A 136,806-nucleotide genomic window follows, 5' to 3' on the forward strand; every position below is an offset into this window, starting at 1 on the left:
AGAAAACACTTCAAGAATTCAGCCCTGATTAATTAGTTCCATGTGGATAATGATTTTAGTTCAGTTTGGTTTTTTGCTGTAGATTTTAAAATATGATACCAGACTGGATAATTGCATCACTTTCTTTTAATATCGTGTCATGACTATTTCAACACCCACAAACCAAACATGACCACCTCAGAGGCACTTCGTCAACTCTTATTTACTCTTTGCTGACAGCATCAAAGGGACTTTTACTAAGTTTATGTGCATTCACACACACACACTATAGCTGACACTCTGAACTCCATCCAGCAGCTTGAGTCTCGCTGGTAGCCAGAGTTGTCTTATTCCCATAGAGCTCCCTGGGAAGTTGACGTCGTCCTAATTCTGTTGTGCTTGTGGTTTCTGCAAGGTATACTGCAGCATTCCTCCACCGTGTGTTCATCTAAACACAGCTAGTTAAAAAGGACATGCGGCGGCTCGGGCTACACAGTTGTGGCAGGGCTCCTCTGGGTGGTTCCTATCTGACAAGAAGGCTCAGAGAGTTTTAGGTTTCCTATGCATGTCAAGGTACGTTAGCTGTTTCCAGCATAGGGCCGCTCTGAGGCCCTGGTGGGCTATCACTCACAATGTGTCCTCCCTTTTTCTTTCTCTGGAAGCCTCTCCCCTCCCTCCACGCCCTCCTCCCACACACCACCTTGCCGGCACTGACTCACAGGCCGTCTCCTGGCTGTCTTCCCTGGTTTACATGTCAGATTTTGCCCCTTTTCTCTCTTCTCAATGTCTCTCAGACTTTACAACCCCCCCTGTGTCTTGCTGTCTTAGATCACGGCATGTCAAAGTACAGTCCTCACTTGTCATCTTTCATTTTCATTTGCATTAAAACAGACATTTGCTGTTCTCTAATTGTCTGCAGCCCATGATAAGCCGCAGGGAGAGCTGGATTTCACTGCAGAAGGTGTGGAGACCATCTTTGTTTTTTTCCTTGAAACATCATCCTCGCTAAGACTGCGGGATATTTGAGGCAGTGCAGAAATAAGCAGCAGGTTTTCTTGTTTGAGGTGGTGAGAAGGAGACAGGCCAGTCCTTGTATCACACATAAATAATCACAGCACTTCCAGGTTTACCTAGCCTGTTAGCATCCTCTACACAAGCTGACTTACAACACTGTTGCTTAATTGTGAATGCAGGCAGTTTGTGAGTCAAAACTAAAATAACTTTATGCAGAAGAAAAATAAACTGACAGGGATTTTCCTGAGAGGAAACCTTTAGTTTACTATATGACATGTTTCTTAATAGTGCTAAAGTGTTCAGTGTTCTTTAAATAAACAATGTGGAGTTTTGCATAGTGGGGCATGAAAGAATGCAGGAGTCTTGCTGCCCCTCTCACACATGTCAGCAATTTGGCTGCCTTGTGTATTTTGGATGTTGAAAAAAAAAAGGAACATTTCAAAGTAAACGAAAGAAGGAAAGTCTTATCCGCCTGGCAGCTGCGCTCCGGACCAAATTGCTTTCAGCTGATGCGCTGCAGCTCAAACTTGCTTGGGTAATGTCAAGTGATGCATTGCAATACTGAGAAAACAACACAGACAAAAAATAAATAAGAAGGAAAAGAAACGCTGGAAAGTTCCAGTGCTTATTCAGGCAAAGCCCACAAACACCCGACCAGCAGAGACGAGAACATTTTCTGATTTTCAGTTTTTCGTTTTCAATTTAGTCAAACATTAGAAATGTTGCACTCCAGTGAAATTATGCTCCATATCTTGAGCATTCAAGGAAAATAAAGTACAGGAAAACCAGACAAGATACAACCAGTTTATAGACAGTTCTGTATTTCTGTATATTATATTATTATATTTTAATTTTATGCTTAAACGTATAAATTAGGGATGCTAATTAAATAATCATGCAATAAAGACACTATTTTATAAAAGATCATAATCAAGCAAGTGTGATCACATTCATTCTTAAAACATAAACAAAACTCAGTAAGCTGTGGTGTGACATAAAATAAAAAAGTACAAATAAAAATAAAAATAGATACAGAAAAATAGATAAAATAATAAAAAAAAAAGAAATAATAAAAAAAATAGATGAGACAACAACTCCTCACCTCCCCCTCAAACACGATACTGCAACAGTGATGATGATAATATAACACAGCTATCTTACACTGAGTAATTGCATGCTGGCACCTTCAGCTACCTAACAAACAGACTGATTTCCAGCATAATCAAACATATGGCAAAACAGATCGAGGCGCAAATCAAGAATTATGGAAGATTTATTCTTTCAGCATGCAGGCATGCAAACAAAAATACACAGATACATTAAATCTGCGTATACATAAATGCACTGAAAATACACAATGTATCAAGATGATGAGTTTATACACATACACACACAGTTCCACCGAGATAAATGAAGTTTCATGTTTTTAGGTTTTTCATCATCTGTGGGTGGAAAAATGAAAAGAAAATAAATAAATGTCATATTTTTATGAACGTGTCATTAAGATAAGATCAATCATTTTACTTATAGAAGTGGTGATTTAATGGCTAGGAGGAATCATACAGTAAAGACTAGGTGGATGTCGTCTAAGCCAGAATAAAACCATGTGCAGTAGCAGATCACTGTTTATAAATGTATAAATATATTGTGAGAACATTGTGCAATTCATGCAACAAACTGGATTTTTGTAGTTTGTGAGATTTCGTATTCTGTGAGTGTTGTTTTTATGTTGTTTACATTCATAAACCAGCATTCATTGTCACATTTTACAGCCAGCATCCCAGGCTCTACCTCCAGACTAAGCATTTGTTTAATTACGTCTCTCGGAGGAAAACACAACTTTCTGGGGATCCCACCAATTTTAGACATGAAGCAATAATAGATGAAATGTCTGCTGAGTTCTGGTTCATCTCAGTGTTTTAGCTCTGACAAAATATTTCCCCATCCAGAGTCGCCACCTGCACTCCCTTGACTTTTTGTGCAGAAACAACACACTTCTTTTGGAAACCTTGGTCCCAGCCAACCAAACCACTATGTGCACACTGTGGTGTGATGAGAATACAACAGGTTCACTTGCTCTCTCTCTCTCTCTCTCTCTCTCTCTCTCTCTTTCTCGGCCTCCGGCTCTGTTTACATTCTGCTGGCAGGGGGATCTGGAAGTGTTTGGCTCGGCTCTGCACTCACTGGGAACTATCAGACAATTCACATTTTAAACTATTTTGATATCAGCTCTGTGGAGAGTTGCTGTTTCCCTGAGAACATGACTTGCCTCTGGGCTCTGGGGCCTGCTGCACCACCAGAAGAATAAACAGAGGGAGGGGGAGGCAGAGGGCGGGGAAAAACACAGAGGGTAGGGAGAGAGAGAGAGAGAGAGAATGACCAGTGTGGCACCACTGTGAAAATGCTACCACAGGAAAAAAAAGCACTATGATAAAAAACGAATACATTCACACGACTGCAGACTCTTCCTAACTGAGACGATGTAACATGCAAACCTAGACTAAACCAGAGTTGAGGAAGAGACACCAAAGTCCTTATATTGATCACTGTACTGTAAACATTAAAGTACTGAAGTCACATTAAAGTAGTAAGCGATGGTTAGGGTTTTCTGGTGGCTCCTATGTTGAGGTTAAAGGTGCTGGAATTAGAGGGAAAGACCTTCAGCCTGTGTTAATGAGGGTGAGTAGTTATGTTTCACCCTGGCCATGCATTGCCTTAAGCAGTGTGTGTCTCTTTAGCAGAGGTAGACAAAATAGCCCTGACAATACACAACATGGAATTGATTCAAATCATGTTAAGCTTTTATAGGTTGTAATTCATCATATGTTTTGAAGAAATTTAGCAAATATACTCCAGAATTTCTGTAGGTTTTAGGTCCTATGATACCTGTGATAGAAGCGTGATTTTGAATGTACATTAAACTGCAATTAGACATTGGCACTAATGATAAAACAACACATAGATCTATTTAAGTTGGATAACTCACTCAGTACCATAACTTTTAATTCATAATTATGACATAATGTGACATTTCATCATATTAAGTGTATCATGATGTGACGTAGTGTGATGTGATGTGACATCTTTTGATGATCTTTTGAGCATCTTATTTTTTCAGTGTAATTTAGTTTCTTCTTCCTTTAGCACTGCATTATGAATGTGACTAACAAGCATAGCATGTAGTCAGAAGAAACAAACACACACACGCTGCTAATTGCAAGTCACTTGTATAAACCCTTGATTGCATTGAAATTTTAATGATCAATTCCACGTGACAGCCTTAACACAGCCACTGTAGTAACATCAGGTGATCTGGCTTTTTCTTTTGTCTTGTCCTTGTTAATGCATTTGAGCCCTTCAGAATGAGTCCACATGTTGCTAATGCGAGCACTTAAAAAGAACCTTCCAGCCAATCAGCAGGCGCACCTTCTCCGCTTCAGGTTTGAATGACCTATTAGCCAAATGTGTTTATTCAGTGTTTAGTCACTATTACCCTCAGTATGATCCCTGCACTAAAGGGCTAATGGCTGAAATTTTTCCCCCCAGCCCGACTTCAGCCTAAAATAATTGATCGCATGTGAGAGCAACTGGCACGCGTTCCCTCTTGTTTTCCTAAAGAGGTGATATCATGCGGTCAGGCTGCTTGTTCGTCACCAAGATAGCATGATTGCTTCCGGTGCTGAGGAAAGAAAAAGGAGAGATGGATGAGAGGGCAGCTTTGGTTCTCAGTGAGGAACAGCAGCACTAAATCACACATCAAATCACTCGGTGTTATCGCTCAAAGGCCAGCCAGCACAAAAACTGCCCCCTGGAGCAAGGCAAGAGTCAGAACATGATTTGTTTAACAAGCTGTGTTTCTAAGGTCTGTCATTACATCGACAGGAAATTATCCTTTTATCAAAAAACTGAACAACTAAGCAGCTTAGTTTATATCTCCTGGGGATTTATTGGGATTTTTTTTAACTGAATACATAACATTAGATGAAGAGTTAGAGGAGGAAATCTTTCTTTAAAAAATATATCTACAGTAGTTTCAGTTGTTGTACATATTGATTGTTTGATCATAGAGCTTAACTAATCTGCAGTTTTGACAAGTTTTGTGGTCAGAGCAACTCTGTGTGTTTGTATTAAGCCCGTCAGATATTCAGTTCATGCATTTCTCTCTTTTTGTTGTGTACATCCAATGTAACATGACCCTATAAGCTTAGTGTGTGTCCAGTAAGAAAAGAGACATATGTGCGTGTCCTTGTCTGTATGGAGGTGTGTGTGTGTGTGTGTCCTATATGTTACATTTACCTAAACTGCTGCTCTCTCTTTTTCCTGCTTCATTTTGACAAATTTGCGTTTCCAGGAAGTCTCTGAGGTCAGCGCAGCATCTGTTGCTACTTAGGTCCATGATACAGTCATAAGTACACGCACACACACACACACTGCTCTGTATAACCTACTAAAGAACTGAGTCCCAATCAGACATGAAGGTGTGCTTAAAGTTCTTAAAGTGACTTTAAAGAGAATTCAGTGTCTGAACCACCACATTTAATGTAAGACAGTGTGTGCTCAGGTTATAAAATCATTTTGGAATAATAGCTTTTATAGTGTTGGACGTTCACATACAATCCCTAAATGAATCGTCCCAAAGAAAAGCTTCCTGACTTCATGCTGTACCATCTTCTACTGACCTTGTGTACAGCATGTGGTGTTTATGTATTTCAGATGACTGACATGCAGACAGTAGTGCATTTCCCAGAGTTCACCAAAGCAAACAGTGCAGATTGGCCGCATCGGTCTGGCCAAAGCCGTCCACTGCATCAGCTCTTCACCTTCAAGTGTTTAACTCTGTCAGTTTTCATTCCCTTTCATTTATGTCTCTTTGCCCAAAACCACATTCATGACCAAACAAGGCCTGATCCCATCAAAGTGATACTTCAGCATACCTCACTGAAAACCCTCAGACATTTCAGCAATACCACAGCTATGGAAGCATAGAAGAAGAAGCCCATTTTCACTCTCATGGTCTCTGGAATGAGATGGAGAAGACATTGAGTGGTGAGATGAGAGAAGCCAGACAGCGCTGTAAGAAAGAGGGGTTCTGTTGTTGGTTTGGGCCAAAGCCACAGGAACCGGGCTTCACAGCCAAGTAACAGCAGAACCAACATAACCTCAGTAGGTTAAATGGAACCCAGAACAGACCTCTGTCTCTGTGTGTACTGGGGTCTGGACTGCAGTTAAACCCCATGTTTGTTTTTTATATTTAAGATTAAAATGTTATAAACTGATGGATTTAAAATGATAACACAATCGCAAAACTAAATTCAGTGCACAATTTATTTTCTATGTGGATTAAAAACCTGCCCATCTGGGAACATATGGACATATTTCCTGACATACAGCATTATGCTAAGTTTAGACTAACTGAACATCATCAGGTAGGTTGAGGATCGTGGAGGTCTATGCAATGCAGCAGACTTCAGCAAAGGGCACCAAGATTTGAGTCACCCTGACAACAGTAGCTGTTTTATTTTTAATTGCTGTTAATTTTTGTTTTTCTCATGTGGTTCACTTTTGTTTTTAATGCAGCTGAATTTGACAACAAGTTACGTTTATACATCAAAAACAGGCTAAGGGGATGAGTAAAGATCATCATAAAACATACAAATCTCTAATATTAAACACATTTTTACATATAAAAACTCTTCATCATGCAGTTGTAGCCATTTCTGGCTACCATCAAGATGAATCCAGTCCCCATGAATACGCTGCCATGACTTCTTGCTGGTGAGGATGGGCTGACAAGTAACAAGTAAGCCATTGCTTTTTCTTTTTTTACTTCTTCTGGCAACCTGCAAGTTAGAAGTGTTTATTATCACATGCACAGTCAGGAAACATGTTTCTCTGAGCATTCTTCCTTTGCTTACCATTATGAATTCACTGAGGAGTGAGGTGTATAAACCCCTTTAGCTGCTTTTACACTGAGCTGTGAGTGCTGCTGTGCTGCACTCAGACATTAGATGTTGGGATGTTAAGGTGCTGCCCTGCAGGGTGACGGACTCGCCGTGGCCTGCCGTGTTAACAGGACAGACGTGTTAGAGGAGTGAGGACCACCCATCTGCAACTTCCCTCTGCTAAAACCCAACCAGATGTCTAAAGAGGGCCAGTGAGGATGGTGTGTGTGTGTGTGTGTAATCATTCTCACCTGTGTGCTGATACAACCTCCTGTGTGGAGGCGAATGGATGCTGGGACACTGCGTTGGGTTTGAATGAGTGGTTTCTGCCTTTGTCTCTGTGGTTCTTACACCACCTCTTCTGACTCAAGTACTCCACTTCCCTGTTTGTCATGTCCAACATTTTCTTCTTCTATTTGCAGTGTTTTAGGTTCTTTCCCCCATTATGCCTTACATTTGGAATTACTTTTCATATTCCACTTCCCTTTACCAAAAAATTCTCCTTAACTGACAGCCCTCCTCGCCCCCCTCCTCACCTCCTCCTCCTCCTCCCCTTCATCTCTACCTTACAGCTGTTGTTTTGGATTAGTAAAATAGCTCCTGTCAGAACCAGTGATCCCTCTCCATTGCCACCCACAGAGCCGCACTGCACACTCCCCTCACTCCTTTTCTGTCTCTCTCCCGTGCACGTGCACATATTGACATCTTTGACAGGTGCGCGTCAAGGTGTCTCTGTGGGCTGGGCTGGGAGGTTGCCGTGGTTTCAGAGGGTTCCTCAGGCTTTCTTTCTTTTCAGGATCAGAGAGGCGCGACGGTGCTGGCATACCGCTCACACCTCTCAACAATAAAAAAAAAAGGTTTGTTATTTTAAGCTGGACAAGAAGCCTTCCAAGTGTGGAATTCACCTTATTTTTTAACTTCTCTTCCTCTTCGTGTGTCTGGTGGAGCCAACTTTTGTTATTTTCTTTACCTTTTTTTGTGGAATTTTGACAGGTGTAGGTCTGGTCATCCATGCCAGGCAAGACAGACTGACACTGAAAGGGGTTTTGACATGATGATGGCAAGAGTAATAGTGTTATTTCAGTCATTTGGAGAAATGGAGTTACTGTGTGTGTGCAGAGTTCAGTTGCAATAGCGTGGCATAGATATGCATCGAAGCAGACATGGGAGAGGTGCTACATAATAATTTGACAGAGACATGTCAAATCAATTATGTTGTTTCAGTGAATATAAAAATAAGTTCCTTTTAGTTTTGAGTTTCAGTGATGCAGTGTAGCGGAGGGGTGCTAAGATAACAAACGAGTACCGTAGCTGTTACAAATGAGTGCGCCAGATCTCTGTTCTCATAACCTCACAACATTTATCTTTGAGATTTTGTGTCTTAAAAAACACATAAATAAGACATAAAACAAGACAAAACATGAAAGGTTAATAATAGCTTTATATTCTATGGTCTTCTGCTGGATTATTGACGCATTTGACCTTAAACAAAGCTGTGGTGTTTAATTGTCCGCTCATATTGTCTACTTACTACTTGAGCCCCAAAACATTGGTGGCTGTCCCCAGTGCATGGATCACAGCTAATTGGCCTGTTGTTAATCTAAATTTAGATGCACATTGATTGTACAAATATACTTGAGTCAGAAGTTTTATTGGGATCGCCAGGTATTTTACTACTTCATGAAAATCTTACCTGTAGTGCAGTATTTAACCCCTTACGCCTCCAGTGCAGATCTGGTGGTTACTGGTGGTGATAAATTGCTCTTTGTGGGAGAATCGCAACCTTGTTTTCCCTTGACATGCATTAAAACCTTCTACTGAACAAAAATCTAATTAGAGCACTGTCTCCTTTGTTTCGGGCTGCTCGTTTCAAGCATGCTAGCTCTTTATGACTGTATAAATAATGTATCAATCACTCACACACACGCTGAGATTGATGTGGTGGCTTTAATCAGCTAAATGGCTCACTTCCAGTTAGCAGACACTATTATAATGTCATCAGAGCCTTCCAGTGCTTCACGTGTGTGTGTGTGTGAGGCTGATTGTTGTAATATATAGACTGACATTTAAGTTTTTTCTTTTCATGACCTCTAAGTAAACAAACAAGACCACAACACTCTGCTCTTCAGAGTTTGCCCCACAAGACCTAAATCTGCTTTCTCTGCAATGAAATATCGATTTCTTATTAAGCCAAAGCAAACAGGAGCTTAGCCCTTGGTTTATGTTTACACATATAACCCCCGTCAGATCACTTTAGACTCAAACTGCTTTATATGTAGCTAAACATCTGCAGCGACACATCTTTCCTCCTCCACGCTTTCCTCTTCCTCTTCCTTCTTAACCTCATCTTTCCATCCTGGTGTTTTTTTCTCCATCAGCTTCTTCTCCTCCAGCTGAGGACAAGATCCCTCCTCCTCCTTTAACTCACAGGCTTCCTCTGCAGGACAATGGCAGGGCAAAGGACATGTGAGGTGTGTGTGTGTGTAATGTTAGTTAATGTGCATACAGTACAGTAAGTTATTATGTATTTTCACATCCACTCATGCTGGTTTTGTTAGAGATGTAGAGCGCTCACCTGTGGGTGCTGTTTCTTAAGCAATTTCCCAATATCTCAATGAAGTATTTCTGATTCTGATTCTAGGTGTGTGTGTGTGTGTGTGTGTGTGTGTGTGTTTTCATTCAGATGTATTATTGTGTGTATATTTGTGTGTAAACCTGCAGATTTATGATGCAGGAAACAGCAACTATGTCACTGTAAAACAATAGAAGATTCACAGTTCTCTCTCTCTCTCTCTCTCTCTCTTACACACACACACACACACACACACACACACACACACACACTCACTCACACACACATTCTTTTGACACTTACTTGTCCGAAGACGTCTTTGCGTCTACCACACGGAGAACTCCCTTCCTGCTGCAACACTGGAAGTAACACATACACACACACAGTGAGTAACACATCCCCCTGGGTTTAGAAGCCATCAGGATAAACTTGTGCATCCACGTCCAAAAAGAAAAAAAAAACAAAAACAAATGAAGCACAGGGGGAGACAGCAGAGACAGGATGCAGGATATAAAAGTGAGAAGTGTGTCCACGCAGCAGCTGTCAGGTTTATTTATGAAGTTACGAGAAAAGTGTGAGAAAAGAAAGAGAAACGTGTCAGGTGTGTGTGTGTGTAGCCTAACATTTCATATGCAGCCATATTGCAATCACTGCATTATTGTTGCGCAGAAAATGATAGATTCTTGTTGTATCTTATGTTAGCCTATAGCCTGCAAACTGGGTGTAATCGTGATGAGACAATGGTGATGAGACAAGTGCCAGCGTTCAGTTATATAGAGGTATAATAAGCTTTCTTCTAAGCTTTTCTTCTATCTAACCCCCCCACCCCCCACGGAAGCACTGAAGACCCACTTCAGACAAGCAAAGATGTCCACTGTCCTCTTAGCCTGTGAATGCAGACAGTCACCCAGAGATAAAGGTGATCTAAAATACAAGAGATTATGGTTGTTTCATTGAGCTTTTCCTCCAGCTCTCTTTCACAATGCAATAACAGTCAATCACCTGCATAAAACAGCCTAAATATAGGGTTTAGGACTTGTTACACCACTACCCGCAGCCTTGGCTTATAATTGAAACTTTTCCATTCTATTTTTTTCAAATGCTTTGGCTGCTGAGGGGAGATTGGCAGCTCTGAGTGGCCAGCAGATGAAGCGGCTGGCGCGGTAATGAATAGAACGCTGATTGCAGGATCCCCGAGATGCAAATTACCGTGCCTGCCACCCCTGACGACCGGCAATTACCGGGCCGCCGCGGCGGACGCCTCGTGCATATTCATCACACCCGCTGGGCATATTGATCAACAACTTACTTCAAGCAAGAAGCAGTGAAATATATCATGTCGCTCCACCAGTGCTAAAGAAATACTCTTTTCCTTTCCTGTTGTCAAAATTGACACAGTAATATCTGGTCGGACAAGCCCTTTAACTGTGGAAGGAGTATTTATTTTAATCAGGCACCGGTATAGGCTAATTGCTAATATGTCACATTTAAAAAGAAGTGACAAAACATGTCATTCTTTGGAAATTAGGCTTAATTCAAATATTAATTTCTGCTTGCACTTTATCCAATTAACTGCACTTAAAGTTCACTGCCCCAACAATGTCATGCAGGTTTAATGTTTGTCTTTATCCTGAGAATACTTGCAATTTGAAGGACTGGTTTAGGCTTTTCTTATTTCATTTACAGGAGGATTATAAATGCATATACTTTGGGGATTTCTTTTAACATTAATCATTTGTTAGACTCATGATTTGTGATTTCAATGTTTCGGTGTCTAGCTATCAACTTTGGACTGGAGCAGACCGGGCTTTTTTTCTTTCTTTTAAAAAAAATGGAATCAGTCCTTAGGAAACTCACACACACACACACACACACACACACACACTGAGAGCAGACTTCAGAACATGGCATATGAATATGAAAGAGCTTCTTTCAACAACAACGGAAAAACAAGACTGCTGCCAGCAGTTAATGGGACCAAATGAAGGAAAGCTGAGCAACATCGGATTTTGAGCTCTCCCCTTCAAAACAAACATCCAATGATCACATTAGTGATGGATCACAGAGATATATCATTATTGTCTTGCGTGTGGTGTTCGGTTTGCAGTCTCAGTCACATTCACTTTTGGAAACAAAAAAAAAAAAGATTTGAAATGATAAAAACTATCTTCTTGAATTTAGCTGTCACGTGGAAACACAGGGAGCTGCACTATGGGCAATGATCTTACTTTTGCAACATGTGTTGGATAATTTGATTTGAACAACTTGAACAACATTTTCTAAAAAAATAACTGTTTCAAACCCCTTTAAAATATTGTTAGCACTAGAAAAATAAAAGGGAAGAGATTGATCATAAAGTTTGGAACAGAAATACACATTATAAACCACATTCTCACCATCATTTCATGAGAAGAGGTACAAAATATTTTATTCCAACTTTACTTGCAACAGTGTGTAATTTTAAGGTCTCTGTGTAAAGTTTTAGGACATAATATCCTAATAATCAAATCTGATAATCACAGGCCTGCATTTGTTTGTAGGCCTATTGAATGCAACAGGTGAAAGAAACTGGACACAGGAACTATAGAAACAGGTACATTGGGGACAGCAGTCTTAACATCACTTGCTTTTCAAACCAGCCTCAAGTGGTCATTTGAGGAACTGCGGGTATTGGCTTCATTAACCCTCACTAGGAGGTTGCTGTTTGAGCTGGTATGACTGTGTTGGCAGGTGAGCCTGAAATAGGAGCCTTCACTGTTAGAACCTCCACACTGAGACTTTGTGGGAAAACGTGCAGCTATACTGCCAGGGTGCCACTCATGACTTGGTTCAGCTGTCAGCAAGATCATGGTTGTACCACTAAGCAGCTCACAAAGTGCTGCCCTGCCTCCTTCTGTTGCTATTTCCTCAGGTCATGCAGGATAAGACTGTGTTCTTAGCCAAGTTCCCTTGTTAAATAACACACACACAGATACACGCACACACACAGACACAGACACACAAACAGATCTCCTTCCCTTTCAACTTTTCATACAGTCACCAGCTATGCATATAGATCTGTATCTTAAATATTACCAACCCTTCTGATAATCATCTACACACACACACATGCTGAGTGGTCTGACGTGTTTCCGTCACACAAAAGCAACCTGCACTTAAGCAGGAGGGGGAGGAAAACAAGAACAGATAGAAAAGAAAGAGCGAGTGCAGGTGCTGACCTCCCGAGTTGCTCACATATGTTGTTATCTGTGTGTAATTTTTCTCCGCTACAGATTCTTATCTTCTTATCAGAGAGTGGCTGGTGCCCAAATTACATCAATCAGGGTCTAGAGTGGAGCGCCGTGCTTTAAGTTCCTTAAATCGGTGGAGTCCACTTCCATTGGTTACCTCAGATTTAAACTTTTGATGAGGAACTGTGAGAAAACAAGTTAGAGGAAAGAGCTGAAAAACAGCCTGTAGGCTTGTGAATTACAACTATTAGAGGGGAAAAAGGTGAGCACTGGTGTTCCAGTAAAGTCAGGTGGCTCTCCAGTGTCCATCACACATCACACACACACACATATATATATTAATTCGTTGACAAGTTACATGAGAAAGTAGAACAAACAAGACTATTTCTGAAATGTTTTTTTACACTATTCAAGAGAAAGCAGCATTGATGTCTGTACTCCAGACTGCCTGTTTTTTTACATGTCTGAGAAACGATGCAAATCCTTTAACCTTGTTTGATTACTTGAAATATCTACACAAAAGCTGAAAACAGTGTTATTGTTTTCGTATCATTACAAGTCTTAAAGATGCAGTGATGCTATATTTCTGCGTGTGTCACCTCATTTAAACCAGTGCCAAAATCAGGTGTTCAGCTTGAGTCTGTCTTTCTTATTAGCTCTAGAAATGCAACTCTGTTCGTATTCTTCATATGTGTCTTTGTGTGTTTGTGTCTGTTGAACCTCAACAGGACGTCACTTAGGTAGTAAAATGACTATTTAAGGCTTCGAGGACAGCGTGTTTCCTTAATTTTGCCTGATTTAAAAAAAAAATAATAATAATGTAATTTCAGTCCATGCAGTTTATTCTTCTAATCAGTGAAAGTGATGACCTGACCATCATCTCAGCCCTTCATGAGTTTTACTGCTGTGGTCACATGATCACTGGTGACAGGGGGTCATAAGGGGTCAAGTGGGGTCATGGGTAGTATCCATGACATCCTGCTAGTCTAATCACCTGTTTATTTATTTAACAACCAAGCTCTGATCCGCACCGACTGAAGAAATGTAAGCGGAAAGAAGGAAAGTGAAAGTAAGCTGAAGGGTTGATTAAAGTTCAGCTTATCTGTGATTGAGTGTTGAGGATCTTAATTATTTGTAAAAAAAACATCTTATTGATGTTGAGATGTTGAGAAAAAAAGTTGAGAAGTTGAGTTTAAACTGTAGTGGAAATGCACACATGAAATATAGCATGGATTGTAAATAGATCTGAGAAAATGATGCACAAGCCCTCAATGATGTTATTCGATTTATCGGTGCATCTGATTTGGAGAACAAAACTTGGTTTAGAATATAAATAAATTATAAGGTAATGCTATATATGAATTTTGTTTTGAATCCTCCATCCCACATTTATTCAAACTGACATTCCCTTTTCTCCAAAAAGTAAATGGAAACGATAGGTTACATTTGTGTGGTACATTATATGTGTAAAGCTTGTTGCTGCCCTCTTTTGGTAAGAACTGGTGCCTGTTTAGTACAAAGTGGTCCTGTATTTACCAGCATCCAACACACGGTGGAGACAGGTCACTGCTGTAACATTCAAGATGCTTAATGATGGATGAGAACGTGCTGCAAAGCAAAGCAGCATTTTTATTATGTACAGATGGAATATTTGACTTTGACAAGCTGAGACACATGAGAAAAGAAAAACAAACTAAAGGAAAAAAATGTGGAATCTCTGTGGATCTAATGCAAATAAAGCCATTTGCAATGCTGAGCTAAGCTGTATTTGAATATGATAATGTGTAGAAATGTTTCATCCATCTGTTGTTTAAGCTCCTCTGTGTCTCTGAGACTTTGCATGGACAAAGTTCAAAGCAGATATACCGCATAACTGGAGTGCAAATGTCTGTCAGAACCGTCCACTACAGAAATATAAGGATGTTAGAAGAAGCGTGTAAATGTAGAGTTTCAACTTTGATAACACTGATACATATATGTTATTCTAATGTATATTTTCTTCTGTGTGTAATATGTTACAAGTAAAATTGTTTAGATTTGTTCAAAGAGAGAGAGCAGTCTCTCAGGCAGCAGGGACTTGTTGAATATTTAATCTCTGACAGGCAGGTGAAGGGTCGAGTTACAGCCAGATGAGTGACTGCAGGACAGGAGGGCTCCAGAGAGCTGCAGGTATACGCCCAGATGCAAACAGCAAGGAGATGGTAAAGATAATGAGATATTTAATAGCACAGACACATGAGAGGCTTTATTGTGGTCAGTGATGCTACAATGTGGAAGCTGACTATAGGAAGTATTCCTGGAAAGATACACTAATCAATATGCTCATTATAACTCCTGATCCATGTCAGTTTGTTTGTTTGTTTTACCTGTAATGTGCATTGTTTTGGTATCACTGCACCGTGCACTACAATAGTGGCAGGCTGGTGAAAACAGCAGATGATTTAGTCAGTAATCGTATTACACTCTTAGTGCATATGGAGTGGAAAGGTGTGTGTCTACCTTTCGCAAGATCTTCAGGTGTAGTAAACACTCCCCCTGAGGAATCAGCTCCTCCCACTTTCTGCACACCTGCATATAAGCATACCTGTAGCATCAGCAGCACAGAGCCTCCTGCATTCCTCTGGATCCCACTTCGACTGTATCTGAGAAGAATTCTGGTAAGAAGAATATTTTTTAATCATTTAATTTATATATTAAAATGAAAAACAAAAATGTTCTGCTTAGTTTTAAATTTTTTAATCGTTTGGCTTGTGGATGAATTATTGATTAACAGAGGAAACATATTCTTGAGCAAATGAATTTAATTTTTAATTCACTTTCTTTCAAAGCTGTCAGCAAAACTATTTGTCAGCTGAGGGTGAAATGATCTCAAAAATATGACACAAGAGAGTCTATTTCCTGTCCAACAAAGTGGCCCCTTGTGTCACTGGAATTCACTCTGAATATTTTCTAGATCATTTTCCCAAGCTCTATCTTTTATCTGAACAAGGACTGTCTGTCTCCTGCTCGGCCCTTTGTAGTGTTGTGGGAACGGTGTTGTGAGGATCAAGTGACTTAGAGACAGAGAGGTTCCCTTGACCGCTAATCTGCCACTGAAACCCTAAACACACACTCACACACACACACACCTAGAGAGAGACAAAGCTACACTGTCCCTGGACTATGTTCGATATCCAAACGACAACTTGTCTTGCTTGAAGTGCAGATAGAAATAAATAACAACATCTATATTGTCTAAATTAGTCTCTTCCTAAATCCGTAATGCATCTTATTTGATCATAAAACCAATATGAGCGTGTCCTCAGCCTCTGTGAGAGGCTCTTCTTGGACTCACAGTTGAGCTGTGATCATTTCCATTCTGATTTTATCCTGACTTGAAGTTGTATTTGCACAGACCTGAGAATGACACACTAAAGAGGCTCTGACTATAAAGTAAGAAAGGCTTCCTCCATTTTTTTTCCAGTGGGTGATTATTGGTCTTGAACATAAGACCCTACTTGTGTTTCCATTAAAGTCTGACCAAAAGCTAAAATGAAGCACATTTGCTTAAGAGCCACGAGAGAGCATCCAGATCTTATGTAAATGGTGGCAGCAGGTCAAACAGTCTGGCTTCTGAAGTATTTTCATCAGGATGCCAGTCTGTAATTTAAGCATTCATCCACTCTGTCCTCAGAGAGAGGAACCTGTAAGAGGTGTAAAAATATGTAACATCTGTGATTGTGCTCTTCTTCTGTCACAGCCGACCATCATGGCCTCCAGTATCTCTGTGAGAAGTTACTCTATGAGCCGCCAACCCTCCTTCTCCAGTCGCTCTCTGATGGATACCAGCCGGGCTCGCTCTCGGGCGTCCGTCTCTTTTGCTGCTGGCAGCCCGCTGACCCGTTCAGCTTCTATTGGTCAGGATCTCAATGGCCCCATCAGCCTTCAGCTCAACGGACTGCATGGCAACAGCACTAATGAGAAGGAGGCCATGCAGAATCTTAACAACCGCCTGGCAAGCTACCTGGACAAGGTCTGTTTGTAGCTGTGAGGTCACCCATACAAGCTGAAACGTTGCTTTAATCGTTGCTTTGTCTCCTGCAGGTGCGTTCACTGGAGCGCTCCAATGCCGACCTGGAGATGAGAATTAAGCAGCTGATGCTCGACCGCATTCCCAAAGGTCACGACCTGGATTCCATGATGGCTCAAGCTCACGCTGTGGAGCAGGAGGTGGGCATGAAGGGTCCTGTAGCCTCACAGATCAATAAAGCTCATGATGACTTTTACATAGACAAAACATTGATCCAAATGCCAGCATGCAGCCTGCATCAGACACTTTAAGTCAACTTGGAGTTAATGATTATTTTACTTTGTAGAAACAGAAACAATTACTGCTTGATGAAACTGCAATCTGTTACAGTGACAGATGTGGACTGAAATGTTCATGTGACGTGTGTAAACATTAATGTTTGTCAGGTGAGGAAGAAGACCTTGGAAAATGCTCGTCTCATGCTGGAGATTGATAACGCTAAACTGGCTGCTGATGACTTTAGAATCAAGTGAGTGATTAATCATTACACAGTGAACTAGACAAACTGTAGGCTTCATCTTTGAAAGTTGGACTTCTGGTCATTTCCTCTCTCAGTCCAAGTATTTGAGACTTTTTTGTTTCTGTCCTGAGATTAATCATATAAAACCTAATTTGTAAGCAGAATTACATCAGTACTGTTTTTCTTCCCATCATTACATCAATATGTAACTGAGATATCATGCCTGCATTATCTTTTTTTATGAATTGCACCAGGTGGGAGACTGAGCTGGTGATGTGTCAGTCTGTGGAGCGAGACTGTGTTGCTTTGAAAAAGGCCAGGACTGACCACGAGCAGATCATCGCCTCTCTGAGGGGAGATCTGGACAGCCTGAAAGAAGAGCTTTACTTCCTCAAGAAAAACCACGAGGAGGTATTTGTGTCTCTGTTTTTACAGCAGCGCTTACTTTTACTTGCCATTTGTGTCGTCTCCTTTTTCCTTTTTGGCCCAATCTCTAACTCGCCTACCTGCCCTCACAAACAGCAGCTTGTTTGATATATCGGCCTGACCCAATTTCTTACTCTAAGTAGGTTTATTAGGAGCCAAAGTAGACAGAGAAGGATGTGAGGGGGAGGTCCTTTGGTTACTGTAGACAAAAGGAGCAGGTAGATCTAGTTGCTCAAACTTGCTCTTTGTGTCCAATCAGCTGATCTGACATCCTGTGAGGGAAAGATAAACTTACACACACGCACTTAAAGCTAGGACTGACCTCCCTCCCTGGGGGTTGCTTAATTTAAATTCTGGTGATATTGGTAAATAACATAAACTGTCATTTATGTGTCCCAGCACTGAGCTGCCTCTTTCGAGGTCTAAACAGGATCCAGATCCTCTCATGCTTTGCCTTCCTAATCTAGAATTCAAACACACAATAAAACAAGACTACACCGAGAAGAGAGAGTGAAAGAGTTACATCAAGCATGGATGAGCAGGCGTGTGTGATGTGTGAGCTGAAAAGGTCAGGGGTAAGGTAATACCTGTTCCATCAATTATTGATGAAGGGCATGTAAATAATGAAAATGCGTTCTCTCTTCCACCATGCGGTGTAGGATTCAAAACCAGTCACAGTTCCATGTGTTTTCACTGATATGCCTCATGATGATTTTATTTGAAAATGCACTTGAACACAGTGTGAAAAGCAGCACAAATAAATCTACCTCCTGCAGGAACTGGAGCAGATGAAGTCTCGTATTGCCAGAGATGAGGTCAATGTGGAGGTGGACTCTGCCACTGGGCCAGAGCTGGGCACCGTTCTGTCTGACCTACGTTCCCAGTATGAGGGGATTGTCAAGAAGAACAAGGAGCAGGCGGAGCAGTGGTACCGCAAAAAGGTTACAAAATGTTCTGTCAGTGTAAATTGAAGGGGGTGTTTGACACAGACAGAAAATAACTGTGCCTTTTTCCTGTCCAGCTGGAGACGGTGCAGAATGAGGTGAAGGAGAGCAACGAGGCTCTGAGAGGAGCCCAGGGTGAGCTGACCGAGAGGCAGCGCTTCCTGCAGACCCTGGAGGTGGAGCTGGAGAGCCTGCACAAACAGGTGCTGAAGTCTGACCCGCTTGTGTTGTTGAATTATTAGGAACCTGTCAAATAACAACTCACAGATTCTCCAGATTCTGACGTTTCCATGCCACTGTATCACATCATCTGGAAGAACGTTTCTGTTTTTCTTCCTTGTAATCCCTTGTTGACTGTAAACATGCAGTCATTCAGGCACGTAAGGGATTCAGTTACTAAATCGTATGTGGGTGAGTTTCAGTGGTGAGATAGGTAATCGTGTCTGAGCAGCCAATGTTTGCTTTGGATGCCAGGGCCTTGTCAGTTCACAGGTGTTTGTTGATAATGGTTTTGGAAGTAATTTCGGAATCAGGAGACATTCTTGAGGTTTGAGTTCCACAGGCAAACACACTCTAAGGGAAAACAAGAGGCCGCACATTTATTACCTGCCAAACTAAAGCATCATGTTGCACTGCACAGTGGTCACAAAGCAGTCAGCACAGTGCAGCCGCTGTGATGAGGGCAACCACAAACTCCCAGCCCCCTTTCTTCAACTGGACAATGAACATGTGTCAGATTTCCACTTCTTTTAGCAGATATCATGACTATTAGCACTATGTTCGACGTTAGGTCGGCGTCGTTATTATTTTCCTGCTCCCTCTTCAGATAGCAGCTTTGGAAGGAAACCTGGGTGAGACAGGTCAGAAGTATTCTGCTGAGATGGAGCGGCTCCAGGCCACCTTGAGCCAGCTGGAGGACGACCTCTCGCAGCTCAGGCTGGACATGCAGCGCACCAAGACCGACTACGAGCAGCTCCTCCGCATCAAGCAGAACCTGGAGATGGAGATTGCAACCTACAGGCGCCTGCTGGAGGGAGAGGAAGCGTGAGTGTTTAATGATATGATACATGGGGATAACTTTTCTTTATGTATTGTAAGAACATGTTAATGTTGTTTGTCTTTCTGCCCTTCAGAGTCAAAGAAGTTCCTCCTCCACCAAAAAGTGAGTATCCAGTTTTTCACTTTTTCAGTATTCTATTGGCTTTAAAAACTTTATTCATTCTTATAAGGTATCAAGAAGGACGCTACAGTGACTAAAACCAAAAGAATTAAGGGGATAAGTATAGTTAACTATTTAACACATAATGTTATTATTATTATTATGAGTGAGACAGACAGGAGGGAGAAGCCCAGGAGTAATTATTGTTTTATGTACTTCACTTCTGTACAATGCAAACACCATTAACTCGTCTCCTATAGCAACTCATGTGGGTGTGAAAACATTTATCCCAGTGTTGTAACTGTGTCTTGATGGACTGACTCATGCTGCTGGATTAACAACCTAAAGGGTGTTCCTTTTTTTTTTTTGTTCATTTATCTTTGTGTCGCAAGATACAAAGAAATCAAGTGTCCTTGTAAGATGTATACTTATGTCTCATTCATTCTTTTTTATGTACAGAAGAGCCGGATGTCCGCACCAGGAAGATCGTGAAGGTGGTGACTCAGACAATGGTCAACGGCAAGGTGGTGGATGAATCCAGCGAGGTCGAGCAAATCGAGGAGACAAAGAAATAAAAAAGGAGACAGGATTTTACAAAACATAAAGAAGAGAAAAGAAAAGAGAGAGATGAATGTGTAAGTTTAAAAGGAAAACATACAGAGTCAGGCATAATGGGGGCATTACTTGATCATGAATGTTGTGTATTTTCAGACAAACAACAGCTTTAAGAAAAAAAATACAAGCAAAACTACAAATAAGATGTGTACTGCTGTAGCTATAAATGTGTTTATGATTTTTAGATAGATATGTGTGTTAGAGGAACTGTCTATAGCTAATGTATATCTCCTAGCTCTACGTTGTTTTACTAACTAAAGGTTGTGATGTTAGACATATTTATTTCTTAGTGTGGTAAAGTTTACTTTAGTATCACATGACTTTACTTCTTTTACAGGAATACTGTTTTGCTGTTTTTGTTTGTACTCTGATTAAAACGTTCTGTTAACCCATGGCATGTCTGCTCTGTATTAAATAAATGGCAGCATCACTGTGCTAACACTTTAATGTTCAGATTGTCTCTCTCTATGAAGGGACTTAGTTCACAAAGCAGTATACACTAACAATCTCAATACAGTCTCATAACACAAAGAACAACTATGAACACTGGAACATACTGTGTGATCAGCTGTGGCAGGAGTTGTACACTTTATGTGACTCTCAGTTTCTGTTTCCTGTTTTATTTTGGTAAATGCTCCTCCTGTGTGTCTCCAGTTGTTTTACTTCCTGTCTGTTATCTGATGTAAGAAGTTTATTGTGCTTTAGTTTGTTTCCTGGTTCTCGTTCTTCTTAGTTTAACTTCCTGTTTTATTTTGGTAATGCTCTCCCTGTCTGTTTTACTTCCTGGTGTTTTCCTGCCATTGTGATTGCTTGCCCCACCCTAATGGCTCCCACCTGTGTCTCATCACCCTCTCACAGTGTATTTAATCCTTGTCAGTGTGTGACTATGTACCTTCCTTATGTTCTTTACTGGGGAATCTTGTTAACATTACACCACCTTTACTCCATCCATCCATCCATCCATCCATCCATCCATCCTCTTAACCTGCTTGGCCCTGACCACAGGGGTCGAGAGGCAGGGTACACCCTCTTAATGTGATAATGTTGTAGAAAAACTAGGGCAGCACACAAATTAGCAACTTTTTCTAAAACACATCACACATCACAACATCACAAATTAGCAACATGACACAAATCTTTTTTTTTAGAAATTGTCTTCTCTGCTCTGATAAGATTATAAGCACATCCTTCTTTTTGAACACACACTTTGTCTGTCATGACACAACAATCACTCTGTGACCTCTGCTAACCCTGTAATTTAAGGTCATGACCTTTTGAAGTGGGGTCACTGGGCTCCAGAAATCCAACTCAAAAGACAAAACCAAAGCTCTTTTTATATACCAGAGAACAGGAGTCCACTGTACTGAAAGCAAGTTCATATTAATGACAATGGCTTGGATTTAGTGTCAGAAAATGTCAGCATAGTTCCTGTCTTCATTGGCTTTGGTCTTTAACAAGGCAACCTTAAGTACCAAATTGAACATGTTATTTTAGGAAAAGCGTGCAGTTCTCTGCATTTAGGTGGAGAATATATCCATATAGCAATATGAACCACAACATCTTGTATCAACAAGATGAATTTTGTGTTCCACCATCACCAATAGAGCCTCAGGTTGTCCCATCATGCATACATCATTGCTCTTTGCTCTCCATAATGAGCAGCCGTTTACAGAACAAACAAACGTGTCAAGACCCCCGGCAGATTCTGGTAAACGGAGACAAAGTGTCTGATGAGTCGGCCAGGGAGACAAAACAAAGTTTTTCAACAAGTGGATGAACAGATAAAACTGACAGAACATTAGAAAATGTCTGACACTGGTGCCTCATGATCATAACAACAGTAATTTACCAATTTAAACACCATTTAGACAGCAGCATTTATCATTTTAAAGCCTTTCATTGACAGAATTTAAAGATTCAGATAATGTAATTGCCCTTTGTACCTATGGGAGTTATGCCATGCCATCTATTGCTAAAACCTATTTGAAATAATCCACCACTCAGTGACATGTTAATCTGTTGTTTTTCATTTATTCCTAGAAAAAGTATTGAATGTTATTAACTGGAAAAGGTTGCAGAGAAATATTAGGTAACCCAAGTAAATATTTACCCAGAATAAGAAAAGGCTTGAATTGTCTGTTGTTACCAACCACACAGGAAGACATACATTAGGGCTGAGCTGGCATTTAATGTCTGTTTCTTTATAGGGGATTATTCACAATCTAGGAGACTTGTATGATGTAATCTGCTTAATCTGTTTAATTTCCTTCAAAAAAAAAAAAAAAACGAAAAAAAACAGGGCAGGAAAGCTACAATGATGAGTAAGAGGCACATACAGATCTTTGGATTAAGTTGTCTGGTAATGTCTCAAAAACAAGCACACCTCCAGAGGAATGCACTCTGTGTTCAGACAGCATCTAAAACAAACACCTCATCTCGACACAGACCTGAAGTAAATTCATTAAGACGCCGCAGGCCGTCCCTCTGTCACACTGCTGAACTTTCCTCCTCCCCCTATTTGTATCTCTGAAGGTTGTATTTCTGGTTTAGATTTGAAGACTGGATGTGTAAAAAGCTTAAGGTGCAGTTATAAATGTGGTTTGACTGCCCTCTAGTGCTTCTATCTGTCCTCTGCCATTCAGAATGTGACCACTGTGCATAAGTAACAATATAAGGGGAAGCTATTGGACAGGTAGATTACATAACAGCTATATGTATTACATAATAAATAGGTTTACCATAAGACTTTAGAACTCATTGCTACTTCATATGTTCATTTCTTTTTGTTACAGTAGAAGTAAATGGTTCCATTCAGTTCAACGTATGTGATGCTGTGAGTGGCTTTAGGCAGATCCTTTATGTTATCTGGGAAATATACTTGTGCTAAAACATTTTATTGACAAAGTACATTAAAATATAAATGTTTGTATGTTTGATTGTCCTTTTCTTATATTTGGAGAGTTGGTCTATGAGACTTAAGCTGATGATTATTTAATCTTTGTTTTGTATCTTCCAGGATCATAACATATTGCATGTCACTTCCCCTTGTGTGGGAGTTTATTTGTCATGTGCATGAGAAAAGTTGCAACAGAAGTTTTAGGGTTTAGCTGTTTTTTTCTGGAGAATTACAGAATGGTCTGATTCCTGGTGAGGTCAATCAACTGATCCTATCAGCGTTAAGCTAGTTTGCAAACAGCTCACACTGTCCAGCCAAACAGTGTCATTACTCACAGACAATATCCACAATCACCTGCTTCACGTCTGTCACACGTCTTAGCTGCTGACACAAGAACAGAAATAGCATGAGCACGAGCCATTTAAAAAAACAAAAAACAAAAAAAAACATGTGACACACTCTGTATCAGGATTCAGACCCGCCTGTGTCATATATTCCAGGTTAAAGTATCATGATGAGTGTCTAAACATTGTGTTATCCTATATTGAACAATATGTCCAAGTTGTTGCATAATATTTGCAGGACCAGCTGTAGAAACGGTGTGAAAGTGGAATTTCTTGGAATACAAATGTGATTATTTCAGCACTGTGGTCAGCTGCCACACCAGTGAGCAGTAAGCAGTCCAAACAAGACGTGCACTTGCAAAGCTCCCTTGTTTGACCCCTGACCCTGCTGAACCAAGTGTCCCTCACCCTGTAGAGTTGATAATAGGACTAAGATTTCTAAACAACAGCCCTCCAGTAAAGCCCATTACTGCTCAGTGTGAATTGTGCATTTTCTTGGGCTCAGAGCGAATTAGCTGCTTACATGGCCAATGTGCAGCCTGGACTGCTGACAAGTATTTTTTGTGTTTGTGTTTAATTTGAACAGCACATATGCACAAAAACGGATATTAATTTAGAAAAATATCTTTTATTTTCATTGTCACATTTTCTTTACCCAAAACTGCTGTAACAGTAACAATTTTCCTTAGAAGAAGCGGGTTAAATAACAGATTTGTATTTGTCTTCCCCTGTCATTCTGTTTGCAGTTATCGCTCTCAAACGTACACCATCTCATTCTCACGTACACATGCACTCTCTCATTCTCCCTCTTCTTGTTGCTGGCACAGTCTCCTCTCTCTGTTTAGCAGGCTCCAGACTGCAGGACGGGCTGGAACTCCCCGGCCATGCAGATGTCGTCCTGTTTCTGACGGACAACGCGCTGAATGGCAGGAGGCAGGCCACGGGGGTTCCTGGAGAAGACAAGGGCGTAGCCATCATCGCAGCTGCCATCTTCTTTCAGGGTACGGCAGGCATAGGTGATGGCATAGTTGTCGTAGTCAGTGTCGATCACCCAGTAGTTGTCGCCTTGTTTGGAAAGATAAGGGAGAGTATGAGGAAATAAGCAGGGGACAGAGGAAGAATGTGATGATATGTTGCAGAACTGACCTCCGCTGGACAGGTAGCTGGCCAGGCCCTGGTAGTTCATGAACATCTTGGCGGGGGTGGCGGGGTCAGGGACAGAGTACTGGGCAGCCATGTCAGCACACACAACCCAGAAGCTGCAAAATAAGAACACAACTTAACATGTGAATATTCTTACACAGCACTGAAATCACTTTCATTTGTCTGTAAAAGTGCATTCCTGTGTAAAGCCCATCCACTGCAACCTTCCTAATCCTTCATAATCCAGAGAAAATGCAGCTAATGCTGTTCAGAATGCACTTCTGCAAAAGTCTCCCTGTCCCATCCTAAATCTTTCGGTGGGGCAGAACCTGAGCACCCGTCTTAACTTCTGACTCAGGGAGCTGAATATTTGAGCTGCTCTCACCTTTCCAGGTCTCAGAGAATCAAGAAAGTCTTTGATTCTAATCCTACTCTTGTTCTGCTGCAGTTAACTCCAGCTCTGTATTTTTTTCTGCAGATAACAAGGGAATTAATCTGGCTTTCAAACTCACCCGAACAGAGTGACGCGTCCCTTGGAGGAGGCAGTCATGGAGCCATCATCATCAATGGTGTACTCAGCTGAGATGTTATCCTGCAGGAAGAGGCCTTCAGGGTCTTTTTTTGAGAGTGCGTACCACTTTCCTGCATACTGCAATGGCAAAGAGGACAGAATTAAGAAAGTGTTTGTTTTTGTTCAACTTATTCTGTATTTGTGTTGCTGTGATTTTCACTCACCCTCTTGGGGTCAAAGTCCTCTTTGACAGTGAAGCTGTCAACAACACAGGAGGCTGACAGACAGCGCTCCACGCAGGACACAAAGACCAGCAGCAGGGCCAGTTTAGAGGACTCCATCCTGTAAGCAGAACATCAATAATGTTTTCACAAGCTTGTTTAAACTCTGAACATCTCACTAATGCCTGCTTTCTAATGTAACAGAGATGAGGAAACAGCAGTGCTGTGACGGGCAGTACGCTGACAGAATATAAAATACACAATTTTTCACCCCTATTACTCATAGAATATACAGGAACCCCCAAAAGTAACTAGAAAGGGAATCTACTTCTAACAAAAATAATAAAAGCATCTCACCTGTTTTGGATTAATGCAGCAGCAGCAACAGCAGCTATTGAAGATTCTAAGCTCTGTTCACGGTTATCCACCAGCTTGGGTCTGGTGTTGGAGGCTGCCTTTATATATGTGCACCACAGACAAGCTTATGTCTGATTTTCATTGCTTGGAACTAAATAAGGTGCTTAAATCTAGGAGTAATCCTGTTGGGTTGAAATCCTTACCGTAATCTGCCTTCTATGTTCAAACCTGCCCAAGACTTACTATAAAAACAATTAGACCTTTATGTAACTGGAAGTGCAGTAAAGCAGGCACATGCAAAACAAATCAGCAGGTTCTGAATGAGAGCAGAATGCAAACCAGGATTGTTATATTTAAATAAAACAAAGTAAATACTCAAAAAGGGAGTAAAGAAAAAATTTTTTAAATAAAAATTAAACAAAACGTAGAGGAATTGTTTGAGCAGTCAAGGTGTAATCCTCTAATACAGAACTCTGAGAGCACATCCAAATGAAACAATTAGATCAATACAATACACTTAGATAAATAACTAACTCTAAGTAACTCAGATATAACAGACATAACGCACATAGACGTGCACACATTACCTGGATTAACTCTGTTCACCTGAGATTACTGCTGGCATAATATACCACCTAGAAGTTGTCTTATTCCTTTTAGACCTCAAGTTGTGCAATGTTAAAGGTCTTTAATCTTTATTTAAAAATAAGCCAGTCAGTGCAGCCAGTGATTGACAACCTATTTTTAACAGTGACTGTACTGCTCATTACTATAATCCTGCTTGTATGGACTGAAATAGTGTGTTGATAAAAATAGACACACTGTGCACCTTTTTAAATCAATAGAATTACAATATTTTTAATAGTTTATATGAGAAGTGATTTTATTATGTAAGGCACTGTTAGGGTCCACCATAAATGGAGCTGGGGACCTTTCTTTGCTTTGTCTTTCTCAGCTCTATTAAAAAGGCATAAAAATCCCCAGCAAAATCATAAAATACCAGCACAATATATGGATGTCTGTCAGTCACGTGTCATTCTGAAAGGCACAATCAGTGAGCTGCTGATCAAGGATGCTAACAGTGAGGGATTTCAGAATTCACCAATAGACTGTAAAATATATGGGTCTACTGCCATCCTCTGGTGCATGCCAGCACTACAACTGGTGAGAAGAAGTGAGTGAGTTGTTTATGTAAGGTGTGAAGTGGTAAAGTTAATATTGTCATTGAGAATTTAAAGGGTATGTACACATTTTTAAGCCCATCATGCAATTAGATCTACATCATCATATAGAAAAAAGGAAAAAACTGATTTTAACACTATAAGGGTTCCTCCTCCCCCCCTCTTAGCTCATGCAGCATTTCTGAACAGCAGGGAAGTAACAAAAAATGCTTGCACCATCCATTGTGGGTCACAGAACAATAGTGAAGAGGCCTGCTTTCTGTTCTGTTCCCACTGAATACACACTACAGACTCTCTTACTTATTCTCTCTCTCTCTCTCTCTCACACACACACACACACACACACACACACACACACACACACACACACACACACACACTGCCATAACCTATTACATAGTAGTGGAAGCAGATTATCTATGTTGACCTTTTGTTTAAGGTATTTATGAACCTTATTATAGACACCCGGGCTCTCCCTGCTCTGAATGAAAAGATTAATATCTTCCAAAGAAGTGCACAACACGTCCCTTCTCCTACGTAGTATGTGTGCCCTGCATTAATGATTGCATGCAGAGAAAGACACTGCATTGGGGTGCTGAGATAATCAGCTAGTGTCCTAACTAAATTGGGCTTATGCCAGAGGAGGCCTTGTTTAATAAGGACTTAAAGAGCTTGTACAGGTAGACCTGAGAGATGGAGACAGAAGGATGGATAGAGGCAACATGCTGAAGACAATGCAAAACAAAAACATTCAACATTTATTCTACATATTGTGAAATTTCTTTACATTCTATTGATATTTTCTAATGAAACGGGACCTGAATCCTTCATTAAATCTGCAAGGAAACTACATGTCCATCCCTCTAGTGCAGTTAAGAGGAAATGCACAATTATCAGACAGTATTTTTATGATTATTATTGCTGAATGAGTTAAGGCCTCCTGTGACCCTGCACTGCAGGTCAAAGCAGGTTTGGATGATGGATGGATGGCGTTAAGGCCTCCTTTTTGCTGCTTCAATGTTTGTGGCTTAATAGTAGTAGTAGCCATTAGACCTATCATAATAAAATCAATAAGGATTGATTTTAAATACATGACTAAATTACAAAAGTATCCACAAAAGAAGGTTCATGAAAATGTATGTACTGAGGCACTGTGTAGGCTGGCCCAATTGGCGCGCATATCTGTTACTACATGGTCAGCTGATGAGTTTAGTATGGGTAGATCCCTGCTAACCTTCAGCACTATCTGCTGATGACAGAAGGATTGTTTGGATTCAGCCCTCTGCTCTCTCCTCAGGGCTCTCCCTCAGTCCGCTCATCCCACTAACAAAGGGGGGGATTATTTTTTTTTATACCTGCGTTTGAATGTGTCCACTTCTGTATTCCCTTCTGTCTAACACCTGGGTAAGATTTCTTTCTTTATGGTACTGAACCGGTCACCTTGGAAGCACTGTTTTGTTTATTATGTGCTTTTTTTGTCTTTAGTTAGAAGTTGCTCCTTTAGAGCAGCAGCGGGAGCTCCCACACTGAGCTGAAGAGGGGGAAGACAGGGACACTTGGGAGCAGAGGAGCAACAAGGAGCCATGGGTGTGCAAAAGGAAGACGTGGAAACGTTCCTTAAAGGGAACCCTGACTTTGCGCAGAAGTACTTTGCCAAGAAGATGAGCGCTGCCTCAATATCGAAGCTATCGGGACTACCAGAGAAACAGATTGACTTCAGTCAGTTTCTGGAGCTTAGTCAGGTAAATTATATTTTTAATGGGGGGGGGCATGGATGATATTGAACACCTTTTAATAGCTGGGCAGTCCATTTAACATTTGATGTAATGTTTTATATTCAAGGTTGAAGAAAGCCGAATAATGTATGACCTGATCAAAGATATGCAAGAGAGCATCAACATGGAAAAGGTGGTCTTCAAGATAATGAAGAGAATCGCTGCGCTTATCCACGCCGACCGCTGCAGCCTGTTCATGTACCGGCAGCGGAATGGCATCGCAGAGCTCGCCACCAGGCTCTTCAACGTCCACACAAATGCAGAGCTAGAAGACTGTGTGGTGCCTCCAGACTCTGAGATTGTCTATCCCCTGGACATGGGAATTGTTGGCCATGTGGCTCAAACCAAGAAGACTGTCAATGTGAAAGATGTTGCAGAGGTGAGTTGGGGGAGGCAGAGGGTTAATACAATGCACCGATTATCAACAGTCCCAAGCTCAGAATAATGAAGATATACAGATATACAGCAGTTTGTCCAAGTGTCATTCATGCTTATACCACCAGGGGGCAATAAAGTCTCTATATTTAAACCCTTTAAACAGTGGCATGACATGAAACTGGTGAATGTAAGAATAGGACTGATGCTCCCCAGAAGGGTGTAAGCTTAGCATCTGTCAGAGCCTGTTGATTATATACCAGTAATTAAACAGTTATTCACACATTTCTATACTTGACCAAGTGAAGGTGTAAATCCCCTTGTCAGACATAATCCATTTATTTTAAGATCCCATCAGTGTCTGCTTGAGCTGTGGATTAGACGCCTCTGGCATTTAGTCAGCAGGAATGTAAACAGATCAAAACTAGTTTCATACAGTGTGTCCACAGTATGCCCTCTGTGTGTGTATATGTGTGATACCTAATTATATTTATTTTAAACATTAAAAAAGAACACTAACCTAAAACAATCACGATGTATGTATGTATTCTGTTACATCAAGTACATTACTCATTAAAAACACTCATTTGTATTAGGCACCTTTGTCAATAACTGTTAATATTTACGTTGGGAGTATTTTTAAGCTTATTTTCTGTCTTCCAGAATCAACACTTCAGTTCATTTGTTGATGAACTCACAGAATATAAGACCAAGAGCATTTTGGCTACACCCATCCTCAACGGCAAAGACATGGTGGCAGTGATCATGGCTATAAACAAGACAACAGGACCACACTTCACTGCTCAGGATGAAGATGTGAGTGCATACAACAGATAGCTGAGGCACACATACAGCCAAGCAGAGCAGCGTGGCTTTGAAACTACTGTACAAAAATCTGTTTGTACTTCTGGATCTCTTCTTTTGAATGTTTAATGAAGCAATACATGACGTTTAAGAGCGTCACTGCAGCTGGGAGGGAATCCCTTTGAGCAGCTTTAAGAGGTGGACCAGACTAAGTTCAATACACGTCATCATGTATGATGAAGTCATCCCAGTTAGGGATAAACTATTCCTCAAACAGGAAATAAGCCTGAGCAGGTCAATGATGCAACTATTAAACAGACAAAACTAACAGGCCTTTATAACGGCATACTATATGAAAGGAAATGCTTTAAGATATAATTTATGCAAAATGTGTATTATATAAGGAGGCAGTAAATGTGTATGCCTAAAAAGATACTTGGATAGATAAATACTTTTATGTTTGATGTGCTATGAAGGTTCCAGTCCCACAGCAATACATATTAGAGTGGAGTACTCTCTTACTTGTACTCATATTTTACTATTACAAATGATATGTTATGATATCAGATGTTTTGTTCTAATGTATTATCTCATGCCATTTTCAGCTTTTTTTGAAGTATCTGAAAATTGCCAGTTTGAACTTGAAGATCTTCCACCTGAGCTACCTCCACAACTGTGAGACACGCAAAGGAATGGTGTGTGACCTTAAACCGCTGCATGTTTTCCTTCTGGTGTGTCACTGCTCTTGAATGTTTCACCGTGCTGTTTGTGTTTGCTACAGATGCTGCTTTGGTCTGCAAACAAGGTATTTGAAGAGCTGACAGACATTGAACGACAGTTCCACAAAGCCTTGTACACAGTCCGAGCCTACCTCAACTGTGACCGCTACTCTGTTGGTTTACTGGACATGACAAAGGAGAAGGTGTTGTGTTTTTCTGTATTTTAACTAAGCCAAAATTTTGTGCGCTGTGATGTTACAGACATATAATCTTGCGTGTCGTTATTTTTTTTTCTTCAGGAGTTCTTTGACATCTGGCCAGTGTTGATGGGCGAGCAGGCACCCTACTCTGGCCCTGTGACTCCTGATGGCAGGGTACTTTGTAACAACAATCAGCATTGTTATCTGTGATGTAGTAGGAATTTACCTACTTGAAATAATTTTTCCCTTTTCCTCGTCTTTTCTTATAGGAGGTAATTTTCTACAAAGTGATTGACTACATATTGCATGGAAAAGAGGACATCAAAGTAATACCGTAAGTAAAAAACAATTAATTATTTATTTTATTCGAGGTGTTGTGATGGATTAATAGATTAAAAAATAAAATATATTTTTGGCCCTTTAATTCAGAAATCTAACCACACTCTGTTGTCACATTTTCTAACTTTTTGTATATCCATCTGTCACACAGCAATCCGACTCCAGATCACTGGGCCTTAAGCAGCGGCCTACCCACTTATGTTGCTGAATCTGGTTTTGTAAGTTCCTACAAGCATTCAGTTAAGACCAGTTTAATGTATCTGGACATCTTCCTAACTTTGTCCTTTATCTCTTCCTTAGATTTGTAACATTATGAATGCAAGTGCAGATGAGATGTTCAAGTTTCAGGTAAGAGACATCAGAGGCCCCTCACTGGAGAGGAAACCTCTCAGAGAAATACATACAGACTGACGTATGTTTGCTTGTTGCTGTAACGTTGCAGACGGAGGAACTGGACAGCAGTGGCTGGACAATAAAAAACGTTCTGTCGCTGCCGATTGTGAACAAAAAGGAAGAGATAGTCGGTGTGGCCACGTTTTACAACAGAAAAGATGGAAAACCTTTTGATGAGCAAGATGAACAGCTCATGGAGGTAAATATAAATCTCTAGCACGTGAGAACACATTGTCACACAATAACTGCTTCTCTGTGCATATTCTGTATGTGCTCCTCTCTCTCAGGCGTTGACTCAGTTCCTGGGATGGTCAGCGCTCAACACGGACACTTATGACAAGATGAACAAACTGGAGAACCGGAAAGACATCGCTCAGGACATGGTGCTCTACCATGTCAAATGTCGGGATGATGAGATTCAGAATGTCCTGGTTAGTGCAAAAAAAGTTTCAACATAATACAATAAAGTTCAAGCACTGCTCCAGCCAGAACTCTAGTTACTTAAGATAATGTACAAAATGTATTTCTACCAGAAACTGTCCAGCATCCAGCTGACAAAATGTGTTCTTTATTCTTTAAATAACTATAACACACAAAATCCTGCTGCTTCTTGCTCAGCTCCAGCTTGTTTTTTTTTTACTCTTCCAGAACACCAGAGAAGTCTATGACTGTGAACCCAGAGACTGTGAAGAGGAAGAACTGCTAGCTATTCTGGTAATTTGACACATTGGATTTGTCCACTTTGGTGCCATGAGGATCTGACTTGTTTTCTACTTATTGCTCTGTTAGAAAAAAGACCTACCTTCAATGATTAAGAAGTTTGAAATCTACGAGTTCCGCTTTTCGGATTTCAACTGCACAGAAATGGATCTGGTGAAGTGCGGGATCCAGATGTACTATGAAGTTGGAGTGGTCAAGAAGTTCCAGGTTCCTCAAGAGGTAATGCACACACACAAACACACATAACACAAAAACACACAGATCCAAATAATATAATGTGAAATGGGATTAATCCATTTTCTGCTCAGGTGCTGGTTCGCTTCATGTACTCGGTCAGTAAAGGTTACAGAAGAATCACCTACCACAACTGGCGTCATGGCTTCAATGTGGGACAGACCATGTTTACATTACTAACGGTATTTTACTGTGCATTTTGTTATAACTCCTTTTTTTTATTCTAAAGTTGTCATCTTGTTTGCACACTGGATTTGGGGAACGATATATTGATCCTGTGTATGTCCTATACGTATGACAGAACTGACAGTAAAGTTGACTAAAAAGCACAAGGCAGTGATAATATTTAGTTTTTTTGTTGTTGTTGCAATATCTAAAGCTTGTGTGTGTCTGTGTGTGCTCAGACAGGGATGCTGAAGAGATACTACAGTGACTTGGAGGTAATGGCCATGATAACTGCAGGATTCCTCCATGACATTGATCACAGAGGGACCAACAACTTGTACCAAGTCAAGTAAGAGCTTTTTTTATATATAAGAAACAAATCCAAACTAAACTCGGACAAAGGGACGGCAGGCTATTAGTGGTTTGGTTAGTGGTTTGGCAGGAAGAGCATGAAAATATTTACTTGTGTTAAAGCTGTATGCTGCTCATACTTACTTTTGTAGATGATCTTAATCCCATACTGATATCTGAGGACTTTTATTCACTTTAACAGATCTGGCAACCCTCTGGCCAAATTACATGGCTCCTCCATCTTGGAACGGCACCATTTAGAGTTTGGAAAGTTCCTCCTGGCCGATGAGGTGAGAAAAACAACTGGTGAATAACCTACCTTGTACATTACTGAAGTCTCTTTCCACCATTTTGACTCCTCCATTCATCTCATCTGTAGACACTCAACATCTACCAGAACCTCAACAGGCGACAAATGGACCATGTGATTCATCTCATGGACATCGCTATCATCGCTACTGACCTTGCTCTCTATTTCAAGTCAGAAGAATCTTCCCTTACTATATATTGCCTTGCTTTGACATTTCTCTTACAACTGTAAAAAAACTGACTTTTACCTCACCAGGAAGAGAACCATGTTCCAGAAGATTGTGGACCTTTCACATACATATGAGGAGGAAAAGAAGTGGGTGGATTTCATGTCTCTAGAAACGACCAGAAAAGAGATCGTCATGTGAGCACAACAAACAGTCACAACATTCTCTGGTGTTTGTCCATTTTACTCATTCTTTTTTCTCTCTCCCATTTCAGGGCTATGATGATGACAGCGTGCGACTTGTCTGCTATCACTAAGCCATGGGAGGTACAGAGCAAGGTGAGAAGCACAAACATATGTGTGTGAACAATAGATTGATATGGAAAAAATAATAGACAACCAATCACAGTGCAAAAAGAAGTGATACATTTGTATCTGAATACTTTTATTCTTGTGTTGTGTCCTTTAGGTTGCCTTGTCTGTGGCAGCAGAGTTTTGGGAGCAGGGTGACTTGGAGAGGACAGTGCTGGAACAACAGCCCATTGTGAGTGCACAAATAAATAGAATGCAGTAGATTCATAAGTGATTTCTCAATGACACAAGCGTCTGTCTGTGCCACCAGCCCATGATGGACAGGAACAAAGCAGCAGATCTTCCAAAGCTACAGTGCGGTTTTATTGACTTCGTCTGCACGTTTGTCTACAAGGTAGGCAAACATAAGCACTGGTTCTTTGGGTTTGTTTCATTTACATTTTCACAGTTTTGTTTGAATTGTTTTTCATTTTTTTTTTACTTTTTTATATATCTCCTCAGGAGTTTTCTCGCTTCCACCCACAAATCCAGCCTATGCTGGATGGAATCTTAAACAACCGGAAGGAGTGGAATGCTAAAAAAGAAGAGTATGAGGCTAAACTCAAAGAAATAGAGGAGGCAAAGGCTGCTAAAGAGGCAGCAGCTCCCGGTAAGTTGGAGTGTGGAGTTGGTGTCAACATACAATCCCACACTCAAGCTAAGATGTTCAGATTACACACACTACAAAACAAATGTGTAAAATGTGTTAGCCTTGACTGCAAAATGTTTCCAATTAACTTACATACTGGCACTTTTGTTTTATGTGTATTTGTTCACTAGCTCCTACAAACAACAACAGCGGTGGCTCCAAGACCTGCTCTGTGTGCTAAAAGACCAAAGAAATGTGTGAAAAGGACGGCCTTCAGAACCATCTGACAGTCATTAGCCAATCAATCAGTCTCCAGGCGAAATGGATACATGCGCAGTCCTGTTATACGTCTTAAAACTGGTTCCAACAACGTGAAGAAACACCTGATCAAGGAGAGATTTTCACCAAGAGAAGCAATGTTTTTTTGTAAGGGACATTAAACAGGTGAGCAGAAGGAAAAAAAAGGTGTGGTGGCACATCCCCTCGTCTCTGTAGGACATCACAGAAACAAAAGTGTATATACCATATGTGTGTTCTTGTTGTGAGTACAAATGACCACAATCTTTTCTATATATTTTAATCAGGGAGCTTCAGATGACACTACTTGTACATAATTCTATGTAGCAACTGTACAGTATGTATTATATAAGAGTGGTTCTTTTTATGCCCCAGTCTCTGTAGTCTGTACAAAAATATTGGTCTTTTTCATAACGTGCATTAATCCTTATTGTAACATCTGATTTAAGTTTCCAGTGAACATAGAGAGTACATTAGAGTGAAAAAAATCTTCCTTTATTCATATTTCAAAAGGTAATTTCTGGTTCACTCCTTCCAGTCACTTACTATTTACAAATGAGAGTTTGTTTACTTTGACAGCAGAGAACGTAGATGCTACACTAACTATGAGTTTCATGTATATTAATGCAGTGCAATGTAAGTTTACTATAAACACACAGGTAGATGCTTACTCATGATGCCTTTATACTGTATGTATGTGTGTGAGAGAATAGATTTCAGGTTTTACAACTGTCTTTTTAAAAAGGATCAGGTTACCCAGGTGGTTCCAGATAAAACAGGTTCATTTGAGTGATACTGTGTTTTTTAGATATTACATAAATATCTATATCCATTATGATGAGAGATGGATATTATCCCCAGAAAGCTTTGAGCTATATATTGTTAATATGAACTCAAAAACCAACCCCTCCATTGGCCCTAACTTGAATAGGAGCTGAGTTCAGCCAGAACACATCACCCAGAGATCAACAGAAGCATTTATTATAGCTAACCACTATGTGTTTTATGTGAAAGAAAACTCGTGAAGAAAATATTATTCATATTATCAGCTTGATGTAGGTCCAAGACCTAAACACACCACTGCTGTGCTGTGAGCCATTGGGAGTGCAATTACAGGCCTTGAAGACAACACGAGCACAGAGCTGTTGGAGACGGCATAAAAAAAGCTTTGTGTAATGACTTGTACATACTGCCTCCCTCCCTGTAAATATATATATTAATATTTTCCTAGGTGAAATAGAGACGCTTATCTTTAACTAGTGTTATCTGCAGGCATTGACAAATGAGTCATCAAAAAATATGTTACTGAATTATAAGTTTATCAAGCTTGCCTCAATTTAAAGGTATAACACTTATGAAAATAAGGTGCATCAAAGATGATTGTGTATCATTAGGTAATAAATGTCTCGTTTTGCTGTGGATGTACCCATAGCATTAAAAATAGAGTTAATGTTCAGTACTTTAAAGCTTGCCTCATCATGTGCTCCATGTGTACAATGATGACCCAAATAAAGCAAATGTATTTTTATGAGGTAACTGACTGAATGAATTGCCTCGAATACTGAAGATGAACTAGTGTTGTTGTGAAACATGATACAGTTTGGTACTCACTCATTATAGACTTCTGACTATCTTAGGATATTATAGGAACAATGTAATATACCACAGCCCCTAACTGCAGTCACTTAACATTTATGTGCTGCAGAGTACAATGTAGATGTTAACAATAAGGGTTACACAACTCTAAAGAGTATTGAGGGGATGCTTCTGTCCACACTGCAGTTTCTACTACAGGCCCCTGACCTCAATCCTGGGATTGCTGCTAAACTAGGCCAGGATTACAACCATGCTCTTCCCCGAAGCTCATCTCCAGCTGAAGGACAGGTACATGGCCATGCACGCACACATGCACGCACAATTTTGTCACTAAGTGTTAAGCTACTGTGGCTCCTAGCAACACTCCGACTGAATATTTTTTGGGTGGTTCAACAGTGTTGATATCATTTTCTACACCAATATTAGAAGTTTAACCATTAAGACGAAATCCAAATGACACAAAAAACTTTGGTTGTTACCTGAAAAATATTCTTTATTTTATTTATTTGGGTTGGAATATAACAACACAGGTCCAGAGATGGTTCATTTTAGGATGGTGTCAGAATTTGCTGCAGAGAAATGGGAAGGAAGTTTTATGTAAATAAAACAAATTATAACAGACTTATGTCAAAACAAAAGATTGAGTGTGTTACCTTCAGACAGCTGTTTGTAGATGCGCTCCTGCTCTTCTCTGGCTTTCTTCTCTGCTTCCTCAACCTTCCTCTCCTCCTCTGCAATGGGCTTTAGGTACTCTTCACAAGGTTAACAAAAGCAGCAGCTCATTAGTTTGATGCTATGCATGAAGTTTACATATGTCCTCTCTATAAATGTATGTTTTGAAAAGCAAAATCAATCAAGTCCAATAAGAATACTTATGGAGGTACTTGTTGACTTACAACAAAAAATGTTTTTAAAAATAATTAAAAACATCATCTTTTATAGCCAGGATTGTGAACTGTGATGACAGTCATATTCAACATTTGTGTCGTTTTAAGTCTGGATAATGGCAGAAACTCTGACGCATGCGCACACTTACCAAACCTCTGTTTGCCATAGAACACACCAAGCAGCAAGGCGGACCATCTGGCCGTCTGAAATCAAAGTAATTCAAGTGTGTCAGCCGTATACCCACTGTAAAGCTGCAAACTGTATAAAATGGAACTTTACCGATGAACTGCTGCCAAAGGTAGATTTTTTTTAAATCATGAAAACGTCCGCTACATTATTTCTTCTGTCCTTTCACATTTACTCGCAGGTAGCAAAAACCACTGTCTGCCAGATGTTTTCTGTTCCTCTGTGTTTAACGGTGCCTACGATATATCCGCAGCTTTCACAATAATCCTGAATAATTGTACGCAAACAAACTTATGGCGAAGGGCGAAGTCCAAGTTTTCTCTGACCTTTTCGGTAAAGAAGAATAACATTAAAGACGACGTTGCTAAATATTTCAGCAGACTTGTTATATGAGCTAGTTGGCAGACTGTTACATTACAGCATCATAGAGATGCGGAGAGATTTACAGCCGTTTTTGTGGAGCCAGGATCACCTGTACAGCCTGTCAATGTCACCGCTAGCAAACACAAGCGAGCATGTTACACGAACTATGAGAAAGCAGCTGTAAATCCGCACCTCCTGAGGGGGAGGTCGGTATTTTAATACATTTGAAAACCATTTAGATTCAGAAAAAAACAGAACAAAGTTGTTGTACGAGTATTATTGTTGTTACCTTAATGAGCGGCGACACTGCGACTGGAGGAACCATGATGAAGTGAGGCTAATGTGACTTCCGGTCTGAGCGGAAGCGGTTTTTTTATTTTATCATAGAAGAAGAACAGTGGTCAACTCCGACTGCTAGCTTAATGTTTTTGCAATATAAATTTACTTTCAATACTTTCAATTTTCTTTCATTCTTTCCTTCTACTGCATATAATTGGAACGCGTAACAGACACTAACAATGTTTTATAGTGTACTCCCCGGCTACACCAGGTAATGGTCTTATGGACTTTAAACAAAGTTATGAAGTAAATATGAAGTTTGCTAGACGATTACACAAACGAATAATACTATAAAAGGCATATACTTGGAAAAAATGTCTTGTTATATATTATAATGAACATACACTCGTTCAATTTACATTTTATTAGCAATAAAAAGAATGAAAAGTACAAAATAAATTTAAATTTAGATATACACCTCAATATCTACTCTCAAACAAGAAACCTTATTCATAGCCATATTCAAATATTTAACATATGAATTCTGGCATCTTGAAGAACTTCTGTGCAATTAGGGGCTTCAGGTTTATTTAGCATTGTAAGGATTACTTCATGTAATATGAATCTATTTTATGTTCCCACCATTAGATGTGTTGTCCCATCTTTTCCACCTTAACCTGAGATAGTGTGACAGGGAAACAAATCTGTAAAAAAAAAAACTCTACCCTGTGTAAGTATACTGTCTGTTGGGTCTTATTTTTTGCAGTGATACAGCAGCACATAAAAATCACAGCAGTCTTTGCAGTTATTGTAGTTCTCGATTGGTACCACTAGATGCTACCGAGTCACCACTTGCAACAAAAAGCTCCCACACAGCCTTTTCAAGATTACAAGCAAGATACAACAGGTCTAAATGCTCTTGATCAAAGATTCTCTTAGGAAAAGGGACAAATTTAGATGTGTGAAGAAGTGCATGTTTGTATTTTATAGTTAAATGTACAGTATGTCAGAAGCACTTCAATATAATAACAGTAATCCAAATTTACATTAAAAGCAGTAACATTATTATATTGATATTATGTATTACTTTAAGCATACAATAGGTAATTTCAAAGACTTGCTCAACTATGGAAGTGCTTTAAAATGCTGTCAAAAAGAGGAAATTAAACAAGCAACAAACATTTTTAAATACTGTTGTTTCAACAATAGGTGATGTAAGCAAAATAGCATTTGTCTTTTGGAGAAACAAATGTATCCTGTTGTTCAAAGTACTTAAAGGTAGCCTTCCTCCAGATCTTCAAATCGCCAAACACATGTCCCCAAGTTTTCAATAATTCTGATATTAATTAATAAATAATGGCGGTGACAATTACATGGCAGTGCAATCTGATTTAGAGGCTAACTTAAAGAAACTCCATTTGTAAATGAATAATAATATCATAATAAATAAAACATGAGAATAAGATATAAGGGAGTGCTGGATGCTTCTCAGTCGTTGTCGTAGATGCAGTCTGAAAAAAAATAAATAAAAAATACTGTTCAGTCACCTGGTTTTGGTTGAATGTGAGCAAAGTTGTTTATGAGAAATAGCAATGACTGAAACTCAGCATACCATCTCCAATATCATCATAAATGTCTCCATCACTGTAAACAAAAACAAAATGATCAGTACAAATGTGATGTTGTTTAGATTTAGATTCTCTCTGGTTTGCTGTACTTACTCCATCACAATGTGGCTGGTGGAAACATAACCAACTGTAAAATACAGAGTTTAATGTTGGGATAGTATATTTGTAAGTTTAATCTTAAAAAGTGCATGTGCTAGTAAATCTTGAATATATGTATTATTCAACACTCACACTTGCCGTCCTCATTCCGACAGATCAGTTTGTTATCCACAGCTTTAACAATGATGTCAAGTGTCTCTCCTGCTCTTATAGCCAGCTCTTTCCCACTCCACTTCTTATTAGTAAGTGTGTGGACGACAGTTGCCTGGTACAGCACCTGTATCTCCCCGTCATACTGAAAGAGATTAAAAAGTAGTAGCTATTAAAGGTAGTAAGGGTGGGAACAGGGGGATAACATGGTAAGGGTGGTTAAAACATAATAAAGTGACCAACTTTGAACTTTTTCCTGAAGTCCTTTTCCTCCTTTTCAAATTTCTTCTGCTTCTTTGGGTCCATTTCTTCAGCTCGACCTTTGCCTTTTATAGGTGGAAGGCTTCAAAGAGAAACAAACATATGTCAGAGCAGAAAGCAGTAAGTGCTGGATTATAACATTTGAAATAATGGGTCTGATGGGTTTTATTTTCATTTTGATTAATGTAGTGGTACCTGCTGATGGGAGGAGGAGGAGGAGGAGGAGGTGCATTTTGAGAGTCAACGTCATCGTATATCTCCTCATCAATTGCTCCTGGATGATCTGCATTACCACAGGGAAAGAGTCTGTGAGTAGGCATTTTACAACAAAAATGTGTTGGTGCAAGTTAATTGGAAATTCTGATCATATTTTCAGTTATGCAATCTAGTTTCACAGTGTGTAATACCTGAATTCCCATCTGCAGTAAACTGACTGGGCGGAGGCACTCTGACATGACAAAAGAAAAAGAAATGTATTATATATAATTTGCATAATTTTATCATCAGTTAAAAGTAGGCCAGTACGATTTACAGAAGCCCAAAATAATACAAACTAATTGTGTAATTAGTACTCTTGTTGAAGAACATGCTTTTGTTAGCAGTTAAGCCGGTATTTAAGATAAAGTTGTACAGAAATCACACCCATGCCGATTACATGTGAAGATTAGTAACATCACACATTATCTGTTATCAAACACACATGAACATCATTGTTAGATGTCAGTTTCCCAAACTGCAATAATCAAACTGCAGCTGATCTGATCTTAGAGGAACTGTTCAGGCATTAACAGCAGGGGACAGAAGATTTGTGATCAGGCTTACTACGGAGTGTATTTTACACTTTAGAGTTGGTTCGACGTCTGTTCTGGTCAAACATCCACAGGAAGCCACGAGGCTTTACGGAAGAAGACCTGTGGCCAAGGGGACTAGAAATCCAACCAACAATGAAAACATCTCTTTTCTGTTTTACCTTTTGATTTTTTTGTGGTGAATTGCTCTGCATTTAGCATGGCTTGTTTATATATGTCAACCATATTAGACTAGTTATTTTCTTTGTAAATAAATAATTCAGTTCCCACCTGACTTCCAGGTTTGGATCAACCACATCATCATATATTTCTCCACCCTCTCCTGGTAGTGGTGGTAGGACAACTACAGGACAAAAAAAAATAAAAAAAATGTGAAAGAATTTACTCCTAAATCTTTTACAAACAGAATTATATTATTATAAAATTGTACCTCCTGTTCCTTTGACACCACTGTAAAGAGAGAGATGAAAATAGAAAATAAATATATAGACATGAAAGGCTGGCCATCTTTGTTAACTTCCATTTCTTACAATAAATTGGAGAAGTGTAAATCAGGTTCCAAAAGTGAAACTATTTTTCCACTGACAATATTACTTTGATGACTAAATAGTTTAACACTAGAGCAGTGGAAGTTTGTTGGTTACAGTGCAGTTAAATTGAGCCAGTTGAATTGAATCCACAATTTGAATTAACAGCCACTCAAGTTTTCTTCAACACTTTAAATCAAATATGGATACACTACCACATCAACAGTAAAGTGAGGCCTATGGTCACTGTAGTGTTCACTCACTCAAGTGATAGTAGTAGAAGTAATTATCCCACTATTTCACAGTGCAGACTATAACTGTCTGTTCATATCACTGTTGTGAGGTTAGTTTCTAAGTACCTGTTATCAGAGGAAACAACATCAATGTCATCGTAGACTTCAGGTTCATAGGCCGGCTGAGGCTGACGATTCTTCAGTGTGTTAAAGTCAATCTCCACAGAAGTAGTCTTCACATAGCCAACTGCAAGAGCAAAATTAAATTTAGCTGGATTTACTGTCCTTACATTGTCCAATTTTCATAACTGATGCTATGTAGCTGAAATAATTAAGGGAAAAGGAGAACAGTAGAAAATAGAGATGATGCAGAGATATTCATTCTTTTGCCGTGTTTAAAGGTGTGACCGAAAGGATGAAGTCACTTCAGAGATGAGTGAAGAAATTGAAGAACATGGTGAGAACATACTTGATCCATCCAGCGTCCGTCCCAGCCATTTTCCTTCTGGGTTTCCTTGAACACGAATGATGTCCAGGCTGTCGCCATGCTTCAGAGCAAGGTCAGTCTTGCTACCTTTACAATCTGTACGAGCCTTTCCTTGGTGAATGGCCTCCAGTGGTCCAACCAACTAACACACACACAAACATGCAAAGAAACTGTATTGATCTTCTCAGAGAAAAAAATCATAAGGCTTTCAGAGGTGAGGTGTCCTAGCAGGCTTAGCTGCATCTCCTTCACTCACTTTGAATTTCTTTCTGGCATCTTGTTCCTTCTTCTCACGTTCCTTCTGTTCCTTCTTCTCAGCCTCCAGTCGTTTCTTTTCCTCCTTATCATCTTTATCTTTCTTTTTTTGTTCAGCTGCTTCCCTTTTACAACCAAGAGCATGAGAAATTGAAAATAGAATTTGTGCTGTAATCATCAAAAGTCTGCAAGACTGTGAATGAGCGAACAGTTGTAGTGTTGCAAAACAACCACCAGAGCCTACTGTTAGTAAAATCAAGTGTACAGTGAACAGTATTTCAATGACATTGTTAAACATTCTTACAATTTAAAAACATTTAGGTCAGTCAAATGTACATTGGGGATTTTCATAGATTTTTTTTCTTACCATCGTTCATCAAGATCCTCATACATCTCCCCGTCATCATCATCATTCTCCTCCTAAGACAAACAAGACAAAGAGGAAAATATAAACAACAGCAGCATAAAAGAATTCAATTTATCCCTTTAATACATCATATTTGTAGGGTCTATAAATTATTTCTTTGACTTAATGCGCTAACTGTATAATTTTACATTATTTACACACTTTTTTACACACTCAAAAGCATCCATTATATTTACATTATCCTTTATTTTAAACTTTAACTTGTCATTTTGTGCTTTAATTCAACATTATTAACATACTAGGGTTTCATTTTATATCTACCTTCCAGCACCAGTGACATGAGCTTGTGCTTATCTGACTAAATCTGCACATGTATAGTATCTGCATGCAAATGTCTATTTATGGAAATGAAAGTAATGCAGCATGTCTCACCTTTGCCCTCTGACTTGGGTGTCCTGCCGAAGAAAAACAGTTAAGCAACATTACAAGGAAATTTGATCTTATGTGTTGATATACTTACTCAGAACTTACTGAGAGTATAAAAGGTTTGTTGGTAATTTACTGTCTGAACAAAGGCTGATATAGTACATTATTTCTTTTATTTACCTATATATTTATATTTACCTGTATAAACAGTACAACATACAAATGCATAGTCTTCCTGCAGTACTTAAAATGTAAGTTGTGTGGTAACTAAACCTGTGGATGGTGGCAGAGGTGGAGGAGAGTTGGAGGAGAGTCCATCCACATCATCATAAAACTCTTCTTGTTCTTCTTGCTTCCTGGAAAACAAAGTTAAGATACAGCTGATTTTAACTGAAGCTGGTTTATATGGAACACTAGGATGGATTATCATTATGCTGTGCAAATATCTGTGAATGAGTGTGTGACTTACATAGCTCCAGGATGACGTGGTGGCAGGCTGGGCAGTGCAGGTGGAGGGGGTTGAGTGTGGGTGCTATGGTTGCTGGGGTGAGAGGTTAAAGGAGTTGGGATAGGTTTCTTGAAACCAGGACCTGTACAGAAACATAGTGTCATTAGTGTCCCTGTCAGTGCCTTCCAATGAATGCACTGTAAAGTATTGAACTTTAATTTACATTTATAACAGAATATCAGGATTGTATTTTCTGTTTTATGTCTTCCATTATTTCCCTTTGTTTTATAATTAACGCAGCTGACATTCATTTACTTCCACCTTAAAAAGGAAATACATTCAGTTTAGGTGTATGTATAGGAACAGAGCTTCTTGTTCAAAGTGACCAGTGAACTTACTTCCCCATGTGGTGAAATAAACTCAGCTGTCACAGCACAGAGCAAGGGGGGAGGAGAAAGCAGAAACTGGACAGGGAACTTGCCCAGTGCAAATAGAGGAACAAGCGGTTTTCTGTGCCTTTTTTCTCTGTTATCTGAAGTTCGCTGCAGCATTTTTGTAACTTGCATTGATATTTTACTAATATTTTGAATCACGACATAAACACGTTGAAAATGACACAGTAATATATGGGATGCAATGCATTAAGCATTAACAAAAGTTTGTTGTGCCTGTTTTGCAATAAACCAAATTACACTTAACAGCTGCAGGCTAAACATTGCTGACATCCTATAAACCACACACAGTGTGTGAAGCAAGTCCGTTTTTCACACTTCTGACACGAAATGCGTTAAGAAAGTTTGTCCAGAGCGGAGCTGTGAGTGAGATAGAGGAAATGCACTTGAGACACCAAAATAAGAGGAACACCTTTTTTCAGACAGTCACAAGACAACGTTTTTACAGCCCCGTTTTTAATTTGCTTGACAGGAAGGGTCAGGCTCAGCTTAGCGAAAGCTTGAGGTTGTTTAAAAAACTATGTGGACTTTTGGCAGTGTTTGATTTGCTGTCTTGTACACTGATGGAGAGATAGATTTCGAATTAGTGTCACACAGAATGGAAAACAAATGATTCAAGCATGGCCAAATAGTTGAGGTATTTCTATCTGTGCATCGGGCCACATGCATTTTTTGTTGGCTGCCAGAAGTTTCCCTGCTGTAACTCTTCTCCTCTTAAAAAGAGAAAAACAAGTTTTGCATCTAGGACAATAAAGGTGTGATCACACATTAAAACCGTTAGTTTGGTGGTATCTGTGACCACACTTACTATAAAAATAGTACACTATATATACCCAAGTTCAACTTACCATCATCAGAGGCCTCAGCACCTCTTTTAAAGCTCTCCAGGTTGACTTTGGGAGGTCGGTTCGGTTTAGCAGGGGCAGGACCAAGAGCTAAACTGTTGGGCAGAGAGTTGCGCTTTGGACCTGATGTAGCATCACCGTTAACGATGCCAGTTTGAGGAGAGGCCTTTGGCGGCTTTTTCAAGCTAGGTTTTTTGGTGGCTGGAGGTTTGGGAGGAGGAACAGAGTTAGTAGAAGTGAGGGTTGGTTTACTGGCCACACCATTCTCTGCCACCTCTGTCTTGTCCTTCTCCTTGTTGAACATTGTTTGAGCAGTCCTTAGGTTAGAGGGAGGTTTAAAAGCAGTGCTGGCCAGAGGTGAAGGTTTGTTCGCTGTGTCTGTGTTCCCTCCTGCTGTTTCTTCATTTTGCTGCCATAATTTCACAATGCTGCTGCTTGGTTTTTGTTGCAAGTTAGGTATTTTGGGTGGTGTGGGGATGGTGTTTATTGCTGTCCCCCCACCACTGTCTTCTTTCACCCAGCTGGGCTTGGAGCTGACTACTGGGGTCGGTTTAGGAAAGGCAGGTTTAGATTCAGACAGATTAGAGCTGAGGGGTGGTTTATTGAAAAGAGGCTTCTGAATGGGGCCTTTAACTTCTGAAGCTTGTGAAATAGGTGGCTTCACTGGCAGTTTGTTATGTAAAAAAGTTTTGCTGTCGTCCTGGGAGTTAGAAAATCTGCTAGCCAGGGCCTTAGCTTTGTTTGGTTCGTGTGCATCTGTGTCACTTTTAGTAGATGCTGTGTTTTTCAGGAAAGATGGTTTTGGAGGAACATTTATTGCACTGCCTGAGAGACTTTCCAAGACAGGTTTCTTCTGTATGGCTGGGCCAGAGGAGAGAGTTGGTTGCAGGGGCTGTTTGGGCCGTCCAGCTGGTGTAGATGAAGTCTCATCTGTGCTTGCCCCACTCGCTTGAAAGCGGGCCATGATGGCCTTAACATCAGACTTGTTTTCCTATAAAAGGATGAGAGAAGATCCGATAAAAATTAATCAATAAAATTCAAAGTTTTAAAATCACAATTTTTTTTCACACTAGGAAAAATAAAGTTAGCCTACCCATGCTAGAATGTAAACAGAACAAATGGGAATAACTGTGGACAACATACACTCATCAAGGTCTGACATAATTAGGAATTGAGTTCCAGAAATTTAAAAAACATGATTTTCTTTCTCAATTTGACCAATCTGTGTGAAGATTATGCTTTCTATTTGGTTACTCGTTTGAACATTTAACTTGTTGCTCTTTTACCCTTAGGTCATTCGCAAACCACTCATATACACAAGTTTTTATAAAACACTTTGTGAGCCACACACTCGTGGCTCAGACGTATGTGAATACATGCCCATCAATTACAGGCTTTGTGTGACAATGTTATCATTGGAAAATGACAATGAGCCCATTATTAAATGCCTAATAATCTCTGGAATTAAAAACCAAGGACAAAAAGTCCTGCCAGATTGATATATATATATATATAAACTTCATTTGTGGCTCAAAGGTGAGAATGGGCATTCAAAGCAATATAAGCAGACTGCAGGGGTAAATAAATCAGAGCAATTATTTGCCCATTTGACTTGCAATCCACATTGTAGATACATAAAAAATGACATCTCTCAAGTCACAGACTCCCTGGCTTGGTTTTGAAAAGTATGAAATAAATGAATCATATATGTTTAATCGTTCTGATGTTGGAGAAATTCTAACAGCAACTGGTTTGTAGCTAAATGCATTTTCTTCTGTTTGTGTAGTGTTTACAATGAAAACCCGGTCTCTGTTTAAAAGTGTTTGAAAAAAGGCATATATCTGCCTGTTTGTTCTGTGCTGTATACAATAGTGCATTGTTGCCAACAAATGCTTTCCAAAGGATAAAAATAGCAGGTCTGGGGTTACCTGGTGGTTGTGTGGTTATGGTTCACACTATGTGAACTACCTGTCTATAATGCTTTCTCTCTCTCTCTCTCTCTCTCTCTCTCCATTGTCTTAAAGCAAATACTTCCAAAATAAGTCTTAGTAGCAGGTTTAGTCCTGTATCAGTTTTAAAAACTGTCATAATAGAGTGGACAAGTAGCAGCCACACCTATTTTAATGAGACTTGTTTGACTGGAGTCAGAGACACCATACCAGGAAGTGGAGATAAGAGCATGAGGACACACAGCTACTCATATTCCTACAGCAGAACAGTAAAAGTGAGAGAAAGTACACATGCCCTATGTAACTCTAAAACCAGTTAACACTTCTATTAAAATGTCTGTATATTAATTATTTTTAGTTTTTAATTTGTTACAAGAAACACGATTGCTTAAAAAAGACATTAAAACCCATTACAGTTGACTTGCAAATTTTAAGATTAACTCTCCGGTTTTATGAATACATTTACAAAACCTTGCAGTTCTCAACTGACCAGACTTAATTGTATTTTCAACTAATTTGATGGAATCCAAGGTGAAACACTAAATTGTACTTTTACTATTTGTACTTTATACACTATCACAAATATCTATTACATTTTTAAACATATGCCCAAAAATAGGTCTTGGGCGGAGTGTCTCTTGGTATTGCCAGTAACATCTATCTGTGTAAGCATGTTATGTGGTTGAATATGTAATACAAAGGGGGGAAAAAGAGGATTCTCTCAGAATACTTCTGTTTCTAAACCACAGTTAACTATAAATTACCCAATCTGTACTTTACGATACAGTTACTGCTTCTCTAAATACTGACTGCAGCTGCAATTATGTGAAAACCTGCAAGTTATGTCACATACTGGAAAGACCTCTCAGGATTACGGTAATAGAGAACAAGTAAATGGGATGACCGTACTGTCACCAGTCAAAAAGGCCAAGTGTAATGAAAACTCCTGAAAAACACTTTGAAAAACACACAATCTATCATTTTTGTTTAGTGTCAGTATTATGTGAAGTATATTTTGCTCTGAATACTCAATGTTTCTCCTGTTTCACAGTTGCTGCAAACATAAATAAAAATGCAGCTGTATACGCAGTTTTTAAGCACATCCATATGACATTTGATGACCCGCTGAGAAATTACAGAAAAAAACAAAGAGGAACCATGATTTGATAAAAAAGCTTGCAAGCTTAAATTGCCTTGTGTAATGTAGTTCAGGCTCATACAAGTAAACTGTCAATGTTAGCATGACCTTTCTAATCATGCATGTAGTAATGTCAAAGTAACTCATACAAGATGAAGTGATTACTTAAAGGTGTTGCTACAAATAAAACTGACAAGGCATCAAAGTAAAACTTTAAGGTTTTACTCACCATTTTGTGAACAACAATCCCAGTTGCCTTTGCTGAGTCTTAATAGTTAAGGTATAAAGTGGTGGAGTGTTTGTTCAGTTTCTCTGTGTGAGTTTCTGTGGCTGTGAAAGAAGGACAGGTACTGAGAATAACAAACAGTGTGGCAAACGCTTCAGTGTGAGTCTGCGTGTTCGTCTGTGGGGGATGTACGCCCATTCTGCTAGTGACATTGACATCGGTGTACAACTGGCTACTTCCTCTATTAGTAGTATGTGTTTTTTGTGTGAATGTGAGTGTCACAGCCTGTTATCTGTGTGTTTTCATCTCATTGATTTGCCTATCCTTGGCAAACTCCCTGCAGTTTCCCTCTGTTCTTAACACCTGGTGTTCACTCACTCATTGCCACATTACACACACACATACACAATGTGAATTTTTCCTTAGCAACCACACTACACATTGTAACCCTATCAACCCTATGACATAAAGGGTATAGACTAGAATCAGCAATCACAGTAAACATTATAGTAAACATTGTGGCCCTAATGCTTCAAGGGAAAAGCTTACAGGCAACCTAGCAGGTATCTAAGGGGGTATACAAAGAAAATATGGTAAACATATTCTCTTAGTTTAGCATGCCTGCAAGCTTATGTCAAATATTGTGCAGACATTTTCTGGCATCTTTTAGGCAGGCTTGGCACCACATCAGCTGTGGGTATTTGTGGCAGGAGGAAGTGCGTACTCATAGAGTCAGTTCCGATTACCCAGGCTGAGGTGAAAAAAAACCCAGAGAATCGGTGTCAAATTGGTTCTCTGTGTGAAAGCTGATTGTGACTCATTGAACCTGAGGAGAGTTAAAAAGCCCTCTAGTGGATGGCAATAGTATCATGAAGTTTTCATTATAAAATATTGTAGATCGCTTCCAATAACATCTACTGTACAATGCAGATGCTTAAATTTAAATGCTGTCTTAATTTCACCATTACAATTTTTCAAAATCAAACTTCTCCCTTGCATACTTTATCTAGTGCAAAAACTGGACGGAAATGCTGCCAGGATGCACAATCTGGTTAGATTTAATGAAGTCTTCCTAATTTACTGTTGCAATCAGCAAATAATAACCACTTTTCTCAGTTCTTCTCCCAAAAGGGAGAGTTGAAAGGGTACACATATGCTTTCTTGAATCAAACAATTTCTTTATTTTTTTGCTCAACTTTGGAAATGTACTTTACAAACTGTATTTATTAAAACATATCTTTCTATTGTTGTATCTGACATATATGATTATCTCTGCACTGACTCCTGTGAGTCTTAAAGATAACAGTTTGAGGTCATTGTTTATGCTCATATAAGGTCCATCTGTTTATGTATTTTCTGTCTCCTCTGCATAAGTTTGTACATTATTCGTCTGAACGGTGGTAAGAGTATGTCTCCTCTGCTCTGTCTTCATCGTATCTATGATAGTGTCCTGTATCGCTGCCTCCTCTTCCTCTATCGTCAGGGCAGGAGATCCCTAGTCTCTTCTGAAGAGTCTCCTCCTGGATACGAAGCTCCATTGAGTCCACCAGGTCGTAGATGTGGTCCAAAGACCACATGGGTGATGTGAACCATGCCTTGACATCACTGTCCTTCTCTACAACCAGCATGCTGAAGTAGTCCTTACCGATCTTTAGCTGCTCTCTCAGATTGTTAACCATGTCACAAGATAAAGGCTCAACCTCACTCTGACTACGACCTGGAGAAAGGATGACAAAAGTTATGACTTTAAAGGTGATGTTTAGATAGATAGATTTATTCCTGACATAACTGTGACTTGCCGTTTAAGGGGAACAGTTCAACAGTTCCTGATGCTTTTGCTCCAGTTCCAGTCAGCTTTAACATGGCAAAGTGGCGAATACCTGAGGAGGGATCATAGCTAATAATAAATAATAAAACAAATGTCTAAACAAACCCTTAATTTTTCAAATAACAAAGTTTATACAGTACACAGTTGTATGTATCGGCTCTAAATGCAAACAAGTGTTGTTTGCATTATGGTGAGCATTTGGCTATTAACACCCACAACTATATAGCAGCACTCTCATAGTCGGAAGGAAAACAGGAATCTATTGTAACATTCCCAATTTGCATTAGGAATCACAACACAAGAAGAGTGTAGTGTTATTTACCAAGCTGACACTCCTGTCCATTGAGAGCAGAGAGCTGCTGTTGGAAAGAGTAATCATCCTCAGAGGAAGCAGAGATGATCAGCAGTCTCCTCTTAGACATGAACCTTTATGTAAATAAAAGATTAACTTTCATTTGTTGGCAACAGTGATAACATGTACTGTAATTCTGACTAAAGATACTAATCTTTTATCATAAATCATTAGGGCATGTTGAGTCTACCTGAGCAGAGAATTTTCCACCACAGGCTGTTGCTTGTCTGTTACACAAGCCGATGGATTCCTCCTTTCTTTCTCTTTTTCCAAGTGCCTTGAGGGAAAGTTGTCCATGTACTCAAACAAAGCTGGACTTGATGGAGGTGCCTCAAAGACTCTCTGGGGAGTGTTGAGAGAATATTATTCAAAAAAGGGAAAGACATCTTTCCAAGTGCTTTGTATTATTCTCTTTGTCTCTTTGTTGAAAGAAGTGCAGCTTTGTAATACATGTTTAAAAGAACCTGCTTCATTCCTTCACTAGCTTGCAAGATGTTCCTAAAATGTTTCTCTTTTCTTGCTTCAGATGTCAACATGAATAAGAGCAATGGTGAAAATGAGCACAGCGGCCTATCCTACCTAAATAAAAAGACAACAACAAAAAAAACAACGGAAGCAGGTGAGACTTTTGCTTACCTTTGGCTTCATGTCATAATCTGTTACGGTCATTGAAAACAGGTCAGAGGACGACAGGCCGAGTTCTGATCTCATCAGGGAGATCAGGTCTGGATCTGAGAACTGCTCTGATATGTCACTGAAAGGAGGCTCTGGCTCTGACTCTGAAAGATTTTTAGTGATGTTTAGATATGTTAGCAGCATCTTGGCAATAATTAAGTGGCAACACCTACACATTCATATTTCTTTCTAGAACAGGGGTGGACATTTTTTTTGTGACGGCCACACAAACTTTCATTAAAAAGCAAAGGAGGAACAAATCCCCAAAGTTTTGAATGTAGGGCAAGAATGCTTTACCATTTTTTTAGCATAGTCACGCTCTTCAGTTTTAATGTGCAGTGGGGATGAGCGGGTGTCATTGGAAATTCTGTGCTTAACAGCTGATTTTTGCTGCATTGTATTTTTCTTTTTTGGGTAGATATAGCCAGACCAGGTCTGGCCCAATGTTGCCTAGGTCTATATATATATGTCTCTTTATGTATTTCCCTTTAGTTATGCCCTAATAAAAAAGCCCCTCTATCACATCAGAATATTCTAACAACAGCTTCATCTTTTATTTTCAACAGCAAACCAAGACGCAAATATGCAAACACAGGACACACACAGAATGGTATGTACAAAACTTGCCTACCAAGCTGGTGGTGCTGCAGTGTGAGTATGGCATTGTTTCCTTCACCAACCATTGTTGCCACAGTGACTTTCCGGATTGCAAGCTCACAGTGCTGTTTCTCATTTTCCTCGTTCTGCTGGATGTAAAGTGTTGCATCTCTGCTAGGTGTTGAGATCAGCTTTTACAAAGACAACAGAAAAAACAGTACATTACAGAAGGCACTGCCCAATGTTTTTCATTCTTTTATATTGTACACTAATATTAGGGAAACAGACTGTAAAAAAGTTCTCACCATTAACCTTCTTGACCCTTTTAACTTGTCCAATAAGTCCTTTAAGGCTGCTTTATCCTTCTCACTCGCCTCTCTGTTAGACTTTTTCCCTCTTCCTTTCCCTTTCTTTCCTTTCTTCCCTTTTCCCTTTTTCTTAGAGCTTTGTTTTTCCTGTGTGTCACCCTTTGCATTTGGCTCTGTTTTATCCTCACTGTTCTGTCCACCATGTCTGTTCTTTCCTTTTTCCACAGCAGACTCAGGCCTGCAGTACAAAAACATTCTTTGTTGTTTTTCCAGCACTGAAGAAAAATCACTTATATGGTGTCAGAAGACAAGCATGACATGCCAGATGTGAGCACAAATCAAAACATTCAGGCGCATAATTTTGCAATGCAATAGAAAAGACTGTACCTTTCTTTCTTCTCTTCATTGTTGCTCTGTGAAACAGATGGAGGACTGAGCACATTTTCTTTTTCCTGCACTTTAGAAGTTGCCTGACCATCACTGCCTGACTTCTTTCCTCTTGTAGGCACCTTACGAATAACAAACCTCGACCGCCCACTCAGTATATCCTGAACTTTATTCTTCAGGGCAGCTTTTTTGTCCAGAGGTGCTTTTTTTATTTGTATTGGCGGCACCAAAGTTACATTTCCCTGCCTCTGGGAGCTCAGCACTATCTTCTTTTTTCTCTTAACCACAACCTTCTTTTTTGCAGTTTTACACCTGAAACATAGCAAAGAAAAAGCCTTGAATTCACACACACCTGTAACACATCACTGATGGATTACAAGTAAAACATGCCCTCCTATAAAAAGCAACAGTGTGTTTTACTAGACTGAAAAAGAAACCTTTAGTTTGAATAAATTGTGGTGTAACTGAACCTCAAGTTTAATCCTTTTCTGGTCATCTTCTCCAGTTTTCTCATTGGAAACTGATCAATCAGCTCCAAAATCGCCGCCACACGGACCGGATAAGGGAATCTCTCACTGACTCGCAGATTCTTCTTCATCACCAACATGGTGAATGCTTGGTCCTGAAATGACTGCTGTTAATAATCTGTCAGGTTAAAATGAATCAAACTGTTTATGGCAAGCACAACGCTTACTTGGCTGGTAAGTTCCAGGTGGTGCAGCAGTTTGGTAACTGTATCAGGATCCAGACTCTCGACTGTGGCATCGCCCTGAAAGGTTGTTTTCTGGATCCGACCTTCCATCATGGCATTTTGAATGATTGTTATGATGAAGGTGTCTCTTTCTGCTAGGTGGCAGTTCAGCCCTTTCTGAGAGAGAAATTTAGAGAAAGACATATTTCTAAAAGCTCAAAGATTGGCCAAATAGATAAAAGAAAAAAAACACTGCAGTTCAATACCTGGTCCATGTCTTCTAGCTGTTTCTCCATCATACGAAGGTAGTGATCGTTGTGTGATGGAGCTGTTATCACCCACAGCCGCTTTTTACCTGAAGGGTAAAATGAAAGAGTGTATAAGTATAGCAACATACAAACAGATACATTGGATTACATATTTTTTTCTTGCCTGCAAACTCAGCCAGAAAATCCAGCTCTGGAGCCAGGCTAGATGATGATACTCCACCACCCCTGTTGGCTCCATCTGTGCCATCTTCTTCTAGCCCTAATCCATGCTCAATCCCGGGAGGAAGGTCAGAATAGTCCCCCCAGTCCCTTACATTAGGGTCCAGTTGATCCTTCGACTTGCTTCCAGCAATATTTGGCCAAGCAGCAATCAAACTTGTGTAGCTTAGGCTCCAGAAAGCAGCAAAGAACAGATAGTGTGAGGTACTGCAACGAGGCATCCTTGCTGACATAGCTGGGTGAGGGGTGATCAGCTGAAACTGCTCAGCAGCTCATAAATCCTCATCTGGAATAAAGACACACATGTGTAGTGTTGTTTTCACCACTGCATTTACTGAGACAGCAGTGTTCCATCAGAAACAGGCTAGAAATATTTGCTAGTTTTTTTTTTTTTTTTTTTTTTTTTTTAAAGAAGCTTTTAAAAGAAGGTTTTAAAAGCTCACAAATTGTCCAGCTGAGAAGTTTCCATTCTCTAAATCCAAATTCAAAAATCCTCTAAAGACTGCAGCGTTCTGTATCCTGAAAAAAAAACAGGTGGATCAAACCTGAAGGGTAAAAGAACAGCGAAGACTGAAGTGATGTTAACTCTTCTCACCAGCAGAGAGAGACTGGGGAGATGTTGCTCTTCGTGCACACAGACACACACAGACCTGGTTCACATTACAACCAGGCTTGTTAACAGGAAACTCCTGGAATTTTCTGCAACTTCAAAGCCTTTTCTTGCAGAAATTTCTCTCCCTCTCTCCCTTCCTCCCCCCTCACACACACCATGCACACATGTACACACACAATGTTGCCCTACAGCGCCTTTGATCCAGACCTTGCTTCAAGTGAATTCTGTAGAAGCATAACATGATCTTTGACCTTAATAGAGTTTGGTCCATGAAATATTGAATTTCCCAAATGATTCAAGAGTTTTTATTTAAAAATATTCACGACATACTAAAAAGCAGCAGAAAAGCAGTTAAAAGAAATGAGTGTTGTGAGAACGAGAGTGGAAAAATAGGAGGTTAAACTCAGCCTAAAGCCATTTGTTGAGTGGAGTTTACGCTTTAAAATAAAGGGGGGGAAATGGCAGCAACCATAAATAACACAGATGCCACTATGTTGGAAAGTTCACACCAGTTCAAAGTTGAGAATCTAAGGCAAATGTTATGTACCCACAGGCAGGTTAGCTTTTAAGAATTTCTGTCCAGAACAAGTGCTCACAAGTGCCCAAAATGCTCTGCAAACTAAAATATAGAAACACTAAACCTGAAGCTATAATTAATTCCACAACTCAAAAACACATAAAAAGCCTTCAAAAAAGAATAATAGTTAACAGTGAGATTTTATTATTAGCTATACTATGATATACTAATAATAATTTAATTCATGATTCATTCATTTTCTTCTCTCTCTGTGTTTTTCTTATGGCTAATAAATAATATGCTTTTTATGTTATACAATAGAATGATGTGTGTATAGAACTAGTTGTATTTCATTACATAAACAGGTAGAGTGACCCACTTTTTCCTCGCACCTGCTTCTTGACCTCAAGGTTACTTATTTGTTGGCTAAATGTACTGTTTCGATGTCACTGAAGAAATGAAATGAGAATATAGAAGGAAAAAGTACGCAAGCACAGCCAATGCAATTGCAGAGCTGTCTGTAGGGTGAAACGGTACAATGAAAACCAGGCGTATGCATTCCATTCTTTGAGCCTGATAAAGAGAACCAGATGATGAACCAGTATCTGTGAGAAATAGGCTATATAGTTTCCAGTGCATACACTGTCCTGTAAGTGAATTATGTGTTGGCACAGAGTGAGTAGAATGTAGAAAAGTAGTAAAGCATTCAAGCTGCTGTTTCTTTGTTAATGACAGCACAGGTTCTTCCCTGGGTTTAAGGGAAAAACAGAAACCAGGAGCATTCCATGTCTCACTATTGGCATAAAACAGATGATGTTGAAGCATGAAATGTATTGTACATCAGCACTCACACTATTGGTATGAAGACCTGTGCCGCTGCTAGAGCTGTGAAAAAAACTTCAGTTTGTGTGTCAGAAATGTTCTATACTGTATTTATCTCTGGAGCGGTTTGTCACAGCAAAACAATGTGTTTAATGTCAAAGCAGGGGAGGTACACTGTGGACTCTAACCTGTAAGTGTGAATGTAAGTGTGAATGTGTCTCTACATGTGCCACAAACTAACCTCTCTTTAGTTAACAACCCCACATTTTCTGTAACTTGAAACTATGCATATGTGGTAGAATGTAACTAAGTATTTGTATTTCTTTACTGTAATCTCAAAGAAAAGAGTGGCTGGCAGGGATTAAGTAGTAGTGGCATCTGTAGAGGCATAAGTATGACCAGGAGCTATAGTATCTATATGTACCAAGCTTCAGTACTTCCTCCACCACTGTATATGTATAATGATACATTAAAAAATAGATGAAAAATTGATTTGTTTCACAGCTGGTGACTGAGAAACAGTATAAGAGCTCCCCTCAGTGGAAATATAGAGAATTGTATTTTAGGGATCAGTAATGTGATGTCGTTTAATTACAAGATATAAATATTCTCATTGATGCATTGTTGTATCATTCAATGTACTTTTAAATATGTGCATATGGGATTGGCCTATTTAGAAAACTACTTCCGTATTATCTCCAAAAAGACATAACATAAACTCAGTTTTTGTTGTTGTTGTTGTTGAGTTAATAAAATGTAATTTAATAGCAAAGATAAACACTTGCATCGACTAATCGTGGATGATTTCTGCTCCGTCAGTGACAGCACACCAAATGTCGTCGGATATCCTCTGATGCATCTCTTATGATCCAATTATACTTCATACCGGCCGCTGCTGCGTCAGACATCTTCCGGGTCGGCTGAAAGTTCGCCTGTGCTGCACAGAGCCCGGACTGTCTGCAAAGGTCAGTCGTGTTATCCGCCCTTTACCTTCCCACTCTCACTTTCCGCCATGCATTTGTTTCTGTTTGCATTTCTCTGAGTGAGCAGGAAGCTTTTTTGACCCACACAACACCCACATCTCTGAAACGGATGTGTGTTTGTTGCCAGCTAGAACGCCAGCTAGCTTATGTTAGCTTCTATTTCCCCTCCATCTCCCCCTGCTGTATTTTGCAGCTAGTGGAGACAAAAAGAAAGAAGTGGTGGCCGCCTGGATAATGATCATTGTGCCTGTGACTCACTCAGAAACCGATGCGAGATCGGGCTTGCCAAAAAATCAACCAGTGTTTACGTGTTTGAATGACACGAATGTGAGACGGTGTCGAAGTCATTGTTTTGAATGGAAATTTAATTTTCTGTGTTATAAAGGCTGACAGTGCCGTTTGCCTGAGCTTTATGAGAGTCCTGACCGTCTGGAATCTGGCACAGTCAGCACAAAGCAGCAAACGTTAGCATTGTGGTGCGGTGTTATGTAGGTTGTGTTTTTGCTAACCGTTAGCAAAACTGAGTCATTCATATTTTTGGTCACGTGGCAGTTTATGTTCTTTAATATCAAAGTTTAGCAACCAGTAAAGCCCGATTATGTTATGTTGACTTTTCATTTATATAATTATTATTAGTATTGGTATAGTTGTTATTATATATAAAGTTGTATTTATTAAAAACATTTACTTATTACTTACTATTTCTAAGTGTATTTATTTATGCACAGTGTAACTTAACCATTTATTCTATCACATTTGTATTTTTAATAAAACATTTATTTTCTGATTATTTGATTTCCAGCATAGTTTATTTGCCATATAATTCTGAAATATTTCAGTCACACATAGGCTACATGGTCACATGACCTTTTCCCTCAAATGTTTTTAAGCGCACTCACAATGACAGTGGGCAGCCAGTTAAAGTTCGAACCCTACGACAGTCACCTGCTCCAGTTCATTCCAGCTTCTTTATCTTCTTTTAAAGTAAACATGCTATGCCACATGCTGTTTTCTGCCTCACCATCATTCAGTGGGCTGAAATTTTAAAAAGTAACTTTGGTTGTCAGGCAGTGCAGATGTGTTGGCACAGGTTTATGTTGTGGCTCTAATAGCAAAATGTGTGTAAGATTATTACACAAATGCTTGTAGGAAGGTGAATGTCACGTGTTCCATAAATGAAGGTCATACGTGTTTCTGTGCAACAGTTTTACTTGCTATGCATGACACACAAAAGTACTGATGTTCTCACTTGCTCTGTTACCCTCTAAAACCCACCCTCCCTCTACTTCTGTCGGTACATGTCTGTCATGTCTCCTCCCAAGGAGGGCTGCTGTCTGTCCTGTTGAGCTCCTCCTGCAGTGTGAGTGTCAGGTGTGTCTACACCATGGCGAGCCTCCTACGTGTCGTGGCGGCTAGCTGCTCAGCCCCTGTGTTCAGTGGGGTTTCCTGTGTGAAGCTGCAGAGTAGCCACACTATCAAATCATCATGCCTGCGTTTTTTCAGGACCCATCAAGCTCTCGGGCAATGTGCTAGTCCAGGTAAGAGACTATTTACACAGATATTTGCATTCATTTTTACTGCTAATCACAAGCATTTATCCAGGAAAATGCATAAATATTACAAAGAAATGGCTTGGTTTTTCTTGCTGGTTGACATTGTACATGCACATCTGTTGAGGTTGAGATGGAGGTTTAACTACTGATAGCCACATGGAAGCAGCACCACCTGTATATGTGTGCGTTCAGGTTAATGGCATTGGCATAGCAGGTGTCAAGTGCTCATTGCATGACACTGGTGAGTTAAGAGGCAGCTCTGGTACAACAACAATAACAAATCTGTCATCTAAAGTTTAAAATGCATTCATTTTGTTGTCCATTACTCTGCCATAGGATGTTAAGCCATTTTTGTGGCAAAAACTGGTGTTTTTTCTTGAACTTTTAATGGTTAATGTCACTGTTAGTACCTGCATTTGCTTCCAGCTCCAAGGTCAAACTGAGGATATTGCAGTCCTCAGGCATTATTCTCTCTTTCTGTGCCCTACAAATCTGTGGCCAGCGTGTGTATACCGTGAAGCCAGTACCAACTGTTTGCAGGACTTTTATGTCTGTGTGTGTTTGGTTCTCTCTTATTCCAATGTGTCTCTTTCTCTGGTTCGTGGTGACAGAGGTTGACATTCCTCCAGTGCAGCCTGCTCCAGTAACAGCTGGCAGCATCTATTCTGGACATACAAGTATCAGCTTACACTCTCGTAGAGGAGGGGCACACTACACACCCACTATGTGTAGATGTGATTATGCGTTGACCTCCAGAGAACCTATAGACTCACTGACTGAGGCCATGTATTTATGTGAGAAAAGAGTTGGGAGCTATAAAGCAGACAAGACCACACGGGTTAATGTACATGCTTTTGTTGGCATTTGTAAAGCACAAGTAACTTTGCTCTGTGGAGCATATTTGTGTACTATGACATGAATACCGGATGGCAGATTCTGTCAGTGTGGATCTGTTTTTTCACTGGATAAAGGGGTTAAAACAGCACTGTCTTAGTTAGTGCATTTGTGAGGGTGTGTGTATATTTTTGCAGGTGGTGGTAACAGCATTTGCTCTGGACTTCACCTCTAGGATAATTTGTTTAAACGTGGTTGTGCAAAAGCTAATTGTCATGAGCACCTATCTCAAATGTCACAGTGCACATGCATTAACTGAAGAGGAAAAAAGTTGACTAAAATCTTACAGAGTAGCTTTACACATGGCCCTTTGGGCTGTTTTATTATGGAATCTGAGTTGTAAACAGTTCTTTAAGAGTCTAAAGGTTTAGTCTCTCAAAACAAGATGCCGGGCTTGTATAGGTTAAGAGAATCTGCTGAATAGAGTGTAAAGTGGGTGTGTGTTCAGTAATATGATACTGATATAATTGTTCTGTGACTCTAATCTCTGAGACTGTACTTAATTGCTACCCAGACTCTTCATTTGTCAGCAGAAACAAATGGAACATGACAACAGGCTATTAAATGTTGATTGAAAGGCCTTCAAAATCTAAACACAATTTGGCATTTTGATGCCTATTGTTATGAAGGTTTTAGCAAAACATAGTTTGTGAGAGTATGGGTCACTGCAGCATGAGGTGCAGAAGAGAGGAAGGGCAGCAGGCCTGTGTGCTTATGTATAGAAGAGGAGAGGAAAAGGCTGCAGTGGAATTTTCCATAGGAGCCCACACAGCATGTGACCTGTCACTAACACGTGAATGGGAGTACTGAAAAAAGAAAAAAGACTTAACTTATTTCAGTTTATTCTCTCTGTGTGCTGTTAATTTGGTCCCTTTAGTCTTACCATTTGCTTTCTTTCCTCTTACGTCTGTCTTTTACTATCCCACTTGTCATGTTGTTCAGATGGCATGTACTATTCTGCTTACTGTCCTTCAATGATCTGGTTTATGATTAAATGTCTGCAAACCACTGACATTGGAATCAGCCTTGGGTGTTGTTGTCATGCAAACTGCAAGTGTGGTAGCACATAACATGTGCTAGAGGACATGGAGATGTTGTCTAGTGCAGTATTTATGGTAAACACTTTTAAGCTGTTTAAGAAGTTGTCTAATCTTACAGTAGTGGCAGTGCTTCATTTGCTGAATGAAATACCATTTGTATTGTTTGTGCAGCCTTCTGGAGCATTGCATTTTTTTAAACCAACAGACATGCATGTTTACCATAATAATTACATTGGATTTTGTAACCTTATTTTTCTAATCTGATCATACATTGTTTCTCTGTGCATCTCCAGGTATTCCATACAAACAACTCACAGTTGGTGTCCCCAAAGAAATTTTCCAGAGTGAACGCCGTGTGGCGCTGTCTCCCGCTGGAGTTCAGGCACTCATCAAACAGGGCTTCAATGTTGTTGTGGAGTCTGGTGCAGGGGAGTCTTCCAAGTTCCCTGATGAACAGTACACTCAGGCTGGAGCAACAATTAAAGACCTTAAAGATGTCTTGGCATCTGATGTTGTTGTTAAGGTAAGCTTAAAGTTCAAAAAGTGAAGATGATGTAGGTAGGGGGGAATAAATAAAAATGAAAAGCCAGTTAAAAATGTCTGAAACATATTATTATGTCAGAGACCTGTTAAGATGAGATCCCGATGGGGTAGTTCCAGACTCTTGTGCAGCGAATTTCTCTTGCTTCCAGGTGCGTGCTCCCACTTTCAACCCTGTTTTGGGTGTCCATGAGGTGGAGTTGATGAAGGATGCAGCTACTTTAATCAGCTTCATCTACCCAGCTCAGAACCCTGAGCTAATGAACATGCTGTCCCAGAAGAAAGCCACTGTCCTGGCCATGGACCAGGTGCCCAGAGTAACCATCGCCCAGGGTTATGATGCATTAAGCTCCATGGCAAACATTGCAGGGTATGTACACACTGGCCTCAAGGTGGTTTATGAGTGGTAAAGTTGATGCACCGTTAATCCTGTTATTCCCTGTCTATCCAGATACAAGGCAGTTGTGCTTGCAGCCAACAGCTTTGGACGCTTTTTCACTGGACAGATCACTGCAGCAGGAAAAGTGCCACCAGCAAAGGTGTGTTGTCTGAGTGTGTGTTCGATGTTTATAGTTAGGAAGTCTTTTATGTAGAGTTAAACTGAAATCATCTGTGATGGTATTTGTGCCAGTTTTAACATATTATTTTAGATGGCAGTATTGAACTTCCATTCATGTGTTTTGTGATATAGGTGCTGATCATCGGAGGAGGTGTGGCTGGTTTGGCAGCAGCTGGTACTGCCAGAGCCATGGGAGCCATTGTCAGAGGATTCGATACCAGGTGTGCGTCTGATGAACTGTGTTTAAATTACTTTCATTTGATCAACTAATGAAATCCGTAACTAACCTTTGCAGTTTTCATTACTGCATCTGCGCTCATGTTCAATCTGTGATATTCTCCTCGAAGAAATCACCTGTGACATTTTATCTCCCCATTTTTCTTTTCCAGAGCTGCAGCGTTGGAGCAGTTCAAATCTCTGGGTGCAGAACCACTGGAGGTGGACATTAAGGAGTCAGGAGAAGGCCAGGGAGGCTACGCCAAGGAAATGTCAAAGGAGTTTGTGGAGGCAGAGATGAAGCTGTTTGCCAAGCAGTGTCAGGAAGTGGACATTGTCATCAGCACTGCTCTTATTCCTGGTATGCTCAGGAGACACATGCACAGTGAAAATACAGTCTGTATATTTTAAAAGTGAAGGGCGCTTTTTGTCCTCACAATGAAGGCTATGTAAACAGCTTTCTGTCTGGAAAACTACAGAATCTGAATGTATTCTGCACGCATCCATAATGAGCCTAGCTATAATTAGTGTGAGTCATTTGTTGGGTCGTAATGTGGCAGTTATGTTGATCATGTTGAACGATGACAAGCAGGTGATTTAGATTAAGTTTTTTGCAGGTAGAACTATAATTTGTGTTTCTTCACATATCAGGTCGGCGGGCACCGATTCTAATTACCAAGCCAATGGTAGAGAGCATGAAAGACGGGTCAGTCGTGGTGGACTTGGCTGCTGAGGCTGGTGGAAACATTGAGACTACAGTACCTGGAGATCTGACTGTACACAAGGTCTGTGCATATACGGTTTTAACTTACAACATTCACAGCTGTGTAAAAAGTGTGATTACTTGCTAAATCAGGTATCGATGTCTGCCATCTAAGTTATCATTTTTCCTTTCATAATTTCTTTTGTTTTGTTTTTTTATTTTTTTATTTTAGGGAGTGACCCATATCGGCTACACAGACCTGCCCAGCCGTTTACCAACACAGTCCAGCACTCTGTACTCCAACAACCTCACCAAGTTGATTCGGGCCATTAGCCCTGACAAGGAGAAATTTTACTACGATGTCAAAGACATGTTTGACTACGGGACCATGGATCACGTCATCAGAGGATCTATTGTCATGCAGGTATGAGGTCTCCTGCCATCCAACATCCATAAGTTAAGAGTAAAAGTGTGACTTAGCCCTATTGGTTTATACAGAATACAGCAGAGAAAGAACCCTCACTCAAAATGTTGTAGGTGCCTGTTTTAGTCACTAGATGTCACCCTAAGTACACAATCTCTCTTTTTTTCATTGGAGCACCTTTACTGTCAGCAGAGCACTCTGCTGTTAGGACAGAGAAAACATGTTTTTCAAAATTGGCTTTGCATAGTAATATAGCCCCTCACATGGGCATAGAGGTGAAGTTGTTTTTATTGTTTTATGGAGGCAGATACAGTAAGATGAACTTTGAGCACTTGTTATATCAGTCATTTTGAAGGGTCCAATCTTCCTTAATAGCCCACTCTATATATCCATGATTATAAACTGGTATAGCCAGTAGAAACCACTTCTCAGTACTCGGTTGTACTTGTCAGTAATATTGGCATCATTAAATTATTGCTATTGTGATAAAGCTGTCTTTATCTCGGCACTTCAGTAATATTACTGCAGCAAACATCACAACAGCTGTAATAATGGATCATAATTATATTTCAGGAAGATAATTTCTGCTGCAGTCACTAATCAAAATCACTCCAAAACCTTGTTTGGAGTGAGCAGGTTTCATTAATATTTTGATCTAATCACAGTAATCTTCTAAATGATGCTGATCATCGGTTTGCTTATTTAATCCTAACAGTTGGTTTCATATTGCATAGATTTAGAAATTAAGAAAGAGGTCTGTGTAAACCATCAGATAATTTTAGGATTTCAAACATACTTAATATATATAACATTATATACAACTAGGCTAATTTGTACTGCTTTTTGTGTTTTTATCTTGTCCGTCAGTTGTAGATCACAAGCCAGCTCAATAATATAATGATCTTTTTGCTGTCTACCTTTCACAGTCCTCTATTCTCAATTTCTTGTCACCTGCAGGATGGAAAGAACCTGTTCCCCGCTCCTCAGCCTAACAACGTGCCCACTGCAGCTCCTCCTAAGACCAAATCTGTTCAGGAACTGGAGGCAGAAAAGGCTGCACAAGTCTCCCCCTTCAGGTCTACACTCACCACAGCTGGCGTGTACACTGGAGGTCAGTTGTTGGGGATTAATCTAAATGTCCCATTAAACAATGATTTTCTGGAAAGCTCTAAATCACAAATAAGTAAATTACACGCTTCATCGTGTTGAAGCTATCACCATTGGAACAAGGTCCCGCAAAAGGTGGCAGATGGGTTAATAACCAGTTTTTTTAGGTCACTGCTGGAATGTGCACAAGGTGAGAAGTGACAGAGCCACATTACGAGTACTCGCACACACATACACACAGGCACCCTGTTAGTGTCAGGAAGTGTGCATTGTAAAAACAGTGTCACGCTGAGTGTTTGTTTGATGTAGCGCTGTAGTAAGGGGTTCCCATGGTGCTACATAGTGCTCTGTGTAAATGCACCACATGTAGTTAATGTTGTTCACACATTGTTTAGGTGCTTGAGTAGTTTCCTACCTAAAACCACACAGCTACTGATGTTAGCGGCTCCTGTGTGTCAGCAACCAGAGCTTGCTCGGTGCTTATTAGTGTCGCACGTAACATTTTAATAATGTAACGTTGGTATCAAGGAAGACAAATTACTTTACATTTGCTATATCCTAGTATTCACAACATACAGGTTTACAGACAGTTTAGAGTTTAAAAACAGGTAACTTTACCTGTTTGCTGAAGGAAAAGCAAGATAGGTCAACATAGGTGGCCGGGGGCCTACCACATCTAAAGGCACATCTTAAACATCCTAAGTGAACGTGGTCAATGATGTTCTTGTGCTAACATTGCTCATAGGACTTTGTTGTTTTTAAATCATATAATAATTGTTGTATTAGCTCTAAATGTATTTTCTAACCCTTCTCACCCTCTGCTCCAGGTTTTGCCACACTGCTGGGTCTGGGCCTGTCAGCTCCCAATGCTGCCTTCACTCAGATGGTAACCACCTTTGGTCTGGCCGGTATCGTAGGATACCACACAGTGTGGGGAGTCACTCCAGCTCTGCACTCTCCTCTTATGTCTGTCACCAATGCCATTTCAGGTTAGTTATTTATTATGCAGCAAGTTAGCTATTCTGTTTTTTTTGTCATTTATTCTCCTGTGTTGACGGGTAAGAAGAGTCCACAGTTATGGGACGACATCAATTTGATAAATTCAGCTTAACACGTCGTTGTGAAACTGTCATTTATTACAATTAACTCGCTGTTGCTGTTAGTCCGTCCAAATTTACTAAAGATATTGTCCTTATTGCTGGCTGCTGCTTAACACAGAGAGGTTAAGAGGTGAAAGAAATAAATGTATGTGTGTGTTCTTATAGCTTTGATCACTCCAAAGCCCCACACTGGGGTAGGAAGTAACACACCATCGGTGATCTTTGAGGGTCAGGGAAATCCTCTACTCATTTACTCACACAGCCAGACATCAGAGCTCGGCTGTGGAGCCCAGCAGTGTAACGACTAAGAGACAGTTTTCACTTTCTTAAAAACTTTATTAGTGACACCTACATCCTCTTCACATCTTGACACCTCACCGCCATCTACTTTTGGGTCTGTGCCCTTTTTATGTTCTGCCTTTGTATGGATTGTTATTATTTATATAAGGCAAGGTCATTGTTGTTATTCTAAAAAGCACTGGTACAATTTGAGTTCATTTAAAGGTCCTTTCTTTGTATGCCTGTCTCCTTCCCTCCCTGTCCAGGTATTTTTTCCCTTCATATTTTGTGTGGCCTCATTATTTTTTTTTCTTCATTTCTGTCACTGACTGCGGTTATGGAAACAGTGAGACCAGCAGAATTCTGTTGTTGTGCCAGGCATCGTAAAGACACAATCACTCACAGACATTAGGGAATCTTTTTGGAATTTAGGGTTTGAGTGAGGGATAGTTATATTCTTCATGTAGAGGTTATAGGGTTACAACCCAGTAGTGACTTTACCGGTTGGTCATCTTAAAATCTTCAGATACTAGTTACATATCCAGTGGCTCATTGAAACGCAACTTCATATCTGGTGTCTGGTGGAAAAGCTTTAATCTACTTGAGAGCACTGATTCACTGTTCCCCTGTGCCTGTAGCATGGCACCGAATGTTTGTCACAGAGATGCAGCTACAGGTCATTAGCCCACCCACTATAAACATCTGTGAATGTGTCACAGTTGGTATTTGCGTGATGCCTATTGGCTTTCTTTCTGGCTAATCTCTTAGCTGTGGTGGACAGACATGCCTTTCATCTCCACCTAAATGGTGTAACAGTACCTGTTTTCGCTCTCTTCTTCTTCTTCTTTTTTAAAAAAAGGGACCATGCTGGGCTTTCAGGTTAATGGGTGGCAACATGCACTCCACTCACAGGTCTCCCTTGTAGCACAGGTAATTCAATCCGTCAGACAAATCTAGTCAGAAAAATCTAGGGAATTCCTACACAGAATTATTATTTGTACATTTTTATATGAGGAATGAGGGACCAAACTAGAGAAAATGGTGAAAACATGGTTTCTTCCTGCAGATTGTGTTATAGAACTGTTGACTTTAAGCACAAACATGCTTGCACACATGCACTCTTTACCTGTTAGTCAACCTAAAATTGCACACAACCACACACACGTTGTGTGAATGTAAGCTCCCACGGTGCTGGGTCTTGCATCTTAGTGCCTGTAAATCATTACAGGACTGATGTTATCAAAGTTTCCTGAGACTCTCTTGGTAAAAACACACACAACCTCCTTACCCCTTTTCTCTTTTTATCGCTGTATCTTCCCATTTCTTTTTCCAATCTGAGAGGGAAACAGTGTTTGAGTGATTAACTTATTTAATGACTACATTAACATTTTTAAGCTCTTTTCTTGGTTTTGTAACAGCTTCACTAAAATTTCTAAGACAAATTATATAATTGTTGTCTAACAAATGCAAAAACTACTGCCCGTGTTTTGCAGGTTTGACTGCTGTGGGTGGTCTGTCGCTGATGGGAGGCAGCTACACCCCATCGACTGTTGCTGAGACACTGGCTGTGCTGGCTGCCTTCATCTCATCGGTCAACATTGCTGGTGAGTCACTTGAAAACGCCTAACAGTGACCCCTGCCAGTGTTGCAATCTTTAGCCAGTAACATATCGTATTAGTTTGCAGTGTTTTATATTGATTATACAATAATATCATCTCGAACCAAGTTTTGCAGCTGCTGTCTTCTACACACCTGTTCAGACCAGAGTTGGACCACACACATCCTTATTACCCTAAATAATTTCCATTTTAATGAAAAGGTGTTCCTGGAGTCATTGTAAAACATCACTGGCTAATAGGCTGGGAAAACAGAGTGTTCCTCCAGGGCTGAGCCATGAATTAGGTTTTATTTCTCTTATTAGCTCACAGCTAGGCAGGAGGAGAGGCTGTGATGCAACATTAGTTGACTGGCATTAAGGTTGAGATCAACCCATTTGTTGAAATGCAGTGAAACATTTTCTGATGTGTGTGTGTGTGAGAGAAATGCAGAACAGCACAAAGTTTCATGTTGAAGTCACCGCTGTGAATCCTGTCGCAACTCATGGTCCCCTCAGACCCTGTGGCATTACTCTTCAAACCATTTTTTACTGTTTTAGATTTTACCCTTAGCGAAAGCATGCCAAAATACCACAGCCATCATACACATACCTACCCTTTGTTTAAAGTCATTTTTGATGTTCTTTTTGTTTTTTGTTTCCATGCTCAGATTTCTAAGAAGTTTACCACATTACCCATAAACTCAAGGGAACAAAAAAAAACATTCCATGGAAAGGGACAAAATACAATGGTGAAATTTAGCCCCAATAAAACAGGCCGTGGCATTTTTGCCATATTTTACTCAGACAATGGAATGAATAGAAAACACCTAGTTTTTTAATGTACAAAATAAGAATTAAATATGCTTCTTTGTTAAATTGGTATTTCCAACTATTCACTTATTACCTCGTAGGGCACCTGGATTCGTTCTCTGAATCACATCCTTTTGAGGAAATATTTTCATTGAGAAATGTTTATTTCTATGGAAACGCATTGTCATTTCCTTTACCTTGAGTTAGATGGCAAATGTTAGCATGGTGTGAAATATTATAAACAGTATACCTGCTTAGCAACAGTATAAGCTTAAAGCATCCCCCTGTTGTCCTGGCTGTTAACTGTTCGTCTCGTCACTGACAACCTTTTTTTTTTTTTTTTTTTTAACCTTGCATTAGTGCCAGTAGACTAACTCTGTGAAAGAGAAGAGCTGAAAGAAAGGAGTAGATGCTGGCACAAGCATTCCTCCCTATTTCTATGTTGGCTCAGCCCCGTCTGCAATGGTAGTAGGGTGATCACCATTACATGTTTTAACTAGAAGATTCTATGTCAGAAATTACCTGTACTGGAAAGAAACAGATGCTGCCCTCTGATTCACCCATATATGTATGAGTGTGGGTGTGTGTGCGCGCACATGGCTACAAACATGCCAAGGGGGAAAAATGGAGACATACACACCGTAATGTGATATTCTCCTATAAAGAAGTGAGACACTGTCTGGTCCTAGTTTGACACTTTTGAGGTTTTCTGCTTGAAATATTTACACTGACATAATGTGGACTCATTAAATTCCTAACACTGGTTATAAGGTTTGGCAGCAGTTTTTAGTTATTGGTTTTAAAACACCTGTGGTCTAAAAATATATTTTTCAGGTGCCTTGAGTCCCTGCCTCTAACTCATTTTTTGCCATCCGGGACATTTTAAATTATGATTTTCCTTTCCTTTCCCTTTCCTTTTTTCTATGAAGCACATATGCCACTATAATACAAACTCGTTGCATTTTTTCCGTTTCACCAGGTGGTTTCCTGGTGACTCAAAAGATGTTGGACATGTTCAAAAGGCCCACTGATCCCCCAGAGTACAACTACCTTTATCTGCTTCCGAGCGGTGTCTTTGTTGGAGGCTATGCTGCTGCTCTGCACTCTGGCTACAACATTGAACAGGTGTGAGAGGATGTTTAATCCATGCCCACATGTCCAGTTTATTTGTGGTTTCCTACCCCACAGAGTTGGTGCTCCAGACCTCCAAATGTATTCTTTGTTTGCCCAGATGCTGTGCAGGACCGTCCAAGGAAAATCCATTGGTCTTTTTTTCATCTTGTGATCACTCATTCTTGTTCATAGCTGATTTTTTTTCCATTCTCTCTTTCCTTCTCTCGATAGATGATGTACTTGGGATCAGGTTTGTGCTGTGTCGGTGCACTTGCTGGCCTTTCCAACCAGACCACAGCCCGTCTGGGTAACACTTTGGGTATGATGGGAGTCGCAGGTGGACTTGCTGCCACGCTGGGTGCCCTTAAACCAAGTCCTGAGCTCTTGGCACAGATGAGTGTGGCCATGGCTGTTGGTGGCACTGCCGGTAAGTGTGTCTGTTTACACAGAGATGATACATCATGAAAAATGTGATATTTACAGAACTGGAACAAGGCAGAAAGTGGCATGACTAAAATAATTTATATGTGTTTTGCATTGTTGTGCACATGCACATGTATTCAGAGCTCAATTAGATCTGCTAAGAGCAGGGTCTATGTTTACATCAAACACAATCAGACAAAAGAGGCCTGTCAGCATGGTCAGCATCACATATTACTCACTTTCTCTCTCTCACTCTCCCTATTTGGGGTATTTAGATCAATTAGATGTTAATTGTTCCAGTAATAAAGCTGAAACCCAGACTAAACTATCCACACAGACAATAATGCTCTTTTCCAGAGTAATGTTGAAAGGCTTCCTGCAGGACACATGTGCGCGTGCACACACACATAAAGTGTAGAGTAACTCGCACACGTGGAATTTCCCCAAGCAAGCCTCATCAACAACACCTGGCTCTTCAGATGGGCCCACTTCCCAGCAGTCCTCTGAGTGTGTGTGCATGTGCTTGTGATTTGCATGTTATTTATGCATAGGTCTTTCAGGGCCACTACACTTTATTTATTTGTTGTTATCTCTCTCTCTCTCTCTCTCTCTCTCCCTTTTTCTCTTTTTCTCTAGGTCTTACCATTGCTAAGAAGATCCAGATCACTGACTTACCCCAGCTGGTGGCAGCTTTCCACAGCTTGGTTGGGCTGGCTGCTGTGCTCACCTGTGTGGCTGAATATATGATTGAGTATCCCCACTTTGCCACAGACCCCGCCGCTAACCTCACCAAGATCGTTGCTTATCTCGGCACCTACATCGGTGGGATCACATTCAGCGGCTCTCTGGTGGCATATGGCAAGCTGCAAGGTAAAATAAGAAAACTGTAAACATTCACTCCATTAACCAAAAAGACACTACACCTCCTCATAGTTTGATGTTGCTTGTTTTGTTATCTTAGTATATGACAGCCTCTGTTGTCAAATTGCATATTTTTTTAGAATCACATCATGTGGCACCACATGATTTTGTTATTTTAAATGCTGTGCTGCATTTGTATTTAAGACTCACATGCTTGTTCAGTGGAGACTCAGAATCAGAGGGTATCGTTTGCATTTTTTTTTTTAAATAGAACATGCGGCATATATACATATAAAAAATCATTTACAAAGTCATTGCTGTCAGATGTTCAGTCTATTTGGTCATACTCTAATTGTCAAGATAAGAAAATCTGATGATTAATCTCTGCTTTGAAGGGGAAAAAACAAAGAGTTCATCAGGTTCATGTTGGCACCAGGCCTGACAGCCAAGCTGTAATTTCCATGTTAGTTTAAAATGTTTTACTAAGGACAAATAATGCCTGGACATGGTACCCAGTTAAGTCTCCAGAGGAGGGGGCTAAATGAGAAATTAGGCAATTAATGACCCTAAAGAAAGCTACTGCTGTTTCTTTTACCTTTGTGTTGTCCCATCATTATTTCTCCCTCCTCTACATGCAGGTATTCTGAACAGTGCTCCTCTGATGCTCCCTGGTCGTCATGCTCTGAATGCCAGCCTTATGGCAGCTAGTGTTGGCGGGATGATTCCCTACATGCTGGATCCAAGTTACACCACTGGCATCACCTGTCTCGGATCAGTGTCCGCTCTCTCTGCTGTCATGGTATGCTGTGTGTGTTTTTTAAGTCTGTTATTGTGCTCGAAATGTACTTACATGCTGAAAGACTAGCTTGTAATAATTTTGTTAAAAGTTCAATAAATGCAATGAAGGACATGGGCAAGAATGTAATAAATGAGACTTTGCTAGTAAATGTCTCGTAAAAGGCTTTCTGAATGGGAAACATTGGCTTCCCAGAAATTAAGAGTTGGGCAGGGAGCAGGCGTTGTGGCAAATCGGTCAACAGCAAAACTCCAGTTTTCTGTTTGTGCTCAATATGTATATGTTCGGTAAAAATACGTTTTCATATCAGTTAAGGTGATCAGATATAAATGTAATAAATTATTGTTCATTGATGTACTATCCAGGCGAATTTGACTGTGGAAAAAAAAATATATATAGTACACTACATCTGGGCTAATGTGATTACAAAAGTGGTTTGACTTAATTTGAGTCTATATATTGTCCTTCTCCTCAGGGTGTCACCTTGACTGCTGCTATTGGAGGCGCTGACATGCCTGTAGTGATCACCGTCCTGAACAGTTACTCAGGCTGGGCCCTGTGTGCCGAGGGCTTCCTGCTCAACAACAACCTTCTGACCATTGTTGGAGCTCTCATTGGGTCATCTGGAGCCATCCTGTCATATATTATGTGTGTGGTAAGTGGAGTGGAATACTGTTAGATGTGGTTGTTCCTTTCCTGTCCACCAGGAGGGACTCTAACTATACCATTCCAATAAGAGTCCCACTTCTAAATAAGGTCACAAATGTGTGAAATTTGCCTTTCAATTTTCTTCTACCACATTGTGCTGCAGAATCAATTCAGTGAAAACAAAAGGTGGTTTTATAAAAACAAACAAATGTGCCCTCCTCCCTCTCAGGCCATGAATCGCTCACTGGCTAACGTCATCTTGGGAGGCTATGGCACGTCTTCCACTGGTACAGGAAAGCCCATGGAGATCACAGGGACACACACAGAGGTCAACATAGATCAGACTGTTGACATGATTAAAGAGGCCCAGACTGTAATCATCACTCCAGGTAAGACACACACTGAAAACCAGCACACACACGTCCACACAGAGGTCTTGTAAGTGAGTGGAAAAACATGGCACTTTGACTTTGCCACTCTCTTTTTTTTCCAACATTAACAAAGTATGTGTTCTGTTTATTTAACCTTTTCTTGACCCATGTTACATCACCACTTTGCCAGGCTAATTGACATGTCATGTGGGAAGGCATGCACACACACAAACACACTCTTAGATTTCTGTGTGGTCGTCAGACCCTTGTAAACAGACATTCTACAGTGCAGCATATATATGCAAGGTCAAGGGGAAATTAGATGGAATGAGGGTATTCTGGGTTTTTGTTAACAACTCAAATGCTTCAATCCAAATGGACTTGTAGTTCCTTTTTCAGGGTTAAAAAATTCAGTTCAATTCAATTTTGTTTATATAGCACTTTTTACAATCAGAATTGTCTTAAGGTACTTCACAGAAACCCAGAGCCTGGACCCCCTTAAGAGAAACAGTGGCAAAGAAAAACTCCCTTTTAACAGGAATAAACCTCGAGCAGGGCCCGGTTTATAAGGGAGAACTTTCCTGCTGATAGCCGGCTGGGTAGAGGAGGAGAGAGGAGGTAGACTGGTACATGGTTTTCTTTGACTTTATTTGACTTCAATATGTGTGTCAACCTCCCACTTGGACAATTACACTTGTCCTCAGAGCTGCTGTTCTAAATTTATCATTGTGTGGCCCAGTGACTTTTCAGTACCCCCATCAGACTGTTGTGAACCAGTTACAGTTCCAAAAAGTTGTTTTGCTCACGTGGGTACATGTAAACACAGACTAAAGGCATCCATCCTGCAAATTGGTGATTCCAGTCACTGCGCTGAGTGCCTGTATACAAAGAGTAAATCTTCAGAGGAAACTGCTGCAATTTACAAGAATTGCAAAATGAAGGTGGTCACGTGTTCAAGTGAAAAAGAAGTGTTCCACGAAATCCACAAAGTCCCAGCATACCCAGTGTAGATTAAGCCATCTTTTTTTTTCTGAGAATAACGAAAGACAAAAACGTCTGACAGCTATAACGGGCCCAAAAAATGGAATTGGAACAAGTGGGAGAACCATAATACATTTTTTTGCCTTTTCTCAAGAATGACTCACCAACAAACCCAGACCAAGACCAATAAAAAAATACCAGACATTTTGCTGAAAGATTACAGAACACCATAAATCACTGTAAATATTAACATTGGGCAAGTAGGAACAATATGAGTTGATTGGCAAGTTTTTTTGGTCTGGGGTAAAGGGAGGTGAGATGTACAGCACATGTAACACACATTGAGTGCCATATTAGATTATTCTTCTACAGGGTTGCTTGGTCTAAAATCTTGTCTTCAGGCACTTTCTGCAGATGTTAACGTGTTCACTGACCTCTTTCACCTCCTTATTGTACCTACTGCTTATCTTGCAGATGACTGAAAAAATTTCCTGGAACGTCATAGGACATACAAGGCAACCACCATGTGCATGCACACAGTATTGGAAAAAGTGTTTCCTAAGCCTGTCCTTGATGTGTGATTTGTTTATAGTGCTGTAGCTTTACAGAGGTATTTCTTTTTGCACCTGAAATGAGTGACATGCAGAGTACAGAGGAGATTAAAAATTTTAAAACAGTACGTCAGCCACCGTATACAGATAATATTTTGTTTCTGACGTCAGTTACATAACACATACCAGCCACACGTTCTTTTCTGTCAGTAGTAGACTAGTATTGTTACTCAGCGCTAGCTTTCAGTCAGTCCCCTTGTTTCCATTTTGACCATTCTCCCTAATTGGAGACGTCACAGTCACTTTCCATGATTGACATCTGTGGAAACGGTTAAGACCCTGTGTGATAAACATAAGTCTTTTCCTGGCTTCGTCTGGCCCATCACTGCACGGTCTGGGTCCACTTGTTTTTCTTACAGGAGAAACTCCGTGGAGAGAATATTGGAAGCACAAGGAATAAAAGAATTGGGAAGAAAAAAGGCAAAACCGTTAAATTGTTGAGCTGGACGACAGACAGACGACCACATTTTCTTTTCTTTTTCTGAGCTTAGTTTGAAGCATTGTCATTTTAATCAGTGTTGTTGTCTTACTGGCTGCTGTCACAAGAATCATAAACACCACTAGACCGTTTGCCATGTGTCAGATAAAAATCAGTGTCATACCCATTATTATTAAACAGAACAGATATTCTACACTCAGAGAAAACACGGAAGAGTTCAGTACCAACTTCTCACTAAAGGGAACAATATTTTAAATATAAAATGTTAAATAAAGTAACTTTATGAAATGCTTTTTATAATAAACCTAAAAAAAATAATGATTAAAAAATAATACAATAACAATTTTAAAAAAAGACTTCATGTGTCTTTGTCCATAGCTTCACTCCTTTTAAACTGCTTTCCTCCATTGGATAAGTTTCATCTGTCTGTAAGATGTTCAAACCTCAAGGACATCTTGTTTTAGACTACAATAAAGGTCAAACATTTTTAAGAGGCGTTTTAGAGTCTGTTAGTTTCCCAGCACTAGATTACCATTCGGACCTTGAAAGTCTTTGGTAGATATTGTAGAATCTGCTGTTACCTTATAAATATCAACTCATTATCCCTTGTGTTGAAACTTGTTTCAGGTTATGGACTCTGTGCTGCAAAGGCCCAGTACCCCATTGCTGAGTTGGTGAAGATACTTCAAGAAGCTGGCAAGAAAGTCAGGTATGGTGATGATGAAGCTAATGTGCCTACATATAACTGAAAGTTATATTTATAGTATATAAGATGAAAGGTGTGTTCCCTGCAAGACAAAGGTTACATATTTTGCCCTTATTACAAGCACATAAGATCAGCGAGCTAGGAATAGACCTGTGTGTGTGTCTGTGTGCATGCGTGCATGAAGGAGGAGTAAGAAAAAGGAAATGTGAAAGGGAGGAGAGGACGGAGAAGGTACAGCGGAAGCTTGTGTAATTGTCCTGCCTCTGTCGTTTGATCCTGGCTGGTGCAGCTGCTGCTGCTTAGAGCATTTGTACTTGATTAGAGGAAAGTGGGTGGTCAGAGAAAATGGGGAAAAACCTCCTTCACCCCTCTTGCTCTTTCTTATTTTCTCTTGCTCTCTGTACTGTATTCAGTCTCTCGATCAGTTCTGTACTTGTCCTTTTACTCCTCTCTTGTCACCCTCTCCTCTTGTCATAATGGTGTGAAGTTTGGAAACAAAACACACTTTCACTCTTCTTCAAGGAGTCTTTCCCACTGTTTTGCCATGCATGTAGACTGTATGCATTACACAAAGCACATATACTGACTTCTTTAATCGGATGCCACAGTTGCTAATACATCCCAGAACCGACGGACCATCTGGTCTGTGTATCGCTGCACAAATACAAAATAAATCTCCTAATGTTGGTCAAAGTGGCTGAAAGGGTTGAGAGAAGGAGAGCCAGCCACCAGAATTCAGTGGCTGGTGTTATTTTCCTACCCTGATTACATGACATGGCTAATTGAGTTTGAGAGCTATGCATACCCAGTCACACACATGCTCACACACTCAACAAATATTACATGATGGAGTGCAGTGGGTGTGGGTCTGGGTGTCTGTAACCAGACTATAATCACAAACGACTCTCAGATCCATTTTGTCAAAAACTCCATCTTTATTTCTCTTCTGCTGAATGTATTTACAATCTCCTGTCTCCTCTCTCTCTGATGTAAGACCAGTCTAAGTTCATGGAGGTCAATAACCAGGTACATGAATGCAGGACTGTTCAAGTACTCATTTAAAAATCATGCTTTTCTTCTCAAAGGTTTGGTATTCACCCAGTGGCTGGACGTATGCCCGGTCAGCTCAATGTGCTGTTGGCTGAAGCTGGTGTCCCATATGATATTGTCCTGGAAATGGAAGAGATTAACGAGGACTTTGCTGGTAAGAGCCAGCTTTAACAGACTGTATGTTGTATTGTATTTATTATTCCAGAATTATTGTGTGTAACAAACAAGTGTAATCTGTTACATGTCCACGCAGACACTGACTTGGTCCTGGTGATTGGTGCTAATGACACAGTCAACTCAGCCGCCCAAGAAGACCCCAACTCCATCATCGCTGGTATGCCCGTACTGGAGGTCTGGAAGTCTAAGCAGGTGAGACATCTGCTGTATGCACGTGTGATAGATAATCAGTTTTGTCCTGAAGCCTAAAAGGATGAAGAGAGACAGAAAATTTTACAACTGGAGTGAACACACCCACAGAGGGGCCTTCATTTGAAGATACACACAAACCTGAAAGAAATACCGACCCACACAGACACAGATTGTTAGAGTTCCAGGTGCAGTCCCCATCCTGATCCCATTAGTGGTGACTGCGTCGGTGTGGAATGACAACATTCAGAGCATCCCACTGGCACTGCTCATAGATCTGGGATTTATCCAGTGCTCCCACTAGTTTCCACACACTTTCCCCAGGGGAAATCAAAGAGCACAGTTTGGCTAACCACACACACACACACACACAGGTGCTCTTTTACACCAACATCATGTGCACTCTTTGAATCAATCTCTAGTTAAACTTGTGTGTTCCATTCATTGTCCCACATAGACTTTAGAGGAATTTTATTGACTCACAGCAGCTTATGTAAAAATAAAATATTATTCTCCACATTGAAGTGAAAGACAACTTCAGGCTTTAATGGAGATCTTCTTCACTGTGACTGTCATCTCATATTCATAATGACTGTGTGACTCCATCTCTCGTCTAGGTGGTTGTAATGAAGCGTTCCCTGGGTGTGGGTTACGCAGCCGTCGACAACCCCATCTTCTACAAACCGAACACAGCCATGTTGCTAGGCGACGCCAAGAAGACTTGCGATGCCCTGCAAGCAAAGGTCCGCGAGTCCGTGACCCAGTAACATGCATGACCTCGGCTGGGACAGACGTCTCCACTGAGAGCACACACGGAGACGACAGGAAGCAGGAAAGGAGACTACAAGAGTACAAGACTACAATACGTTTTCCCAAAAGTATTCTGGATCCATTTTTGTCCAATTGATTCAACCAACTGGACAGAGATGATTAACTGCCAAACCCCTTTTCTAACCTATACATAAAAGAAGATTATGTGCTTAACAGTGCTGATACTTACAAGGACTTCTTTTATTTATAGGTATTAAAGGAATGGTTTGTCAGCCATCTGCATATGCTCTGTGTAATGTGGGGCACAAACTTTATTTCAGATATTGACAGCAGTCAGAAGTGTAGATGCATTAAAGTGTTAGATATGTTTCACTGTTCAGATGTTTTAGAAAAATCTATAGTTTATAGTTAAAAGACAATATTTGGAAGAAATGAAAAGGGTAAATCGGCAGAGGAAGACGACATAAATGACTTAAGCACTAACATTTCTTTTCCACTGTAAAGAGTTTCCTTTTCTCCAGAGTTTGTTATAGTCGATGTTCCCTTTGATAGATTAGATCTATCACCTTATTTTTCTGTGTAAGTAATGAGGAAAAAAGCAGAAGAGAGCAACATTTCTGGAAAATTCTTTCAGTTCCAGTTTTATACTGTATTGAGAGATTTTTGTATTTGGTCTAATAATTATCACAAATGTAGACTCTAGTCATGCTGTGTGCTTTTTCTTTTCTTTTCACTTGAGTGTATCATGTGACCTCCACCAATACCTCAAGTGCAGCATCCAAAAACAGAAAAAAAATCCATTCAAATCAGCTTTATGGAGCTTATAATACAATTAATCAAGTAATCTGAGCACTCACACACTTGAAAGGAGTGGATTTGATGATGTTTTTGGATCTGGTGTGTCCCATCCTCCTGTGTCTTCTCCATATTACAGTACATGAAATGCAAGCTAATGGCCTTAATGGTAAAGAAGGGTGTTTTAGAAGTGAATGTGGCTCTTCACTCCGATGTGTGTGTCCTCATTATTGGGAAATGAAGGAACATGGTTCGTAAAGTAGACTGTTGTGCAAAGTGTTTAGACAACACTGTAGTTACTTAATTGAAGTTATTGCAAAATTTCAGAATTTTCTCCTTTCAGTTGTCCAACATGTGCCATAATTTTAACATTATGTCAAACCTTTCGTTTTGATTCTATGGCACAAATAAACATAGAAGGTTTGGCTGCTGTTTAAGTAGACTACACTCTATACCCTACACAACTGAGTCTTCAAAATACATAGTTTTTATGAGCTGTCGTTTATTTATTCACTTCACTTTTTACTGCTATGAAACCGTCAATGAGTTGGTGAGAATGCATACTGGTGCAGAGTTTGAATTCATGAGGTAACAGGTCAGCAGTAATCTGTTAAAGTACTGTAAGCAGATAGTTATTAGTTTTAACATGGGACCTGATATGTTGACCATGACAACTATCCTACCTCTCCATAACATGACCAATGCGTTTCCACATTGTTAGACCTTCATCTGACCAATTGGACCAGTCATCTTCTACCTGAATGACTTAATTCAGCCAGTCAGCTCTCATATATCTAAAACATGGACCAATAGCCTTCTTTTCTTGTCTGATTTGTAACCACCTGACCTCAGTTTGCTGCTGAGTTTTGCTTCTTTTTTTCAGTGTGAAGCTGCATGTCACTTATTTCTTACATGTTTATTTTACAGTTGCAACATAGGATTGAGATGTCTGCTTAATATTTAGCCATTATTGCGGTATAGATCAAATTAAGAGAGATGGAAACAATTTTACAAATGTGCCCCCTTATGCCCTTTTTCTTCTTCCTAAAGAGAGTATTTTTGTGAAGAGGCATCCTGTTTGTGTAAAGCAGCAATGTGCTTTTGAAGTTTAAATTTTAGGAGATGAAGTGAAGTGATGAAATGTACTGTTTTTTCCACCTGTTTTGTTTGTCGTGGAACATTTTTCATCCCTAATAAAATCCTGTATTTACACCACATGTGCTGCCTGAAAGTGTCACTTCTCAAGGTGAAAAGATGCTCTTGAATTCCCAAATAGTACTGAGCTGCAAAGTTTACCTTGAGGTCTGCCACAGCTTTGAGGTTAGCTTTACCGGTCCAGTTTTGTATGGCAAAAGTTGCAAACTCAAATATTTGCAGCAATTACCCAAATAAGGAGGGGGATGAGTTTTATCCACACTTCTACACATACTTAAGAATAAAATGATCTACTGTACAGACTTAATGCAAAGATTCCTTTTGTGCTGATCAGCTGCTATGTAAGACAAATATTCATGTGTGTTTAGGCTTCAAGTTTCTGCTTGGATTACTTTATTTTTTTTTTTAAGTGAGCACTGAAGAATTGCTGCTTTGAAACATATGTATGTTTCCAAATTATCACAACGAAATGGAAATCAAATGCTAAAGAGTTCAAGAAAACTGTAACACATGGTTTTCATGAAGATATTTTTCAAAGACAGTTACACAACAAATAAGCCGTCAAAACAGAGCTGGGAGGTGATTTAGTTCCTGCAATCAGTGTCATGCACCGAGCATGTCTCCTATTCAGAAAATGAATGTATGAGGAGTTCAGCCATGGTAAATGGATTGCTGGGAGAAGATGCCTCCACAGGGGGAGGAAAGTAAAGCCTGAAAGTATTCCTCTGTTGCAGAATAGGATTGCATGAGTCTGTGATGAGGGTAGTGACAATGCCTGAAATGTAAATATCAGTTTGTGTGATATTTTCACCTACAAGCGGCACTTGATTGCTATTCATCAGTGGAGAAAAAACTGGAGGTACTTAGAAGGGGAGTGGTGCCTTTATAGATAAAGTAGATTAGAGCATAGATAGATTTACGGGCGTGGGGATCGCATGTGTAAGCGATGAGGGTGGCTTGATCCTGTAACAAGTAGCACTCAGACAGCCTGTTATCTGCTCTCAGGCTTGAGGAGATCTGAGGAGAGCTGTCATCCCACAGCAGAGGCGAGATGCTCTGATAGTGATTAAAAAAAAAGAATGAGGTTGAAAATGTTGTGTTTTTGTGTTCCTGAATGTGAGTAGTAGTTATTTATTCATCTGTCTTCATCCAGTTTACTAAAACATGCATCTGGGGGACTGTAGGTCATGTGTTTATGGAGTGAGCGTCAAGGAGAGAGCATGAAGATACATGAGCTGATAAGTGCTGAGGTGACAGCCTCCTCAGCTAGAGTCGTCCATTGTCACACCGCCAGTATTTACTCAGAGCGCTGAAGGACAGCCAGCATGTTCCAGACACAATAAGCCTCCATCCTTCCTCCCAGCAGGGAGAGTCTGTCTGCCCCTGAAAAAAACACATACAGCTTGTTTTTCCTGGCGTTGCATGCGATTTGATGTGGAAGGTATTTAATTACTTATGGCAAGAGTGTGTTTTGATGGGTGAATGACCAGCAAACATGCGTGTGAAGGATGAAGTTTTTGGATTCTTTTAATCCACAATATAAAAATATAAATAAAACTGTTTTGATCTGATCACATTCACTGAGGAGGAGAGGGATCATCAGGCATGTAAACAGCACAATCCAGCATCCATGATGGAGCTGGACTAGAGCAACATGTTGCCATCCTGCTTTTTCAGAGCAGAAAACATGGTGAATTTGGCCCCTAATGTTTATGTAAAGCACACTTTTGGCTAATATTTATTTCACTATTATTCTTTAATTTCCTCAGTAAAAAATAGTCATTATTTGTATTCAATTAAAATCAATCATCAATATTTATACTGGATCTTATTGAAACAAGCATTGCGCCGCCCACTCAAGGTTCGTAAAGGGAGCTAATCAGTACTGTGATACTGTGTGCGTAATGGTTGCCGCTGCAGGTCACGTGGATGTTTAAACTGGCCTTCCGGTTTTCTTCCCTGTTGCGTCGTTTTCATCAATACGATCTATGAGTAAATTCAGCACAGTGACGTGGAAATGTGTGGTGTGTATCGGAGCATGACGCGCCGCTTGAAGCTTGAAGGAAGTCAGCCTTTGGTGGCACCTGTCGGCCCTTTGGGATTACTTTGCTGGGAGCTGATGGACCTGATGGAGCACGCTGCCAGGTGAGGTGCTGCTGTTTACTCCTAGATTTATTGTGTGTGAGCACCTTTAAACCCTGTTTTCTTTGTGATGGTTTGATGCGCGCTTTGTGATGGTTGAGTAAATCAATGTTTTTATGGGCCTGGTTGGTTTTTTGTTTTGGCCTCCATTGTTGCTGCTTTGGCTGCTTTCCTATTGGCTCAGCAGATTAATGTGAGATGTTGGCTTTACAGCCAGTGATTTCATGTGTCATGTAACTTTCTTTATTGCTCTTTATGTGTATGCTGAATTTATATGTGGTCTCATTACCAACTTTTAATGTGACATCATAATGCTGATGTTATTCCTGCTGATTTAATTGATTTTAATATATTTTTATGCTGCTTGACGGGTGTAATATGCATCTGGCTGGGCTGCATGGATGACTGTGCATTGCCTGTTGCATGCTTGCATGTAGTGATGAGCAGATTATGCTGTACACTTTTTTTTTTTTTAAATATCTGTGAAAGGGACTAAAGTTACATTCACATGAATGTTCCTCTGCAGAGAGGCAGTGTAGTGTACTTCACCCATCATTGGTTTTATTATAGTTTGTGTGTTATATAGAGTTTAATGATCACTCAATACTACACACAGACAGACTGAAGTCTCTTTTGGTGTGTTTGATTTTCTGATTCCTTGGAACGGCAGCAAATAACTGTTGTTCCAAATCTTAGTTGTGTGTAAAGACAGAGATCCTCTTGTGTACATGAAGTAATCCATGTTGAAACGCATGTAGGTGGAGCTCAGTGTGATTGTAGAGATGTGTAGAAGGATAACTGCACTACGTCATAAAACCAGAGAGCACAAAACATTGCATTATTATCTTGCACCTCTGTCTCCATCTCACGCTAGTAATGTGTGCTTCTTTGAAAGTGAATGTTAAATGAAGAAACCCACCAGCCACATTAAATATAAGGTACACTCCTATAGTCTGTTCCCACAGCAGCAGCCTTCTTATATTTGCAGGTGGAGTGATAGTGACCAGAGGAATCTCTTTCATCCTCGATCTCGGGCATGTTCCATCTCTTGTGTCTAATCTGATCATCTTAACAGCTTGTTTGGAGAAACTGTGTCATGGAGCGGCATTTTAAAAGCCTTGGATTCATCGCCCCATTGACACACACACACACACAATTGTACAGTCTGCTACAGACTGTGCTGAAGTTGTTCTGACTGTGACAGCCAGAGATAGATGTAGACACACAAACCTGGCCAGTGACCAAAATAACTGGCCTCTCTAGTCTTCAGTTTGATTGCTGCTCAGAGCTGGCTAACATAAACAGAGTGGGAGTGTGTCCTTTTAAGCTGCTTTTATTGTCCAGCTGCTTCTCAACCTCTGGATGTAAATTGTTGAGAGGTTGGGATGGAGGGATGAGAGAAGAGGGGGTGAAAAGAGGTGAGGGGTGGTTAATGTAGTGGTAAGAAGAGGGGATGGGATTTTCTCTGAAGTAAGGCGGGAATCATTTAGAATGGTTTCTGTGTGTGTGTACGTATAGTGCCATTAAAGCGAAGGCATTACAGAGTTCAGACACAAGATGTTTATTGAAACATCTCCCCAAACCGCTTTGCTGCAGTTTGTTATTGTCTTGTGGCACGTAGAGAGTTGTAGGGGCAACAAAAGAAATGCAAGAAGAAACAAATTGTATTCACACTGAATGGTTAGGAAACCCAGCCTATGCAAATCAAGGAGGTGGAGAGGCGATCAACTAAAAGGCCGTGAAGCCAGTGCAGACACAAACACTGGGATGGAGGTCCTTGAAAGTATGTCTGCTATGGAACTGTGGTGTCTTTCACAGTGATATGTATTTGTTCACTGTAACAGTGTGCATAAATTTGACTTCCTGTGTTTTCCACATAGCATTTCTATAAATAGCGTTAGACGATGCTGCACAGACTAAGTTTTGGTCTTCAGTTTAAAAAGCTTTCCAAGTTCCAAGCTTACTGACTCTGAACAGGAGCCAGCCTGGTTGGTCTATACAGTTGTAAATTAACAGCCCCCTATCTCTTTGATGTTTTGGTCTGGTTGACTGGTAACGGAACATGCCTGCATCAGAGATTTATACAATTTATCCTCATGAAAAAACAAAAACGCCACATTCGGTCAATAATTTGTCTCCTAGATATGACACTGGGTTAGGTTTATGTTAATGTGTTTAATGTTTACTTTCAAGCCTTTTATGGACTCTTTGCAGGCTGTGGATTAAGCCTAATCCTACAGGTTTAGCATATGGACATGGTAACCGAATGCTTTTACATCTGCAGCAGGGCAGGCGAGGACAGAGTGCAGTATGTAAAATGAAGTGGTTCCTCAAGGTCTGTCCAGTTCTGATTTTAGGTGATGAGGTTTGAAGGAAAAGGACTTACAAATGGTTGCAGATGGGAGAAGACAGATTTTCTTCCGCACTTCCACCTCCCACCCCCCATTTTCTCCATGATGTAAGTGTTTTGCAGCACTTGTGTGGTATCTTTTTGACCTGTGTGTCTGTGTTAGGGTGGCAGAGAGGTGATGAAAAGGCTCAGAACAAAACACCAAAAGAGGAATTTGAGAGACAGAGGTTTGTGTGTAGAAAAACGAAACAAAAGAGGATAGAGGATGCGTGTCTGTGTGTGTTTGAGAGAAAAAGCATCTTCAATGGGAGTCAGGTATCAGCTGGATAACCTCTTCAATGTGGAGAGGGTCGCATCAGCGATGCACACAAAAGCCAGACTGACACGGTGAAAGCAGGATGGGGTTTCAGAGCAGAGGCAGAAAAAGGAAAACATCACATCCCTCCCTCCCTTTCTTTCCCTGTCTCACTCACTTTCTGTCTCTTCCTTGGTGTTTGTTAGACTACAAAGGCAGCAACACCTGAACCCCCTATCTGAGCGCTGCTGTGTCACACAAGGAATGTGCCACTTGTGTGAGGTTAATGTGTGTGCGGTGTTTGTGTAGTTGGATGAGATGGAAAAAGCTGCAGCCAGCATACCTCACTTACTGTCCTACCTGAGTGTCTTTGAACGCTGCCCAGCTGTATGGTGGCCCATTCAGTGATCAGTGGCTTGCATGAAATGTTTGATCACACAGTCTGAGAGGGTATCTGATGAAACCTGTTGTTAGCCTGGGGGGGAGACCCATGTTGTGTGTTGGGTTGCTGATATTTTAAGCTGATAGGATTTTTTTTTTTTGCATAAAATTGAAGCCACTAACATGCAACACAATCATGTCTCTTGACAATTGGCCTCTTTCAAGTTCTGAAAGGCAAAATGCCAAAAATGCTGTTTGGATGTGGACTGCCCAGGTGGCACAGCCTCTCTGAAATGTCACCTGGATGCTGTAAGTAGCAGGGTTGTTTGATGTTGGGGGGGAGAGAGAGAGAGAGCCAGCGAGCTTTACTAATCCAAGACCCTGACTAACATCAGGGTTAAGTCGATATTAAGAAACAAATTAATCCAGTACAGCATGACTCAAGGAATGACGAGGCTGAATAAGGGAATAAGTGACGTCTGTGATATAATGTGGGCGGCTGGTGAGGATGTTGATGGTGGCCGAGCTGGAATTTTATGATACCCTCATCGTCGCTGCAGCCGTGTCAGTCAGCACAGAAAGGAACTTGTAGTTGTTTCTTGTCCACGTGTGAGGGATGGACAATAGATATTCCGTGCCAGTGTTTTCTTGTGCTTTTTCTTGAATTCTGACTGTAACTGAGAAGACTCATACTCACACACTTACGTATTTACAGGCAAAGCACACAAAGCTTAAAGCTCATAGGTTTATTTTGCTGTGTCTCCACATGTTTTAATAAATCTGAAACATAATTACCATCTGGGCTTTATTGCATTACATGAAAATATTAGAATGTGCTGACAGCAAATATGTTTTTTTTTTTATTAGATGAACTCCATACTGAGAGGATTTTGTCTTTGTGTTTCATTTTCTATCGTAACCTTGTATCCAAAAGCCTGACAGTGCATTTGATGGCAGCAACAATGAAGGAGAAGGCTGTATTTACATGTAGGTGTAATGCAACACATCCAAGTCCACAAACTTACTTTAATGTGCCATCACTCTCATTAATTATCACACTGTGTGGTGGTAACGGGCTCCTTTAGTCTGTGTATAGATGAATTTTCTTTGACAGTTTAGACTGACTGCAAACAGACTGTAATAGCACAGACTAATCAGTGCCTTGCCAACTAAGCAGACAGGAAAAATATATGACAGGCTTTGACATGATGAACAGATTACAGGCAGAGAAAAATAACGGTGGTTACACTGTGCCAGACGAGAAACTAATATTAAATCAATCACACAGATAGAACTCGGCTCTGCAGATGTTTTCAGGACTGTTGTTAGCATCACATCATCGGTCTGTCTCTCTAAAAATGATCATGTTTTTCTTAAGGACCTTTAATGCATGAGTCTGAGTTTGAACCATCAACCAATATTGTTGTAATCACACCTGTAGTATTTCCCTGTGTGGCACTGAAGGAAGGCATGCTGGCAGTGATGATGACTAAGAGAAAGCAGGGCTCAAAGACAAACGTACCAGCCTACAGAAATAAACAGAGGGGGTGAAAAATGGGACATTAGTGTGACAGTGCAGTGACTCACCTCCTGAAACGCTCATAAAACTTCATTTAGAGAGTTTTTTTTGTGAAATTTTGAAGTGTTTGTGCAGCCAGGCCACACACTGCAGCAGCACGGCTCCTCCTGCCAAAAGAACACTCCAGGATAGGAAATATTAATAAGGGGCCAGGACCCATCTGTGTGTGTCCGTGCATGCGAGTGTGTGGTGGTTGCAGCCTCAGTACGAGATGATCCTCAGCTGTTACAGGACACGATGAGAAAAAGCAGCACAGTGCTGTGCAGAGGAAGGAAAACGCCTTGTTCCTATACCCGCTTACACTCATCCTGTATGTTTCCTACTCTCAGAATAGCCCTTTAAACACACCCCCTGATTTTCGAAGCACTTCATTTGCATGTCATTTACACAAACATGAGCATTATAACATTTTTTGGACTTGATGGAGGCTCCAGCTTTAAAATGCTGATGAATACTGAATACTGATGAAATTGCACCTTACCGCACCTTTTCATTGTTTTCTTGTCTGGGGTCATTCTTGGGAGGACTATTGTTGTAGTGCAGAGGGTGTGTATTTGTGTGTGTTTTTTTTTTTTAATGTGGTTTGTCCTGCTGCCTGGTCAAATATGCTCTGAATCTGGGAATTTTTTGTCTTTCCTGGTGATAAACTGAACTTCGACACCACAATCCATTCTTTAGATAGTTCTCAAAGTCAAAGCTGGATGCGCTCATCTTTTGAGAAGTGAGTGTTGAAGTCTGTCACAGGTGTTACAAAGGCATTTGGCAGATGCCAAATACTGATGTAGGACAATATCTTTCCCTGTATTAAAAGTTAAATGTTGAGGGCTTAAGTAGGAAATTCTGTAAAAAAAAAAAAAAAATGGACAATCCGACATCAGCATGTGTTTTCGCTCTAATTTTGGACGATTCTGTCGCAAATGTCTCCAAAAACTAGAAACAAGATAAGCTGTCTTAATACTGTCTTAATAATATTTTTAAGAGAACGGCTCTAAACTTGTGTAACAGTCGTATGATATTACACCATATGTGATCACGGAGTTGGTGTACAGTATGAGAAGTGACACAGCCAAAATATGATCAATGATGCACAAACTCTAAGCCTTTCAGGCACACTGTACATTGGCTCACACTTTGTGTGTTAATACTTCCAAACTTGTGTTCTAGTAGTCAACTATTTGTAACTTTTAGGACTATCCATAAAGTCTAATAACTCATAGAAAAGACTGATGTTTATTATTTGCTGCCAAATCATTTTTCCATCATCAGCTCACATTAGGTCTTGATGTTTATTCCAGATTTTCCACACACCTGGAATTTGATGCCCCCTTCCTTTTTTTTTCTGTGTCTGTGAGGGTACTTCATCTTAACAGCATTGGCAGCGTGTTTTGAAACATTACCCCCCGCACGCCCCAGCCTGCTTATGCCAGCAGAGGACAGCGAGTGCGTTTGGTGTGCGTTTGTGTGTCTGAGTGGCTGCACACGCTGATGTGTGGGTGTTCCTTGATTACCTTAGTCTACAGAAGTATAAGGTTTACTACCAGTGCGGCGTGGACTGAAAGTCGACCCAGGAACGTGCATCATCGTCAGAACTTCAACGGATGACTTCATGATGACAATAATATGAAATCCTGACATTGAATCTGTCTTCATCTGGTTCTGTGTTCTCGTCCAGCTGCTTTACTTGGTGTAATAAAAACTTTTCTTGTTTACAGAGCAGATCTATCTTTGCACTAACTCATCGGTTCTTTTTTCCCCACTCGCATTGCAACCGGTTTTGTACAGTTAACTATTAACAGCTGGCAACATAAAAGTCTTGTTTTAAGGCACCTCATTCCAATTTATGGCAACTTATTTTGCGGTCACCTTTGTTCCTCTGCGCAGGTACGAGGAATGTTTATGGGGTTGTCTGTACATTTTGCTCATCCATAGATCAGAAATTTGGCATTCACATGTCTGAGTTGCCTCTTAGCCAGTGCCTGTTGCCAATAACAAATTGTGGTCATTGGTGCACGTTCATATTGATCCCAGGTAGACTGTGATGCATCCCTTTATTACGGATGTGTGTTGCTTTTTCCCATTTGTATTACACTGTGTAGGATCTCAGAGAAAGCGGCTTATCATGGCTTGTTTTCCTTCTTCAATCTAGCATTGCTTCTTTCTCTCCATTGAAAAATCCCCCACACTGTGTATTTATTGGATTTATGAATACAGTTTAAAAATAAGATGCTTTTTCTAGCCAAAGTGATAACAGAAGGATTTGTGGAGTGGATGTAACTGACCCGCATCGTTACCAATCCTGTGCTTTGATATTGGACTAATCACTTTAATTATGCATGACCAGAACTAAGCTATTCTTGGACAACTCCTGTGTGCGTGTTTGCCTTAGTCGTCAATTGCATAATCCTACACTGTCTGTGAGTGATTTCTTGTCCTTGGTGAATAGGAACAGTATCGATGGCCAAAACTATAAAGATAATTTTATAGTTTTTTTCCAAGCCATAAGTTATTAGAAAAAGTCTGCGCTGAAGCAACAGCTGACAACAAAGCGATGTCTGTGCTTTTGTTTGTGCATGTTCAGTGTGTGTGTGTGTGTCTTTGAACAGCTTAACAGAGTTCCACCTCTTAAACAAATACAGCACAAGGTCACGGGTAAAGATGGGCCAAAAGAGACACCACGAAGTTTAAGAGACGGACAAAAATGTCAAATAAACTCACTGCCTCCAACATTTTGTTTATCTATCAAAGTTTGGCGGTGACTCACTCAGGATCTGGTCTGTGTGTATGTGTAATAAGCACAAGCTCACGCTTGCTTGTGCGACACGTGTGCACCTACATGTAGATTTACAATATTTGGTTGACTTTGGTTGACACTGTGTGTGTGTGTTGTCAGTGGGTGTCCCTGTGTTACAGCGTGTACACGTGCAACATGTCTGTGGTTAACCTGGGGTGGCCCGTCTGCTGCGGCTAGTATATGTTCCAAGTGAATGTTTAGGTTTGTGTTCTTGCTACTGCTGCTGCCTGAAGTGTGGTTCGAAAGAATGCGTTGCTGAGGCATTGTGGATACATGCAGTCACCAAGGAGAGTGACTTGACAAGTCTGTTTTTCTCTACTGTGAATGAATTAGTGTCTATTGATGAATTATTATGCAGCTGAATTCTGTGCATAGTTCCTCTTTGAATCAAACCAGTGTCATCTATGTGGATTTTAAAGCTACAGAGTAAACTGTTGATCTCCCCCTTCAGGCAGTGGCTGTAATTGCACCTGCTCATATCATACACAGGTGATCATACATCAGGGTAACACCAGGACTATCATTAGGATGTGGGCTAAGCTAACACAGCTAGCATCTCTCTCTCTCTCTGTGTGTGTGTGTGCGTGCGTGCCCCTTTCTTTTGTATCATGACAACATTACAATTTATTTAGCTGACCTCAAAGAACAAATGTATTGTTTACTATAGGATATGTTTATAGATTGGTGACATTTTTAACAGATATCAGTATGGATGAGCCTAAGAAAAATGTCAGCATGTCGGCTTTCTAACTCGATCTCTTTAATTGATCTGATAAAACATCTGTTCTTAAAGGTCAAGTGCTTGAGTGGGCTGAACATGTTTCGGGACACTTTTGGACCATTAGTTGTCTGCATGTGTTTGTAAGTGGTACGGAGTTACTTTGGGGTGATTGTATTAACAAAGGGTGAATCATCCTGATCCTGGCTGAAAGTCTCCCCACCAGCAACTATTGTAAATATTTGAGAGGAACTGTTGACATAAAGATAACACTGACTAATGGATACACAAGCCTGGACTCAGAAAAAGCACTGATGGGTTTGTAGGAGTGATGGAGAAAAAGATGGGTGGACATGTAAAAGGACAAAGACTAGATAAATGAACAAGAGGGGGGGGGGGGGGGTTGGAGGACAGAGGAGTAACATAACCAGAGAGAGAGTCTGGAAACGATGAGGTGACTGCAGGTGGCAGAAACAGAAACCAAAGAGTGAAAATTGGCAGCCAGTACTGAATAATTTCAATTATATATAAATTCAAACAAAACAAACCAGTCTTTTCTGTTTTTCCTTTACGTGTTTACCAGTTTCATTATGATGAGTGGAAAAGAAGAGGTGAAAGAGGCTGGAAGGAAAAACTTTCCATTCCAGCACTGTTTAGTTTGAGATTATATCAATATTGATAAAACTGTGTTGCACTGATTTCAGGAAGATTATCTTCTACTATTCTGAGAATAACAACACAAGGGAGGAGACTGTTGCTATCTAATACACAACTGAACAGAAAGCTTATGTGTATAGACAAATGCTGCATCACTTTCAGGTGATAATTACTTCAATGGATATTTAAAACAAGAGGAGCAGATTGTTGCCTCAAGATTCAATATGAACGAATAGATTCTTTACCAACGTTGAAAGAATTTGTGCATTTTCTTCTCGTACCAACACTGCTAGTGTCTTCTTTTTCATTCCTCTTCCTCCTCCTGTGTGTTAGTGGATCCCCCTGTTTCCTTGATGTGACTCTTCTGAAACCAGACCTCCAGATTGATATCTCAAACCAAAAAGCAGCATATAGTAACTCAAACATTTTTTGCTTAAAAGGTTGTTCTATGCAAAGTAGTAGAAGTCTTTTGATCCAAATCTAGGATGCGTGACATTTTGAGGATGGTGGCTCTCTGTTTTGCATCTCTACAGCCTCGCTGGTGCTGTTTGTGTTCCTGAATGTCATTGTATATAACTTAACAATATCCAGGCCTGGATTGAGTGTTTGGTTGCCAAGTCCATACTATGTTGTTATACACATGCTTGCACTCTGTTTTTTCGCTATTTTACATACAGTATGCTTTGTATTTATTTTGCATTGCATTAAGCATCTCACTGAAGTGATGAAGACTGCTTTTTGTCTTATGTCACACTCAATCAAAAAAAAAAATAACCAAGGCTTCAACTACTGCCAAAAATATTTAATCATTTTTTAATAAAATGAAATGCACAGTGTGGTGGGTAATGCCAAAACAAGCTCAAAACAAGCAATCATTTGCCCTCTGTAACAATGGAAAATACAATTATTTTTCCAAAGTTTCCACCACGAAAAGGGCATGTTAAGAATTCACAGAATGAGCAATGCCAAGGTTCAGTCAAATAACCATCATGGCAAAGGGAGACCACAAATCCAAGACGTGGAATCTCAACAAGCCATGAAGAATGCAGGAAAGTAGGACCGTTAAAGAAAGTAGACAAAGAGTCTACGAGGAGGAGGAAAGGAATCTTCAGAGGAGGTCTGGAAGGCAGTCTGCTGCGTTTTACACTAAAAACCCAACACATGTGTTGGTTTAGCAAACTAACTGCATTAACTTACATGATGCTTGCAAACAAAGAATCACTTTGATTCCAAGTCTGACACTGTGCCTCCCACCCTGACCAAATACACGCATCTGCATGCTGGGACATCCATATGGATGCGAAAGAGGCAGGGATCTAGCTGTGAGGTAACACTTTCCTCTCTTGTGCTGTGTTATATCATAATACTTGTAGCATTTTGTCTTTGTAAAGAACTACAGGGCTTATGGGGTTTTCGAGTGGACATCAGGTCACCTTAAATATGTGCTTTGATTTAATTGAATCATAACTTTTTTGCCATCCAAATGCGTTTTATACACCCAAATAACCAAGGAGGAGGAACAGGCATAATACACTGTTGGCAAGACCTAAAAATCATCAGCTAAAGTTCCCATCAAAGAAAACTTCAGTGCATAATTTATTTTACCATAAAATTAGGAGTTCCATGCCTTCTTGATTTTATCAGTTTCCAAATTTGATTAAAATCAAGGCGACTTTCACATAGTAGTGATTCAGAGGCAATTAAGGAGGGCGAGGGGGGTGGGGTTGGGGGGATGGGTGGGGTGTCACTTGCTGGTTTAATTGAACACAGCGTTTGAGCTGTTGCCCAGTTTGTTGTTAGTAAAGCGTCCATGTCTTTTTTAATCTGTGTGTGTGTGTGTGTCAGTACGCGTGCTGATGCATGTGCACAGTTAAGTGTTCCAGGAATCAAAGTGAAATGAGAGGGAAAAAAAGCTTGAGCTCCAAAGGACCTTAACTACGCCCTGAAGGGCAAGCACCCCCATGTCCCCTCCACATGTAAGCATACACAGACACACACTGCAAAATAACCTGTAGCCCAGAAGTGAACCACAGAAAGAGAAGAAGAGAGCTGCCAGCTGCCTGTTAAGCCTCATTGCAAAAACCTGAATGAAAGAAAATGACCCTTCCTGTGGTAATTTTTTTTGACTATTTTTCCCACAGTTGTTGAGATAATTGATCAACTTGCTTAAAGATCTAAAATGGTTTATTTCCTCGGCACTAACTGACTTTTTTTAACTGTTGACAGTTATGGATATTTATATACAAATACAGTGTTACAGATGTAAACTGGCACAGTTTGTGTATAAATACTCTTTCATCCAAAAAAACTGTGGAATAATAAAGAAACATGGATAAAAGTCTAACTTAAATGTCTCATGCAGCATCAAAGTGAACATTAGTGGGTGACATCGATGTCCTTGTGGTCTGGTTCAGGATTTCTCAGGGGCTCTGAGTGTTGTATGGACTTTGAACATGCATGTCTGCACTTTGTGTGCCTGTGTGTGTGTGTGTGTGTGTGTGTGTGTGTGTGTGTGTGTGTGTGTGTGTGTATCTATCCTTTGGTCAAGGTAGGAGTGTGTGAATCATGCTGCGTACAGCTGTGGTCCAGATGAAGGAGGCCACCTGCTCCCTCCCTTTCCTTTATTTTCCTCTTACCTCCATCATTTATTCGTTCACCCAGACATACAAACAACCTCCAATTAGGTCAACCTTGACTCGCTCTGTGCCTCTGCAGCATTTTACACACACATACACACACTCTGCCACCTATCTGGGAAATGTATGCCGATGCACTTTGTCTGGTGATGAATCAGGTTTTAATCTGTGTTACATTGTGTCATCTGACCATGGCTGTACCCCGTAGAGGACTTCAGAAGTGAAAGAGCCCGAGCTGTAATCCCAGACATAATTCAAAAAAATTGTACACACCACCCCGACTGACACCACTGTGGTTGTTGGCAGAGCAGGGACTTGAACTTTTCATCCAAGTTATATTAGTGCAGGCATGTCCAACTCGGCACAGCAGTTGTTTGACTCAAGTGCCCAAAAGACTTTCCAAAAAGTCTGGAACAGAAAAATAAAATAAAAAATAGGATGTCCTTGCATCTGTATTACTTTATAATATTTGGGTTAGGTCCCAGTATTATGAGACATTTTTAATTTTAGATAAGCTGTGAATGTGTGTGTACAGTTTTAATATTCAGGAATACACATTCATACTGGCCCTGTGTATTAAACCCATGTACACACATGTTCTGCATTTTACTAAATCAAACTTTTACATGAATACTTTCTCCATCAGGAATGACTGCATGTCTGTGGTTTGTGTTTGTCTCGTTCAGTCACGGTGGTCGTCCAGTTGGACCACACTAGGTGCGTGTGTGTGTATGTTTCCGAGCGTGCGTGTGTTGTTGTGTAGTAGATGAACATATCAATCAGCCATATCAAATCTGAGGATAAATATCAGCCATCGTTTTGCCTAATTTCACCCAGTCAACTGACTAATCAACCTGAGTTCAGTCTTTGTCCTGATTGGTTGGTGGAGATGTGATCTGAATTCCTGTAGGTAATGCTAATCACCCAGCGTGCTGTTCTGCTTGGGTTTCATCATAGAATTGGCATTTCTAGATTGGCTCTGTACTTTGATTGCCTGTCCTGGGTTTTGGATTGGATGTGCATGACTTTGGCTGTTTTGCTCTGAGTCTCGTACACAATAGTTTATTTTTTCCCTAAAAATAAACTATTGTTTATTTATCTACTGCTAAAGAAGCAGGATGGTTTGAGGTATGTTCAGCTATACAATGCACTTTGTCTCATCCACTGTTTGAGGCTAACAATTCTGTTGGCACATAACCCAGTATGATTGTAAAATAAGCCAACATAAATCATTAGTCAAATTATTTGCCATAAATTAATAGAGATCAATAAAGGTAGTTGTAACTGCTGACAGTTTAATGAAATAGAGCCTCTCTCCATGGACACAGGTTTTATAAAAGCATATTAAAACACCGTAGTCTATAAATGGTATTTCTGTGTTTATCCCTGTTCTCCATTTCAGCCTCCATACATTCCAGTCAAATGAGGCCTCCCATTGGACCCAGGCAGTAATCAGCCCACTGGCTGGCTGCTGCTGTTCTGTAATAATATTCTAATAAGCAGTGACTGCTGCTTTGATGAAGGCCTGCTACTCCTACTACTGATCTACTGAACTTACTCCTACTTGTGTAATTAAATATAGCTGAAAATGAGGAAATGGACCACCAGCTCCACTCAGTTCTGTTTTACCTCCATCCCTCGTTTTCTGACTGTCACTTCTAAATTTGTGCTTTTATGCGCTTTTCCTCATGCATCACTGGTTTCGTTTTCCCCCCCTTTCCTCTCTCATCTCTTTAATTTCTTATTTGTTATTGTTTCTCAAGTCTGATAGAAGCCTACTGCTGAACTGTCGCTCTGATCTCACTCCTACCCGAGCAATTAAATCAGGAGAGGCAGCAGTGGGAACGTGGACCACCAGTGGGAGAATGGAGAGACGGATTTCTTTTCACATTTTTAATCCCCTCCTTTGTTTTCTTTCACAGTTTTTTTGTGATCAAACAATTTCTATCATTTTGACTTTAACACAGGCTTCTTTTTTAAAATAGCTGTTATCCACTGCCTTCTATTTACCCTGTGTATACCCCCCCTCCTCACTTCTGTCTGTCTGCCTCTTTCTCTATTCCCTCCTTACTCTCTTGATTGACTTGAGTGGGTGAAAGAGGCCAATTTGTTCTCCCGCAGTCTAAAATTACCTGCCTGTCTGTTTGGATGTGGAGAAACACAGATGATTTCTCGCTGACCACAGCTCATGTCGTTCAAATAAAACCAGAATCGGCATTGTTTGTGTAACTCTTTACACAAAGTCTCTCTCCAAAGAAATCCTGAGAACCGTTTTTCTTTTTTTCTCCCTTTCTGAAATGATGTTACCCCGGGATATAAAACCAGCAGAACAGCTGAAATCCAGACAACCTCAGAGTGGATCCTGGTTCAGGGAAATTAGTTTAAGCTTCACTAATATAAACTAAATTAAACTGGCATCATAGCGGAGATGATGTGTCTGCAGAGAATGTTGCTATTTAAAAGGGCCTTTGTAGTGTAATTAAAAATGGTGGATTAATGCCTTTTCAGATTAGGATTATCATAATATTATTTGTTATTAATCTTAATTGTTAACATTGAAGTAGCAGCTATTATTGACCCTTGGAAAATGAGTATTTACCACTGCAGTCTTCATCTTTTCTAGTAGCTATGTTCTTGTCTTAGTAGGTAGCAGTACCAACCAAAGAAACCGCAGACTAACTCCCACAGTGTGTGTTCAGCTGCATCATCCCGAACATTCCTGCAGAGTGTGCAAGCCACATTTAGTTCTCATAGCATTTTCTAAATTGCTATAAATGTCACAATAACATTTGGCCTTAACATTGCTGTTAAAGGCACTACACCAGTCAAAGGTAACGCACAGGAAGCCCCTTAAATGACCCTGCCCTGGTTGTTGGCGAGCTCTGCTGAGAGACGGTCTCGCTGTTGCTACGACAGATGATGTGCACCTCAGCAGAGGCTTAGGAAGGTACGAGTGAGTACTTTTTGGTCTCCTTCCTGGCTGTCGTTCAGCTCCTGTTTCACCATTCTGTCAGCCCTCATACTGGGGGTCTGGAATTAAACAAAACAAAACAAACCTAGCACAGATTCCATTGTGTGTGTGTGGTTTTTAAACTTGGCTGTTTGGGGTCGTTTCGTCTTTTTAGAGATGTAATTTTACACATGCACTCACACACACAGACACTCAATAACCAGATGAAATAACATTGCCTCTGTGTTCTAAAAGGTGTATTAATATTGGCACTGCTCACTTGGATTAGGAAAAAACAGACTTTCTAATTTTACAACTTTGCATTAAAATGCATTGGTGATGACTGATATTTTTTCTAGCCTCCAAAGATCAACAGTTGTTTTTTGTGTGGCTTTCAGGGCTAGGATTTTGTGGCTTCATCTCACAGTCTCCAGTGTGCCTGGCCTTTTGTGCTGATTCTTTGTGCGAGGAATACTTTTCCACCTCACTAGCTGCACCGCTCGCCTGTTTTCCCAGCTCATACTTTGGATGGAGAGTATGTTTTTTCTTTGTCAGTGTGAACATTATTTCATCTCTCCCCTGCTCTGTGGAGACTGTGGTGTGGCGGGTTTGACCTGAACTTCAGCGGAACGGAACATGGCTCTCAGTGTGTGTCTGTTAAGAATTCTACAGTCGCTCCGTGTTACCTGCTGATCTGTGTTCCCCCCTTAGCTGTCAGTAAACAATGCTATTGTTCTACTGTACTAAACTTAAAAAAGCAGCAGGGGCTAACAGCCTTTGAACTATGTGTATTTATGATATAATTGGCAAGACATGAGCAGGCGATGGGGAAAAACTCAGCCAGTCCTCACCGTGAGAACGTGTTCATGGGATGGGGGCTTGCCGAAATGTAATGATTTTTACCTAAGCCCTTACCCTGGTTGTTTTATCTAAATTTAACCAGTAGTTTTTTATCATCTGTGGTTTAAAAACAAATTTGAATTGTGGGTGACAACACAACAGCTCACAGTGTCAAGGGGATTAGAACCTCGGACTCCTGAAAGTGAAAGTCCAACCTGTTGCATGTACCCCAACCGTCCCCAATATACCTCCTTACCGGGGCTTTTGTGTCTGTATTTGTCCTATGATCGGATGACGTTGGGCAATATGATCCTATGTTTAATTAGTGTAAATGAAATCATGTGTTGTATCTGGCGGATTATTACCAGGTATGTGGTTGCTGTGTTGCATCATATTCCCACCATGTTTGGGACAGAGATTAAAGTAAACCCAGGGGCCACATGTCTAAATCCTAAATCCAGTTTTTCAGATAACATAATGAGCCATATGTGTGTATGTCATCGTCTGATTTGGCGACACCCAGCCGGTTCATTCCTGCTCTATATCAAAAGCAAACACCTCCACAGTTTGCCATGGCGGTACCAATACAGTCACCTGTTAATACAAAGTTTATTAGGCCACAGAGCGGCTGCAAACTCAGAATCTTTCACATGTGACTTGTTATTGTTTTTAAAGCTCTGTTTACTCTGCAGAGCCCCTCAAACCCAGCCTCACTCTGGGCTGGAGCCCAAAAGCTTTATTAGCTAGATGAGTGTTGGGTGGCCAAATCTGTAGGCATGATTGCGTCTGTGTGTGTGTTTGTGTGCATGGTGGATAAGAAACTGTACAAAGTCACACCACATCTATGTATTTATGTGCCTCCCTGCTGTGTGTATGATTGTGTGTACAAGTACATCAGTGTGTGTGGAAGTGTGAATGTGTGCTTAGACCAGTTCTGACCAGCTGCTGTGGCTGTTGTGTGGTTGAATTCACCTCTTAAAATGTTTGTGGGGAGGTGATTATTTGTGTGTTTGTTTTACAGAGTCTGCAGCAAAAACCAGGCAAGTGTTTTGTCTCGGCCTGCTGACAGGTGCAGCACTGAAATATTGACTGCGTGAGGTGTCAAGATGCACTCACAACAGGAAATATTGTGAGACGTGTGTATTAGAAGAGAGTTGGAGGAGACACGCTAAAGGACAGCCAGCCTTCTTATTGACCTGCTACAGTCCTAATGAGATTTGATAGGAAGGATGTGGTGCAACAAAAAATAAATCCCACAAAATAGTCTGTTCCTCTAAAGCCAAAAGATGTCACAACTTGAACTCCGTATACTCTTTCATGCAGCCTGGTGGCTCTTTTGTGTCTTGTTTTTCTTTAACTTTAAGTGAATATATTGTTCCTGAATAACAGAATAACATGCCAATGACATACAGCATAAATAGTAAAGGAGGCTGGACTGGCAGCCCGTTAAGTCCAGACAGTCAGAAACTATCTTCCGTGATGTTTTCCTAAGTGCTGTTTTGAGTCCCTGGAGGAGGCTCTGACTGTTGGCATGTTGGCAGCGTCACAGTCTGCTAAACCTCAAAATTCTGACAAAAAGGAGACAAGCACAAGGGGGAGCTGAGGTGGGTGGGCCACCCACCTGTCACTCAGGGCCGTCACACCGTAATTATACATTTTGTAAGCAAGTAAACATGTTTTTTCTGCTGTAAAGTTGGCCCCTAGTGGCTGTGTGGTGAACTGCGATTTCTTTTAACTCTTATGTATCATCCTCGTATCTCGGCCCCAGATGTTGTCGCTTAGTCCAGACTTTGTAAGACAGAGGTTGGTTTCTCTCATTTTTGATTCAGTGTCTGGTTTTAGTCGCCTAAACCTTCAGGGTCCTGCAGGCTCTGTTGATGAGCTGTCTGTTGTTGATGAATAGTGAGTCCTTCAGCAGCATCAGTGAACACACTTCAGCTGAAATAAATACTGCACAGCATTGATGTGGACACCTTCATTCTCCGGCGTCCATTTTTAAGGTTTTTGTGTCCTGTTTGACACATTTCCTTTGTCCTCCAGAGACATGGACATGAATGAAACTTTTAAAGAGAAGCAGATAGACAGCAATGACTAAGAGAGAGAAGGTTTTGTGTGGTTGAATGTATCTGCTTGTAGTTATTCAGGCTCTCTCTCTCTGATGTGTGAACAGCATACTGTAGCTTTTCTTCACTTGGACCTTACAGAGGTTAAACACACAAACCTTCTGTGTGTAATGTTAAGTCAAGACTTGCAAACTTTGTAAGTTAAAGTCAACATTCGCTCCTTTGACAGATAATGAAAAACTGACTGCACAGGCACTGACAGTACTGAAGAGGAAATTTTATATGGGGATATGGGCACATTCTCCGGTTCAGAGTTGTCAACGCCGCAGTGAAATAAAGGATGCGAAGTTCACCCAGGCTTAGGTTCTTTCCTAATTTCTCTGGTACCAGGCTTATGAGAGACGTGTTTCTGTGCAGGATCTTCAGAATAACACATGGAAATTCTGTTTAGAGTTTCTCCAAGGGTGACTAAGCTGACATCGACTGACACGCTTCAGCTGCTGTTCCAGATACACATTATGTGTGATCTTATATGCACAACGATGGTTTCTCTACTGTAATAAGTCGGGTTATGTTTATTAGGCTGTCATGCATTTCGTCCTTCTGAATCTCTCACCTTCTCTTCATCTTGTGCTCTCTTTCTCTCCGTTTACTGGGTCAACATGTCCTGCCGCCTCTCCAAATTAATTGTTATCTTGCTGTATCACGCAACCATTCACAGCTGGGACTCATTAGACCTGAGTCTGCTTTAAGTGTGTGTGTGTGTGTTAACCAGGGCCGGGGTAAATCTGCCTCTGTCTTTGATGAGGTTGGTCCAAGGCTTCAGCCTGAGCTCTCTGAGATGCTTCACACTTGGAAGATGCGCCTGTGTTTGTCATTTTACACGCATTGCTCCTGTGTCTCATGTCACTTTAGAACAGGAACCCTAACACAGATGTTGTCTGTGATGATTGCTGTCATTGACTGCCTATCAAAGCTGCAATGGACATGCATCTTACATCTGTTTTTATTTTGTACCACGGGGTCCTTAGCACAACACGCAAAAAAAGTCAATGTCAAAAATCACGAAAGGTGTTTACTGCCAGAGAGAGCTCACATCACCTATCTTTCACCTATTTAATAACATATTAAAGTGATTGATTCTTCATTAGGAAAATGTATTGTGTTTCATTGTCTAGCAAACTTAACACCTATATTTGTTTGGTCCTCTTGGTGTTTCTTTTTACAGTTTATATACGTAGATGTTTAGTGGTATTTAATGATTCTGGTAGGGTGAATGTGATCTTAAGGTTTTTGCATTATTTCATACAGTTAAGTGCAGTGTAAGTAATGCAGAAAGTCATCTGTATATTTAAAGCACAAGTTAAAAAATGAACTATAGCATGTCCTCGAGCACCAACCCCTTCTTTGACTTTTGATAAATTTGTATAAACATGGCATAAAGACGACATGATGCAGTGAGGCATCAACCTTGGGTGGATCAAATTTCCACACTGAATCCATACTGTGGAAACCACACAGGTTGTGGAACAATTATGCTGCATCACATAGAGGTGTAGCTGTCTAAGATTCATCCATTCATCATCTCAGCTTTGCTTCCATGCTGCCATCAACGTTTAGCCCGTGTTCAATCTGAAACCAGGAGCTGATCCACTTCACACTCCTGTGGGGACTTTCAGTGTGGTAGCAGTGCTTAGATGTTTCAGCTTTGCTGCATCATAGGTCAAAGACATCTCTGGATTTAGGCCAAATAACACTTGCAAAAAGGAACTTTTACAGACCAAACTGTGTGTAGCTTGTGTTGTTGGGATAAGATTGTATTGCTTATTCTAAGAAGACATAATGCTAGAACATGTTTCTATGGTTCCATTCCCCAAATGTAAAGCACAGTGCAGAGCTTATGGCCAGACAGATATTGCTTGTTGAAGGCGGCTACAGTAGTAATATTGTAAATATACAGTATTCTTTAAAGTTGGTTAAAAGCATTAATAAAGACAGTAATGTATAAATGTTTTCATGCAATACTTAAAACAACATGTATTCTGTGTTAATAATGTGTGTGGGGGACTCCAATCCATTTTGCCATGACAGTGATGGCAAAGGTAGCGGTGCAGCATATAAATATACACTTAAAAATAAACATATCACCATTAAGTACTCCCCACTTCCCCATGTCCTTCTCTCCCTGAGCTACCCACATTTGAAGTCTGCTCTCAGTCCCTGACTCGTTTTAATCATGCAGAGGGCCTGAGTTTCAAAGCCAAGGTAAGATAAACTCTGAATATAGAGTACATCTGGCCAGGAGAGATTTGCTTGTAAAACAACAGGAGACGGGGAGGAGGAGAGAGAGCCAGGCCGATGTCAGGACGAGGGCAACATCAGGCAGAACAGCAAAGTGATGAGACAGGAACAGAGAGGGGAGGAGAAGTGAGAAAATAGCAAGAGTAAATACATCTATGTCCTGTTTGGTTGAGTGGTTAGTGAGATGAGATGCATGTTTACTGTCCCAGATGGACATATCGGCGACAAATGGGAAATCATCACATGTGTTCTGGTACACAAGCGAGAGTGCTGTGCTGGCAGAATTTGTGATGCTCTCATGTGAGGGACTTTTGACTGCTAACTGGTAGTTTGATCTTTATCCCTTTGACATGGCCAGCCCTTACCCTGTAGTCTGCCTCTACCACTACATACTGTGGTTGCAGTTCATTGATGGCAGAGCAAAGACAAAGCAAAGATTAAGCAAGAGGAGAGTTATCAGTCCACACCCTGCCAATGCTGTTTTCTGAAAAAGCTCCGCCCCCTCTGGGAATAGCTTAGCCTACACGTATTTCGCAAAATCTACAAAAGTGAATAATCTGTGTAATCCCTTAATCAGTCCAGAGTGACCTTTAGACAAGGACAAGGGAGACTCCCAACGGCTGGAAACTGGCTGTTATTGTGTAGGCCAGCTAGCTAAAATAAAAAGGTATGATAATATATTGTAATGCAAAATATTTCCTTTTACAAAATAGTGCATATTATTACATTAGAAACATGGAATGTTGGATAGACGAGCAGGACTGGGTCACAGGAAGAGATTAATCTGCTTTACCAAACACACATGGGAGTGAAACCTGCAAGCACTGATGAGTAAATGTTGGTGTGTGATGTGTGTTTATTGTACATTTGCCAATGTATGTATGATTTTACCAGCAGCATCAGTAACTGTGTGTGACATAAAGTCGGACCCTCATCACTTCTACCTGGCCTGTTTCATGCCAGAAAACGTCCCATATTATAACCCCTGCCATATGGAGGTTGTTACTATAGAAAGCAAAGGAGTCTGAATGCAGGTTCCACAGACTGGACTCTGCAGGAGGAAACATAATACACACACATGCACACAAACACGCACTAAGGATATTGGACAGTTACCAGAGAGAATCGGAGATAAGGAAATTGAAGAGTCTCTTTCCTCTGTCTCATTCAGCTTGTTTTCTCTCTAAACAAACAGCCGGCAGCAGCACAGCGTTTTGGAGTCCTTTATGAAATAGTCTGACATCCTTTACTGGACACACACAAACACACATGCGCTCACGAGTGTTTTAAAAAAAACAAAAAAAAAAAAAAAAAAAAAAAAAAAAACTCATGACACACGGAGGTTAACTAATTCCAGCAAAATAACACGTCCCGCCAAATTCAGCAGCTGCAAATTCAAAACACTTTGAACTGCTGGAGGTCCCCAGCAGACACCACCGGAGTCACTATAGTGCTAGGAGCTATCTCACATCTGGATCTGTAGGTGACCTGAGGCGATAGACAAGAACGCCAGCTTCAACCAGCACTGTCCTCACACAGGCCTTCTGCTGTGGTGATCAAACAGCGGCGTGGTTAGCTGTCACACTGCAGCTCAAGATGACCGATTACAGACAAAAAGAATACAAGCACACGCGGTGTAGATGCCCACAGATGCACATGCACAGCAGGCGCTTTCACAACACATAGAAGTGCCTTTCTGCGCACACTTGCACATGTTACCCACACAGAGTCTGGGCACAGTGCTGTGAGTGACATTGTGGTTGCCCATCCTAGTCTTGTTCTGCCATAACCACTGTTTACTCCACAGGAAAAAAGACTGTGAGGCAGACTGCATTAGACTCAGGCCGCAAAGTCTCCAGGGACGTGCGGTTCTTATTAGCCGGCCATCATTTCTGACAGTCTAATGAAGCCAAATCTTTTCAGGAAGGGCTTTTCTTTTTGTTTTATACTTTAGTTTTGAAGTTAATGTCTACTGCTATTGTCTACAAAAATAAGAGTAAGACTGTTGTGTTGAACAGTTTGTCTTTGGCTTTATTTGTCAAAGCTGTAGCAGTAGTGATGTGTGTGTGTGTGTGTGTGTGTGTGTGTGAATCAAAGTGCCAGACAGTGGATACATCCTGTGGGCGGTAGTCAGCCATTGTCTTTTGTAAGCCATGTAGCTACAATCAGTAGGAACACAAGCTAATGAAGTTACCTGGTGAGGTACATACTGGCCCTGACATAACATAACAATCGAATGTAAAATTAATTTCTGCTCATTATATTTTGTGAAACTGAACTAGTTACTGAGGTTATATCAAACTTTCACACATGACTTTAATTAGATTTTCAAACTGTGGGATTAGCAGCGAATGATTACATCTCATATAACCTTGGGGTCCTGAAATCACCACACTAAATAATTAAATGCAATAAATGTGTTTTGGACAGTCACCGTTGCTATTATCTTCGCCTTGTATGACGGCTGGAATTGGGGACATGGGGCCAGAAGCTGTTTATTACATTCATATGGAGCCAACATGTGTTTCACATTTACCACAGGGTTTTTTTTTTACTTTAATATGTACACTCTGGGTGCTCTTACCATTGAAACACTGTCACATGCTTCTACTGCGCTGTTATCATAGGATAGATGCATCAGCTGTTTTTCTTGTGTTGCCTCAGTATGAATAACTAGTGGAAATCAGTGTTTGATGCAGACAAAGAAAAATGTGACTGGCGTACACCAGGATGGCTGTGGTTTGTTTATAATTAGGCTGCCTTTGATTAGTAGATTGTGATTTTGTTATGATGTCAGTGTAAACAGATACAGGTCGGGACCCCTGAATACTGGTCTGTAGTCTGTGGACTGCATGGTTTGGTCTACCTAGACATGCTCCGCCTTTAGGCAGGGTTTAAATCCAAGAGCTTTGGATTAGCATATCCCAGATTTAACCTTTCTGAGGATCACAAGAGGAGATCTTGTTTGATTTTGGTGGATTAGCTGCTAATGTGAGGGGTTTACTTAGACAAAACAGTGTTTCCAAGCAACTGTTAATCTTCAAACCTTAAAAGCTAAAGTTAGCTATCATATCATATAGCCCAGTTCACTCCTTCAGTAGTGTGATGGAATTAATTGTGGACATGTAGGGAGAAAAACAGCTGTCCCAAATGATGGTCTAAAAATGCTGACACCCCCCCCCCCCTCCTTGCACAGCGCTAAGCCCTTCAGAAAGTAAGGGGAAACCCTGGACTATGACATCAATAGCACATCTTTTGTGGCGTTGAAAGCCTGTGCATCGCTGAAAACCTCATCAAGGTTTGAAAGCTCTGTTCTGTTGAGGCTACATCATGCATGTGCGCACATGTGTACAACAGCCAAACCATCACAGGACTCATCTTCTCCGTGATTAGCCTTCTGTGGGGCCCAGTGAGAGCATGCATGGCAGAAATGAAGCATTCATTGTTTGATTCTAGAAGCAGATAAGAGACCGATGAGTGAGATAAACATTTCAGGTTGGTGCTCCATCTCACCATGAGAAATAAGTGGGGTTTTTATGTTAATTTAATGCTGTGATGTTAACACAATCATAAGTAAAATCTCTAAGAACACATACGCATCTTGTTCATGACACGGGGACAGTTTGGCCCAGCAGCCTGTGTAAAGGATCATGGATGACTGGTTTTAGCACATGGTGCTTGAGACTTTTTTTCAGTTGTGTAGATTTTTTTGGCTTGTGTGTCATGAAGTAGTTCAGGAGTGTCCAAGAATGAGCTCAATTGTAGCAGCAGCCAGAGGGAGCTTAGCTAAAGGGAGAGTAAATAAGAACTGCTAAAAAAGAAATTGCTTAAAGGTAGGGTAGAAGATTTTGAAAACTCAGTGAGAGTCAGCCAGATTTTGAAAGTAAACACACACCCCTTTCTCTCGGAGCTCACCCCGAAGCCACGACTCCCAACTAGTCTGTGACTTCGGCCATCATGCACGAAGGGAGTGACAACCAGCCAACTCTACGCGCAGGTGCGCCTCGTAGGATTGGCTGATGTTTTTAGCGTTTATAGCTTCCACAGATGATTAATATTCTTCGTTTTAAAGCGAAACTGCCAAACTAATTGGTTGCTATTGGATTGTAAAGAGAAGTTACACTAATTTAACATAAAGTGCATCAGAAGGAAATCTCCTACCCTACCTTTAACTTACAGGTATGAGAGAGTAAAATAGATCCTCCTCTTATAAGATGTGATTGTTTTCAAAGTGTCTGTGGGATTTGTGTTTCATTATGTCTTAGGTATGAGTGTAGCATTTGCTATAGGAGGACTGAAAGTCGTTTTGGAATAGAAAATAAACACATAAATGGCACAACACGGCACACACTGAGCACATTAAATGACAAGGGAAACCTCCCCTACCTGCAGCAAGCTTTACTGCCATTTTCTTGGCTACCATGACTCACACACTTCCACATGCTTGATTATTATTAAACATCTACTGTCTTTCCTGATGAAACACTTGTTTTTGTTGTCTACTTTAAGTGGGTCACGATGAAGAACAGAGGCAGTACTGCAAATACAGTGACCTTGCATGTGCACGCCATTTTCACTTTTGTTCTGACATCTAAATGGATCTAATCCTTCCTACAAACACCTCAGCATAAAGCTTGGAGGTCCGTGCAGTGAAGAGCAAAGACCTTAGGGGAGAGTGATTCTGTGATTTGATTACCTTTTTCTACATGTGAATCTGCTTGAATCAGTAACAGATGTTCCAGGTATTCTTTATCACAACAGTTTCATATGCTATGCACCAAAATCTAGATTGTGCAGTGTAAACATGACACCAAACCAAATCATCTTGTAAATCAGCAAATGTAATCAAAAAATGCTGCAGCTGGCAGCCACGAAGCGTTTGAATTAAACCAAGATGATGTTTTTGGTGGCACCTTTGGCTATAAGCTGTAATTGCATGTGTTTTACAACTTTTCTTCCTATTCTGATGTCCAAATAAGTGTTTTTCCAAAGCCAGGGACACTTCTGTTATAGCATGGGTCATCCATGTTGGATCCTTCAGGAGCCACAGCTATGGTGATAATTGATCTAATTATTAATTCCAACATATTTGATCATTACAAAACTGGGAAAAGCAATGGTTAATGTGGTTTTACTGTATGCAAGCAGCCAATAAATTAGTCTTTATTTGATCCTATGTCAGGCCCTAATGCCCTGCATGTTGACTCCGCTGTCAGGCAGCCAGTGATCAAGGACTAATAGAGGCTTTCTGCTGCCATAGCCGCTTCCAGCGACCGTGGGTCTGAGGCTGGATCACGCCAGTGGAGTTTGAGGAAAGGAGGCCAACAAAAACAACAAATATATTTTCATTTAGGCTGCAAGCATAATCCTCTGGAGAGCAGGGGGTGGAGGAGGAAAGGTGAGGAAAGGAGAGGAGAGGCAGAGCAGAGCAGAGGACCGAAAGGAGACATAAAATGCATTAAGTGAGACAGATACAGAAGATTAGAGAAGAGGAGAATAATTTGGCATTGCTGTGGCTCCGGCTCTGGAAAATGTTTCATTGATTTATCAAAGCTTTAGTTGTAATATTAATACAGAATGCATGTTTACATTCTTGTTTTTATCTTAAAATGATTTGAGATTAAACACACTCGAGTGACTCACATTCTGGGACTTCTGTGTCATGGGATATTTTGTGTGCCTGTTGACAAGCATTAAGTGTGTGTATATATATATATTTCTTTTTTTAATTTAATTTTTTTAATTTTTAATTTATTTATTTTTTTTTTTCTTATTTATTTTTGTCTCCCGCTGAACTCTCCCCACTCTTTTTTTAAATCGATAAACAGAGGCCTCGGCTCAGTGCAGGCCAAGTCAAATGTTTGAGCCACCTGTTGCAGGAAACTTGAAGCCCTCAGGAGATGTTAGGATGGAGCTGGAGGCTGTGAACCAGAACAGAGGGGAGGACTAAAAAACGCAGAGCTGTACGTGTGCGTGTGAAGAAGGAGAGAGGGGTGTGCTACTGAATGTGACATTGCGTGTAAAAGCAAACTTAGAAAAGGGATGGAATTTTACTCATTTGTGTGTTGAAGCAGAGAAATCACAAGTAGTAATAAAAACTCAAAGATCAGGATTTTTACACTTTTTTATTAGATTAGTTTGTTCAGTGGCACGTGAGCCCAGTTTGTCATTATTAATACTCCATACATTAGGATGAGAGATGATTATACTGTACCGTATTTTCCGGACTATTAGTCGCACTTTTTTTCATTCTTTGGCTGGGTATGTGACTTATACTCAGGCGACTTATATATGAAAAAATATACAGTTAGTTAGCCTTGTGTCCTGATCTCCCATTACAAATATAATGGTAGCTGTTCTGTCCCTGTCCTGACGGTTCTCCTCCACCTCCAGCTTGTAAACACTTTGCATTTCGAGCATCGGTGACGCGCACGTTCATGGAACGCGTGCTTGCAGCTGAGCCGATAGGCCAACAGGTCGCTAATTCCAGATAGCTATAGCGCACAGTTGCCTTTTACTCATTTACAGGATATTTACAGGAATTTCTGTGCGGTGACGCTAATCATTTCTCTGTGTGTGGACGTTGAAATGCGTGTGTCTCACTCTCAATGCCCTGCAGCCGCACCACTTAAGTTAAGATGAATACAGGAGGCAACATTACGCTAAAAACGTAGTGATTTATGCTGGCCCGCTGGTGCAACTAATAGTCCTCAGGGACTTATCTATGGTTTTTTTCTTCTTCATTACGCATTTTTTGGCTGGTGCAACTTATACTCCAGTGCGTCCTATAGTCCGGAAAATACAGCAATTACTTCTTTGTAGCGTGTAACATTTGTTGAATCATTTACATATCTAGCAGATGCATTAAACAGTGTTATCCTGTTGAATCGCTAGCTGATACTTTTAGCTTTGCTTTGAGTTTTTCCTACTCAAAGTAATAATTTGTCTGCTGTAGGTTGTTATATACTAATATTGTTGATAACTGTAGTGAAATACTGATGTTATGTTAAAATATTGTTTCAATAATCCAGCATCTCTTAAATCTTCAGCACAGTTTCTGTCAAACATGCCACAAACAAATGTGACAGAGCAGTTCAACATGTTTGGGACGGATTATTTCAGATTATAAATAGTCTTTTGGTGCAGGAACCTATTTACTTATTATTAATTTATGTTTAATGCTAATGTGTTATGTGTCAGCAGGGGTAAGACAAAGTAGCACTGGTGGACTGAAAGGTTAAAAAAAGAAATTAAGGAAAATGAGCTGAACATGAGAGGAGGAGAACTCCTGGTTCACCCTCTGGGTTCCAGGAACTCCCTTGGTCTGCTTCCAATGATTACCCCTAAGTCCCTTTGCCCTCCCTAACCCTCTTTACTTCAGCAAATACCCCTTCAAGTCACCCCCTCCCTCTCCCCATCCAGTTCCAAATTTTCTGGCAACTCCTTTAATCGCCCCCATCACCCCTTCTTCCTCACACCAACTCACCCTTTGGCATCCCAATGAAACTGCTGCCCTCTCGGCAAACATCTCCCCCTCCTCCCTATTTCTTTTTGCTGTAAATGCCCCCTAGGACTGTGGTTCTTTCAGTTATTCACCTCCCTTCCAAACCCACACGGCTCGCTCTGATCCAGAGCTCGCAACCTCTCTCTCTCTCCTCTCTATCTGTCCTGTTCTCTGTCCCCCCGCCTCTCACCAGGATGTAAAATATTCACAGCTGCTGCTGCGGTCAGGTAGCACGGCCACAAGACTCTCTGAGCAAACAGAGGAGCTGTGAACGTGTGAAGCCGATGGTGTACGTTTCATTTGAGGTCCGACACAGGTCCACTAGATTCTGATGTAGTCAAAACAGAAACCGCATCCTGAACCTCGCCACATGCCTCAACAAACCAAGCACTAACCAAACATAGCCGAGCACAAAACTAAAAAAATGACACTGCAAACAGTTTTTAGCAACATGTTAAGCGCACTGCAGAAATGGGAGGAAAACGCCACGGAGCTTGGTGCGGTCGATATCATTGAGGTTGATAATCAGTGTGAAACATCTGTCTTGAATAAATGCCCTGCTTTTAAAGTCTGGCCTTGTTATGCATTGCGGGCAAAAGCAAGAGCGCATTAAGTCATGTTAAAGTTGCAATAAAAAATCAGGCTATTCCAAGAGGCCTGCACATGGTATATATGCAAACTCCTCTGAAGGAACAAGTGGACGTGTCTCAGATATCTGTGTTTGTGTCCAGATCTTCATGTTCAATAAGGAATTAAATGGGATGTTTTACATCTCTGAAGTTGTACCACCAAGTAATAAAGACATCTTGGGCTAGGAATGCCAGCCCTTGAACTTTATGAGGGAGGGAGGGAGAAAAAGGGGTGAAGAGGAGGGGTATCAGTGCCTTGAACACATTTCAAAGTAATTGTACTTGATATGTCGTTTACAGAACACCCAAGTAATCATATAAACAAAGGGCTGGATGCCCTGGGAGGATGAAAGGAAATCTGAATCTCCCTCTGATGCATCATACTTACTCACGTTTTGACATGAGTGTTAGACGCTGAGGATTCCTGAGCACAATAAGAGGATCGAGGACCTTTCTGTAATAAACACAGCGGGATGGACCGTCTGGTGGATTCCATCATACTCGGAAATTAACTAACACACACACACACACACACAGAGAGAGAGAGAGAGAAACAGATGGCTGAGAGTTGAATGTGATGGATGCAATGAACAAATTACAACTGCTGCAGCCCTGGGCAGAAGTGTGTGTGTGTGTGTGTGCGCAAGATAACCTTGCACCACGTGTGATCCCATTACCTGCTGGAGACTTTCTGAACTTGACAAAAGTTTAAAAAACTGTCTAAAAAAATAATAATAATAAAATTATGAAAATTGAATGTGATTGCAGATCAGAGGGAAAACACAGGACCCAGACAGCAACAACACCAGAGAGCGGGTTTAAGAACAAGAGAGGGAAAGCAAAAGAAGAGTAAAGAAAACATGACATCATGGTTAATTAGAATCAGGTGATAAACAAAGGAGTGATATTTACGTTATACCATATGCCCTGCTCCATGTGTCTCTCTGTCTCGGGGGGTACAGCAACAGGTTTCAGACACGTAAGGTCAAGGAGGAGGCTTTTCCCAGCTGCTAGACCATGCTGATGCACACACCGCCCCAGCGTGTGTGTGTTTGTGTGTGTGTGTGTCACCAGCCATTTCTAAAGCCTGTTTTGTCTTTGTTGTTATCACATAAAAGACAGTGTTTATCCTCCAGGAAGCCATGTTTGCCATGTGTACTTGTAAGGGAGAGGGTTTTTGCAGCGAGAAATGAAAACCTCAGAACTAATCAGCCAGGTCGTCTGCTGGGCTTCTCTCAAACGTCTAATCTCTTACAGATCTCTGATTCACGCCTTGGTTTTAAAAGGAACACTCCGTTTGTTACTGACTCTGATTACTTAGACTGATGATTGCAATGTTTCAAGTTGGCACGGTTAGGCATGAAATGTCAGTCTTGATCCTTGAAGTAGTTTGTAGTTAGTAGTAGTTTGATAGAATAATATGAACTAACGATACATGTAGGCACTTTAAAGCTTCTAACGACTCACAGTGATCATGAGGGAATGAGTGTGTGTTGCTGGTCTGCCAGTGAAAACCATTCAGTGTGGTAGAAAGCATCAGAGGAGGGTAAAAATTGCCACAAGAGAATAGAATCCCTCATAAAATACATAAAATAATTTAAATAATCTGCTTATAGAGCCACCAATGACTGCAGCATGAGGATGTTAATAATGATATTGATAAAAACAAAAGTCAGAAAACCAGTTAAAGACAAATATATTCTTTATATTTATTCAGGTTTAAATGATTAGTATTCAAAAAGAAAAGCATAAATGGTAAAAAAGACAAGAGCTTGTCCTTTTTTGTTTTTTGTTCTTTTTCGTTAAATATTACACAAAATAAATAAATTTAAAGAAAAAACATGATAGTGTTAGACTTGCTGCTGTGTCGGTGCTTTCTTTACTAAACTCTTTCCACTTTTTTCTCGTCCTTTTTTCTTCTGCTGTCTGCTTTCCATCAATACTTTCTGTCTTTTCCCACCTCTGCTATCCTTTCACTTCATCCCTGTCTCACACTTCACGTTACACAAATCTAGAAATGTGAGTTAATAAATCACATTTTGGCACAGAAGTCATTCCTTGTCATATTTTTTACTGTGCCAGTGTACTTTATAACTTAAAACAGAAAATAATATATACATTGTATACCGATATATCTTTTTTTCTTTCTTTAAAAATAGAAATGTCTTTCTCCGGCTGAGATAAAATGTCTCTAGGTTTCCTTTCATGTCTCCTCAGTGCATCATACAGATCCAGAGTCCAATCTGTCCTATGTAGCATCACTATAACTCCACAAAGGAAAAAGTTTCGCCACCCTGCGTTGTGCAGAGCTCCCGCTTGGCTCGTACGTCCAATCATCGTGGTTGCACCACAATGGGCAGGAAGTGAGTGGCTGTGTTTTTCCTCCGTGTCTTCTTTCCCTTCATTGGTTTTCCGTTGGCGTTCAGTCCCACAAACATGTGCTTCTTCTTGTTGCGCCATTCAGCTGAAGCGTAGGTGTTGTACTTGTTCTCCTCGATGCGCTCAATTAGACGACAGTCCGGACCAAAGTCCTTCTGTGGAGGAGAAGGAAGGAGGAGAAATTTAAAAAAGATGGACGCACATATCAAAGATTCTACATCAGCTTTTTCCCTGCTGGGAGACTCTTCTAATGGAGTTTAGTTGGAACTTATATTTACTAATATTTAAGTTCCATAGAAACAGCAGAATGCTGTTCGGTTCTGGATATTTAGGTCTTAAACACCTACAGGTGGAGTGTGATGTATAAATTCTAGAAAGTGGCTCAATATGTGTCCACTGACATCACAGCCATAAAACCATTGTCAGTGTTACTGGCTTAAAGTTTGGTTTGGCTTAAACATTTGGTCCCAGAAAATTTGGTCTTTTAATTTTTCTTCTTTAGAAGATTGAACTTGTTGTGTAGCTGTATGGTTGTTGTGTTCACTATAGGCATTAGGTTTTCCTCTGAGGCCTTGTCAAAGCACAGCAATGACAGATAACCTTGTTAGAACATGGATCAACAAATGGGCAGCCATTTCTGAAGAACAATCCTCAGTGATATCATGGCAGATTATTATTATTTTTTTTTTTAAACTGGACATAAAATTTGAATAGTTGTGAATGTTTGTCAGCGGTGTGGGTGCTGCAGGGCGGAGGATGGGTCGGGGGCAGAGGGGTTAGAATGAAACGTGACGTCTTTAAGGTTCAGGCTCGTTGCCAGGGATGAGTATGGTGACACTGAGTTTGTGGCTTACATTACTGCAGTGACCACCCACTGGCAGATGAAGAGAAAATGATCTGAGAGAGAGCAACATTTGTCAGTTTACTGGAAGCTGCCCTGGTGCTGTAGGCTAATGTCACTAAAACAGCCAGTTAACTGGATGCAGTTGATATTGTGCTCGCCCCACACACAAACATGCACACTCATGCTCAGTATCTCTCACTCTCTCTCTCTCTCTCTGTATCTGGCCACAGCTGTTCAAATTGGTTCCAGAAGTCAAACTGAATGTTCCCGAAGCAAAATGAGAATATTTTACGAACACTGTGCAGCTTTTTAACTTACACTGCTGCTCAGTACAACCAGTCTGTCTCTCTCTCTCTCTCTCTCTCTCTCTCTCTCTCTGTGTGTTTGTGTGTGTGTGTGTGCTAACCTGAAATCATAAAATAAAAATAATTATATCAGCACCATTTTACTAAGTGATGCACAGGCAGGTTAAAGTTAGGCAGAGCTGTGTTACAGCTGAATCATCATGATCACATTTATGAAGTCATAACCCTTAAAGTCTGAATGTGATAACAAAACAATGATTTCAATTGATTAGCACTGGATAAAGAAGTCTCTGTGTAAACCCATCAAGTGTAATGGAACTCCAGCCCCTCACCGCCGTGCTACTATGCCCTGTGTCGAGCAGAAGACGTCATGGGAATTCAGTTTCAGGCCATGCAACAAAATGCCTCTTTTTTTTTTTCTTTCTTTTTCTACCGTGTGTCATTTCATCTGCGGTGTGGCTCCAGAGAGACATGCTGAAAATTGGGTCTTTCAAAGTAAGGAGGAGAGGGGGGGGGGGAGGAGGGAGAGAGAAAACAGATGAAACAAGGCTCGCTCTCCCCAGAGGGACTGAAGCAGAATAGAGAAACTGAAGGATTGTGTTTCCTGTTTCTGAATGGAGCAAAGGTAGGTAGCAGAGAGGAGAGCTCGCATCAACTTGACTGTGAAGTCATGTAGCCTTGTCCATTGTTTTATGAAGCATTCAAGTTACAACTTAACAAACACATCTCTGCTGACAGACTTTTGATTCACACACAACAAACATGTTCACGCAGGTAATAAAAATAAGTCGGGTTTCCACTCACCGCTCCGTACAGAACTCCGCCCTTCCTGATGGCCAGGTAGTGGTTACTGCTGAGGCCCCTGATGGCCACCACTCCCACATCCACTGATTTAATCTCCAAAATACCTGTTGCAGCAGGGACAGAGAAACAAATTGTGTCACTTCCTCACTTATTGTTGTATTCATGCACATTGTGATGTCCCCTGATTATGCTGTTTTTATTTCCAAGATATTGGATTCTCTCTGGAGACTCCAGGGTCTATTCATTGTTCAAAGCAGTTTGAGCAATTTGATTAAGTTAGTTTCGCTAACAGAAGAGAAGAGCAGAAATACTTTATATTTAAAAGAACCGCACTTGTTTGGCATTTGTTGGGGATCAGTTCAATTTGAAACATCTTCACACATAAGTGATAAAGTAGGTCAATTGCTGAGCTTTCCAAAATAATGAATGGTTGTTTAGGAGACAGAACTCTCAGGACAGAGTCCTAAACTGTGAATAAGAACTGATGAACCCTGCTCCACACTTTAACCTTGCAAACTGGGCTTTGTGTCCCCTCCTTCACTAGCAATAAGCTTCTCTCGTCATTTCTTGGCTACACTAAGCGCCAAATTTTAAAACACATGGTGACCGAAACACACCATGTTTCAATGATCGTGTGGCTAAAGGAAGTATTTAGCAGCGGTGAGAAGTGAGTTTTAATTTTGCATTAAGAAATCCCAAAATATTGTTGGAGAAGCCTAATTATTTAGATTTCTTCCTCACAAGTGAGTCCCAGTCTTTGCCTTTTTTTTCTTCCCTGTTTGACAGTCAGACCTCAGACCGGCCTCTTGCCCCCTGTTCATATGCTGGTTAGCATGTGGGCTGTATGCCCTGGGACCAAGGTGTAAGCCAGGAAAAAACATTTCTGCATTCTGTGTTTGTTTTTCTGACCAGGGGAGCGCAGGCAGGCACACGGACAGGACGGAGAGAGGCTTTCTGGCTGCCAGGCTGGCAAGAGGTCAGGGCGTCCGTATCAGTTTTCAAGCCTGAACCAATTACTGGTTTAAGCTGTGGTCGTCGGCCCTTTCTTCTCTCATCCTAAACTCAGTTACACCAAGCCATAAAACTATCAGGGGTTTGAGAGGATTAGCTAAAGGGGCCTGTAGGAAGTGGAGGAAGAGGACAGAGCCATGCACATTCAGAGTATCTCAGAGATTTGTGTCCTGCAGCCTTGGTGAGACTTTATGAGACATCGCTGAGCAGTATGCTTTTAACTGCAGATACTTATTTTAAAACTGTATGTGTCACTGTTGTCTCCCGGTTCTCATTACTTTGCTTGCAACAGCATTGAGGGACTGTTTTGCATTTAGAGAGTACAGAAAATGTAACCTGATGTTCTGCAGTTTGGACCATGTGTGTTTGTTAACAGTACTTGGCTGCATCATTTATCAGTCCCCACAGTTCCCTCATTTGGTCAATAAAGGACTGTTTCTAGCTCTTAATGCATCATGCTGGCGAGCAATGTTAAGTACATTACTCACCCAGACGTGTACCGCAACACAACACTGATCTATCAGGTTCGAAATGTTCCATCTCCACAGCTGACATTTTTGAGCTGTGATCCGCTAAAAAAAAGGGATCAGTCTGTGCTGCGCTGAAGGCTGCTCCACCTGTTCAAACCCTTTTCCCTCCTCCCATTTGATGTGGTTTGTCGAAAAACCAAAAGCACAGGGCTCTTTTATGGCCCTTTAACCAGTTACCAGAAGCAACCCCGTCTGCCTGCATCTGTTAAAAAGCTGGGCTGTAACAAAAGGCTTAGATTGCAGGAGCAGAGTTTATGGCAAGGAGAGGTGGTGGTGGTGAGGAGGGGGGAACAGGACCTGAGCTTGTGTCAAAGATGCAGATGGTTTGTGACGAACACTCGCACAAAAAGCTTCACCTCTAACGCTGTTTCTGCAATGGCCTCAAAATAGTCTCATCTCCTTTTTGCTGTATTGTTAATGTACAACACATCTCTTATTATGAATTTAGGTCCTTAGTGTAAAAGTTTTATGATCACACACTGACACAAATAGCACAGCGTGTACTTCGTTTAAAAGACATCAACATTTGCTGATATTAACATTTTTAAGGAACAACCAAGTGCAAACACCTGTGTGTAACAAGGCAACACTACAACCTTCATAACAGCAAGCCAACATGACCTTTGCCAGTCAAACTCAAGCTGAAACACTGACAGGCCTACAAATAAACACGACCTGGCCCTCTAACAAGGAAGAAAACTGTTTAACCACTTCATAAAGACCATTAATGGGGTTTATAGCCAAATTGTAGCTCCGCCATGACCAAGTCAAATCCTTAATGTGAATGAAGACGTGCCTTTAAAGGTCACAACAGACGCTTTCATGACTTTAAGCAGCAAACAGTGACTCATATTTACAGTAATAATATTAGCTGATGGGTGTAATGAGTTTTCTTTAAATATAGGAGACGTTTCTACCAACTTTACACAAACTCGTCAAAGTCAATGCAAATTGTTTTTCCATTCATAAAGATGAGGCAATTTGGTTCCTTTGAGAGTCACAGTACAATAGTTGGTGCTAATTCTCCAGTTGTAGGCCCTAAAATGTGCATTTCGTGTAAACAAACAGACTCCCTCTGTGTCTACCTTATTTACTTATTTATTTAAACTTTTTACTTTTCCCAAACCTAACCCAAGTATAATTGTTGTAGTGACTGAACATGATGGAGGAAAAAGCAGCAACGACTAAGACTAAAAAAAATGAAAAGGATCCAACTCTGGAACAAAAGTTGTGAAGCTATGTACCAGCCGACATGAATATGTATACATTTAAAAAAAGCCCATGCACACACACATAGAGCATCACACTCGCACACACGGCCCTCCTGTCGACCCCTGGCCGGCCCCTTTGGAAATGCAGCGAGTAAGACTCTAGCTGAACCTAAAGGTTAAGGGAGGTTGTGAAAATGTTTCCACTGTTTATCCAGAGGCTTTTTTAAAGATTATACTGCGGTTGTTCACTTGGTGACCTCGACACGGTGACCAGCTGTGAGTGGGTCTACTGCGTGCCTACAGCCTGAAAAGGTCTTGCTCTGTATTGTGAAATATTGTCACTTGCGGATTAGTTTGTGTCATGAACTCTCCACGGAGAGATGAAAGGAGATGGGTCTGTTTATTCAGCGGCCAATACTCAGATATTTGGAAGATGTCTGTGTTTTTATGTCTCTGATGACCAATTCTCTTTCTGTTTTAGATATTAGACATATAAATGTGACAGCCAATATTTTTTTTCCATAAAAATAACCTTATTTTGTAGTTTTTGTAAAGATTTAAAGAAAACAGGATTGAGGTCTAAACACTAGGATCATTTTTCTGAGAGTGACTGACAACGTCTGGTATTCACTGTGACATGACAGTTTATATCCAAGCAACCACTAAAAGTAAAAAAGGAAAAAAAAAACAAAAGAAAAAGATTGGGGGGAGGAGAGGACCACTAATGTGCTCAAATCAGATATGAATTGAAAATATAAGTGCACTATTCTGCCATATAATCACATTGTTTTACTTGCGGAGCACTTGGGGGGCCACCCACGCTTTTAACAGGATTAAATGATTATTTTTTTCTTTGAGTGTAGTTGAATACTTCCGGCCCTTTTTTTATAAGGTCTGGGAGAGAACAAACATCAGCAGAGTGCTTGGTGAGAGCTGGTGGAGATAATGTGTCGGAGTGGAAACGGCTGTATGTGAACTCTGAGGTATTGGTTTAGACTGATGTGGTTGACAGCAGTATCATCCTGTGCTAAGTGACCACAACAAAGGCCGCCCAGCTGACAGGGCTGAATGAAGCTGGGAAAACAAGAGGCCTGTTTCTAATTCTCAGTCCGGCCAAAATTTTTCTACAAATAGAATTTTTTTTTTGTAAACTGGTTTGTTTGCAAATTTAGTTTTGGACATATTAAATTTCCGCGTTAAAAATCAGTTTAAACAGTTTGTGCGTCAGCTCCTTGGATATTTTTTCCATTAGCAGGATTGTTTTGTCTGACCTTCACTCACCGTGTTATTTAGCTTATTCTTGCCCCCATCATGGTTTTATTTCCCCTCCTGACAGGAACACTCACATCACTGTCTTGAGAAATGGGCAAAACCGCACACGGTTCAAGCTGTGTGTGATTTCAAAACTGGGGCCAAAGTATGAAAAGGAAACCAAACCCAGATTATTCTGAATCAAACAAAGCAGTTCACCTGACTGATGTTTAAAAATACCAGCGGTCCAGCCAACAGATAGCACAAAGCTTCGTCCGCGCGGCTTATCAACCCAGCCCGCGTAATCTGAGATCACTTTACAGAACGCGGCCAAACCACAGTGAGTTATGTCACACAGGGTTAAAAACAGCTGAGAGGAAACCAGAAGAAATTCATAGTGATGTTAATGGTGATTTGATTGAGAGAAGAAGAAGAAAAAAACACAAAACCACCTGAGAAATTGTGATTCCTTTAACACAGTTGACTTTGTAACATGATAAAGTGGCAAAGCTGCCAGTTTCTGTCAAAACATTTCACAGGCTTGACACGGCAGGAGTTATGTTTTCAGGCAAAGGACTGTGACGGTCGTCTGCATTTCACACATTTTTCATTTACAGTTCAGCTGCCAGGACGATGTTGCCCAACTGTTGTGGTTTGACTTGCTGCCGACGGACTTTTCAGCTTTAGAAATCATGTTATTTTACACCACAAATATGATCCGCGGACGTACACAGATATTATTCAGTTTGTCACACTCTCTCTCTGCATCACTCTGACTTAGTTTGCCTCTCCATCCATGTTTCATTTTATACACACACACACAGAATAATTAGCTGGCATTCCTGACTGCTCTGTTCAAACAGCCAGACCGTCCATGTGCCTCTTAAGACTCAACTTGCAGCTCTTTGCTCTACCTTTGATGACTCCATTAAGAGCCTCACTTTCATGCAGTGTGTGTGTCTGTGTGTGTTTCAGGAGAAGTGTGTCTGTATGTGTATTAGGTGAGAGAGCTTTTCCTTAAAGCACGTCGTGTCTGTAAGGCAGCAGCCCTGGATGTTATCTGTCACAGATGCTATTCTTCACCCCCCACTGCTTTACTGGCCATGAATTCAGCCTGTTCACAGGCACGAGGCTAACGCCAACATGACACTTTTAGTATTTTGCTTCATGTGTATTTTTGTAGCATGTGAATGAAGGGGAAAGTCTGATCAGCAGCATAAAAACGTATCTATAAGATGGGTCCTAAATAGATATAGAGCTGGAGAAAATCTGACATCTGAGTGTGGAAAACCCCTCAGTTTCTTATTACCAGTCAAAGGGCTAATGGTTTAAGCTATAAAAAATGATATTAGGTTTAATTGTGTTTTTATGCTGTAATAGGTCGCTGTGAAGTCAAGTTGTTTACTGTTGTTAGTAAGATTAAAACAGGACTTTCTGGCCTCAGCTTTTGTGCGACGTTACGACATCGAGCTAGTGATGAGTGTTTCTGACGTGGCGAATACTACAATTACTAATCCTGTAAATGATGCTAACTGCTTTCCCATCACTGCTTACTCCAATGTGGACATTGTTATGTAGACCACAACATACTGTTGGACAGCTGTCAGGACATCACTGATGAAGAAAGAAATGTGCTGAATGAGCGCTATTTGGCAGATTAATTTGCTGGTATTAGTGCACAGTCCTGTTCTTTTTTTAAATGGTTTTACTCTGCAGGAATCCCCCACCTAACATACCCAATGAAAAATGCTGTCCATCAAATCAAAGATGTCCGACTCGAGGCCCTTTGCGGACAGTAATCGACTCTTGATGTTTGGAGCTGTTTTTTCCTCGGAGAGCTTAAAGTGCTCCAAAGCAGCAGAAGATCTTACAGAAACATGATTTGCTGCTGAAAGACTTTTGTTTAAGGTGGTGCCTGACTGGTGGGGTTTGTGGCAGGGCTGTCTTGGTCCGCCTACAGAAATCTGGCTCCTATTTCTTAGGTCTTGTCGTAGCTGACACATTCATCGACAAGGGAGTGAATTTATGGGAGAATATCACACAGCGATGACAGGAAATATGTAAACTGTGATGGAAAAATGAGACAGATCCTGTCATTGTCCTCACTGACTCTTGGAAAGGAAAAAAAGAGGAGGATAAAAACTGCTTTTTACCAGTGATGATATTTACAGATATCTTGATGGGCGACTTTTTATTAAGTGTGGACGCATTGTCGTGATTATTCTCGGATGCTGTGCCTGAAATGTCCCACACACGCTCAGTAAATGATCCTGTACGGCTGGTTAAAGGCCTGCATCTGGAATGAATGGTTATATATAAATAAATAGGGAATTATTTTTTCAGGTTCACTTAATTTCTGTCAGTGCAGCCACAATAAATCACTCACATTCTCACATGTTGATTGCCAGTTAATCCCAAAAGAACATATATAGTTTTAGATTAGCTGATTTAGTAAACTGTAACAAAAATTAGAAGGGTCAATTTAACTCTGGTCTTTAACCCAGGAGGCAGTGATTTATGTCCAGTGTTGGACCTTTTTGAAGAGCTGTCGCACAGCATCACTTTACTGTCACATTCAGTCAGGGTTTAAACATTAAAACCACTCGGTAAGGTTTTAAAAAAGGGCATAAACACCAGATGTAATTGTGTGTTTTAAGATGAAAAATGCCAAAGACCAGCTCCACGTTGTCCTAATACAGGCCAGAGAATTGATTATGTAATAATCTTAATGGAGTTTCCAAACATGTCGACGTCTTGACTTTTTTTTAATAATTTCACAAGCTGCAGCTTTTCCATCAGTAACAGTCTGATGCTGCTGCTCTTGTGTAATATAATCAATATTATGTAATGTTTCTACAGGACAGTGTTTGGTCCATAGATTATGTCTAGAACTGACATGATTTGATCCAGACTGCTGCTGCATCTGAGATGTTAATTAAACATCAGAGGGAAGATTGAAGGGAGTCCAATCATGAATATTGTTACTAACCTCACTCGCTTCGTCTCCATGAGCAACAAGACTAGTCAGTGTGAAGGTGTGTGTGGACCATATATGTTTGTTTGTTTTCAAGGTGCCGTGTTAGTGCCGATGTTAAGCTTGGCTCTGATGGCTGTACTGTATTCAGTGCTCCTGCAGTGACGTTTGCGCACCGCTTTTATTTATGGCTTCTGCAGAGAAAAGTCCATGAAGACGTCAAAGTAACTTTAAATGAAAAGCAACGCTGACACTAACCTCTGGTGCATCCAGCACCTCCTCATAACTCTTTTTTATGGGCCACACGGTTACCTTTTCCCACGAGAACCCTAAACACGGCCATCAGCCGCAGAAACCAAGGGCCCCAAAAAATAAAGGCATCCAAAAACAGAAAAGGAAAAAAGACTGGGACTAATTTCAAGAAGATGTTTGAAACACTTCAGGAAGTGCCAGAACTTGTTACAGTTTTGTTTTGAAGGTTTATGACGATGGCTAGTTTTCCAGAAAACAAGTGGAAGAATCTGCTGTGTAGTTAAATGGCTTTAATATTTCAACTCATTTTACGATTTTCCTAGAATCAGGTGAAGAGTTTTTGCCCTCTTTTTGTCTGTTTTCAGCATGCTGATACTTGTAAAAAGTTGATTTGTGCTTTATGACCTTGGCAGATTTTATCTCTGTGTTTACTGTTTTAAGACATTTATGTTCGTTTCAGTGTTTTCAAGTTTGTCTTGCAAACTTGTGAAAAGTGCATCAAAAGGAAGATTAGAGCCAAAAGTGATGCACTTTGTGTAGCGTTGACCTTTCCATTACCAAAGCTTCCTGGCTTGGGTCAACAGTTAGAGGTCAAACCAGAAGGGGCAGACCTGTGTAATTAGCCTGGACACGAAAAAGCTGCACTAAATCAGAATAATGCTCAGTGTATTAGACTCTCCATAAATTTTGTGTTTTTTATTCATCCATGTCAGGGAGACTGATGTGTGTGTGTGTGTGTGTGTGTGTGTGTGTGTGTGGTGGCTTTCACAATCCGGGTGGCACCATTCAATAGTAATTGAGCTATGCACTAGTGCAAGCCTTGCAGTCCAACTGCAAACACATGTCCATTTGTTTCATTGCTTTATTCATTTGTTTGTAAACAAGATGTGACAGTCTGTGGACAACATGCAGGGAAGAGAACAAGGACACTTCTGTTGCTTATGGTCAGTGGCAGGAAGATTTCCATGCTGAGGCCGGAGACTGCCTCGTTTTAAAGGCCTTATGAGGTGAGATGGATAGATGGGCACAAACAGACAAATGTTGATGTGCACCGGTGGTGAGCATGAGTTCACGACGCATATGTGTCTGTATATCCTGATATCCTGCTGATGTACCGGCCTCAGCTTCGACAAAGGCTCTGCTGTGGAGGAGAGCCTCGACCCCGGAGCTGCAGCTAAAACTTCTTCATCACCTCTGACCGTTTAATGACGCTCATTTGCTGTCTGACCTCCTGAACATTACCAGACTACAAGACCATGATGACCATCGGCCCCACGATGCTGTCTTTAATGCTATTACTAAAAAAAAAGTGGCCAACTTGTACACCTGAGTTTGCTGTGATTAAACGGAGGAACGCTGTTTCATATTGTGTCATAATATGTTGCATTGTAGTGGAGTTTTACAAGTTTATCTCATAAGAGCCATGTGTTTCTAATGAGCACAAGCCCAAAAGAACTAATTTGTCTGTGTGTAGCTTTGAAGCAGTTGTTTTGCTTCCATCACTTCTCAAACTATCACAGTACATGTATTATTATCTGAAAATAAACAACATAGATGTGCACGAACAAATCAGAGCAGGATCAGTCACATGACAACCACATCCATGTTCATGGTCGGGGGGGCCTAAAGTTATGCTCTGTTTGGTTTAGTTTGAAGGGTACAATTTGTTCTCAGCATATTTCGGAGCTCATGCAAAAGTAGCAGGAGGTGGTGCTTTACTGTAAATATACACACTGCCCTACATGCAAATGCTATATGTGCACAAGAACCTATGCACACACAGATTAAATCACAGCCAAACCACCAGCAGCCTTCATCTCATAATTGAAAACACAAGTGCGCAGCATCTGCACTTGCTGTCAGGTAGATATGACTTGTTGAAACGCTTACTAAATACACTGCCAAGACAAAATATGGCCTCCACATCTTTTTTTCTTTCCCCCTTTGGAAAGTTCTTACCTACTACCCACCACAATCAAGCAGCAAGAGCTGTTGAAATTGATGGATTGTGCCTCTGATGCCATGAACCTGATGCCATTATAGTTAGTGACACGTTGCACCCTAATGGTCGAGTGTTTTCTGTGCATCTGTGTAAAAGTTTCAGTGTGTGTCAGAGAGGACTGCAGGCGAGGGGAGGGAGGAAGAGACGCTAATTGAAATTCCTTCAGCCATGTCTGGCAGAGCCTTGGTGTCTGAGTGGCACATACACACACACATACACATTTACACTGGCCCTGGCCCTAATAAAAGTGGGCTTTGCCATATGGAGGCCATGTGCAAGACTAGCCTCTCTGTGCTCAAGTATGTGTGTGAGTGTGCGTGTGTGTGTGTTTGTGCGCACACTCAGCAGGAGAGGCTTGTACAGCACCACAGACGGATGCATGCAGACCTTCGACATGTGTATGAAGGTGTGTGAGACCTGTTGATAAAGATTACATTCCCAGACACACACTTGACATGGTGTGACAGATTCAATGTACACTGAGTAGACACAATGCGGCTAGAGTGTTTGTGTTGTGTTGTGTTAAAGAAATTAGCTCGAGCTCTGGACATCACTCGTCTCATTCGGTGATTTGGCAGGGGAGCTCTGGGCAGGTAAACGTGGGAGTAATGTTCTGTTCTCCCTCAACAACTACTGTCAATATGCCCCAAGGCTGCGCAGTTATGCTGAGCTGCTCACAGGGCCAGAAGACTGTGGCAGTCCTGGAGAACTTCCAGATGTGTTTAACTAGAAGATAAAAAGGTGGACTGCAGAATGATAGCAGCTGATTTTCTGTTCTGGATCAATCATAACTGATTATGATGAGCTTTACAAGTCGATAAAAGTATTTTAACAACTTTTCAGATTAGCGTGATGGAGTTAGTACAGAACCCTTTGTTTTAGGTGTCTGAAAGCAAATATGACGTTTTTTTTTTTTTTTTTACATGGAGCAGAGTTCATGCTTTTTACACTTCAAGGTGCAGTTTCATTCAGAGCTGGCGCAAGGAGTCTACCCAGTGTGAAAGAGTGTGACTGTGTGAATGTGAGGCTGAGTGGTGCTGACAAACAAGCATGTGTGCTCAGTGACCCCTCTCAGAATAAATAAAGGTTAAAATCATATTTCACTGCCCGCAAAAAAAAAAAAAGCTCAAGAAAAAGCAGCAGGGATTGCATGGTAATTACTTTACATCTGAGTCAGGACAACCTCATCGTTAGCATATGCCCACCACAGTTAAAGCTGCAGCACAATAGCAGTAAGGAATAAGGGTACTTGTCATTCCTCCTGAGGGCTTTGGTTATAGCTGTGTTTTAGATATTTCCTCAAAGAGGAAGAACTTTCTCTGGGCAATTTCTAATTGGTTCCAGTGGATCATCTCTCTTTTTTATCTGCCTGCTTACATGTTTTGTTATTTTTTTTGTCTGCTGCTACTTTGCTGTCATGCTTTCTTCTCCTAAACTCTTTGTAGTCTGACAAACATGCCTGCTTTTATACATGGTGAGGAGGCTGAAAGCACGCAGCTCTCTTATTTGTTCTTATTTCCAGTCACCTGTCTGAATGTGCACACTGCACAGTTGCCCAGAAAGGAAAAACAGACCTTTCCACTGATAAGCACATGAGATGGAGTAAAAGACGGGCAGGGTGTCTTTCTCCATTGTGTGTTGACTAATAGTGGAGACTTTGTTTTTTGCTGCTCTTGTTTTACCCTTTAATACATTCCAAAGAGAAACAAAATGGCCAGTGGTACAATGAATAAAACACAGATAGACATATGGCGAGATAGAACAGAGCTGACTTACTGTATGGATCGTCCTCGCTTTTGGTGCCATTGACGTTTCCATCCTTGTCAATGCGAAGGAAGAATTTCTGGTAGGAGAACAGTTTCCTCCTGCGAACATCTCCTTGTAGATGTTTGTAGCTGCTCCGTACATGACGACCCACGATTGTTGCGGACGATGATGACACGTTTGTCGCCCGCGGCAACCTCGCAGAGGATGCGTGAAGCGGCGTGGGTGATGAGGAGGGTGGTGGATATGTGATAAAGAGGTGAGGAGGATTCCCTCCCGGTGCATTTTCAGAGTCTAAAGATGAGATGGGAAGCGGAGAGGGTGAGGATGGTCCGAGCAGGAGTAGCAGGAACAGCAAGGTGAGGGAGAGGAGGAGTGGAGGAGGTCTGCAGCAGGGGCAGGAGGAGAACCAGGCGACCGGTGCACCTTGTGTCACTGTCCATCTACACATGGTAGTGGAGCTGAGAGAGCTGTGGAGGTGCTCAGGGGCTGGGGCATGCTGAGCTGGGTGCAGGGAGAGGGAAAGAGAGTGGGAGAAACTCCCCCTTACCGACGACTTAACCTCCTCTGTCTCGAAACCCACAACCTCACTGGGACTGTAGGTGTTCAAGACAAAACGAGTACTGGAGAGGAAATGTGGAAGCAGATATCAGGAATATTAATGCTGATGTAGCTGGTGGAGGCAGCGGTAGAAGCGTGCAGCGCTGCGGCCGCCTCTGCTGTAGTTCCCGGTGCTGTTTATTCCTCAGACGAGCCACAGGAATGCGTCAACATCCATAACTCAGATCACCTCAGAACTACCGGGGGCTCGCCTCAAAGACCTCTCGCCTCCTCCTCCAAAGACTGCCGCTCTTTTCTTCGGGCTGCTCACACAAGCACACACTTAGAATCTGTTTCTAAAGTTTGAACACTTTCACATACAAAGACACACACACACGTCACTTCATTCATATACACCACAGAAATCCACTCCACACATGTCCAGGACCATGTATCTTCAGTCCAGGGAGGAGGATGGAGCTTGAGTTAAAGATGTCAAAGTGCTTAGTACAAAAAAAATGAATAAATAAAAACAGGAAGTCAAAAACAGATTAATGCTGCTTCTCATAAAATGTCCAGAGAAATCCACGCAAGGCAGGCCACAAAAAGGAGTCAGAGAATCCAGACTTTTCCCTTTCTTCTCTTCTTTTCTCTCTTTGTTTCTCTTGTTCTAAAAGCTGAGCTGGTTTGAAGTTACTTCAGTGTGTAACTGAGCCTATGTGCTCTCGTCTTTCTCCCCTCTCTCGTTGTGCGTCTGTCAGTGAGCTGAGCTCCCTGTTTCTCCTCTGTCCTTGCCTCTCAGAGTCTGAATGCTGGAGCGGTGCGTTGCCTCTCTTCTTTCCTCCCGTATGGCTCCCTCTCCTTTGGCCCCCTCCCTCTTTCCTTTGCCTCTCCCTCTCTCCTATCTCTATCAGCAGTACTCTCCCTGGTTATCTGGAGTTTCTCTGAGGTGACTGAATCTTGTCTTTCCTCTCACCTTATTTATCTGTTGCAGTTCCCCACATGTCATCTCTTAGTGTAATTGGATGTCTATTAAAACCACTTGCCTTTGAAGAAAATGTGTGCATTTATGTGTGTCTGCACATGTGTGTGTATGTTTGTGTGTAGGGTGTGTGTGTGTGTGTGGGGGGGGGGGGGGTCGTCCCACCCCATTCTCCCTTTCCCTCCCTCCACCATTTCTCTGTCTCCACCCCTTCCCAGACCAAACCTTACCAGTTAAGTGGAGCAGGTCAGACAGACCAAAGAAATCCCTCCCTTCATCTCTCCCTCTTTTTGCCGTGTTGTAGGTCCATCTTTTTTGTGTCCTGTTGATTAGAGCTCAGTTTTCTTTAGAAATGTGTGCAGTGCTAAGGTATTTCTACTTAAAACAATACAACACCATCTTTTTGTGCATTTTGTGTAAAATGAATCTTTGATGCCCACTATTTATTGAAGTGATATTTATTGAAGTGATATATAATTATTAGGTTGGGTTCTGTTCACATTTGGACTGGAAGCAGCAGTCTGACATTACCTGCTGTCATCGCTGACCATGCTTGTAGTGTTTTCCTTTAAATAATATGCAAAAAAGCTAACACTTTAGCATTGTAAATGATTTTGATCAGGAATTTTAATTCATGTTTTATGTTAATTAATTATCCTACTTTAAGAGTTTGATGACATTTAAAATTCCTCACTGCGTCACCCATCGAGGGAGAAACTACCATCAGCTAACTGTCTTTTATGTGTGATGCTCTCTTTGAGTTTGGCTGGGTGTTTCCTCATAATAAGCGTCGTGCCCTGGTTGTTGTTGTCCTCTGCATTACAAACACTGCAGTGAGCTCAGACACATGTGTAACTACTTTATATATATATATATATATATCTTCTATATTTTTTCCCCTGTAGGTAAGTATTTGGACAGTGTAACAAACAGCTCCATTATAACACACAGTTATGATGGCAAAAAACTCTTTTGAACTGAGTCAACTGTTCTGGGAGATACTATCTAGCCATTTGTTGATCTTGATCATTAAAGCGTGATCTTTAGATAAACATCTATTCAAGAATCTAGGCCCACTGTCTGGTTTCAGCATTGTTTAATTTCCTTTTCACATTGTCAGACAACATCCATATCTCCTCTCCTCTCCTCTCCCCTCTCCTCTCCTCTCCTCTCCCTTCACCATCATGATTCTATTGTGCATTATTTGGATTTTTGAACAGTTCTGTTTGGGGAATCATCATTTGCACTGAAAAAACCTGAACACTTACAGTCAGTCACCGTTTCCCTCTGAGGGGGTAACTCTGAGAATAGACAGATGCTGGGTGCTGCCAACAATCTGTCATTCACGTCAGCTTTACAGCCTTCTATTTCCCACTGTGGGCCCGACTTCGCAGATGGCAAAGATTGATTTGATGGGGTGTTTTGGTGAAAAGCAACCACTGTGCTGAATGTCATGATGAAATGATGATTAATCATTGCATAATTTTAGTGCATACTTTATAGTAATATGCAAGAGATAAAAACATACTGTGTGTGTGTGTGTGTGTGTAAAGAGTGTTTTCACTTATTTTCTGCACTAAATGTTTCCAGGACTGGAACGTATTATTTTCATTCATCAGTTAATCCTCTGATAATTCACTGGATGTATCACAAATCATTAAATGTCGTTACATGTTAAAAAACACATCAGTTTTCACTTTCAAAATGATGTTGTCAGAAGTTAGTTCATCCAAATAACCAACAAAAATCCAAACATGTTCAACTTACTTTGCTGCTTGGAAAAAGTACATTAAACTATCCATCAGTTATCACAGTAGTTTATTTGTGTTCTACACACTGTCAGGTTCCAGAGGGCTATTTACGTTTTAGCTGTCAGCAACTTTTCAGCACCCCGGACAGCACTTTACAGTGATGTGCTTCAACATGCTAATAATTCAAAAGGGTGTTTTTCCACTGCAGGAACTTTGGGCAAGCATAAGATGGTATGATTGATGATAGGAACCCTCCTTTAGTTGACCTGTCATCTCATGAGGTGACGGGGGAAGAAATCAAAAGAAATCCAGTCACTTTCTTAGGGGTGCTCAAAAGTTCCTTCACTGTAATAAGTGCACATGTCTGCCCCAGAAAGGAGGGATTTCTAGAAGTGGGAACCACACAAATGCTTCATGTTAAAATAGCCCTGCAGTGGAGAAACACCAATAGGCAGCCACTATTTTGAATTAGTGCAAAACAAGCAATTGGATTTGGCCTTGAGAATACCTTTGATTATGGAAGATCATTCTATAATTGAGCATACAGGGCTAGTTGTGAACCGAACTTGGTACAAAAATGAATAATTTGGCCCATGTGAAGCAAGCAGGAGGAAGCTCTCGGGGACAAAAAAAAACACAAAGGAGTGAGAAAAAGAGACAAACAAGATGGAGAACAGGAGTAAAAACATCTGGTCAGTGGCTCTGTGGCTTGAATTCGGGGTGCAGATTGACAACACACACACACACAGTATGTCGCTGACCCCTTCTTTCATTTCACTGAAGTTTTCAAACTGTGTAATCATTGCTCTGTGGTAATGCTAAGCACAAATCCATTGAACTCATAATCAGTCACTGATCAATTTCTGACTGATCTCTTCATTGCCTTGCCCTGCAGTCTTGTTGTTCTGTGCAGCAGGCCTAACAAGACTCAGATGTTGGAAGTCAGTTGTCCGTGAGGGGAAAAAAAATATTTCGTCACACCAGAAAACAATTTGTTGGTTGCACTGAAGCACCACATATTGGGCTTTTTTTTATTCTAAAGCTGTAGGGGTTTCCCTCTCTGGAAAGGACTGTCATTTAAATGTTGTTTACTTTACAACAAACAATTTAAGATTTTTTAAAAAAAGAGAAATCTTTATAATTTAGTGCATGTTATATTTTGTATAATCACTGCACAACATATAAAATGCCAAATGTCAATGATAAATGTGACTTACTGTCAGTGTCTTACACTTAGCTAATAATGTTAAGTAGTGCCTCACTAATGATGAATATATGTTTTTTTTTAAATGTGGCCACATTTCTCAAATTCTTTTTTTTTTCCACTTGTGTGTAGGAAAGAAACGAGTTTGTCTCATTGTCTCGTGGTTTTTCCTTGAACGAGTGCGGCGAACTTCAAAGTCCTGTGGAGTGGAAGTGCTGATCCGGGGTCAGCACCCGGAGCATCAGGCTGTGATCTTATTTATTCCCAAATCGCCGTGCAGATTTTAGATCAGTCAGAGTGACCGACATTTTCGAACTCCCGCCCAGATGAGTTGACGCTGGTCCCCTCTGGCTCCGTTGGTCATGCCTTGGATAAGTCTTGATTGCTCGTGCCTAGGAGGAGAAAGCCATTAGGGACCAGCAGTTCGGCTCAGTGATTCTAATTGTTTCATTGCGGTTGAGCTGGTGGCTTTGCTCTTCAAACTAGCTCTCCAGAAATGGCCCTGGCAGTTAAATTTAATTACAGACACATTAAAGTACTAGGGGAAAAAAGGAGTTGTTAGGATTAGTTAACTTAAAGATACACTACAGTTACAGCCACGCTGCTGAACAGATAACTCAAAGATAGTCTTAAATAATCCCAAACACCTTGATAATAATCAGTTTGATTAATCTGGAGCATTAAACAAGCAGTATAGTCAAACCTTTAAATGAATCATTACTGAAAGCTGCTTGCTGTCGTCCTTCATTATCTTTGTCATTTCATTGGAATGTACTCCATGCATTTGCAGTGGAACCCAACAAAGATCAGCATGTCAACTGCAACAATAAGAGAAAAACAGCTGAACACTTCTGGAGCGAGGAGACACCACCTTCACATAAACAAAGAGGAGTCAGTGACATGTTTTATGATTCACACTCTGCACTATTTCCATTGTTTTCTCCTTGCTGATCAGACCAATTTACGATCATGGACGAGCCTCTGCTAAAGCTAACAGCAGATTGTCGCACATTAAAGCTCTGACGTTCTGGTTTCTGTCCTTCACTGGAAAGTTTTATTGTTTAGAAGTTAGTCATCTGAGCCACACGTTTTTCTGTGGGGTTGTGGAGTTGATATAACAACCAAGCTTTCATAAAAGAATACATCCCAGTGCATGCAGGTGGAAGACTAAAAGTTATTACCAGTGGAAACAAACAACAAAGAGAGCTGTCTGGTGAAAGACTGCTGTTCTCCTTCATTCACAAGTGTCCCCTAAGAACACCAGTGAAGAGTAATAGTTTATTTCTCAGAGCTGTGCTGAAAATTATGACTCAATATGAAGTCATAACAGGGCTAATTATACATTTGAAGGAAAGTGCTGCCATATTTTGGTTTTCAGACACAAACATTGCATCTGTGAAACAGACATAACCCTCTGACATCTGCCTCACAGACAAATGCATACACCAGCAGCACTGATGCCATAATGAGCCATACAGTCAAACAAACACAGTGCATTGACTTCACAGAGCGCATAGGAAGTGTGTCCAGCAGGTGCTGATTTCATTAATGACTGCTCAATCGGAAGTATTTGTTGCTTCTTTTGTGTGTTGGCTCAGTAAGGTCAGCGTAAACTAACATCATCATTAATGTTTAATGTGGTTTAGGATTAAGTGTCAGTGGAAACAAGACAGTCATGGCTTATAAAACAGATGAAGCCAGGCGTGTCCTGGTTGAACCTTTTAAAAGTGAAGAAGCAGTAACTGTTGGACTGCATTAAAGTTTTGAATCTGACATCACAAAAATCTCATCAGATCCATCTGCAGCCAGTTTCATACTTAATTTGTCATCTATCGGCTTGAATTACAAACTGCGATTCACTGTATCAGCTGGTGCCGGGTCGAGGATTAAGTTTACATTTAGAAATGTAAACCCAAAGTTTGAAACTCTGCCCAGTGCACCACTAACAGCTTCTTCTAATTCATCTTCTTTTACGAGCCAGGATAGCTGCCATATTTGAATATCGCTAACTACACGGAGGTCATTAACTGTGTGGCCCAGTCAGGAGAATAAAAAGCAACAATGTTAAACACAACTGCCACTGGAATCCTTAGTCTCAGGATACAGTTTGCTTTCCATCACTTGGCTGACTGTTGACTGGCAGCCACATTAAGTCAACGATACAAACTCAAAGATCTGAGGCATCATTTTGTCGCGTACATACAGTTTAAAAGAAAGGAAGCCACTTCCCATGGAAGTCCTGACTGAGAATTTGGACGTTGTCCATGTTGTGAAATGTCAAAAAGAGTCATTTGGAGCCTTGTAATTTGTGGTTGAAATGGCAAAGAGTAGCAGAAAATTATTGCCGTGTCGCACCGGAAAAAGGGGGCAACAATTAGCGTGTCCACCCGGGTGTCGTGTTACCATTACTGCTGATAAGAGCTGGAGCCAATAAATAGCCATGACTACAGCAGCGTCGTTTGACCTGGGGATGAATGTGGATTGTGCCCTTTTCCCAAAGAAGATAAAAGCCAGATGTTAGCGGGTTGTTGTGTCCTGTGTAAAAGGGGCTTTAGTGTGATTATGGGAGTTATTTTGTTGTGAGATTGTGAGAGTTTGCGAGTGACAATATTCATGCATATAATTGTGGGTGAGGGGAATTTATACATTTAATCTGTGTCCAGCAATGGCTCCATTGTTGTACACTTTTTATTTGGAGCTTTTATAACCTAATAACAATAAATAGCACTTAATACACTGTGATAGCAACAACTCTCTTGTTTGTTTGTTCCTTTTTAATGGCATTAAAATGTGTTATATTGTTATATTTATTCAGTGTGTGTATCCTCCTTATGATTGCCTAATAACATTAAAGCCCAAGTGCTGCAAGGCAAATCTGCCTTATTGATGTTGAATACACCTCCCTAAGTATATCTCTCCACCTTACACCTTTCAAACCTCGACATCCATCTCATCATACACTTTGGGCAAAGTCCAGTGGAGGTGCATGGTCTTCACTGAAATATTGATGTGGGGGACAGGGAGTGTTGGTTCCGGGTGAATAATGCAACAGGTGGATTAGTTCTGGTTTCAGAGAAAGCGAGTGGATAAATGAATTAATCATTGAAGCTGCTTCCATGCAGCTTTCAGACAGAATTAAAGGCAAAAAATAAAAATAAACGACGTGTTTGTTTTCACTGAAACCCTCGTGTAAATTTTGAAACTGCTGTAGTTCAACATAAAATGTTAAATGGCTCTTTTTCTGGTGTTAAATTAGCCGTTTTGCTGCTGTTCCAGCTTCGCACGCCTGCTCAAATCTTCATATGTCATGTTCCTTACGGTTTAGCATAGGTCTGTTAAATGTAATGTAGCGAACTAAGTGTACACATTTTACATGATTGTAATGAAGTTTGACATTCACCATAAACTGGTACATCTGTCACAGTCCAGACGTGGATGTAGTTCAACAAGAAAGAGGTCTGCAAGATGAGGGAGAATAGGGGGTGGATTTGAGCAGTGGGGAAGGAGGAGAGAGACAGACAGGAAGTGAGAGGTAATTGTCTTTAGATGATTGATGATTCTCATGGCTTTTTTGTTTATTTCAAGGAAGTTGAAAGTAGAGTGGGCCTGTGACCAATCAGTGGTTAGCATTAAAAGACATGATGAGTGCCAAAACCAATCAAATGTTGATTCAGAGAAAGAAGGGACAAATAAGAGTAATGTCTTTATACATTGTGTTACCTTAGCAGTGTGTGTTTGTTGGATGCACATAAAGTGCAGCGAAAACCTGTATAACTTCACCTGTGTGATAGACTTCGGTTGTTGCCATTTTGGCTGCAGTGTCCACCTAACTCTGGTTAAATCTAAATATGTGTAATGGAGCTGAGCCAGATGAGCAGGCAGCTTGCAATTTGAAACAGCTCCCACCTGTCACGCACCTTAATTATGCATAACTTTAAGCCTTAAATATAATGAAGTGTTATATATAAGGCAAACTGAGTGCTTTCAGTTGGTTAAAGCACTGAGGATGGGAGATGGCCTGGGCTGGTTAGGGTGGGTGAGCAGTGCGGCTGTCCTCAGCTGTGAGGCTGCTGCATCATCATGGTTTGGCATAGCTAACACAGGCTAACCAAGCCTGGTGGAAAAGCTGATATTAGTGTTTGAGCATCTAAATGTGTCACTGTATTTCAGAGATAGTTACCAAAATTCCCCTAAAATCCTCTGTGGGACACATCTGAGCGACTGCCATGACGTGTAGAGTTGCATTAGGCAGGAGGCAAAATGGAGGCCAGATGCAGTTGTGTGAGTTTGTGTGTTGTTTGGCTAAAATGCTCCCAGACCTTTCAAACACAGTAAGGCACCTTGTTCCATTTTGAAGATGGCTTTCAGTGCCCTCTTGACCTCGATGCTACCACAGATGGCACACACCCACAGAGTCACACACTGACTGACGCATAAGCACACACACACGGACACGGTCGTGTGCGCACACACCTTTGTATAAAGGTCAGATGAGGGTGAGACGTCAGAGGAAAGAGTGAGACGTGAAGTTCATCAATCTCCTTCCTAATGTTACAGAGGATTTTGTAACCTCCCACACCAGGCTGTAACACACACATACACATATACACACACACACACTGCCTCCACACTTGTCCATTACTTTGGTCATAGTTGGAACCAGACACCTGTCCTGTTCCATGTACTAAGGTAGGATTTCAGGTGTCAGGTTTAAATGGGCCACCAACAGCTGCCCTCTCTCCCTTTTACTAACCTCACGCTCAGTCGGCAGGTGACCAGCGTACCTGTAGCTTTATCTTCTACATATATGTATGCAGTGCAGGTGGAGGCGTCCCACCTCCACCCACCAACGACACGTTAGTGAGCAAAGAGAGGGCGATGGCAGTTGAAAGACAATTCTGTCTGGTCTCTGATGAGAGGACAAACTCAGGCAGACAAAACCCTGTGATGTGGTGAAGCCGTGCAGCCATCTGCAGGTACACAGGTAGACAATAGAGAGCCGATTCAAAGGCCTGCAGGAGTGCATTCTGTCTAGACACGCGAACAAACCAAAGCAAAAAGAGCCCCTACAGAAAACATGAAGACATTCCTTAGTAGGTAAGACCAGAACAAAAAAATAGTTAAGCTGGAAATGTTTTGAAAGCACTTAAAAGCACTTGAAATGCACTTGAATTAAGTACGTGTCTGTAGTTGGCACTCTTTTAAAGATCACAGATGACTTGGACAGGTGTTTAAAAACGGCACTTGATCCTACCGCATTAGATGTCACAGTAGTCAGGTATGTGCATTGCTTTGTACAGGTACATGGGTGAAATAATACACTACTGCCACAGTAAACTCTGGTCAACATAGCTTCTCTCTGTCTCCTGTAGACAAATGATGTGTTTTGACGTTCACATAAACGGCTGCACTGCATCCTGCCAGAGTCTAAATCAGCCTGTGATGGTTGATTGATGATGCAAGTGGTTATTTGTCTGTTTAACTGCCTTGCAAGTTTTTACAAGGCGAGCGTGGACCCCTGTGATCACTTTGATTCCACGGTGGGAGACTGCTACCAGGGATGGCACACAGAAAACACACATACGAACGTGCGGGTTTTCAAAACCACAACAAACACTTTACTCCAAGACTAATCCCGTGTCTGGATGTAGTGTTTTCTCTTGTTTACACTCTCCAGTAATGATAGGGCCATTAGACATGAGACTTGGTCTCACATAAAAGAATTCGTCATGAGTCTGTAATGAGGACAGCCAGGCCGGGCTTCCCCTCATCTAGCTGCTCATGTCTTGAGTCACGGATTCCCACTGTTACTGTACTTCACATGCTCATACTGCAGGTGAATCCCACTGCAGTGTGTACGGTGCAGGTTAGGACTACAGGATGGGGTCGATAGCAGCTGTGGAGACCCAGAGTGACAGCAAGGAAACGGCATGAAAGAGAGTTCCTGTAATAATACTGCATATTCACAGGAAGCTGTTTCAGATCTGGACATTCTTGTACAGATATGACAGTGACATACAGTATTTGGAGCTCAGACATATCTGTGTGAATATCAAAGAGTGTCTTCATATGGTGACCAGTGCAACTGGCATGTTGACTTCAATGTTATCCTTACAAAGTATGTGTCAACTTTGGCCAAGTTATTCATATGGAGGCAACAAAATGTAAATGCCATCATGGCATTGACTGCCTGTAAGTAGTTCTTTTTTTCCCCCTCTCTCTCTCTCTCACACACACACACATGCTTAAGTCGGCAATATCGTTTTGTCCTGTGTCCAAAAAAAAAAAAAAGTGTCTGCTGAGGCCAACTCCCTCATATGGAGGCAACAACACACACAGAGATCTTTGATGTTTTGGATGCAGACCCAACACATGTTTCCCAAAGAGATGATTAATGGCTAATAGAACAGAAAGGGATTAACAAGAATCACCGCAGTGCAGGTCATGAACTGAGCGCACAACAAACAAACATGTCGTGTCAAATTTGTTTGTATAGTGGTTTTGTTTGTCACTCCTGTCTGAGATGCTGATTGAGGAGGGAACATGAGAGCATCCAGGAGGGAGTGAGCGCAGCAGTGTTGTAGAACTTCTGTGTGTGTGTGTGTTACAGCAATGTTAACACTTTACCTCTTACCGGAAACAATTCATAAGGCAGCAAAATTGCAGACAGGAATCCTTGTTGAGGTAATGGGCTTATGTAATTGCACTGTGTAAGATCTGTACACTACTCAAGGTTGCGGTGTGAAATACTACACTATATAACTAACACAGTTTGTTTTCTGGCCTGTTTAGTTTTAATATACGGTATATACAGTATATCTTAAGGTTGACAATAAAGGCAGACAAATGATGGTATGATCTCGCCATCACAAAAGCAGCCTCATTATGATAATGGAGAAATGCAGCTTCCTCCATCTTCTACATCAGCTCAACACATTCTGTTAAGATGTGGCAGGATAGCGATAAACCAGCGCAGAGAGCTGGACACAGTCAGCAGTGTATCTTTGATGTGATCTGTCAAGCATCTGCTTGTAAGTCAGGCATATCATCAGTCGACCAACCAGCCGGCGTTTTTTTTTTTTCTTTTTTTCTTTTTTAATTTAGCCACGTGGGTTAAATGACTGAGACAGCTGAGCAGGCTACAAAGTCAAACTGTCATCATGCACCACCTGCTGCTGTTACAGACAGGTCCTTACTTCAACATCAAACCCTCCTTCCTTTCATTCTGTAGCTGTTGTGTAATTTTCCAGCAGCTCAGCTGACTCAACAAGACTTTGTATGTTCACACATACAGGAGGCCACTAGGGACGAGTGTAGTTTCTGCAAAGCAGCCTGTGGATCGGTGGGAAACACTCAAAGAGGGCAGACTGGGGGAATGCATGAAAGCTGACTGTTATGTGTTATTAATGTATTGTTACTGAGACCAACGTTGCATGTCTTTATACCATATTAATTTATTCCATACTTGATACATGCCTTTATAGGTAACGTTTTTGTGTTGAGAGGCAACAAAGTAATCTGAGGAATAACATTATTGGAGCCCTCAGTCATTTTCCTGCTGAGCCTAAAACAAACACACGTGATCCGATGACTACTCAACCTTTCACTGCTGGGGATTACAGTGCCCTGTCCCAGTGGGTTGCTGGTTTGAAACCTCATTATATCGTGTCTGGTTATGGATTTAATCTCGGACCTGATGCTGACTGGTCCACTGGACCGAGACAAGACATCCGCTGACTCAACGGGAGGGACCTTGATAACGGTCCGCTGAAACTTCATCCTTAACCAACTTCTTGAATTCAGCGGCTTTTCTCGTCTTGACACGCAGCTGTACTTCTGATCGAATTTATCAGCTGCCCGCATTCTTTAGTGAGAACATGTGAAAACCTTTAGTATCATCTCTGTTTTACATCATTTAGAATGATGAGTGTTTACAAATTCAAGACAAAGTCAGATGCCTAGAAGGTTTGCAGTGAACCCAAGTGTGACATTGGTAAATCAGGCATTCATGGAGGGAGGTTAAAGCACAACAGAGGACAGAAAGGGCACTCTTGTGGAATTGGATCGTGTGTTTTGTTCTCTGTGTAGCAAAATGTACTGTACCTGTTTCACATTTTTATCAGCTGTAAATTATTGGTGTCAGTCTTTTAGAAATCTTGTTGCTAAACTGATACCAGATCTGAAGAAAGCTGTTCCAGACACTGGAAAGGGGTCACCCTGCCTGATCCCAGAGTTTATTTTTTAGCTGTTTCACTGTATTCTCCAGCGGCACCTTACTGTAGTTTTTGCAGGGATGACAAATCTGTCTTTCTCTTGGTAATTTAACTGCTCTGGGCACTGACCTGCCGATGTGAATTCAGTAACCTGGCTGAGAGTATTATTTTGTACAGTTACCAGGTCATGCTAGACACACGTCTCATAGCTTACATGCTCTCTCCAGGCCTACTTTGTGCTTTCTTTCTTTAAGACACACACACACACACCTGATTTCACTTGTTTATGTTCCTGAAAACTTCCCTTTTTCCTATAATAGTT

General features: G+C 40.8%; 7 protein-coding genes and 1 long non-coding RNA gene across 12 annotated transcripts; 3 read left to right on the forward strand and 5 right to left on the reverse strand.

Annotated features, from left to right (window-relative positions):
* The first annotated feature begins 15,333 nt into the window (after window positions 1-15,333).
* Window positions 15,334-20,795, forward strand: LOC114443320 (keratin, type I cytoskeletal 18). Its single transcript, XM_028417249.1, has 10 exons — window positions 15,334-15,394; window positions 16,477-16,749; window positions 16,821-16,946; window positions 17,193-17,275; window positions 17,521-17,677; window positions 18,469-18,633; window positions 18,714-18,839; window positions 19,463-19,680; window positions 19,770-19,798; window positions 20,255-20,795. The coding sequence occupies exons 2-10, from the start codon at window positions 16,486-16,488 to the stop codon at window positions 20,368-20,370; spliced, it is 1,284 nt and encodes a 427-aa protein (XP_028273050.1). The 5' UTR covers window positions 15,334-15,394; window positions 16,477-16,485; the 3' UTR covers window positions 20,371-20,795.
* Window positions 20,796-24,383: 3,588 nt separating this feature from the next.
* On the reverse strand, window positions 24,384-26,498 carry rbp4l (retinol binding protein 4, like). Of its 2 annotated transcripts, none has more exons than XM_028417295.1 (5): window positions 26,470-26,498; window positions 25,529-25,646; window positions 25,306-25,442; window positions 24,797-24,909; window positions 24,384-24,715 (listed from the first exon to the last, which is right to left on the reverse strand). In XM_028417295.1, exons 2-5 carry the CDS (start codon window positions 25,643-25,645, stop codon window positions 24,492-24,494), a joined length of 591 nt encoding a protein of 196 aa, XP_028273096.1. In that variant the 5' UTR covers window position 25,646; window positions 26,470-26,498; the 3' UTR covers window positions 24,384-24,491. The 2 variants fall into 2 exon arrangements, with proteins under 2 accessions (XP_028273096.1, XP_028273095.1); XM_028417294.1 differs by lacking the exon at window positions 26,470-26,498 and adding an exon at window positions 25,883-25,943.
* A 2,148-nt stretch (window positions 26,499-28,646) lies between these two features.
* Window positions 28,647-34,794, forward strand: pde6b (phosphodiesterase 6B, cGMP-specific, rod, beta). Its single transcript, XM_028418508.1, has 23 exons — window positions 28,647-28,805; window positions 28,906-29,217; window positions 29,877-30,029; window positions 30,623-30,712; window positions 30,799-30,939; window positions 31,036-31,110; window positions 31,206-31,270; window positions 31,427-31,493; window positions 31,576-31,623; window positions 31,718-31,867; window positions 31,956-32,099; window positions 32,317-32,382; window positions 32,458-32,607; window positions 32,697-32,804; window positions 33,027-33,136; window positions 33,341-33,428; window positions 33,518-33,618; window positions 33,704-33,811; window positions 33,889-33,952; window positions 34,083-34,157; window positions 34,236-34,319; window positions 34,427-34,574; window positions 34,745-34,794. Exons 1-23 carry the CDS (start codon window positions 28,647-28,649, stop codon window positions 34,792-34,794), a joined length of 2,556 nt encoding a protein of 851 aa, XP_028274309.1.
* Window positions 34,795-36,913: 2,119 nt separating this feature from the next.
* On the reverse strand, window positions 36,914-38,242 carry LOC114443366 (uncharacterized). Its single transcript, XR_003671431.1, has 4 exons — window positions 38,173-38,242; window positions 37,483-37,537; window positions 37,100-37,198; window positions 36,914-37,015 (listed from the first exon to the last, which is right to left on the reverse strand). It is a non-coding gene; the product is annotated as an uncharacterized LOC114443366 (long non-coding RNA).
* Window positions 38,243-39,126: 884 nt separating this feature from the next.
* On the reverse strand, window positions 39,127-48,655 carry fyb1b (FYN binding protein 1 b). Of its 2 annotated transcripts, XM_028417214.1 has the most exons (19): window positions 48,466-48,655; window positions 45,153-46,140; window positions 43,874-43,994; window positions 43,678-43,760; window positions 43,411-43,433; window positions 42,979-43,031; window positions 42,613-42,736; window positions 42,339-42,498; window positions 41,996-42,116; window positions 41,540-41,559; window positions 41,380-41,452; window positions 41,140-41,226; window positions 40,708-40,748; window positions 40,496-40,583; window positions 40,283-40,382; window positions 40,022-40,184; window positions 39,884-39,917; window positions 39,775-39,806; window positions 39,127-39,673 (listed from the first exon to the last, which is right to left on the reverse strand). In XM_028417214.1, exons 1-19 carry the CDS (start codon window positions 48,466-48,468, stop codon window positions 39,651-39,653), a joined length of 2,337 nt encoding a protein of 778 aa, XP_028273015.1. In that variant the 5' UTR covers window positions 48,469-48,655; the 3' UTR covers window positions 39,127-39,650. The 2 variants fall into 2 exon arrangements, with proteins under 2 accessions (XP_028273015.1, XP_028273016.1); XM_028417215.1 differs by lacking the exon at window positions 41,140-41,226.
* Window positions 42,301-78,691, forward strand: nnt (nicotinamide nucleotide transhydrogenase). Of its 2 annotated transcripts, XM_028417194.1 has the most exons (26): window positions 42,301-42,429; window positions 51,169-51,261; window positions 51,884-51,927; window positions 53,115-53,217; window positions 56,560-56,705; window positions 58,046-58,261; window positions 60,504-60,733; window positions 60,903-61,120; window positions 61,202-61,289; window positions 61,442-61,530; window positions 61,699-61,886; window positions 62,177-62,310; window positions 62,461-62,652; window positions 63,610-63,763; window positions 64,587-64,748; window positions 66,632-66,742; window positions 68,525-68,670; window positions 68,890-69,085; window positions 69,718-69,951; window positions 70,581-70,741; window positions 71,214-71,393; window positions 71,616-71,775; window positions 74,416-74,497; window positions 75,580-75,698; window positions 75,798-75,913; window positions 76,528-76,677. In XM_028417194.1, the coding sequence occupies exons 6-26, from the start codon at window positions 58,108-58,110 to the stop codon at window positions 76,675-76,677; spliced, it is 3,264 nt and encodes a 1,087-aa protein (XP_028272995.1). In that variant the 5' UTR covers window positions 42,301-42,429; window positions 51,169-51,261; window positions 51,884-51,927; window positions 53,115-53,217; window positions 56,560-56,705; window positions 58,046-58,107. The 2 variants fall into 2 exon arrangements, with proteins under 2 accessions (XP_028272995.1, XP_028272996.1); XM_028417195.1 differs by lacking the exons at window positions 42,301-42,429; window positions 51,169-51,261; window positions 51,884-51,927; window positions 53,115-53,217; window positions 56,560-56,705 and having other exon boundaries at window positions 58,108-58,261; window positions 76,528-78,691.
* Window positions 49,739-54,423, reverse strand: ccdc80l2 (coiled-coil domain containing 80 like 2). 2 transcript variants are annotated; one of them, XM_028417222.1, is made up of 12 exons: window positions 53,733-54,423; window positions 53,567-53,655; window positions 53,304-53,477; window positions 53,080-53,231; window positions 52,610-52,921; window positions 52,220-52,460; window positions 51,949-52,105; window positions 51,279-51,415; window positions 50,833-50,984; window positions 50,613-50,716; window positions 50,262-50,342; window positions 49,739-50,179 (listed from the first exon to the last, which is right to left on the reverse strand). In XM_028417222.1, exons 1-12 carry the CDS (start codon window positions 54,019-54,021, stop codon window positions 49,845-49,847), a joined length of 2,223 nt encoding a protein of 740 aa, XP_028273023.1. In that variant the 5' UTR covers window positions 54,022-54,423; the 3' UTR covers window positions 49,739-49,844. The 2 variants fall into 2 exon arrangements, with proteins under 2 accessions (XP_028273023.1, XP_028273022.1); XM_028417221.1 differs by having other exon boundaries at window positions 51,279-51,421.
* A 31,460-nt stretch (window positions 78,692-110,151) lies between the features above and the next one.
* fgf10a (fibroblast growth factor 10a) lies at window positions 110,152-125,199 on the reverse strand. Its single transcript, XM_028417286.1, has 3 exons — window positions 123,807-125,199; window positions 112,800-112,903; window positions 110,152-111,001 (listed from the first exon to the last, which is right to left on the reverse strand). The coding sequence occupies exons 1-3, from the start codon at window positions 124,243-124,245 to the stop codon at window positions 110,801-110,803; spliced, it is 744 nt and encodes a 247-aa protein (XP_028273087.1). The 5' UTR covers window positions 124,246-125,199; the 3' UTR covers window positions 110,152-110,800.
* Window positions 125,200-136,806: the final 11,607 nt, after the last annotated feature.

The sequence above is a fragment of the Parambassis ranga genome, chromosome 12, assembly GCF_900634625.1.
Source record: "Parambassis ranga chromosome 12, fParRan2.1, whole genome shotgun sequence".
NCBI classification, from domain to species: domain Eukaryota; kingdom Metazoa; phylum Chordata; class Actinopteri; family Ambassidae; genus Parambassis; species Parambassis ranga.

What these genes read in the sequence shown, in the direction of transcription:
- LOC114443320 (XM_028417249.1), top strand. Translation starts at nt 16,486, where the DNA reads ATGGCCTCCAGTATCTCTGTGAGAAGTTACTCTATGAGCCGCCAACCC. An exon ending in TGGCAAGCTACCTGGACAAG is followed by an intron (nt 16,750 to 16,820) that starts GTCTGTTTGTAG and finishes TGTCTCCTGCAG; the next exon opens with GTGCGTTCACTGGAGCGCTC. An exon ending in TCAAGAAAAACCACGAGGAG is followed by an intron (nt 17,678 to 18,468) that starts GTATTTGTGTCT and finishes TACCTCCTGCAG; the next exon opens with GAACTGGAGCAGATGAAGTC.
- rbp4l (XM_028417295.1), bottom strand. Translation starts at nt 25,645, where the DNA reads ATGGAGTCCTCTAAACTGGCCCTGCTGCTGGTCTTTGTGTCCTGCGTG. An exon ending in AGGACTTTGACCCCAAGAGG is followed by an intron (nt 25,443 to 25,528) that starts GTGAGTGAAAAT and finishes TTGCCATTGCAG; the next exon opens with TATGCAGGAAAGTGGTACGC. An exon ending in GGACGCGTCACTCTGTTCGG is followed by an intron (nt 24,910 to 25,305) that starts GTGAGTTTGAAA and finishes CTTATTTTGCAG; the next exon opens with CTTCTGGGTTGTGTGTGCTG.
- pde6b (XM_028418508.1), top strand. Translation starts at nt 28,647, where the DNA reads ATGGGTGTGCAAAAGGAAGACGTGGAAACGTTCCTTAAAGGGAACCCT. An exon ending in CCATGTTTACATTACTAACG is followed by an intron (nt 32,805 to 33,026) that starts GTATTTTACTGT and finishes GTGTGTGCTCAG; the next exon opens with ACAGGGATGCTGAAGAGATA. An exon ending in AGTTCCTCCTGGCCGATGAG is followed by an intron (nt 33,429 to 33,517) that starts GTGAGAAAAACA and finishes TCTCATCTGTAG; the next exon opens with ACACTCAACATCTACCAGAA.
- fyb1b (XM_028417214.1), bottom strand. An exon ending in TGCTGAGGCCTCTGATGATG is followed by an intron (nt 43,995 to 45,152) that starts GTAAGTTGAACT and finishes GTTTCTGTACAG; the next exon opens with GTCCTGGTTTCAAGAAACCT. An exon ending in GTTGTTTCCTCTGATAACAG is followed by an intron (nt 41,560 to 41,995) that starts GTACTTAGAAAC and finishes CTCTCTTTACAG; the next exon opens with TGGTGTCAAAGGAACAGGAG.
- ccdc80l2 (XM_028417221.1), bottom strand. Translation starts at nt 54,021, where the DNA reads ATGTCAGCAAGGATGCCTCGTTGCAGTACCTCACACTATCTGTTCTTT. An exon ending in AATGAAGAGAAGAAAGAAAG is followed by an intron (nt 52,461 to 52,609) that starts GTACAGTCTTTT and finishes TTTGTACTGCAG; the next exon opens with GCCTGAGTCTGCTGTGGAAA. An exon ending in ACTGCAGCACCACCAGCTTG is followed by an intron (nt 51,422 to 51,948) that starts GTAGGCAAGTTT and finishes AAAATCTTTCAG; the next exon opens with AGTCAGAGCCAGAGCCTCCT.
- nnt (XM_028417194.1), top strand. Translation starts at nt 58,108, where the DNA reads ATGGCGAGCCTCCTACGTGTCGTGGCGGCTAGCTGCTCAGCCCCTGTG. An exon ending in TCCATGGCAAACATTGCAGG is followed by an intron (nt 61,121 to 61,201) that starts GTATGTACACAC and finishes CTGTCTATCCAG; the next exon opens with ATACAAGGCAGTTGTGCTTG. An exon ending in GGCATATGGCAAGCTGCAAG is followed by an intron (nt 69,952 to 70,580) that starts GTAAAATAAGAA and finishes CTCTACATGCAG; the next exon opens with GTATTCTGAACAGTGCTCCT.
- fgf10a (XM_028417286.1), bottom strand. Translation starts at nt 124,245, where the DNA reads ATGTGTAGATGGACAGTGACACAAGGTGCACCGGTCGCCTGGTTCTCC. An exon ending in AAGCGAGGACGATCCATACA is followed by an intron (nt 112,904 to 123,806) that starts GTAAGTCAGCTC and finishes CTGCTGCAACAG; the next exon opens with GTATTTTGGAGATTAAATCA. An exon ending in GCGGAGTTCTGTACGGAGCG is followed by an intron (nt 111,002 to 112,799) that starts GTGAGTGGAAAC and finishes TCTCCTCCACAG; the next exon opens with AAGGACTTTGGTCCGGACTG.